Consider the following 112,196-nt stretch of genomic DNA (forward strand, 5'->3'; position numbering starts at 1 on the left):
TGCGGGTTAGCAAATGGGTAAGGGAAAAGCGAGGAACGACAATAAGCCAGAAGCCTGGCCTAAATGCTCATCCTGCCAACAATATCTGCTTGGAAGTAAAATTGATCGGGAGAGGCTAATCTCTCTTCTACTGCTACTGAGCTTCAGGGCTCACTGTTTTTAACCCCAGCTGAAGGAAGTTCTTTAGGTAGTGAGTGGCTGGAGAGTGTGACCCTGTGAACAGATAGTGTCATGGGCAGTCCTATGTGTTCCAGACAGAAAACATCCGTGATGTTAATTAAAGTTGGCACATCAGTCGCTGCAGCTTCAAGCAAGGCTGACGCCCAGATGGCATTAACAACACCCTCCCCAGCAGGGATTTTGAGAGGTTCCCTCCTCGCTACCTTTTTCAGAGGCTTGAAAGTGGGACTGAACTGTTACACAAACCTTGCCTCGCCCCTTAGCCGGGAGATTTCCTTGATGTTCAGCTCACTGGGCAACCCACAACACCCTGTACCGTGGCTCAGCACGGGCGACTTGTCCAGCCCACCTTGACCACTGTGGACCTGTCCTGTCTCGTTAAAGACTTTTCAGGCTGTTCTTACCAGGTGTTTCACTTGCTGTTCTGCCCTCTGTGTTCAGAGCATGGTGTTTAAATGTCCAGAGCAGTGGCAGATCAAACTAGAAAGCAGGAGCCTTTGGTTTCATCTATTTAAGCATTTTTGGGGGGTGAGATGCCTGCCTAGTAGTATAACAATACTATTACAATAAGTAGTGATAGTATTTAAAGATATTTTTATCATTAGTACTCTTAGTTTTGATGGAAATACTATGAATGCTAAAGGGTAAGTGTATGAAGGCAGTGAGATGCTACTCCAGGGAGTTGTATTTCCATAGTGGAGCGGGAGACAGACTTGTAACAGTGGTAACTATAGCCTGCTCATTCCATGGCAGCAGTCTGAGGGTGGCATATGCTGAGCTGGGACCCAGGCTGGAGATTCTGTACTGCAGCAGAGTTAAACCAGTCAAATACAAATAGCATCCTTTGAATTCGTAGTAGTGCCTCCCTCAGCACACACCAGCTGAAAAGCTCTAAAGGAGGATGTGAACTATGTGCCAAATAAACATTTCTGTTAGAAAGATATGCATTTTATATGCACTCCCTTTTCCTCTTTCTGTCTGAACTGCTCTGTCCTGTCAAGGATGCTGGAGCAGATTCAGTTAACCATGCTACCATCTGATGGTAGCATCAGAGACCAGATGTACAACCCAAACTTCACCAGGAGGTCATGTATCCTTCAACTTCCAGAAGTTTTTGTAGTACCTGAGCAGTGAGAAGAACCTATTCCTGTTAACCATGATCTCTTCCTTCACCCAGCCTCTAGCAGTTAGGTTTTCAACTCTGAAATGTTTATTGGTGGGTAGGGAGGGACACGTGGGGTATTTTTGTTTGTTTGGGGTTTTGTTGGTTTTTTTTGTTGTTGTTGATTGTTTGTTTTTAATTCCTTGTCTGCAAATAAGACTTCTTCAGTCCAGCTCAAAGCTTATTAATAACAAATAGCCTGTTTTGCTGGCTTTGGGACCATTTTGCTCGTTTGTAGCATGTGCAGAGGGCCCAATAGATCTTCATGAGCGCTTATGACCTGAGCTTGTCTTGCCCAGACATATAGACACAGAGGACCAGAGCATTGCATGGACAAGAGTGTGTTATCCATTGCATGGACAACAATGTAAATTTTGTGTTGCTTTGCCCAATTCCTTCATATCTCTCCCTGTAATAGAAGGCCTAGACCTGAATTAGACAGACAGGTTATCAACACAGTGTAATGGCAGAGAGAAGTACCAAAAAGTCAGGTATCTATGACATTTTGAAGCCAGGCCAACTGGGTCACTCTGAGACACTTCACAGTCTGGAATACTAAGGCAGCAATGTAGAAGCATCCTCAGAAGGCTAAGTACCAATGAAGTTTCTTCTTGCATTTGACATCAGGGATGAGAATTTTTTTATACAAGTGCTTTCTTCCTCTAAAGATACAGCTGCATGCCTCTCTTCTACTTAATTGAAGCAGAATTTGATAGGAATCTGTCTTTCTATGAGAAAATGGGGCATATATAGGAAATGGTTTTCTGCTTCTTTGGTCACTCCTTTCCCATGTTGCATCAATCAGTATTTTTGAGAATGGGGACTTGTCCTAGGTTACAATGTAAGATGTGCCCAAAGTATGTATTCTATCAGCATCTACATGAGCTGTCGAAACTAGGTTGGGCAGTGTTTCCCTTGCCACCTCCCTCCAGACTATCTTCTGTTAATGGCCCATCAATGCCCTGCTACATGACTCATAGGTAACTCCCTCCAGGAGCTATCTCTGTTTAATGGACAATCAAGGACCCATTACAAGACTGATAAAATGATATCAGCCTGTTGTGAGATGCTCCGCCCAGGGGAGGAGCCAAGCATTCCCACCTGGATATAATCTGGGATTTGGGACAGCACAGGCAGCCTTACCCACTGGATTCCCAGAGGACAAGAGCTACCAGACCTTGCTGCAAGAACACTGCTTCAACAAGATCTCTTCATCTGGACTGCTACCACCACAGTTTCAGGTTGTCTTCTGACTCTGTCAGTGATCTTTTGTACTATTGCACGTGTTTTGTTTTATTTTATTTTACCTTGTTTTTTTTCTCTCCTATTAAATTGGTTTTTTCTGACTTAGAGTCTCTCACTGGTTTTGCCTTCAAGCCAGCACAGGACTCCAGCCTTCATTTTGCACATCCCACTGATGATCTGAATCAAAATGGCAGAGGCATCTTCTGTATCTGCACCGTTTAATTTCAGGCAAGCAAAGAGATTGTCTGCTGGAGAAAGCCAAGGAGCATAACACATGCTGGCATTGGGATTTTGGGTGAGATGTCAACTCAGCTCAACTCTGAAAATGCAAGAGCTTGGAAAACGTAGTGAAGACAGGTTTCTCCACTGACAGGTCACACTTAGGCATGAATTTTGAGGATCATGACTATCAGCTTTGACTGAACCAGCAGATGCCTGTGATTCAGCTAAAAAGTCATTCAGCTTCATCTGCTGGAAGTCAGAGGTTCACATTTTACCTACTTATTTCCTCTCCTTTATCACTTTCAGAAGGTCTTCAGAGAGGACAAACTGCACTCTGGAGCTGCTCAGTTCCCTTTGCTGTCTCTAAATTGTGCCTGGTGGAACCAGCCTCTATTTTTACATGCTTACCTTGCAGTCTGCAATTCTCACCTTCAGGTTTGTCTCTAAGTCCTTTATACAGTCCCTTTTAATTTCAGTAAAAGTGAAAAATCAGGGTATGTCTATCTTGGTTTATGTGAATAATCTATTTGAAAATAGAAACGCACAAATCATCCCAGACCAAATTGTCCATAAAGCAGAGCACCATTGGTGTAAGGGTGGTTAGGGCAAGGTTTCTCAAACGGAGAACAAAAGTGTCCTATAAAGCATTTTATTTGTTTTATGTAAAGTAAAATTTATGGAAATGACATTTAACTGGTTATTCAATGTCCAATTATTCGCATATAAAATAATTCCTGAAGTTGCAGAAATAAAACACTTGAATGACTCCATTTAGGAAATCCTTTTGACTCAAGTGCTTTCCTTGAAACAGCAAATAGCTGGATGACTTCAAGCACATATTTAATTGTGCCTTGTAATAAAGTAATGTAATTAGCAATTACTTACAAAAAATGCTTTAAAATACTTAACAGCTACCACAGACATGCATTTATTTTAGAGGTTTTGTTCCTTTTTGACTCCTTGTGGTATAAACAAGGTTCCCTTCTGAATACAGCTCGTGAGTTCTCCAAATTGTTCCTTAGGGTGTGCAGAGGTGAGCAGTTTTGACAGCAGATCACTACAGGCTGTTGGATTCTCTTCTTAGAGGATAAAACCAAGCTTGTAGGAGAGCATTCCAAGGCATACATTTAGCAAGACTCACAGTGTATTTGGCCAAGCACAGAGGCAAGTGCTGTAATTTTTTTTTTTTTTTTTTTTTTTTTTTTTACTTCCCACTACATGCTGCCATTGCTAGTAACACTTTTGGTGGCACTGACCTGTGTATCACTTCACAGTGGTTTACAATCTTTTGGCGACAGAAACAGCACAGGTGGGCAGCTGTCTCTTAAAAATAAAAAACATGAAGAGAACAGAAGGCTATATGTCTGCACACTTTTCTTATAATTACGTGTTAATTTGATAGTTTTCAAATAAAATATGGGCTGTATGATAGCAAAAACCAGAAGCAGACTAAATTATAAATGTGATACTCTGTGTGTCATTGCATGAAAATACAAATACACCATTAAATTTGGTGACAATGATTAAATCAATAAATTTGCTTACTGGTTGGAATGTAGATTTATATGGTTCTGTTACCTTAGCTAAGAGCAATTGCTATCTAAAACTCCTGATCTGTGGTGCAGAAATGTCATGCTATTTGTATACAGACAATAATGTGCTTATATTATTTCTTTGCAAATACCAAAAAGTTCAGTAGTGTCCAGAGAGTGTTTTCATGTTGTGCAGGCTGCTGTTTCTCTCTGCTGTTGTCTGCTGTTCAGTAGCAGCCTGTATCACACTACACTGGGCACATACATCACACCAGATGAGGCTGCTGAGGAAATTATAGTGCTGCCCATTTTGATTGAAGGGCTAACTAGGGACTAACCTGTGGGCTTATCTGGGGAGGCATTAGTGCTGTCACTAAAGTATATTTCTTCAATAGCACTGTCCCATTTTCATCCCGTTCACTCATCCTACAAGGAAGCAAACCTGACAGCATCAAGGAAGCATGGAAAGCAGCTCTTTCTTCCCAAAGCTAAAGGTTTCTTTTCCTCTGTGTTTGTGAAATCCCCTGCTACCAAATCTCTCTGTTCTGACCATGGGAATAAACCCTGCCCCTGGGATGACCAAAGGCTTGCTCTAGACCATGAAAAGAGTAAACAAGGGGTGTGTTTGCTCAGTGCAGGGTAAATCAGTTGTGCAGAGAGCAGAGCAGGAACAGCAAATTATGTAAGAAAAAGATCTTCATCCTAGGACAGGCATATTCAAGAAAAAAAATGCTATGCTGTGGTAACTCTCCACGAGACTAGACGACCGCCAATGGCAAAAGAAAGAATCTGCTCTTTGTCCTGTGGGAAAATATTGCTTTATTCTCCAGTCCTGCTCCGCTTTGGCTGGAGATCTTCCCCAATTGCTTTCTGGGCCAGAGAGCTCTGCCCCGTCTGTCTGGGGGCTTTTTTGCCAGGGGGCAGGGCCCAGAGGCAGGGACAAGACATCATCCAATCAGGGAGAAGTGGGAGTAGAAGAGTTAGGTTACAGATGAGTAAGGAAAAACCACAAAACAGATTACAAATCCGATAAAACACAATAGAAACCGAATTAATGCATTACAACACTATGCGGTGTTGTAGTGCAAAAATTTGGTTTATATTGTATTTAATTTTTATATTGGGTTTTGTAATGTTTCTTCTGTTCCCTTGGAAAATGTATCATGAGGTTTGTCCCTGCTCTGCCCCACCCATCCACCCGCACTGGAATGTAACCCAACTCTGTTCCACTCCCACCTTGTCCCTGATTGGGTAGTGGCTTGTCCCTGCCTCTAGCCCCTTCCCCCTGGGTAAAAGCCCTGGGAGGTGGGGGGGAAGTCCTCTTTGACATTGGGATGGGGACCGGACTGGGCTCGGGGCTCAAAAGGGGTCAGACCCCTGAATAAAGCCATGTTCCCCCCCCGGACAAAGAGCAGACTCTTTCCTTTTGCCATTGACAGATGCCTGTTCTCTCTTAAGAAACAAAGTTTGCCTCTGGGTAGCTTAAAGCCCTGAGAAGGAAGATTCCTTCTGAAGTGTTTTCTCTCTCAAGCTAGCTGAAACGGAGCACGGGCTCCGAGAGAGAGAGAACTGCCACGATGCGACTATCTTATGTTTTGTTTCCAAAGAGAGGCAATTAGTAGTTCAACCAAGGCACGAACAATTCAATTTCCACTGTCTGTTTTCTATATAGCCACTTAAATGTGTCCTGGGGACCCCATGGAAGAGCTGAGCACAGTTTGGCTCCAGGATGTCACAGGGGAAGACACATGGACAATTATGTGTCCTGGTGTAGCCTTGCCCATGAGACTAGACACTGCCAAAGATAGAGTCTTGACTCTCTTGGCTTGGTTGGATAGTTCTGCTTTTATTCTTATGTCCTGCTCAGCCTTGAGACCCTATCCCATGGAAAACCTAAGCCTGGGTGTGCTGGCCCCTCTCCTGCCGTGGCTTTTTCCCCCAGGGGGCGGGGCCCATAGGCACTACCCAGAGGCATTGCCCAATCAGTGGTAAAACAGCATTAGGTTACATCTCAGCGAGGGGGGGTGTAAAAGAACATTACAAATATAAACGCAATTAATGCACCACAACACCCTGGCACCTGCAACTTCCATTTAACACTTCTGCTTTACTTTTCACAGATGAAAAGTCCCTCATAGGGACTTCTCCTGGGTCAGGCAGGACCTGCACCAAACCAGATACATTCACTAACAGAGGTAAGAGTCTCCTATTACTGAGCCTGGAGCTTTCCCTTGTCAAAAGGCTGGTAAAAGCTTTTTGAGGGGGACGTACCAAACTGATGGCCAGACCTAGGTGCTAAAATGTCCTACTCTGTTTAAAAAAGACAAAGTCGCATAATGAAATTGAAGCACCCATGGTGCTGTCTTCCAGGAGATGGAATGTGATGTAAGTCACACAAACCCTTCTGGTTTGGTTTGCTACAATTTGCACTTCCATTCCCCCTAAAACAAACAAACAAAAACCAAACCAAAATATAAAAACAAAGTTGCCAAACTACAGTGATCTTAAGGGGTCAGTCACTACAACTCCTAAGTCCCACAGATCAGACAGACTATTTCATTTGGAAGCTTGAGGGACTTCGGTTGGTAGGAGAGGGAAACCAGTAGAAAGAACTTGATGTAAATAGAACAAGTGGAGAAAGGGTAATGCCCTAAACCTGGAGCAGTATTATAAATGTCTGGGGCAATATTGGGTTGTGTACATTACTAGAAAAGTATATATTGAGGGAACAGAGCCCTTTTGAAATGCATACATCTCAAGGTTAGCCATAAATGGGTGTGGTAGTTCTTTGATTTGGTATTTAAGAGCTTTGCAGCATAAAGTATACCTTGAAGGCTGGGTGTGTACAAGTGTAATCTCTGCAAATGTTGGCAAGATGGTTACTGATGTCAAGTTTATTCTAGCTTTAGTATGCTTAGGTATTTACAAGGACTTAATAGCAGAACTGTCACATCCAAATACCAAGATATCACTGAGTATGTCTGTAATGGTTTTAATTTAATAAAACCAGGCAGAAACACTAATTAATGTAGGGGTTTTAGTGTTAATATTTTTGTGGGAGGGAGAGATTAGGAGAAAAATAAACAAAGCAGGCTAAAGCTTAAAAATGAGCAAAAATAGTTTTATTAACATATATTAAAAGACTGAGAAAAGGAAAAAAAGTTGAGAAACAAGAAAAAACTTAAAACAGAATGATACTTTAAAACACGCTTCTGTCCTCTTACAAACTATAAACTTCCTTATTGAACAGCATAGAAAGACACAACTTAGGATTTTCAATCAGTTTCAATACTTAGACATAACTACTCATTATTCTAGGAGAAGAGTCCTTCTAAGATATTTTTATGAAGATGTTTGCCACAAGACAAAATAGTCCAGTGCTCCCAATGTCACACATCTGCTGCCGCCCAGAGTTTTTGCAGACTGTGATGTTCTATCAGCAAAGCTTCTCAGTGTATCTGTGGTACTATTTATGAATACTTCTTCTGATCTAAAATTGTCTTTGTCTCAAAAGGCTGAGACCTCCTTTTTGACCCAGGAGCGGGGGTTTCAAAGTTCCCAAATAAATCTCTATTACATAAGTCCTTATTTTTGATTAGAATAGCATTCTACCCAAATAATACTAAGATGCTGCAAAGAACAGTTCATTTCTTCATAATTTACCTTAGAAAAGTCTGGTTAAAAATGTCCACTTATTCAATCCTATTCCAATATTATTAGTTCTTTTACTTCTCATCTAACTAACTTCATGCAGTGTCTGTTCCATGTACTTTCTGGGGTTTTTTTCTTTCTTCTTTCTCTTGAGGAAGAATTGTACTTTAAAAGTTCTGTGTTGCTAAGAAAGGGTTAAATTTGCCCGGGCTTGCAAATACCACATGCATGCGCTGGGCTGCAGGGCTGAAGAAAAAATGCAAGGCTGTGCTGATAAAGGAAGCTGGTAAAAGTCCTTTTTTCCACCCCTTGGTCTCATCTAGGGCAGTCCAGCTCAGAGTTGTTATGGAGCCTCAGGATTTCTTTCTCTGCTGCCAGCGGTGATTAAGCTGGGCCATGTTTTGGCCCCTTCTGCCGTGGTCTCAGCACATGGCCCCGTGCTGCCGAACTGCAGCTGCCCCTCTCCCCTGCCAGCAAGCAAGGGAAAGAGGCTCAGCCAGCTCAGGCTCTCTCTGTGCGGGCAGCGGCCCTCAGACACCCGGCCAGGCCCGGCCTGGCGACCCAAAATGGCAGCAAGGCCCGACCCAAGGCCACCCGCCACCCACGATGTTACCTCATTGCTGATTCTAAAGCGAGAGAGTGGGCAGTCTCAGCAGATAAGTTTTAAATGTTCCTTCCAAAGTTGCACTGACGCCTCTCATTGGTCAACTTAGCTGCCAATATCTCAGCCTGCTTTTGATAGGTCCTTGTCCTCCTCCCCTCTAGCTACGCTACGGTTAGGGCAGGAAAAAACATTTTACATTTCTCTATATCTAAAAAACAAAATTGTGCCAACCCATGATTATGTCAGAGCACTATGAAATGATGATTACAGTACTGTTCATTGTCCCAGATTTTGTCACTTATTTGGTACATTGGTGTCACCAACATACTAAAAAGGTAAATTATATTAAAATACTGCTTTCTCTGAATAATTTTGTAACAGAACTGTAAACTATAGACCATTTTCACAAGTTTCCTATTCCAGCTAAATTGAGTGCATAGATCTTCGTTCAAGGGTTTGCAAGACATCATTGTGGAGACACCTACAGCCCTATGCTTTCCAGTGGTACACTGGAGCCTTCCTGCTCTTTCTTAGGGGTTTTTGTTTGGTAATCATTATAAATGTTATTTGGTTATTGTCTTTTTTTATTCTAGTCCCAGATTGCAGCAATCTGCTTCCCATCAGATCAGAGAACTTAAGCACTTCTGGATCACAACACAATTTGAATGGGAATTTAAAAAGTGCAGGAAGCAAGGACCAGTATTCAGTGGTTCCCTGCTCCCTTTCCAGTCTGCAGCAGATTAGTGCCTTAATACAGGGTTAAGATGAGCTGCATGGAGGGGACACTTTCCTTCAGATAAGGTTTATGGCCTACTGTAATAACTAGATTCAGAAAGGTGAATGTTACACAGCATGGAAGTTAAAACTAGATGGGTTGTACCTACAACTGCTTTTGTGTCATGTTTCAGCAAGGAGAATCCTGAAGACCATGGCCAGATGCATCTAATTCCAGCCTTGTCCTTGTATGGGGCTCAGGCAGGTCTTTGGAGAGTAGACGCTGCCTGCAGTGCTGCCATTTTTGGCTGCTTCCTCTGTGATTGGTGGACAGGATCCTGAAGATATTGAGGGTTTTGGTTTTTTTTCTCTGAGTGAAGTGTAACTTTATTTAATCAGGGAAATCACATTAGAATTATGCTATGGATGATGTATCCTAGATGGTTAGGTCTTCAATACGTAAAAGAGCACTCAGTGAGTCAGCCCTGCAATTTTTGGTGGAGTAGGTCTATTCCGGTGTGTGGGTGTTCGCAGAACAATTACGTAAGTGTCAGGGTAACGAGGAACTTCTGACATTTCTGGCAGCTTAACTGAGTTCTTTTCAGTCAAAGTACTCTAATTGTTGTTCTCTTGCATTAAACACATATCATTGCTCTAACTGGATTTGGGAGACTTTTTTTAAGTGTCAGTTGTAAGGGCAAGATACTGGAGCGGTTTTATTCTTGAGAAAAGAGATTTTTCACAGTTACAGTGAGACAAACATTTGTGAGAACCATTTAAATCATATAAGAGGGTGCGACAGTTGATATTCCATATGCCTGGAATTTACTATGGTAAAACTAATTACTGCCACTGAATGCAAGGGCCCATCAGAATTTCCATTGCACCCACCCTCAACACCTTGTCTTGTCATTTTTTTTATTTTTTAATTTTTTGTGTTTTAGTTTGCCAGAGTATTCTGCCTATATATTTTTTCTGGTGGACAGTGATAACACAGCCTCCAAACTAACCCTTGAAATATGTTATGTCCTATATTCAAGGTGAGTAGGTTCAGTACCCCACTGAAGAATGGTGCATTGTACTGCAAAGCCAACTGCTTTTCTACACGTCTTGCAGAGGGAAAGAAGAACTGGTTTGTCTGCAAAGTTAGCCAGTCCAGGTCAGCATCCAAATGACACTTTCAGAAAAGATTCCTCTCTGGAGATTAAATATGAAATAAACAAAACCTGGTAACTGTTTTCTTTCTCATTTAATCTAAACTGTGTCTTTGGTACCAAACATTAGTAGTCCAACTAGTCAATGGATTTTTTATTTTTTTTTTTAATCTGGATAAATATTAAATATTTCAAACTATCATAACCTTGATATACAGTCTCTTCTTCTCCACGGAACAATTAATGAGCCAGATCACAGCTCTGAATGGTGCTGACATCCTGCTGACATGCCTGAATGTCTAACAAAACAGCATTTGTCAGTGGATTTTGGAGAGCCAACTAAATGGCTGCAGGATGTTTTTAATCTAAAAAAATATTTCCTGAAGTCAGTCAGAGAGGGAGGCTCTGTCACATGCTGTAGGTTCAGAGCGAGAGCAACCTACCAATTGTGTTGGTGCTTGTCCACACTCAATGTATTGGCTGTGTTAGCAAGTCCTTACTGAGGCTAGAAGTACATGAGAATTCCACCAGTGAGAGTATGTGGTGAGGAATCACCAAAGAACCTAGGTATTTGAGCTCAAACCAATACAATTTTGGCCAGGAATTTTTCTAATTAGTGAGCACAACATCAGCGTAAACATTCTGTCTTAATGTTGTGTACATTATGTGAGGGTAATAATTGGATACAGGGGACTGTGTGTGTTCGGGGGATGTCTTGTTTGTTACTTCTCTTTAAAATAGCAGAATAAAATTTTGAGTCCAAAGTAGATGCAATCATCCCATTTGCTTCCCCAAAACTTAGAAAACTCTAGAGGTCTACAGCATGAACTGATTGCCTTGTATTGCTTGTAGTGTGGTAGACTGAAGGGATTCATTGTTCTGATGTGTGCAGGAGGAATTGCTTAAATTCAATGAGCAAAAACAAAGGAACTCTCAGTGCCTCATATTTCTTCCCCAGGATTTATGCAAAGAGGAACCAAGTCTTCTGCATTGAGAGCTCGAGATGAGAGTGCTCTTCACTTTAGCTCAGTGCCTTCAAGTGCCACCCCTGTTGGTTCATGTCATTACTCAGAGAAAACTGGAGGCAAACAAGCATGAGTTCTTGCACTCAAAGAGCTCTCTGCACTCAGTGATAAAATTAATCCCTTTTAGATTCAGAAACAGACTAGCTATTTAAAAACCATTGCTCCCACTCCTTTGAATTCATCAACAACTTGTGGTGCTTCTGCTATGACAGGTGGACAAGAACTGTTAGAAACAGGTAGTGAGAGGTCACCTACCCACATCACTCAGCTTCAGTTTCAGGGCAACTCAGAAATGTACCACAGGGATTTCCTGTGAACAATTTTGTTAGCTGGACTTTTTTATTTAATGAAAACCTACAGAAGTAAATGAACAGATACTGAGTTATTATTTGGTAAAGCAAAGTGATACTTTGTTAAAGGAAAATACTGATTACTACCTGTTAATCGTTCCTCTCTACTGAGGACATACCTTTGATGCAATCACTTTAACGCTATTTATCTCATCTGAGTAAGATCATCAGTGGTGTTACTTAAGTTTTTCAAGCTAGGTTTAGCTGACATAGCAAGGCAAAAGCAGTGCCTGGAATAGAACCTATGGTAAGTGTTGATTGTCTTTTTGCTCTTAAAAGCAAAGCTTATATTGATTTTGCAACTGAGTCCCTGAAAAAAATATATTGTCAATTACTCTAGAAGGTAAATGAGGCCAAAATGGCAGATAAATTAACAAAGAACTTTTTATTTTCAGGGTTTAGAATTGAAGTTGTTCTGATCATCCATTAATCTGGGTTCAGCACATTGCCTTTAGAAAGAAGAGAAAGATGAACTTCTGACCACAGAGACAGTACAGATGAGAGAGGTAAAACAAGCCAGAAGGATCAGGTCCAGCTGTGGCAAGCTGAGGTCCAACCAGGCAGTACAAGCAAGGCAAAGATGACCCCAAAACCTCCTCTATGCCAACAGCTGCCCTGTGGATTTGTAAGGTTCAGCACCATGACCCTTTTCTCCTTGCCTCCCAAATTCCCACCTGACTTTCATACCCAAAAACATGAGACTGCCGCTGTTCACTGGGGGTTGAAAAGTTTGCCTGTGAGCTATTCCCGGGCATCTGATGTGTGTCCTTCATGGCTTATTGTCAAGCACAGTGATGGGAGGGCTACATGTGCTTGTAAGCAAGGAGCAGCATTTGCTGACATTGCTTTTACCTAAGGCCACCCCTTAGAGCAGGAACAGCTTTGGGAGCAGTCAGGAGACTTTCTGCTCTCTTGGATGGTGTTATGAATTGTGGCTGAGGACAAGGAGGAAGGAGCAAGGTCTAGACAGAACGTGGCTGCCACGTGGCTGTTCTGAGAGAACAGCTCCCCATGAAAATGCTGGCTCTGCTCTCTATGAGAACAGGTGTTTTCTTTATCTCTGTAATTTGCCCAGCCAGGCCTTTTGTTGAAAATTGTCTGGTTTTGTTTCTGCTGCTGGATGAGAGGGTACCGCATGCCTCTTTATGGGCATGGTCATCTGGAGGAAGTAAGAAATGCTTCTTGAGAAGTGACAGAGGGGACTTTTTTCCTGACTCCTTTCCTCCCCTCAGGTCCAAAGAAGAGTTTCTAGGAAGCAATTTATTGTTTTTGGTTTGTGGGCTTTTTTTTAGAAGACACAGCACTTCTAGAAGCCTACAGTTACTGTATACTTGGAAGAGAGAAGATGGGTGTGCCAGATAGGTGTTTCAGAAGATGGATATACCATTTAATTAATTCAAAATTAATTTCTAAGATTGGTATGTCAAAGATTTCCTCCAAGGGTTTCCTTATCATAAGGTGCATGCTTTTCTGAAATTTTGCATATGTTTTCAGGACTTTCACAAGAACATGTGGGCTATATTTGTTATGAAGTGGCCCTTGGACCAGGGTGAATTTTACCTTCATAAAATCAATTTCAGCTGAAACAACTCAAAGACCACGTTAAAAAAAGAAATTTTGCCCCACTGTCAGTGACATTTGTGAATAATGGAAAACCATCCATATGGCTAAACAGACTATCTGCACTCCCCCACAAGTAGTCACTTAGAGGATGAAAGTAATATTCAGCCTGATCATCTGTTTTGTAACAGAATATTTATCTCAAGCTTTCAAGAATGCCATTGTTATTGGAGGAGCAGAGGAATGGGCAGTAAGACAGAATCTGTAATAGATTATCAGTGTTGGGAAGCGAATAAGCTGGAGGAAAGGAAACCTGCCTGAATCCCATCATTACCAGCCACACTTTTTCCCAGAAAGAGGGGCTGTACGCCCATTATAATGCAAGGGGAAAGAAAAGGAGGAAATGTTCTCACTGTGGTGAGTTCAGAGTTCAAGGAGACTAAGGGGGAGTCTGAAAAATGGAAGGACCCTGAAAGGGAGGGGCAACACATTGAATGTGTCTGAAGAGAGGACTGGTTAAGACAGGGAATAGGGACAAGTCTGTAAAATTGTTTCTGTAAGCACATCCTTGAAAGCTAATCCAGCTGCCCTGCAGGGAGGCTGGCAGTGCAGGAGGCTGAATATTGGCTCAGGGACTCTGGTCCAGTTAAGCAGATGACACAGTTTTCTGACTAATACTGGTACAGAGTACGGCTCAGTGGCTGTGGCTGCCTAAAAGTCGCCTAATTTGAACTCCATTTCTGAACTAAGGGGCATGAAAATTTCAAAGCTTTTTGCTTCCAGTAGAGACTTCCAGGGGTAGTATTAATAGCTTTGGTGAACTGTGCTCCATTGATTTAAAGCACCTGTGCTTCTGAAAGTCAGGATTTTATCAATTTTTTATCACTTACACAGGAAAGCAGTGCTGGGCTTAATACTATTTATCCAGCTGGACATATTGACTTTGACTTAGGAGATCAAAGCATTTTGGTTAGGATTGTGTAACATCTTCCTGTAAGAACTGTTGGGGTAAATTTACCAAAGCCTGAAACTTTGATTGATGATCTTTTGCATAAGTGTTCAGTATCAGGAAGCACACAATAAACCCTTTCTCTTAATGGAGGTACAGGCTGTGGCCTCTTTAAACATAAGTATTTTGAAACACATTTCATCACCTCCTTGAACATAACAGTACACAAGACCCTGGAGGTGCACTTGAAGGTGAGCTGTCCTTCAGCTCCAAAGAGGTGACCCAAGATTCTTTAAGATGCAGCTTTTTATAGTGCAAACCTGGAGACAGTAAGGAGAGTAAGTTATTTGTCTTGAGGTTTTTCTTTATTTTCTTACCTTTGCCATTGTAATAACAGCATTTTCCAATAGGTAAGAGGTTGAAAAGTGCTCCCTCAGGAGCTCAGAAGTTCAGTGCCGTGCTCCTGTGAATCCTTGCAGCATTGGCAGGTAGATCCAGCCCCTCCTTGAGGGTACCTGAAAGAGACTTGACTTCTTGTCCCAGCTTAAGGTGACATATATAATCTCCTGTGAACCAACCTCCCCCCACTATTTCTATCTGAGTGGTACTAAAGCCCTCGTTAAACACCTTGATATCTTATATCACCAGTTACTGAGGGTTTGTTCACATACTCTTAACTTTTAAAGGCAGGACACTCTCGTCCTTCACTAGGGTAATGAGGAGAAACTGCACAGAGAGGAATCCCTCGGCAGGGAATTCTAACTTAGGGGTGCTAGCTGCCCCCTACAGAGTAGACCTTCTACTGCTGGCTGTAAAAGGAAGCATGAGCAGTAATCTCCCACCTCTGTCTCGCATGAGGCCATGCAAAATACCTGTACCAGCTTAAATGTACATGAAAAAACAGTGGTCCCCACCACAAGAGCTGTTGTCAGCATGGATGTATACTCTTAGAATTGCAGAAAGTTGTCCTTACTGCAGTAGTAGGGGGCATGTACAAAATTAAAATAGATGAAATATGACAGATGGTTGCTTGAGTTTTTCTCTCAACATAAAATTAAAGCCCAATAAATAATATAGCATTATACTGGCCCTATTGCTATCTATCTGTGGGTTTCAAAGCCATGCACAGCTTTGATCAGTCTGAAAATTATTGCTGCTTTACAAGACAGTGTTACTCCTTTTTTTTTCCCCCCAAAAGATTGGCCAGCCCTGCTATGGCCCAGCACATCCTCTGCAGACCCTGCAGGTCTGCCCCAGGGATGAGTGTGGCTGTCAGAGTCCTGTTGGCTGGCACTTACTTGTGATTCAGGCACCTGCAGGCAACTTGCTCCTGAGCAGCAAGGCATTTTGAGTGATGGTAAAGTTGCTGCTGCCGCTATTTTGTCTAATAGTCACAGCCTTTGTCCTGAGTATTCCACAGCCTATGTGCAGCTGACCTGTGTTACTGCAGTGCTCAGGGGTCTCCTGTCTTGCAGAAGGAAATGTTCAATGGGCTTTTTCTTTATTTTCCTTTTTGTTTTTAGCTACAAACAAACACTAAATATTTTGAGTGTGGATTGCATGGCTCAAAGACTCAGGTTGATTAAAAGCAGGAGACCTACAGAGACATCCAGAAATTATTGTTTTTAAAAAGACAGGAACATTGTCTGAAAACAGGCTGACTTGCTGCAAAAGACAACGACAAATCCCTGCAAAGCTTTAGAAAAAACAAGCAGGCGCCTGAGTGTGCTTTAAAAAAAAAAAAAAAAAAAAAAAAAATCCTGCCTAGTAATAAAAAGGGATGTGAGGGTAAACAGGAAAAGAGCACTCCACACTGTGAGCAGCCCGGAGGAGGAGAGGCTGGGAAGAGCACTGATCTGAAAACCTGATATGGAAACTAAAGGGAAAGGTTTCTTACTAGTCCTCAGGACAAATTCCCTGTAAAAGCCTCAATGCAGATTCGAGTGGCAGCTGCCCACTAGTTCCTGTGTGCCTTTGTTCTGGTACTATAGAGGGTGTGGGAGGATAGCACATGCCCCACAGGTTTTGTTGGCTGGATTCCGTGGCTGTAAAGAATTGTTCCTTCTGACTTGCTTGAAATACAGGCTTAAGAGGCAGTTCTATTGCATAACTGTATTTCCTGACAATGAAGTGACTACAGTTCTGCACACCTGTGCAGTTATACTGCAGTACAATTCACTTTTCTAATTTTAGTATGAATCTCATGACATATGTTATTTTCTGACAAGCCCTAGCTCCTCAAGTTTTGCAGTTTCATGACAGTCTCACTTTTCATGAATCTGAATTGAGTCTAACTTTCATGCCTGAGGAAATAAAATCTTGAAATCAAAGGCAGCATAGCATAACGTGTAAAGCAAAACCCGTATTATTATTATGTTTTGGATGGTGATTTTTAAAATCAAATTCTACTTTGAGAAGTTAGTAAGTTGATATCTGGGCTTGATCACATTACCTCTTCTGCTTTTTGGCAGAATTTTCAGACTCAAGTACTAAGCAGGTTTTCCATTGGAACCAACATATTGTTAGTGAGATGCCTATAGTGATAAAGAGGATGGGATAGGTATGCAGCATCAGGTATAGGCCCAGGTATACCAGAATCATAGGATGGTTTGAATTTGAATCAATCTTAAATATTATCTAGTTTCAATATCCCTGCCACGGGCAGAGATGCCACCCACTAGATTAGGTTGCCCAGGGCGCTATCCAACTTGGCCAGTTCGCAGGGATGGGGCATCCACAATTTCTCTGGGCAACCTGTTCCAGTTCCTCACCACCCTTTGAGTAAAGAATTTCTTCCTCATATCTATTTTAATCTAAGTTAATTTAAATTTCTCCTCTTTTAGTTTAAAGCTGTTTCCCCTGGTCCTGTCATTATCTGTCCATATAAAAAGGCACTCTCTCTCTTTTTTATAAGCCCTTGTAAGTACTGGATGGCCGCAATGAATGCCAAAGTTCTTTGCAACAAGTTTTTGCTGCTCCAAAGTCAAACACTTCCTCAGAACTGAAATAATACCTTAGTGGCCAAAGGGGGATTCAGCAGGACATAAAAGGCACTGACAGTAAAAGATTCATCCTCTCAAATGTAGGCCCCAGTACCTACCAAAATGCAGGTGAGTGGTTTGGGCTGGTGCCCATGGTGTGGCTTCACATTGGGGCTGTTAGGATGGAGGTTGTTCCTCTCTGAGCACCGAGAGTTGACACAGTCGGCTCAGCCACAACAGCCATGCTCCTACCATCACTGAAAGAGCACAGCTTTCCTCGTTCATTGGACCCTGTGGAAAACACAGCAGTTCAGACAAATGCCTGTGACCTTACAGGCACTGACGGGAGCTAGAGAGGGACTTTTGGATCACCTCCCCTGGATGCAGCCCTAAATCCCCAGTGATGAATATCAGGTCCTCTGGTGCTCCTTTGTCTCCCTGCAGGTGTTTACCAGCCCTAGCCTGGGAGTGCCTCCGTGTTCCTCTGTACAAGGCTGCCTTCCAGAGAGGTTCCAGCCTTTGTGAGTGGCAGGGAGCAGGGAAGCAACACTTGTTTGTGAGCTTTTCTGATAATGGAAAATACATTAGTCTCCACCCTTTTCTGGGTATTGCTTTAAGGCAGACAAAGAACAGCTTCTCCTCGCCTGGGAGGGGAACAGGCTCTGGAAGTACTCAGAGCAGGGGCATCTCAGCCTGCGGGCCATTCTGCAGCTGGTCACAGGGGTGACAGCTATCCCTGCACACCTCCTCATCTCTGCAGCTGATACCAAGCACCTCCTCCTCTGTAGTTGATCGGCTTCAATTTGCAACTTGTTCACCTGCAGCATTTGGTTTTGCTCCAGCATTCTCAGGCAGCCCAGTACCCTGGGCAGGGGTTTTTATCCACTCACTTTTTTTTATTACATAATGGACTTGGTTTGGTTTTTTTTTTCTTTGCTTTAGTATAAATGAAAGGTGGTTTGCTACTCTTAATGTATATGGCTACCCACAGATCACACACTTAGCTGTAACCTGCACCCTCCAGCACTGCACTACTTGAGACTGAGTGACATAGTTGAAACTACGATGAAGCATTTCCAATTTCTGAGAAATGAAATTAAGCCAAACCAATTTTTATCTCCTCAAAATTAATAGAAAAAACAGCTTCTCAGTCCACTGATTACCTCATTGTTTGATACTCATATGCATGCCCACAAGAACACAGCTATAGCAGCATGGTTCAGTTTGCCTCTCTAACTTCCAAATTCACAATGAATACAGAATACAAAAACCTACTTGCAGGGTGTAGATAAGCATGTTCCTGTAAGGATTTTGAGAATTCTCTTCTTACAGGATGTTCTTGTCCTCCTCAGACAAGCAAAGACCTGATATCACTTGTATTGGCCCAAGAAAAAATAATTCTAAGTAGACATGCCAACGTGGTGACAGCTTGATTTACAAATGATTGTAAAATAAGTGTGCAAGATGCTGAACTACATCATTGTGGAGGAAAAATGTTAATGCCTTTTCCACAAGCAAGAGATACTTAAACTCTGCCCTAAAATTAATCCAAAATTAGTATGATGTCCCAGGTTCCAAATTCAACTCACAAATCACCAAAAGAGCACAGCAGAAGCAGCATCACTGAAGATCTAACATGGCAAAAGATCTCTCATTTGAAAAATGAGTGCATTCAGGGCAGCTACTTAGCTTTCTGCATTTTTTCCCATAGCTCTGTCCTAAGTAAGACCTGCTGACTTCTCTTTGTCACTTCTATTTGAAAAGTGGATGTTATGAGCTTTTTTTGCTGGTGTTTGCATGTGGGGACATTTTAACTCTTGCAGATGAGTAGTTCATCTCAGCCTCTTGGAAGGGAGTCATAGAACGATGCCATTAGTGCAGGATAATTTTTAGGCTATTCACTCGTTAGTGGGCTATGAAGTAATTGGTTATTTCGGTGCTGCCCAGCAGGGTTTCTGGCTTGGGCCAGTGTTGCTCCCTCAGTGGCTGCCATGCCTGTGCCCTACAAATATTTGGGAGCACAGATTTTCTTCACTAACAAAAAAAGCCATTCAAACTGGCCATTTTTCTGTAAAGAAAGCTCACTGTTTTAGGTAGTGAAAACACAGCCTTGTTGCAATACCACCCTCTCCCCAGGAAGACAGTGCCATTGTAAGAGCTGGCCGGGCAGCAGGAAGGTCGTGCTGGTCACAGAGAAGAGCAGCCCAATGCAGGCTCCATGGCAGGGGACAGTGGTGGACTCCTATGGCAACCTGAGCTGTCTGTGAGAAGGCAACTTCTGGGGAGAAGACAGCAGGGAAGAGACCAACAGGGAGGCAGTCTGTGATTAAGGTTTGGAGAAAAAAGGGTTATTTGAGCAATAAGAAGGGATCTCCGGAGACCATCCAGTCCAAGTCCCCTGCACAAAGCAAGGGTCAGACAGAGCAGGATGCCCAGAGCCAGGTTCTGCACCTTCAGCTCTCAGTCTCAAGTTGGAAGCCTTGAAGGAGAAGTTTGGCATAGCACAGCTTGTGCTAGACTCATGCTGAGAGGTTCTGAGCTATGTGAGATGATGCTCTAAAAAGACCATTTCAATGAAGTTTTTTTTCTTTGTATTCCAATCAGACACATATTATTTTTTCTTCTTGTTCCAGATATTGTTTTGCATCATCCTTGCCATATGGAAGAAAGGAACAGTGCTGTTCTGATCTGCTGCCATAAAAATATGAAATGTTGTTTGTGTGATCTTCAGGGTAGATTAAAACTAGGAATTCCCACTTTAAGGGGATTTTCAACACATTGAATTTTATTTTCCTTTTAATCTAGCAAGTTACAGTAGCATCAAATTTTCCTAAAATGTAGAAGTCTTGTCAGAAATGGATTTGTATAATATATGTTTTTTAGTCTTTATAAAAACTGCTTCAAATTAAGATGTTAACTGATAATTTCCTTTTATTATTTTAGATATTTCAATTCATAAAAGTAAAATTTGATATTTTTTTTGGCATCCAAATGCTGAAAATATTCAGTGAGGAAAGAGTCTACAGAGACACACACAGTATTACTGCTCCCACTGAAGCCCTCCTAGACTTCTGGGAACAGAACATGACAAGAATACAAGTGCTTTTAGCAAATTCAACACTGAAGGATGCTATTTAGCACAAGGAGTTAAAAAGAATTACTGTGCAGATGAGAGCTGCGGGAAAGCATCTCTCCAGTGACATGTATAATCCATGCTATGGTTTTGTGGTGAACAGTAGCTCTGGGTTAATGTTTGGACTTAATAATCTTAGAGGTCAGATCTTTTTAGTTATTGTACAGTATTAAGAGCAGTTTTCTACCTTTCCCACAGATGTAACATAAACAAATCCTTTGTTTTTCATTCTCTGTCCTTTGTTTGCATATTTCTAACCTGAAAACAATTGTAACTGACAATTGGTCTGGCCACTGAGGCTGAGGGGTGGAAACCCCAAAAAGCCAATCTTCTGGTAGACCCAGAAATGTATAAAAAGTAAAAAATAAACAAAGGGGCTCTCTTCTCTCGGCTCTTTCAGCTGGGAGCTGGATCAGAAGAACCTCTGCGAAAATCTCTTGTCTGCGTGTGATTGCTTTGTGTGTCTCGGTGACAGAGGTCTTTTTCAACTTCAGTGATTCTATGATCTGAGTTCTGAGGCGTGGTGATGGAGGAGCCAGCGCAAGGGTTACCATGCTGTCTGTTTGCCTAACATTATAAAATGACATGTGGATTTCCTTTCCTGAAGGATTTCCTTTGCTACTCCTGGCAGTGGGAATAATACATATTATTACCGATTCCCACAGAGGGCTTAGGTATCACTGTCTTCCCAGTACCCTGGTTTCTGAAGAAATGGGGTGGCTGTGGTGGCAGTGAGCCAGTGAACCTGGGCAGGTTCTCTGCTTCAGCTAAAAAATCCTTTAGGAACTGGGCTGGCAGCACAACCTAGCAAGCTGGCACTTCAGTGGCTTGAAGAAGAGCTGGCCTGAGTGTATGGTTCATGCTCCAATGGAGCCACACTGGAGAGAGCCTGAGTCTCTCTTTTCTGTCTCGGGAGGTGATACTCTCATGTCCCAGCCAGCTCTGTGTGAGCTGATGGGTTTGGGCTTAGCTCCATGGGGACACAGCAATCCTACTTCTTGCCTCATCTCAGGCAGCAGTACAGGCATGTCTGTGTTGAGCTTCTTACAAGTCAGGAATCCCAGCAGCTTTAAGCCATCATCCTGATGGCACTGTTTGTACCCTGGACAGTTCAGCAGCCTGGACACTGGGGTGGAAACAGATTTGAGACCAGCTGTCATTATACTCCTGTAAGAATTAGACAAATTCATTATTCTTACAGGGGCACTTAGGGTACAGGGGTGATTGGACTTTGCATCACTGTATTTACATGCTGTGGCCTGTATTGTGGCAGCCCAGTCCCACATGGGGATGGATTATTATCCTTCCCATCTTCATTTCTTAATCAGACAGAAGCAAAGATGCAAAGCAAAATATATTTTTTTTTATTAGGTTATATCATACCTGTACTTAAAAACAGTGCAGCAAAAATTACAAATAGCATAGAATTTTATCCCCATGTATCTTGGGTAAGATTTTATGGTAGCTCAGGAACAGTTTCTGAGGCATTTGACATAGAAAGTGCATCTTATGGCCTTTCCTGGTATGAAATTCAGAACATTTTCAAGGTGTGTTAGCAGTGCAAACGGCAAGTTACTGTGGACTAGATAAAGTGATGCCGCCACAAGTGAGAAGCAATAGATGAGGAGGCAACGACAGTTCTCAGGGTACAGACGGATACACCCCACTGCAGCACACGACAGTTGTATTTTCTTCAGTCCAAAATTGCTGGTAAGTCATCCAGAGTTGCCACTGAGTGAAATAAAGCAGAACTGATTACTAATACTGATTCTTTAGTCCTTTTCTCATAGTCTGAGTCTGTACATCATAGCTCCAGGTTAAATCATACATGTTAGGAATGAACATAAATTAGGTACAGAGCTCAGAAGTGCAGATGTCTGGGGAATCGTATGTTAATGAGATAAAAACTGTATTTTTCCTACTAAATGCAAGTGGACTATTTAAAGAGAAAAATTTTCCTTGGGGGAAAGACCATTTCTGAGGGGTTTTTCCATTGTTTTTCAGCATCATTTCAGCCCAGTCAAATAAGCCAAGCTACCAGGAACACAGCAACAACACCTGTGAGTGATGCAAAAGCTGCTGGAGAAGGAGAGGAAGACCATCAGGGATTAGTTGCTGCGGCATTTTGGCAGGGTATTCAGCTAGCTCCTGAAGGCAACCAAGCAATGTTCAACTGGAGTTTAGAGCTGCTGCATGAGGGACAGGAAACAGTGGGTTCTCTTTCCCAAAAATTAACCTCTAGTAAAAGAGGACCAATAACTCTGAGGCAAAAAGAAATATAAGGACAAGTGAAGAAAATTCTTAGTAAGGGACAGAAAATGCCAGGCCTTTTTATGGTCAACTGACTCCCTTATCAAGCAGCTGTGTCCTGCTGCAGAAGAATAATCCTGGACAGAGAACAGACAGCCACAGAAGGCATTTCAAGAGCAGGGTGTGTATGAAACCAGTACTTCATCTCCAGGCCTTGGTGGAGGAAAAGAAGCAGAGAGACTGTCCTGATGGGTAGAAACCGGCATAGGTGGGATGTTCTTTCATAATTTTTTTTTATGTTGTGGCACCTGGGCTGAACACATTCATTTGTATTGCATTACATGGTGTGTGAGTGCTTAGAAGACAAGGAAGGTATCTGAAATCAAGGTATTAATGAAGATTAGGAGCGGAACGACCTGAATGTGATCACCAATAAGTTTTAGCATTGCACTGCAGGACAGCTCCCACACTGAAGCAAAGAAGGGGTTTGAATGTGTGGGCTGCTGGCTTCATGTACAGTGGCAAGAACCTACACACTAATGTTTATAAAACATCTTAAAGAGTGTCTGGGGTTCAGCAAGGACTCACTAGCTCTCCAACACATTGCATTTGAATTTAGGGAGTGAGACACTTGAATTGGGCTTGGGCCAACCAGCAGCAGTTCAAACCTTGTCGATAGTGCCAGGCTGCACACCTATGCAGACTTAGCTTGAGCAAAGTACTGCACTGGGGCTACCACAGCCTGGCCAGCCTTTGCTGATGGGACTTTCTGAAGAGAGTGGAAAAATACTAAGCTGGACAAGGAGGGCAAGCAAGGAGGAGAGATTGAAGGCCATTCTGTAAAGAACCCAACTATGGCAAAGTGCCTGGAAACAAGCTTCCTGAGAGAAAACTGTTACACATGAAATGCTGTGTTATGACAGGGAGTCAGAGAAAAAAAGATTATTGACTTTGCAGGTGAATGACCAAAGTGCCAGCATGAGAAAGTGGGCTCTTGGTTTGCCATAGAGGTGTTTGTTAAGCTTTCATGTGTTGAGCAACAGGAATGCAAGACCTCTTTCAGTGTGGTGACAAGAGGCATCAGAGGAGTACTCATCTGATTTAAAAATCAACTTTTGCTAGACTGGTGTTCCTGGCAGGTTACACCTGCTTCCCACCCCATGCCTTGCTGCCACTCTGTCTGGAGCAATGTGCTCTTAACAATAGCTGGTGGCTGGAAGGTACAGCGTGTGCTGCATGCTCATTTCCCCTTCCTCCCACCCTGATTGTTATTGCAGCAGTTGGGAGCAAAAAGGGCTCTTTAACACCATTAAGCTGTGAGAAACCATGACAGTGAGGACCTGACTTCATGCAATATGAATTTGAAGAAAAATATTTAAAGAGAGAAGATGCCTTCCTGTAAGTACTTTGTACTGTAAAGTGTATATATATACACAAACACTCACATGCACATGCATCCGGGAGGAGGTGTGTGTCTGTGGGGGGAAATCCTGCCTGCACCACTCAGTGAACACATTCCCACTGACCTTGGCAGAGCAAAGCTTCAGCAGCCCTCTGTGCATGTGGCAGGATCTTGTGCAAGTGCTCAGGCAGGCACACTGTGAGCACTTTACTCCCTGTAGTACAGGGGGATGGCAGCTGGGCCATACTGGGAGTGCACTGAAATACTGCAGGGGCAGGAGGCCCTGCCCTCAAGCCAAGCCCCACTCTACATCGCCCTGCCGGGCATGGCTTCCTGCCTCACATCCGAGCTGGGACAACTCTGCCTGCAACTCATGGGGGCTCTGCCAGAGAGTGACCTTGCCCATCTCAAGGGACTGGCAGGGGTCTTTGGTTGCCTGTTTGGTTTTGGCTTGGGGGCTTTTTTTTTGCTTTTTTTTTCCCTCGTTGTCTGTCTTTTAACATGTGTTTAGGTTAATGTAAAAGTTGGTGAACCATCTTCATTTAATCTGTTCCCAAAATAGGTAGAATAGGTTTTGAGGGTCAATTAAAAAGGCCAACATGCCCTTCGATAAATCTGACACTACATTCACTGATTTCATCTAGCTTATTTTACCCTTTGGCCTGCCTTTTGGGAGGCAGAAATTCAAGAAACCTACAACTGACTTTAGTGGTTACTATCTTGAAAACTAGTATTTTAAGGTTGATTGTAATTCTGTTCCAGTGATTTTTTTCAACTGTTTTGAATTTGTGTAACTCTAAGCATCTTTCAGTGATAATATAGATGGAAATTTAAGATACCAACATAATGAACATAAATCTGGGTTTCCTTAGCTATTATTTGGAGCATTAAAAGCAATTTAGGGCATCAAGGTTTAAAGACCTGCTCTAGATGTTTAGCTACAGTGTGCCATAACTTCAGTGGTTATTTTCACCTCAATCCCTGCATGCAGTGAGCCAAACACCTGATTTTAGTAACAGAACATGAGTGTTCACAATTTTCACTTTCTAATAGCTGGAGTCTCATTTTTCATCCTTCTCTTGCACCACAAGTATCACAAACCAGCATCACCATGTGTAACAGGCACTTAGCTGCCACCTTCATCCTGACTGCAACCTCCAGCTCTTGGAGCAGGGAATTAAGTGGCTCCCAAAAGCACAGCTGTGATTCCTGCAGGAAAGCATTACGTATCCATGTCTGGGACCAGATCTGGGGCAGTATGCCAAGCTCTTCTGAGAATTTGGTCTGAACTAATTACCATGACTGATGGCTGCCTGCTGCTGAAAATCTGCCGCAATGTTACGGGTGCTGAACATTTGGACAATCCCAAGATAAAGGCCAGCCAGTCAGTGCAGTGCTGCCTTGGTTTGAGAGTGATATGAAGGCCAGCAGAACAGCGGCCAGAGCTGCTTGCTTGTAAAGGAAAGCAAAAATATGTTTAGAGTTGAAGTTTCCAAATATCTGGTGAAACCAACCCAATACAGGAGTATTAGTGAAAAATGTCAAGCATACCTATTTTTGTTTAACAAGTATAAAGTACTAAATCACTTCCACAACAATCTGAGGTACCTTTAAGACTAGCACGTCCTCAATTCCTATGGAAGAGCTTTGAACCAAGAACATTCCTGTTGCTCTGGACAAACGCATCCTCACTTCCATGCAGAGCTCTGTTCCCTTGGCCATGCTCTGCATTTCACTCGAAAAGCTGGGAACAATGCAAGCTGATGAAGAAAAAATGCTGAACTGCTTTGGAGCCCTTAGTGGGTGAAATTCATTACAATTTAATGATTTTTTTTTTTTTTCCATTCATTTTAAAGATATGTATGAACTACTACAGGATGTCATTATCATCTGATTTTTAATTTTTTTCATATTCTATACACTCTCCCCTTGGCACACCCTATATAGGGAACATGGTAACCACTGTGGTAACCACTCTATAAAGATGTAAATTGCAGACATTGCCACAGTACCTACAAACTATATTCTGTCAAGTTTACCTTCAAACAGTGATGTCAGCTGCCCCAAGTATGTCTGGATGACCCTACATGTGCTAGCAATACACTGCAATGACACGTGTTCCCACACAGCTCATCCCTGCACTGGCAGCACAGGTTTCTTTGTTCAGAATCATATTATGCATGTGTTTGCTATTCATGTTTCTGCTTCCCCAGCTTTCCTTTGATGTAAATTTAATAGAGGTTTTTTCCTTCTTCTTCTTTTTTTTTTCTTTTTTTTTTTTTTTTCTTTTTTTTTTATTTTTACCCATGATTATTTGAAACAGAAACTCTGGGACAATAGCAACATCAAATATTGGATATATAGAAAAACATTAGGCAGTGTGTTAATACCTTTTCTGCAAGTCTAAGCCACAATAAAAATACATATTTCTCAGAAGAAAAATAATAGGCTTAACATTTTTTCCAGGAGCTACAGAGTTTGAGTCAGGCTGTGATGCCATGACACTGAGCTGGCCAAAGTCTATTACAGAGTGTTTGTGTCAGGGGTACCAGAAGGAGACCAACTGCCTACAACACTGTTAGAGACATTTTATTTGAAGTGGACATTGGCTCATAAGTCCCCTGCAAATCCTATACTGTGCCACACAGTTTTGGAAAATGAGTGGAAAGACTTATGTGAAGATTGAGAAAGATGCTTAGCCTTAAGGTTTGTGTTCCTCTTTAAATGTTTCTGAGCAACACCGTCTACCATTATTAGCTTTCACAGTGTATGAAGATAATGCTACTCTGTGCTTAACCTTTAAACAAAATTTCTGTGATTTCTGGCCCTGGTTCCCAAAGCAACTGTGAGAAATGAACAGGAGAGATGGAAGCAGCCTTTCCCAGTGGATACTACAGAATATTTCTGTAATGATTTAAAGCCATGTTAAATAATAGGTTGTTCACATTCAAATGCAGAGCATCCCAAGATGCTGCATGAGACAGGGGAGAGAGCTGAAATTGTTTTTGCAGTGATGCTGGGCACAATTAAAAGCTTATGTCTGAATCTGACATCTATCAAACTCTTGTACAACAAGGGAAACAGCTCCCTAAGTAGCTTTTTACAAAGCACTAAATATGTTATCATAACAATAAAACCTAACTATCCATCTGCTGGTGGATTATGTACAGGTGGTACTGTGTCCATCGTGTCTCCTCTCCCCCCTTTAATTTATCCCCTTCTGCTGCTGGAAAATAGCAAAGGTCCTCCAAGGAGCAGCTGAAAATTTTAATAAAATAAGTCAGATCTGCTTAATCTGTTTTTGTGATCTGGTTGCACTTTTTCAGAAAATCATGATTGTCCCTTTGGCGAAGTTCAGTGTAAAGTGAGAGCTTTTAGTGTGGCCCCAAAAGAGGGGAGAAAAAAGCCAGTTGCTGTCTGCTCTTTTGACATGGCAAATAAAGGCAAATGTGTGAAGGTATTAGAGCCCCACTGCAGAGCAGGAAGAGGAAAACAAATGACACCACACCATATGCCTGTAATCTAAATGTAAATGCACTCAAATACATTTCTCCTCAGCTTCCCTTTTCCACACCAGTGAACAAGCATGTTTGACAACAGAGTGTGGGAATTTCTAGTTCATTGAGCAGGTTTCCTTTCTCTTTGCCCCTGCATCTACCTAAGGCTGCAACTCCAAACCCTCACCATGTGCTTTAAAGCAAGCCCCATCTCCCCTCACCACACAGCCAGGCATTGTACGCATTGCCAGGGACTCCAAGGGAGCAAATCAGGAAGCAATAGACACAGCTTGAGGTTATGCGTTCTCAGTGGCCATGCTGGGTTTTGTAGGAAATCAAACCTTTTAAGCTTCCTGATGACGCTGTGCTTAACTCAGCACTGTTCCCAGGTATGGAGTTTCCTGTGCTTGAGCAATACAGCAGAAGCATTGAGAAGGTTGAAGGCATGAAGAAGCAGGCACAGCAGCCAAGGTAAGACCTTCTCAGTGCCACTGCTGAAGAAGGGGGCAGGAGGAAAATGCTGTAGGGTGCTTAGAAGATTGGAAAATACCTTGGAGTCAGTGGGGACATGAATGCATAAGAGGAAGTCAGTAAGAGCTACTTATTAGAGGCTGAATGGATGGAGACGGGGAGTGACTGTTAGTGTGGCAAATCAATCTGCAAGCACCAAAATTATTTTGAAAAATGCAAAAAGATGCACTTGCCATTATAAAATCAAATTGGAAGAGCAACAAATAAACATGGTGTATGATTCATAAAACCATCGTTAGATAGATAGCAGAATCCTTTTCTCAGGCTGGAGAACAGGCAACCTCATCTGCAGCTCTTCTCATTCCTACTTTTCACAAGGTCCTTCATCTTCCCATTGACATAAAAACTATTGACTGGACCTATAAGCGCAGCATTGCTTTTCATTGTCTCTTGATTTAAACTCTGTTGCTTTCTTCCTTGTAGGGTATCTCAGTTCTCAATGAGAATTCAAAACACTTCTTTATAACTTTGCAGTCTCCAGGTTTTGGGTTTTACATCCCCCTCCTTGCCAGCCTTTTCAGATCTCCATCCCACTGCTTCCTACACAGAGTACAGCTGCCGGGCTGACGATACAGATGCAGAGATAAAATTCATTTCTCAAAAGTTTGCTAAGTAAAAGGATTTCAGTGTACAGTTCCAGATAGTTTTCTCTTTATGCTTTTAGATTCACTGGATTGATCTTCGCCTCTTGAACAGGTGAAGGAATCAACACAAGCAGGATATTAACAGCCATGCTCACTCATGCCACAGGGGACGAGTGGGAAAATACCAAGCAAGTGGCTCAACAGTTGTTTAGTCGAGCAAGAGGCTGCTCTGCAAACTGCTAGGAAACAGGATCTAATGGATCAGAGCCATTTCTTCCCTTTGCCTCAAGCTAGATTTCTCCCAACACTAAGATCTCCTCAGTCCTCCAGACTTCTCAGCATCTTGTCCAGTCCCCAGCCACTCTGTGTTTCTCAGATCTACCCTTTCATCTCCTTACCCCAGTCTCATCTCCACAATGAGCTAGTCTTGGTCCCACTGCATTCGCATTTGGTGTGGCTTGGCTCATTTGCTACGACAGCTTTCAGTGGGCTGCCTGCCTGTGTCCTCAGAAGAAAGGTCTCCTGCACCAGTTATTTCCCATCAGCTGTCTTTATGCTTTCTGATGCCAGAAAGGCTCCAGCAAAGGTCTAAAGGGGGAGGTCACATATTATCTTATTCTTTAAAAAGACAGAATTTCTAGAAAATTTCATCCTGAAAAAGGATACCTAGCATGGAAAATGTCATTCAAATGTTGGAAAATGTATGCAAACAGCCTCTTACAAGAAGAAATGCAGGAAAGGAGCGCTATTTGTGGCAGACTGTTGTAGTGCATTAATTTGGTTTATATTGTATTTCATTTTTATATTGGGTTTTGTAATGTTTCTTCTGTTCCCTGGAAACTGTATCACATGGTTTGTCCCTGCTCAGCTGTGCTCATCCTCCCACACTGGCACGTGACCTAAATCTGTTCCCCTCCCACCTTGTCCCTGATTGGGTAGTGGCTTGTCCCTGCCTCTAGGCCCTGCCCCCTGGGTAAAAGCACTGGGAGGAGGAGGGACAGTCTCTTTTGCGCGGGATCAGGATGGGGACGGGAGCAGACTGGGCTCTGCACAAAACAAAGCCATTATTCCCCCCGGACAAAGAGCAGACTCTGCCTTTTGCCATGGATGGTCATCTGTTCTCTCAAAAGAACCTCTACAGCTGTCACCCAAACGTGAGGCTCAAAGCCACAAGAGGCTCCCAAAAGGCTGGAAGAACCATGCGTGGAGCACATGGCCAAGGAACCTCATGCAGGCATGTGAGACCCGAAACGTAGCCCACCCACGCAGAGACACAGACCCATCAGGCTTGGTGTTCGCTGTGGAGTCTCCAAACACAGAACTCCACAGACCAAGGCTGCGGTTTTCCTTTGGACTTAAAAAACCCATCGGAGTGCTGCGAAGAAGCCCCCTGAACGGCAGGCTGCTCCCAGAGAAGGTGACCACATGTTCGTGGAAAGCTGACCCTGGGAACCGAGACTGGAAGCTCTTTTTGCACCAAAAAGGGACAGTCTCAGGCAAAAGGAGTGATTGGGAAAGAAAGGAACGATTCGTCTGCACGCTGGATTTTTGGTGAGTATTCTAAGGAAAAATCTTTTTCAGAGGCATTGTTCCTCAGGGAATGGGTTTTTTCCTCTGGGGGAAGGTTTTCGCTTTCAGAGCAAACCTTCAGGGTGCTTTAATAGCAAATTCGGTTTCAGCTGCGCAGCCAAGGGGGTGGAAAAGGTAACAGTTTCCCCTCATTTTTTTTTTCTCTCTAGCGAGGTTTTTTGTCATTTCGGTTTCCCAGTTACAGTTAAAGGGGACACAGAAACTTAAAATCTGAGCCAAAAATGGGTGCTAGGCTGTCTGTGTCTCAAAAAAAGAGTCTATTACCAAATTTTGAGTGCCTTGGATGATGGAGGACCCATTGTTCAAAGAAACAGCTGAAAAAACTAATTTGCTGGTTGTTTTCTCAGTTTCCACATGTATCATTAGAGCAAATGAGCTTCCTGGAATTTTGGGAAGCTGTTACAAACAAATTGGTTGAATCAGGCTCCCCTAAGGGTAACAAAACTGCAAATTTGGTTTTTTTGAGCTTAAAAATTCAGTTAGTACTGCAAAAGCAAAATGAAAAGGAAAAAAAGCCAGTTCTTTGTGGATTTTCCCCAGTTTCCTCAGTCTCTCCCTCTCCTGGACCCCAAAATCTATTCCCCGAACTCGGGTATTCTGAGGAAAGCACCAGACAGGGCAGGGAAGCTGCAGCTCCCCAGGCTTCCCCGAATTCCTGAGTTCCCCTGCTCAAGGAATTCTGGCCAGATTCCTCAAGAAACCCCTAAACGTTCCCCAAATCTCCCTTCTTCCCCAGTTTGTACTTTTGCAGACAGTTTGGGTGCTCAAACCCCCATCTTAGTGATTCCCAAGCTGGTTTCAGTCCTGGGGAGGATCACAAGATGGCGGAGACTCCTTTGTCCAGCCAGGAGGGGCCTTTTTCTTTGTCTGTCCCTCCTTCCCACAATCCCTTTAGTAACTCGAGCAACCCATTCCTCTCCCCAGACCCCTCCTTTCCTTCGGTGCCACCCCCGGCACTGCCCTCTCCTCTGACTCCGCCCCTACCCTCAAACCTCCAGCCTCCAACTCTGCCCCTTGTGAGTCAAGCCTCCAGCCCCTCCCTGCCTCTGGTTCCCATGGTTTCCCCCCCCCACAGTCCCAGTTCCCACACCCCAGAGGGGAAGTGGGGGGGAGCCGGGAACCCGGAAGCAGAAAGCAGTCCCAACTTTTCTGCTACCCCCTTTCACATATTGACAGTCAAAAAGTGGGGGTGTTGTCCATGGTGATTGGGACCCCCTTCCCCCAATAAGCGATTCAGGATTATACAAAGCTCAGATCAATTTTGGATATGAAAGAGAATACTTCTGCAAGCTTTTAAAAGGAAAATTTAGCAGGGAATCCTACAGTTCCCTTTAACCTCCAAAGAGATTTACTTCCAGAGCTTTGGCAAAATCCTGAAACAGCTGTTGATAATAATAATTTCCCAATTCAATTAGAATATCTATGTGGCGATAGTGGATAGGACTCAACCCTCAAGCAGGCTCAAGAAATTCCTTTGCTTCCATCAGAACCTTTTGTAACATTTGTGGAGCGATTAACCAGTGCTATCGAGTTACAGGTTAAGAAAGAAGGAGCCCAGGAACAGGTCCTGGAGGAAATGGCGCTGACCAATGCAAACGAACAGTGCAAGGCAGCCATCCTCAGCCTGCCCTTGTAACCGGCTCCAGCCTTAGATGACATGCTCCAGGTGTGTGCCAGGAAGGTTCTCTTCGTGACAGGTCACCAAAGCCAGAGTTTGAGAGATGCATTCAAGCCACCACAAAGAGCTGCTGCTGCAGACGCCGTGCCTCCTGTACCTGTGCCATGAGCACTGCCCAAGAGAAGAACAACGTGTCTCCTGTGTGATCAGGCTGGACATTGGACATCTCAATGCCCATTAAAGAGACAATTTCTGGACTTTCAGGACCATGGGGGTGAGGGGTCTCGGGGGCCCAAAGAGAACCTTTCAAAAAACTAAAGGATGAGCGCCGGCTTGTCCAGTGTGCCGACATAAATGGGGCAAGTCCAAGGAGGGGGCAGAAAAAACTAAAAAAATGCAAATGTAAAATTAACCAATCCTGCTTTAACCAGTTCTGCCTTTCAACAGAAGTCACTGGACGTGATAGTAAAGGATCCAGCGACCAGAGAAACAAAAAGTCCTCATGATCTGGTCACCTGGGGTCATGGGTACGCCTATGTGTCCAATCCCCCAGGTCTCAAGTGGGTGCCATCCGAGTGGGTGAAACCTTTCATCCCTAAAAGGGCAAAGCCACGTGCAGAGGCCCCACAAGTGGCCAGTGCTGCCTGGAGGGGGAGAGAGCGCAGAACCCTCTCCTAATTACCCTTTTCCCTTAACAGTGTTTTTCTGAACAGTTTGTTTGCACTAAATGTCATTTTTTCTTTTTCAGCTTTAAAGGTACTCAAGATCCTAACTCTGAGAATCTCCCATGGACTGAGCCTTCCTCCTTCTCAATTTAATAAGAAAGAGGGAGATGTTGCAGTGCATTAATTTGCTTTATATTGTATTTCATTTTTATATTGGGTTTTGTAATGTTTCTTCTGTTCCCTGGAAACTATATCATATGGTTTGTCCCTGCTCAGCCTGCTCATCCTCCCATACTGGAATGTAACCCAACTCTGTTCCACTCCCACCTTGTCCCTGATTGGGTAGTGGCTTGTCCCTGCCTCTAGGCCCTGCCCCCTGGGTAAAAGCACTGGGAGGAGGAGGGACAGTCTCTTTTGCACGGGATCAGGACGGGGACGGGAGCAGACTGGGCTCTGCACAAAACAAAGCCATTATTCCCCCCGGACAAAGAGCAGACTCTGCCTTTTGCCATTGACGGTTGCCTGGTCTCTCAAAAGAACCCCTACAGCAGACCAAGTCTGTGATTGAAGTAATTATATGAGCTCTTGTCCACTGCTTTCCTAACCAGGAGTAAGAGCTCCCAAATGAATTAAGTGATTCTCTATGTCAAGCCATATTAGCACTGTATGAACTCTAATATTTACTTAAAACCCTCTTACAGACAGTGTCCTGATTCAAACTGGATTCTGTAGCTGTTGCAAACAATGTCATTATTTACAGCTTGTTATACCATGACAGCTGGCAGAAGTGCATTTGATAGTTCACATGCAACTTTGAAATTGTGCCTACACTTCTAACTCTGTCACCCACCATAACGTCTTAATGGCTGCTTGAACAGGCTTCTACTGATGATTCAGGCCAATGGAAAGAAACGTGAACATAAGGAAGGTTTCTCTTGGCATAGTGCTGAGGTTCTGCGCGTGGTCACTTTTTGCTATGTGACTGTGAAGACCATGCTGGCTCTGTCATGTGAGGTAATCATGAGAGAAATCTGCAAGAAGGCAAAACATTTTGAGGTTTCCTCATGATATCCAGGGTTTGAAAGGCCCATTGTTTATACAGCATTAATACCAATTTGATGCTTTTGGGAAACTCCACCCATGAATGATCCAGAAAATTTCCTGATATGCCCAACAAGACTTCAGTGAAGTGCAGTAATTCTCAGTTGCGAAATAATTTTTAAGAGGGAAAGGATGGAAGAGAAGGGAGGGTGAAAAACACAGAGCAGAAGAGATAAGCAAAGAACTGGTGGGATACAGAAGGATGGACAATATAGGCATGACAAATATTAGTGCAGAAGGAAGCAGAGCTTGTCAGTCCATTTGTGAAGACTTGTCTTGGTTTGAAAGACAGGTATCTGCTAGGGAGAGGCAGGCCTCTTTAGGAATGGGGAATTCCAATCCCTTCCCTCCGTGTTATTATAATTTGGAAGATTAAAAAAACTTTTCAGTCAGAGCTATGGGAAAGGAATAACAGTCCTTTACTAGTAAATATAACAGGACAGACAAACAACAACAGCAATTATAATAATAATAATAAAACAGAACCAAGAACCCCGACAGGCTTTGCCTCACAAGTCCTGGGCAGTCTGATCTCTTGGGACCCCAACAGCACCAAACCGAAACGGTGGAAACTCCGGTGCTGATGGCTGGAAATGGTGGGTTGTCCCGGCAGGCAGGGGGGTGTTCTGCCAGGCGAAGTGAGCAGTGCTGAAGAAGCTGCGGTGGCTGGACCTGGGCTGACCCAAAATCCAGCAGGGCAGGCAAAAAGCTCCGAATTCCTGGGCACTCCAACAGATGATAGAATTCTCAGGACCGAACCCCTCCATTAACCATGGAATCCACGCAGCTACCAGTTGCCCTGGAAAACCGAGAGCCAAAAAAGAACCCCCACCCTCAGCTCCTGGGAGCCTTTCCCTCCCACTAAACTAAGTGGTCCATTTCTTTTGTATGGGTTAAGCACTCTTTAACTATCAGTATTTAGTCTCCTAGCAACTTATGGGGAGAAAAAATTCCACAGGAAAACTTAACCCCCAACAAGACTGTACAACCAAATTATCAGAGGCTGTATTTAAGCAAAATGTGGTTCGTATTTTTCCTCTCCCTATCTATCTCTGCCTACTTTCAGCCTCTGCTGGCATTGTCTCTTCTTCTCACACCCTGAAAATTTTAAGCATCTTCTCCTTGGAAGTTTCAGGGTCTGACAGGACATACAACATTGCCTAGAAAATTACACTGGAGCACATCACTTTTTTCCCAATTCTTTCTATAGCTCCTGGTCACGCTGTGACAGCAATACAAGGCTGATCTTGTTGGCTGTGCCAGCCTCTTGAGCAAACCACTTTTGGATGTAATGGGTCACTGACTGAGAAAGTAAAACTAAGAGGTCTGGAAAAAATGAGATACCCTAATGTGGCTGGTCTCTCTCTCAGAGCCCTGGCTAGCTCAAGAGACAAACCACAATTGGAAGGTTTTTTTCCTCAGGGCCCCAAAAATCGCAGGAGTAGCTAGAGAGAGCAGGTCTCCATCGATGGCAAAAGGAAGGGTCTGCATGTTCATTCAGTCTTTCTCCTGTGGTCCAGCCCCTGCCTGAGTCAGGAGCCCTGTCCCTGTCCCCAAACCAAGACAGATTGCATGTGCTTTTATCCATGGGGAAGGGGCTAAACGTGGGGACAAGCCACTACCCAATCAGGGATAAGGTGAGAGTGGAAGAGAGTTGGATTACATTCCAGTGTGGGAGAATGGGTGGGAAAAAGAGTCAGGGCAACCTGAAGATGATACATTTTCCAGGGGAACTGGGGAGTACAGAAGAAACCATTACAAAACCCAATATAAAAATGAAATGCAATATAACCCAAATAATATACAACAACACTCTAATGCTTAAAGAGAATATTAAAATTATGCTTGCAGCTGGATTTTGTTGTTTGGTAACGCCAAGACCAAGCCAACTCTGGAGGTTAAATCACCAGATCTTCTTGATGTTGGTCAGATACTTCTTAGTCAAATGCTTTTCAAAGCCAAGTTAACCCAGGTGACAGACACAATTAACATACTGATGCTCATGTGTTACGGTGTGTTAATTTGGTTTATATTGTGTTTCATTGGGTTTGTAATGTTTTTTCCCTGTTCCCTTGGAAACCGTGTCACGTGGTTTGTCCCTGCTCTGCCGTGCCCATCCTCCCGCACTGTTCCACCCCCACCTTGTCCCTGATTGGGCAGTGACTTGTCCCTGCCTCTAGGCCCTTCCCCCCTGGGAAAAAGCCCTGGGAGGAGGAAGGGCAGTCTCTTTGGCATAGAACAGGGATGGGGGAAGGAGCTAAAGGAGCTCTGGACCAAATAAGCTATAATTTCCCCCCCGCCCCGGGACAAAGAGCAGACTCTTGCCTTTTGCCATCAACGGTCATCTGGGTCTCTCTGAAGAACCACCACACTCGTGGACTGAGTTTAAAAAACATGTATAGGATGTTGTTAGAGGTTAGGAGTTTGGAGTACAAAGGCAGATAAAGGTGACTGCCTGTGACATAAGCCCTGAGGTGGAAGTTACCTGCCTTCCACAGCTTGCTTTATCCATTGAGCCCCCAGGATCCCAGCATATGCCTACACTGGCCCTGTCCTCAGATCCACCCCACATTAGAGAGAAGGAATGAAACATCCGGCACCCACAGGTGATTCAGACTGAAGTGAAGAGAAATATCTCTGGCTTCAAGGGAAGATGGAGCAGATAAACCAGGGAGCAGCAGCCAAACCACCAGCAGCTGCCACCGAGGTGGCTTTCTAGAATACGTCTCTGTGTCTAAAGTCCCGACACCACCTCATGTCCACAATTCCAACAGCCAGAGTGACCAGAAGACAGTCAGCCTCTGTCCCAGAAACTGGCCTGGAGGAAGTGAGTGAAGGAGACAGTGCTGAAGGGCACTGCTAGCATGGAGAAAACACAAGGCAATTGGGCATTTTAGAAAATAGACAATATTGGCACTGGGAGGTCTCCTGAAAATGCTCAGAAATGAAGCTCAGTGTGATATGAAAAATATTTCACTTCCAAGGCAGTTTAACTGGAGCAGCTTCTAAGGAAGGGAGGAAAGCTGCCCTGGGTCTCCCTCATAATAAAACATGGGACTGGGTGATGCAAAGTCCTTACTATCAAAATGTCCAGTTCAGGACAATAAGAAAAAGCCAAGTAGAGCCAATGTGTATTTCTGTCAAGACCTTTTCCCTCTAATTAAAAAAAAAAAAAAAAAAAAAAAAAAAAAAAAAAAAGTCAGGAAGAAGGAAGAATAAGAATGACAGGTTCAGTGGTTCAGTCCAGAAGTCCAGAGCCATCTTGGAGCTGTGGAGCCTGGAGAGCTGCCAGGCAAGCTGGCAGGAAGTCAGGCAGGTTTGTGATGGAAACCTGCCCTGGGTTTCATCGGAAGTTCACTCAAACAGAGACGCTTCTGCAAAACATTTTGCTTATGACAAATTGGCATTCTCTGACAAAAGCCTGGGCTGACAGAAACCTCCCAGCTCTTGTTCCTGATGGCACAATTGTTCCTTACATAAAAAAGAAGGGGAAAAAAAAAAAAAAGGAGAAAAGGAAAAAAAAAAAAAAAAAAAAAAAAAAAAGAAACTGGATATGTAATAGCTAATGTTAACAGGCTACATTATATGTAGTTTTTGTAAGTGACTCCTTATATGGAGCAAATCTTAAAAACTGCCTCTCAAGCATTTCAGTCTGATCTTCCACAGGTGGTGAAGGCTCAGCTTTGTTACCCTACAATGAGCACAAACGTAGAAGTAACAGTGAGATTTTGGGTAAAGATGGAGTAATTTTATTGTATCTATCATCTTTTCTTTCTGAATAGCATTTTCCAGATATTACAAGTTGTTAGTTATTAATTCCTCTTTATTCCTACCAAGTCTATTAGACAGGAAAATATTGATAACTTCTCCCCCAAATGCAGATTCTGTAACAAGGGCATAACTCTCTCATAGTTTGAAATTACTAATCAGAGCATTTAAAGAAAAGAGAGAAATGTAGAAAATATATACACAACTTGGAATACCTGGATGGTTGACAGCATTTTTCTTCATCAAATAAAAAAAGACAAGGTGAAGGATTTTCCTCTTTTATGGTTTTGAATGATACTGGAAACCTCTCTTGATCTACCATCTCTTCCAAAGGAATACACAAAAGGCTGTCGAAGGAGATCTGCATACAAACTGGAGACCTAGTCCTACATTCTCTTCACTTATCAGAGAACCAGAGCCAGACCTGAGAGGCTCTCATTCAGATAGCTGTGAAAGAAATAGCAAAGTACCCTTTTAAACCAACCAGAAGCTCAAGTTAAGTGGTGTATTTGTTTTTCAAGTACCTTTAAAAAAACAGACATCAGTTGAAATTCAAATTTTCTTTCTTTGCCCCCAGTTATGTGAACACAGTGCACAAGATTAAGACATTTCCAGCGTGTAAATTCAATCTTGTGGGAAGTCCCACCAATTTCAGGCAGTGACTTCCTGTTGAGTCAGCAAAGCACTTAGGCCTGCGTGTGATTTTAAGATGACTAATCTCCCTGGCTGCTCCTGCACTGGCGTGGAGGTGCATCAGCAGGATGTCCTGCTAACCTAACCCCCAGCAGATGCCCTGGCTATGTCCTGCCTCTGGTTTGGGACAAGATCAGTGTGACCACGACTTCCCACACACTGTGCTTTTGTCCCTGTGCCCAGAGCCAGCAAAAAGTGCACTGTGCTTTGTGAGAGTCTGCAGCTGGGCTGACAGGGGGATGCTTGAGATGGGCATCACTCCTGCTGCATGGCCAAAAGCCCAGCTTCATGCTCAGTCTTACTCACATGCTGAAACTGGTAATTTGTAGTGGTACTATATCAGCCCTGGCTCAAAGGAAACTTTTACAACTTCCCTAATGAACATCCACAGTCTTTCAATAATGCAGCTATTTATAGGCTAAGTCTACGCTAATATAATTGCAGAGGCTGCACAAAACCTCACAGTATTTCAGCAATGAAGCTGCAGAGAACCAGAGTAGACTGAAATCATTCAGTATGGTTACATATAATCAAGTATATCTATGTTTGCATTATTAGACTCACTGCTTAACTGAAAAGTTTAATGGCATTTTAACACATTTATATAATTTTCTTAGAAGTGAAAGCCGTTTTTGTGAAGGACAAGAATTTTCAAGTCTTAGATTAAGGGCTAGCCCTTGCTCTTGCTCACATCATCAAATTTTAGGTGTGGCATCAATGAAGTTTAAAAAAATACTCCCAAGTAGTCAGCACAGATATTGGACATTGTCAGAAACCATCAACAACCATCTCATCTTTCTCTTTCAAATTACTCCTTTTAGGCTTTAGCAAACAATCTGGGTCTTTTAGTCCCAGCATGTATCATGAAATATTAATTAAAATGATTATTAATATGAAAATATTAATTAAAATATTCATCCAGTACACTCATTGAGAAAGCATTGTGCCGTTCTTTTTCATCACCCAAGCCCATTTAATTTTAAATGTTTCTGAGATGTACAGATGCCAGTAGTACAAAGCAGAAGGACTTTTTGCATATGGCACAACCTGAATCTTTCTTAGAAGAAATTGGAGAATTTTTTTGCTTTGACCTTCCCAGACTTGTGGTCTTTCTGACACTTGCTCATGAGGTCCCAGTAAACAGCAGATTTACACAAACATGCTTTGCTTATGAATGCTATAAATCTTCTCCTGAATCTTAAGGGAGAATTGACCTTCTATACGGGTGTTAAGAGTAAGGACTGCAGGCCTTTGGCTTTTACTACTGAGGCCCGAAAAGCGTTCAGTGACACCTTTTAGCAATACAGATTCCTTCCAAGCTCTTGAGACCTTCTGCATCCTAAGGTTTTATCTCTCTAAAGGAGCAGGGATTTCCCTTGGGCTTAGGAGGAGATAAAAACCCAAGACAGGGCTACTATTCCTTTATATTACAAAGCACAATTGATGAAAAAGACAGTCAGTGACTGTCTTTCTCTTTGGGCAATTGATTCCTCTTTTAGTGGCTCTGAAGAGAAACGAGGTCCCCTCTGTTTTATCCAGATCTGTAAGGATGTAGGCCATAGATGGACTTACAAACCTAAATGCTACTGGGAGCTGCAGAATTCTATATTTATATGGCATAGAGACTCTCAGTATTTTCTTCTCAGTCCATTCGTGCTTCTGCAAGTTGCATTGAGCAGGTCCTGGCAATAGGCATGGGAAAAATCGCACAATCCCAGACACCAGCAGTCTCAGTACCCTCATTAATGTCGATGCTCCATCTTGAACTAGACTTCCCTGCACTGGTTTAGACTGTTGATATACCCCAGGTGAAGAATTTCACATCCAGCCCTCCTCAGACTTTTGAAGGAAGAGGTTTAGGCTAGACATATGGATACAAACTGAAGTTTGGGTGCAGTGGACTTGAAATTTCCAGAGACGTCTGAACAGTATTATTAAAACTATCCAACAGCAGCTCTTTTGACCCTGACACAACCCATATGATTTTTTCCCCCTGTTTCATTTTATCTTTTGCTTCTGAAATGTGGGAAAATGAAGCAAGGCAAGACAAATACCTTGACCTGATTGTGTAGCTTCATGGCAGGAAATGTGTTAAGTTTTATTTACAGTTACACTGCTTGTACCTAGAACTGCTGTCTTAAAAATAAATAATTTGGAAAGGATGACACATTTTGTCTCATGTAAGGTACCTCCGTGCTCATCAGTAAAATTTGACAATATCAATCAAGAATGAAAGATTTTATTTTCATATTATTAAGATGCTTAATTGTAAGTACAATATTAAGTTGTGAATATGCTCTATGACAGATAATAAAAGCAGCTTATCACTCACTGACTAGTTTTGAAACTTTTTTTTGGATTTAAAATTTCTAGTGAAATTGGTGAGGAGTGCACTCAGCACATCCTGTTAGCTGAGTCAATTGAAATTGCACCTGTTCTTGGACTCAAGCCATAACAAAATGCAACCTATATACAATTGTCAAGAAAAGGATCCTATGCACTTTTTCTAATTAACATCTGCCTTTTGGCAAGTCATTAGCCTATTTTCTCACAAAGAAACAGCTTCAATTGTATTATGCATCCGAAGCGTGTAAAAGTCCCTGAGGGGGTACTCTGAAAAAAACATACTGTTCCTGGACCCAATGTGAACATACATATTCATTGTTTGGGGCAGTGAGTACAGAGTTTCTGATTTTTACAAGTCTCACGAGGTAAACAGGTTACATAAAGCTATGTCCCTGAAAATAGCTATATCCTGGCTACTGTTGCTCAGTAGAAAAATCAAGAGTGATTTTATGCTGTGATATGGCAATGAAAATATTCAGCAACACTAAAAAAAAACTCTAGGAAGAAAAAGGAACTTTGTTTACCCTAAAAATAGTACAGCAAGTTTATTTATTTAAACAGATATAAATAAAGATGGTTGTATTTTCAAACCCCCTCATGCTATATGGATCTGTTCAGGACATCCTAAAATGGCAATTAGAATCTATTCTACCACCATTTTTCCAGCTAGGAGATTAATATAATCAAAATTTAAAACTAGAGTTTCGATTTCTCACCATGAAGATGATAATGAAAAAACTAATTATTCTCTTACATGTGTAAAAGCAAGGAACAACAATCCCCTAAAGACAAGGAAGTTGTTCAGATACATTCACCTCTGGAATTGGTTTTCCCAAACCCTAAATTTATAAAAATACGTTAAAAATAGCAAAAAAAGAGAATGTTGAAGTAACAAGTGGTAGCATTTCTTTCAATCTGGAAGAGCATTTTTAGTTTGAAATGTCTGCTGAAGCATGTTGGAAATGAGCTGTTGAGCTACTGCACAGCTCTTTGACACTTGAGGAATTTGAAGTTGGGTTTCTCCAGAGACAGTCTCCCAGCAACAACTATTGCTGGAACCACCTTCTCTCTCTTGACACACAAACCTGGGGATCTACTTACATGTCATTCTTTTTAATAAGTAATTGAGCCATTTTTGCAGTGGGCAGGCCTGAAAGCTGGAAGCAGTCTTTCTCCAACAGGGTGGCCGATTTATATTTAGTATCAGATGGATAATTTAGCCTGAGGTAAACTGTACTGCATCAGGTACATGGTTGAGCTTGTTAGAACATGTATGGGCTGATCAGTACTTCAATGCAGTTGTCTTGGTTTGAAAAGACAGGGTGTCTGCTAAGGAGAGGCAGGCCTCTCCAGGAAAGGAGGAATTCAAATCCTCCCTCCGTGTTATTATAATTTGGAAGAGTAAAAAAGAAACTTTTTAGTCAGAGCTATGGGGAAAAGGAACAACAGTCCTTTACTGTAAATATAACAGGACAGACAAAAAAAAAAAAAAAACCAACAGCAAATTATAACAACAGTAGAAACAGAACCAAGAACCCTGAGGGGCACACGGTGGAAGCTCCGGCGCTGATGGCTGGAACCGGGTGCGGTGGACTGTCCTCCGCAGGCACGGGGTGTCCTCCGGCAGGCAGAGTTGGCAGTGCTGGAGAAGCCGCAGCGGCTGGACCCGGGCTTGACCTAAAATCCAGCAGGACAGCGAAGAAAACTCCGAATTCCTGGGCGCTCCAACAGATGGTTAGAATTCCCAGGACCAGACTTCTCCATTAACCGTGGACTTCAGCAGCCAGCCGTCTCTGATCGTACTCCCCCGGAAGACGAGAGCCAAGCGCCGCGAGACCCCCCACCCTCAGCTCTCTCTCTAGGAGCTTTTCTCCCCCCCCCAGACTAAGTGATCAGCTTCTTTTTGTCCAGGTTAGGCACTCAGCATTTAGTCTCTTAGCAGCTTGGGGGGGGGGGGGGGGGGGGGGGGGGGGGGGGAATTCTACAGGAAACTTAACCCTCAACAGCAGTCTCCAATACAGATATAATTTCATAATTTAAAGATCCATGCAATTATTTTTTCACATAGTGCAAAAGCCCAACTAAGCAGTTATTTCCTCTAGTTTTCTAATTCAAATTAATCAAGTCACCAGTTATCCGACAGACTACAAAACCCTAGAGTAAATGCTTCTGAGAGTTTAACAGCCTTGGCAGGTGCTTTTAAAGGAAGCATTTCCATTCCATAACTTATTAGAAATTATAGGATCAAGAGAATAAGATAACTTGTCCACATCAATGCTTTTGGAAAAGAAAACATCATGTTTCGAGTGGCTGTGGCTGTGTTTTTAGGAGAGCCATGACCAAACAAGCAACCATGACCCAGACATCCTCGCAAGTGTCATCATGTTGAGCTTCAGTATCAACAGACCACCCAACAGAACAACAGTAACGTCTTAATTTGGGAATGTTATGTTAGTTCACACAGATTCACAAACAATGGAGGAATAATCTGGATTAAGTAGAAATGCTTCTGATAATAGGTACTGAAAAGGAACAGGGATTAGTGATAGAAGCTAAGGCAGAAGGGAAAATTTCAGCAGAGATTTCATTAAAAATATGGAAGTAAAAGAAATATCCAAATCTTATTGATAAATAATCCTGAAGAAACTTAAAATCTGAAGATTTAAGACATATATATTTAGTCCACCAAGAGAAAACAATAAATAAGCAAAAATTTTAATACCTACATGGTTTTGTGTCTTCTATGGAGACAAGAAAAGGCAAAGACCACAAGAGTATTTGCAAATTTATAAAGTATATTTGATCTAAAAGACAGCATTTACATAACTTTGTGTTATATAGTAGCATAAAACAATTGCATAATCAAAGTTCAGGCTGGAATACGTAAAACCATTCTCTGACAAAGATCTGTGGTTAGATGCTTCCTAACAGTTGCATCCAAAAATTCATAAGAGACTGCTTCTTTGCCATAACCAGTTGTGCTCAAGGACTGAGCTGCAAATAAGGAGCACCTATAGGTAAAATCAGAGTTAACCAAGAAAGTGAGGTGATGTCTGGCTCTCTGAAGGTGGTTGCTGAGAAAGAAAATAAGTTTATACAAGAAAAATTGCACATTTGTGGGCTTGAACCACAGTCGTATTGGCACAGTGAGCTCATGTACTAAAGTTGAACACTTGATGTTAATGAGGTTCAGCCTGGGAAATGGGCTTTATCTATATACAGTCAGTTGCATAATTGGATTTAAATGCTCCCCCATTTCAAGTGCCCTATTTTTCAACATACATGTAAAGTTACAGAAACAGATGATTACCTAGTTTCGTCTAGGATTTACAACAGGGGTTCTGCAATCGCCATCTAAAAATAACAGACATAAAGAAATAAATATTTTCCATTAAAAAAAAAAAAAAAAAAAAAAAAAAAAACACCAAAAACACCACCCAAAAAAAACCACCCACCACCACATAAAATCACCTTTCCAGGAATTGCATTTTTATTGAAAATAAAAATAAAACCCAAATCATCATACACTGCAAAGCTTTCTGGCTGACGTCTATCTGCATTCACAATGAATTAGCTGATGGGGTACATTCATTGCATGCAAAGCTTGAGCACATGTGGACATTCTCACAGGATAGAATATTTAGAATTTATGACCTAGATTTTGCATAGTTTTGTGTTTGGTTCAAATATATCTTCAGAAGTATAAAGATGATTTTTGGTTTTGTAAATATGAAAAGTGAATTTGGGATGGGGATGCGATAAGCAGAAGTGTTCTAATGCATCAGTTTGCAGCTTAATTTCACATAGATGCAATTACAGCTTCAAAGTCCAAATGACTAATTTTTGTATTTGTAACTAGAAGTTTTCACACTACATCTTCTTGCAATCATTACTAAAATATTTACAAGATACAGAATAACTCACTGCTTTTTGGTAAAACACTTGAGAATATGTAAGGGACAAAGAACACCTCTGGCATTTTTGGTATAATGTTTTACTTATACAGGTGTTTAAGTAATGTTGTTCTTAGCACAAGAACAGGATTTTTACAATCCTTACCTGAGTTTAAAAATCTGCACAGTAGTAACACGCATAATAACTGCTATTCATCTAAAAATAGACAGGCAGTGGCTTAGTTTATATTCAAAGTTCTTGTTAGGTTGAAAGAGTCCTGGAATGTTGAATGGAAACTTATTTAGTAAAACTGGTTTTGACTGGGCTACACTTAACTGAATAGATAACCAGAATCTCTGCTTGCTACTAATGTTTTTGAAACTTTTTTAATTCTTCCATTTTTATTACGTTCTTTGATGTTTCTGCTTATAGCAAAATCCAGTGAAGAAAAACATTCTTTGTGGTTTTATGAAACATATTCATCAACATAGTTCATTTTCATATTTTATTAGTTCTGTTTTCCTTTTAAGTAACATTTTTTGCTGATCTTTTATGCATTCTTTCAATTTATCTTCAGTACAAGTAAGACGACGTTCCATGACTGAAATAGTCTGCAGGAAGAAGAGAGTAATTTCAACTGGGTTTATATTACTCACACAGTATTATAAAAGTGTGCAACATGTAACATAAGAAAATAACTTTAGCTCAACAGGGAAAAAAATACTATAAGATGTCTTCTCCTTAGCTATTCCACTATTTACAACTGTATTTATAAATTATGATTTCATCTCATGGAGACTGTCTAAAGGTTTTTGTTTTCACAAAACATTTTCCCTGAGAAAGAGAAATACATACATGCTACTTCAAAGTACTCTGAAATACTATTGCAAAAAGTTGCATCCATATTTCAATAGAAAAACAGCCATCACTGTGGACCACAAATGATGTCTTTCAAAAACCTAAACGAAACTTTTAAGGCATCCTCAAGAAAAGGAAGGGAGAAAAAAAAAAAAAATACACTATTAAAGGCATTCATTCTCTATCTTCATCGGAAAAAAGTAGGTTTTTGGACCCAGGCTGGCAGTTTCTTTTTCCAGCCGACCTTACTACACAGATAACTTTCAACTCGTGACTTGACTCCCATACTTCCCCAAACCTATTTCTTCCTACTTAATATACATATATTGCGAGAAGAACACAGAAAAAATCCCCTCAGCTGCTCCATTTTGAAGTGATATAATATCAATATGTTACAGACTACGAAGAAGTATCTTAAAACATAAGTTAATCTGGATTTAAAAAGACATATTGAACATTTGCAAAAAAGTGATTCAGAATCACTGAGTATTTGTGCAGTTTGCCACAAATTGGCACTGCTTGGATTCCTACCTAAGCCAGTACCTCACACACTAAGTTTGGAAAGGGATTTATTGGTACCTTCCAATTTACTTTGTTCATCCCCTGCTAGCACGTGATTGTTCCAGCTGAAATGTCTGCTAACAAACTGGTTTCTGACAAAACTCCCCTAGATCTCACTACTTAAAAACAGCAATTCTCTTCAGAGTTAAAAACACAGCAACACCTTTATGATTATACCAGGAAGCTTTCACTTTAGCAAACACATTAGCAATCAGTATTTTCTGAAAGGAAAACTCCAAAACAGTCACTTGACTATAGAGCTATTCAAAATAACCCCAGTCTTTAATGTCTGATTTGTGAACATGACTTCAGGGTATTGTTGCCCTTCGACAGCACTATCATTTAAGTGTCACCTGTTATTGCACACTTACTAGAGTTAACATATCCAGCTGCCCCACAATGTGGTCCAAAGCACGGTTCATGGAGGAGTTGCCTCTGCGCTGTTTCACACTATGCAGAGCTGACTTGCTCTCATTCTCTGCCTTCCTTTTTGAACTTCTTGCCAAGGGAGAAGCAGGGAACTCAGCAGTTCTTCACTTTCACCAATACTCTTGAAAACAGAAAACATCATTTGAAGATTCAGCTGCCTTTGTCTTCACTTAAGTGGAACCATACCATAAGACAGAAGAGCCATAAGTCAAGCTTTTAATTTAAAAAAATCTACACATATATGCATACACATAATTGTTGCTGCATGTTGTCTGGTTTCATATTGTATTTCATTTTTATATTGGGTTTTTGTAATGGTTTCTTCTCTGTACCCCCCTGTTCCCCTGATTGGGTATTGACCTTTAGCCCCTCCCCTGGATATAAGCCAAAGCCACACATGGCCAGGCCCTCTTGTTTCGGGGGAGTAGGACAGGCCTCATGATCCAGGCCTAGGTCTGGGGCAGCACCACAGAGAAGAAAGACTAAATAAAGCCCTGGTTTCAATCCCAGGACGAGTGCAGACCTCCTTTCCTTGCCATCAACGGGGTCTTGCTCTCTCTGATAAGGGAAAGGGTTCTCGGCCGCATCCTGGCTTTTGGGACCCTGAGGGAAATCCTTCCAACTGCAGTTTGTCTCTCGAGCCAGCTGGGGCGAAAACAGAGCCAGAGCTCTGTGAGAGAGACAAGCCACACACAAGGACAATCAAATTTGCTTTTTAACCAGGTCCAATTCAGAACACTTCAATTTGTTCTGACCTAAGCAAGAATTCCAGCTGGGATGGATGAGGCAATAAGCGACATCTTAGTAGTCTTTAGGTATTTATTTCAGATACATATGATTGAAGAGCCACATGCAGTACTACTAGGGCTTGAATTAACCTTGAATAATACAATTAATGAGGGGCGTTTTCTTCAAAAAGATAGCTCTGGTCGACAAAGAATTCACTCAGAGTAGTCATATGGATGAAAATTCCATATGTGGACTAGATGACCACAAGTGCTCCTTCCAACTTCATAGTATGAAACTTTAGTATGAATTAATCTCTTATTTCAGCATTTAAAAAAAAAAAAAAAAAAAAAAAAAAAAAAAAAGTAGTTTTCAGTTGTTTGTCCAGTGATGGTTCTTTCTGAAAAAATAATTCAGCAAATGGGAGAAATAAACAACAGAAAAGATCCACACAATGCAACATTGAGAGAAATAACATTATGTATAAACAGTGCTTCAATCTAAGTGAGAGAGCATGATCTTCCTCACCAGTTTGGTTTTGTCTGTGCCTTGAAGTTCTTAATTGGTATTTTTTGAGTCATGGAAGTTTAAATCATCACTAATTCATTAGAAAGTCTTCACAGCAAACTTTACCTGATTAATTAATGTCTTACTGAGACTTCTTTGAAACTTCTTTATATCTTCAGACAATTTGAGTTTACTTTTGCACTAAAATAAATTGTGGGCAGTTAAGTTTTACTGTTTCTAATTACATTTGATATATCTACATTGACAAAATAAACCTTTTAAATGGTTACAATTAAACTATTTCTCTGGAATTTATTGACAGCCCATGAAAATATCCATTAGCTATGCAAAGGGGAAATTTTAGTCTCACCTGATGTATTTAAAATACACAATATTTACCATGCACCCAAAATTTATTTATGTTGTAAGGCTGAAACCGATTTTGAAAAGAGAGAGTATTAAAATCATTGTCAAACATTAAAAAAAATCCCCTAAGTGTCAAAAATAATCCTGTAGAATGTAAATTACTAGGCAGAATCATTGGCAGACTTTTACAATATTACCTAGGCATGCTGATGAGTTTCTGTCAAGACTAATTACAGGTAGTTGAACCCTGCCTTTGAATCACATAGGAATCAGAGACTGATGGATTAAATACTGCCACTATGATAATGTAAACTATTTTAAAAATTTAAATAATACTAAATCATATCAATATTATGTGAACTTATACTGCTGCATTGTCCACAATAATAGTCTTGTGTCTCAGTGCCATCCTGGACAGTCCTTGTGGGTGGGAAATGGCTGAAAGCAGAGACTGAGTGTGAGTTAAGAGAAGCAAAGAAGGAAGTCTTACAAAACCCTCTCTGGGTTAAAAGTTCCATTCTGCAGTTACATTCAGCAAGGACAGGTCTCAAACTCCCAGGCAAGTTACCCATGAAGTGCAGAGCATGATGTCAGTAGAAACAGGGGCAGATAGGCAGGCATGTTATTCAGACCTGAACTGACAATACTACGAAACCAGAGGGAACCCATCTCAAGGCTTGATAATAGCATCACTTTCACTGATTTTTTTATGAACAAAGAAACAGATAAATTCACAGCAAATACTTCCAGTTTCCTTTCAGCCCTCCTTTCTGTGCTTGGTGACTGACTTAGGCAAATGAACCAGGGCATGTTAAATAATGAATGGCTGATGCAACTAACACTGAAATCAATCAGTGATGGGTGTTGATACCAGGGTGTGGCAAAAATAGAACTGTGCTAGACATCAAAACTAGAGATTTCAAACATTAAACATTCAAGGCTGTTCTACAGAAAGACCTAATGGTTATAACATTTGCATTGGACTAAGAGAACTAGTTTTCTCAGTTCAAATCTACTTAAACTCATGAATCATAGAGCAATGCTTTGTTGGCCAGGCTGTTGCCTTTTAAATGGACAAAACTGTGGAAGAAAGAGTACTCTCTCCAGCCATGCTGCTCAAGTGTTGGGGAGGATGAAGCTAGAGCCTCCCGGTTCCATGCCGAAGTCTACGCCCAGCCAGATCTTGTTACAGTCCCATTGCAAATAGTCCCCACTGCAGCGCATCCTGCACAGCCCCCGACACTACAGCCACCAGCAGTTTCTACGCAACCGCAGCCTCCAGCCGCCCTTCACCTGCCGCCGAGTCTGCACACAGCACAACAACATGATTCTACAGCGTCTTATATGACTGGACCACAGCTTAGCACCGAGAAGAAACCATGCAACGAGAAGGGGGAGGATGGAATGTGGCAGCCACTTTGACAAATACAGGACAGAATAGAGAATTGTTTTGCCCTTGCAAATGCCAACCCTCTTAAACCTGAAGATTCATCACCATCAAGCCCGAATTTGGAAGATTCCCAGAAATGTTTTGATAATCTTCAACTGACAGACTGGCATGAAGTCAGACATGAAATTGCAAAGAAGAAAATCTAAATCCTCTATCCATGCCTGTGGTATTCAGCCAGCAAGCCGGTGGTCCCAGAATATGGACAGCTATCCCATCTCAGGACGTAAAGGAACTACAAAAAGCAATAAAAGACAGTGGCATTTGCTCCCTGTATTTTAAACAACTGTTAAAAAGTACCCTAGAAAGAAACACATCAAACTCTAAAATGCATTTTAAGTCAAGAAAAAAGGGGGGAAAGCCCAAGCTACACCTCAAAGGAGGTTGAATAAAGCCCTGTATGTTTACAATTTTCTGAACAGCTCTGCAAAAGAGCCTGATCCCCCCATTTACAGACATTTCTTGAACAATAAAAAGGTAAAAGTGAAAGAGCACCCCCCAGTTTTGATCAAAAATTTAGAATCAAGACAGTTAGAAGGACATATAATCCTATAACATGGGGGAAAGGGTTTGCGTGTGCCTACAACAGGAGGACTCAAGAGGGTCCCAGTGAAGACCATGAAGCCCTTCCACGCATCGAAGCCCGCTGACACCCCCACATCAGCCAAGTACTTCTGCATGTAGAAGCCAAGAAGCAAGCACCCAGACCTGAGCTGCGCAGAATCATCAGGAGAAATGATCTGCCAGGAACAGCTCCAGAAAAGAATGGAGTTTTATCGCTTGCACGCGTGAATGTTGCTTTTGTTCTTTTGTTTTAGTTTTTGTAGTGAAGCTTTACCTGTAAGTCAACCAAAGACGAATGTCTGGGTTGCTTTAGCCATGTCTGCAGGCTCCGATATAATCTGTCTATCTGACACAAGCCCTGACAAACCTTTTCAACCTGTTTAGTTGGAGTACCTTTTCCAGAAGATTTTGAAGGATTATGCTGTATGAACTTATCCGATCATTCTGTTTCTATTCATAAACAGTTACAAGATTTAAGAGATTTAGCTAACCAAAGTACAACAGATGACCCATCTTGGCTAGACAATTTGTTTGATGGTTTGAGCTTTGCACCTTGGCTAAAGGAACTTTGTAAGATAGGCTTGACTATTCTAGTAGTAATTGTAGTTTTAGTAGCAGTTCCCTGCATACTTCAGTGTGCGCAAAAAATAATGAATAAGACAGTGTCTAGTGTTTTTAGTTGTTAATAAGAACGGGGGAGATGTTGGGGAGGATGAAGCTAGAAAGTCCTATAAAATGACTGCTTAGATTCTGAGAATGTGAAACCTCTAAGTGAGATAGAATTGAAAGCACGTTTTGATGTCTGAGATGTCCTAGCTTACTGAATGTCTGGAAAACAATTATGTGGCCAGCTGAAGGTTACCTGCAGATAGATCCAAAGGTCAATGGAATGTTCTGTCTCACCCCCAATGTATGGTTCATGCCACACCTGTAACCCTCTCCTGAAGTATCAGGTATCTATAACCCCATTGGCCCAAGTCCTTGTTCCAGCCCACCTTGAAGCCCCCATGATAAGGGGGCCGAGAGAATGGGTCAGCCTCTTTTCTTGGACACTCTTGCCTGGCACCCTTCCCCTAGGATCTTCCTCCTGGAATTTCCTCTCTCCTACATCTCCCTTCCCCCCACTCCATACCTCTCCCTTCCCCACTCCTAGGCCTTGCCATGAGTTGCGCCTGGCAACTCTAAGCAAGGCCTCACATCCTTTATAATAAACCTCATCTTCTAAAACCTAACTTCAGAGATCTCTCGTCCATATTTCATCCATACCATCCTGCAGTCCGGCAAAGCGATATCAACACTCAAGTTATGCCACTGGTCAACAGAAAGCTTTAGTTCAGTGTCTAGAATACTCAGCAGGTAAGTTCTGTTCCCATGAAGAGGCTTATTCTTTTTTATAAAAGGGAATAAAATTAATAAAAATTCTGAAAGAGAAAGGATATGAACACAAAACTTTCCCACTCCTAACCAGATGGTTTAATTACATCTCTCTCTCTCCAATACCATTAATTTAATCTTCTTCTCAACATGAAAAAAAATTTGTTATGCCAACTTCAAATTATTCCAAAAAGCTGTATATTATTAAAAAGTAACCTGTTAGCATAAAATGAAATAGAATACAAATGGTTTGATTTTTGGACAAGGTAGGCAGAAAATAAATTTCCCCTTTAATTTTACTTTGCTTTAGCTCCTTGCTTAAAAGTTTTAGAAGTCTTCAAAAGAAAGCATTTCAAGTATCTTGGAATATTTTGGCTCTCAATGTATCCCATGTACTTTTTAGGTGAACATGTAAGTATGTATAGGATTGTTGTCCATATCTTCCCTTTACAAAGATTTTGTGATATGAGATACTGTTAATGAAATCCTAGAAGACCTCATATTTACTGTGTTATTTTCCAAATTATGAAGATGTAGCTGAAGTTCTTGGGAGACAGTATTAATGGAAGGCTTTGGCATGTTTACTAAATCACAAGATGAATATAGTCTCAAATCCTGATTAACATGGGAAAGATTAAGTTCAATTTGGCATTCAAGTGTTAAAGACAAATATTGCCCATGCATTAAAGAATTCCTGTCTTACAACCAATCACACTATGAAGAGCACTCTTGTATTTAAGTGCAATGAGAGAGTCTGTTAGGACAGACTTCTCAGTGATATATCTAGAAAAACAAGAAGATAGGGAACTCACAGAAACCTTGCTTTTGCCTGTAAATCTTGCCTCTTTGCCTAGAAGATTTCAAACCTCAACCAGGATTAGCTAAATTTGACAAATAACTCACTGATTAAGTTGCAAAAAATTTTAGGAAAACTGGAGGCCTGGTAGATGGAACACATTGCAGGAAAAACCAGCAGAGCCCAAGCATTATATATTCTGCATGGCCAGCAGTAAACCTGCCCAGTTATCACGATGCTTTAAGAAACATAGGCAGTTGGTAAAGGAAGTTAAAAGCATCAGTGAAAAACACCCAGTGGAGGGACAATTTGTAAATCTTATGCAACTGTGTTTTGTAGACACCTGTATGTATTCTCTGAAATTATGGCATCTGATGCTGATTTTAATCAAACCTAAGGAAGAGCAGAGTTCTCAGAAGTAATTCAGTTCCTGAAAGCTCCAGGAAACCATTTGCCAGAACTTCTCACCTCAGGTTAACACAGTTCTGCAAGCTCACACTCCGTAACTCTGAAGGAATAAGAAAGCATGAGTAAGACCCAGGCTAGAACCCAGGTCTTCCCAGACACCAGTATCAATATCACTGTGAATAAACTTAGCATTGTTTGTCTAATGTTCACAAAGATACTTGTACTAATGTTGTGGAAATACATTCATTTTCTTGCCTTTGAATGATAAAGGCAACTAATTGGTATAGACAGAACAGATGTAACTGTAACTCTGATACTCTCTGACTTTGCTTTAAAGGCATTCTGCTTTGCAACTTCAGTGTCCAAGGATAATCTATTAGTCCTCCAGTATTCAAAATTAATAAAAATTTGATTTAACATTCAATGACACTCAAAAATTGCTGTGATTTATGATGATTTAAAATTAATTTAAATGAATAGAGCAGGAGAGGAAAACAATCTGAGGTTATTAAACATTGCTAAGTTCTAAGAACAGTTTCTACTCTGATGTTGGTGTTTCTGTTTCTTTTCAAACAAGATTACTGCACTTCACACTGAAAATTAAGTAGAAATTTCAGTTTAAGCTCCCACAAAGTGATTACAAATTTTGCTTTCAAACCCAGCCTAAAGAGATTCTTTCAACCCAAGGAGGAAAGCTGTCAATTCAGTCAAGAGATCAAATGCTAAGTTATTAAGTCTCACCACTTTTTTCCTACTGTAAAATTGATCCAAAGTTCAGTATATCAGACAAATAGGCTGTGAAAGAATGTTCTGTATCTCAGTAAACTGCCACCAGCATTGCAAGTCAGAGTAGTGGAAAAGGCTTGTAATTTACTGGGTTAAGCAGCAAATTGAGATTTTTCTGTTACATATTCGAAGACTTAGGAGCACAATACAACATGACAGCATTTACAGAAGTAAGGCAAAGACCTTGATGTTTGTCAAAAATCAAACACAGATAAGCAAATAACTGAACTTTCAAAATTTTTAAGAGAAATGAAATGAGACAATTTCAAATTTTCAGCTTAGATAAGTTGTGTCCAAAATAGTTATTTTTATGATATTCTGGAAATTTCTAGAGATTTTTTAAGCACAGTCAGACATTAAGTATGTTGCTATAACTTTAAGGTTATCTCCTTTATATTTTAACCTTTCCAAATATCTAACTTTACAATCTCCTTCAGCTCAGCAAAGGGTCCAAAACTGCTGAAATCTAACACAGCACTTAAATGCCAAGACCTTGCTGTAAAGGAGTGACACTAGTCTCAATAGATTGATTTTTTGGATACCAGCCAGTGTAGTGGTTCTTTGAGAGACCCAGACGACCGCCAATGGCAAAAGGCACACAGCCTGCTCCCTTGCTGGGGGGATATCACGGCTCTATTCTGGGGTCCTGCCCCCGCTGGCCAGAGCTCTTACTTAGCTCCTTCCCCGTCCTTGCTGGTGCCAGAGAGACTGAAACCCCGCCCGTGCCGGGGCCTTTTCCCCAGGGGGGAACGGGCCCAGAAGCAGGGACAAGCCACTGCCCAGTCAGGAATAAGGTGGGAGTGGAACAGAGTTGGGTTACATTCCAGTGTGGGGGATGGGCACTGCTGAGCAGGGACAAACCACATGATACAGATTCCAAGGGAATACAATAGAAAGCATTACAAACCCCAATATAAAAATGGAACACAATATAAGCCAAATTAATGCACTACAACAAGTCAGTTCATGTCCAGCACTTTCATTCAGCATAACATTTTTACTTTAAATTAAGTTCTTTTAAAGAAAGTCTTTCTACTCACAGCCTATTTCACATAAAATGTTTCAAGAATAAAATGTTGTCTTTCCTTCAAATTAGCCCTTCTAAAGCACTGAGATGCTACCAATTCATAAGCAACAATCTCTATGTCACCAGCAATGGAGTAAAATGTCTCATAATTCAAGAAAACCAAACTATTCTGAGAGTCCATCAGAGCTATAACTTATTTGAGAGAATACATCTTAATAAGGTGATCAATTTTAAATTGCTACTTCTGAGCAAAGCAAAGAGGAAAATTAAAATGTGTATAGTGTTTCCATTCACAGCCCATTAGTAATAAACATAAACCCACATTTGGGGCAACTTCATGCAGGTTACAAATAAAGAGGAGAAGGAACAGATTTAATGAATCAATAGGAAGTTATTACCACGACATTACCAGCGGATGTTCAGCAGAAAATTAAATTTAGCTTATAAAATGATGTCACAAACAGCAAACCATAATTGCTCCTCTTTGTTTTCTGTTCAGCAAAACAGACAAAACTCTGTGGCTGGTACTTGATCAATTTGTGAAAAATCCTTCCACATAACCTTATCACCTCTGCCCGTTTCCAAATGTTTTTCCCATGAAACATTTACACAGCCCATAGACACAAACTTCGCATCCCAGTCTCCCTTTGCTTCATGACTGTAAAGAATAAAATCTGGATAAAATACATCCATATATAAAGATGCCTGAGCAGTTTAATTTATAGGAATAAAATTTTAAAATTCCTCAAGAAAAAAAAAAAAAAAAAAAAAAAAAAAAAAAAAAAAAAAAAAAAAAAAAAAGAAAAAAAAAAAAAAAAAAAAAAAAAAAAAAAAAAAAAAAAAAAAAAAAAAAAAAAAAAAAAAAAAAAAAAAAAAAAAAAAAAAAAAAAAAAAAAAAAAAAAAAAAAAAAAAAAAAAAAAAAAAAAAAAAAAAAAAAAAAAAAAAAAAAAAAAAAAGAAAAAAAGAAAAAATACAAGTCTCTGTGAATTCCCAGGACCAAACCCTCCGTTAACAGTGGACTATTCATGCAGCTAGCCGTCGCTCAACCATCCTTCCAAAACCGAGAGCAGAAGAAACCATCCTCAGCTTCTGGAGCCCCCAAGCCTTTCCCTCCCCCCAAAACTAAGTGATCACCACTTCTTTTGTGTGGGTCAAGTACCCTTTAAGCTTCAGTATTTAGTCTCTTAGCAACTTATGGGGAGGAAAAATTATACAGGGAAGAAAGAAAATAAAACTAAACTTAAACCCCAACACCCACCTTACCAGATGCTGAATGCTATGTCTTTTGCTTATCTGAAATCATGGGAAGTTCTCAGGAATAATAGTACTATCATTATTGCTGGTTTTTTCCTCCTCTTGTGAATCTACCCTCATATAAAAATGGTTCACAGTGGAAATGACAAATTTAACAATTCAAGAGTTGTTTTTTCTCTGTGGTTTGTTTTTTTTTTTGGGGGGGGGGGGGAAGTGGGGTTTTTTTTTTGTAGGACATAATTACGCACAGATCACTTCTACTGCTTTTTAATTTTTTTCAGTCAATGAGTGATCCACATAAAAACAGCTCTCTGATCTATTAGTCTAAACACTGAGTATGTTAAATCACAATCTGTTTTATCAGTTCATACTGAAGAAAACTTCCCTGTAGTTTCAGCTGATGACAGCACTCTTCATTTCCTCTCCTCTTGCACGCAAATGAATCAGCACAGCAACAACCTGTCATGTGCCAACTGTGGCTTTCAGCCCCATGTTATCTGGTGAGGCAGCTCTGGATTTGTTTATTTGCAAACTTTAATGAAGTTTTGCATTCAAGCAGTAAAATACAGATAAACTATGTGGCGCATCCAGAACAAAATTCTACTAAGCATTTCTAGCTTGAGCAGTCGGTTTTCAGAATTTGTAACACAACTTTCACACTTCAATCTAAGTCTTTCATGTTTGTCTTATACATCAGAGTCTTTTCCAGCTTTTAAAAAAATGTCCAAGCTGAAATAAAAAATTTAAAGTACTTAAGAGAAGTGCATCACATCCAGTCTGACATGGAAACACCTTGAAGGACCACTGAAGGTAGCATACCCTTCAGTTAGTGCTGACCATAAGCAGTGCTACCAGGTTACAAACTCACAGCCAATAAAACAGGCCAACAACCTGACTATTCTTTAGCAAAAGTGGTATTTTCACCTAAGATGGAAGAGCATAACACTTTAAGTCTTGAAAACAGCAAATTCAGCCTGAAGCAAACTGAATTTATAGAGGCCAGAAGGCCAGTACAAAGCAATGAAAACTAGTAGCTTACTTTGGTGGGGTTTTTCATTTTATTATCTGTACAAAATTAACTGAAATCTTGATGCATTTACAGCTATGATCTGATTAATCAGATTTATTTATTTCTATCAGGATGACAGCTATATTGAATTTAGTATGCCTGTAATGGCATGAAATACTAAACTTTCCTGTCCATAGGCACATCTCAAGATATCCTGAAAGTTCTATGCAAAGAAATGATATCACATTTTACAAGCATCCTTTCACACACATAATGAGGAACTGACTACATGGTTTTCTTATGTCATCTTTTTCCTGGGGGTGCTGCTTCTGGTTTGAGAAAACACTGCAAAACAGAGTACATCCAATGCACTCAGTATTTTAAGATTCCACATATACAGAATCTAGTACAGAACAAAATATTTTCTCTGTATTCCATCCATGTCAAGAAAGCAAAAAAGAACATAGAGTAAGCCTTTTCTCCAAGAAACATAAAATAATTATTTCTATTTCCATCCAGTTAGAAATAAATAAAATTCCTGAAATACTTCTTTCTAAACTCTCAGATCATCAGTAGTAAACTTTACTTAAACCCAGGGTGATTTTTTCTTTCTAATTTGCTCATTGATGTTAATTTCTAATAGTACCCTGTACAGAGTCTGCATCAGTTTTAAACTTTTAGAAAAAGCTAATGATTTCCCCCCAGAAACAAGCAATACTGGTGAAAACTTAGGAATTGATAATTAAAAACCAACTGAACAAACCACAAACCACAACCAAAGAAAAAACAAAAAACAAAAAAAAAACAAAAATATCCCACAACCAAATTAAAAAAAAAAACCAAAGCATGTAATGAACATACAAAACAAACCAGGCAGAAATCATTGGAGGTTCAATACCCAAAGGTGAGAATCCCCTGCCAGGAAGTCAATTCTAAATAACAGTTCAGGAAGACTATATTCAAACACTTTCTTAAGTTATAAAACACTTGCACCAAAGGCACTAAAATATAAAAATGTACCCTGTAGAAGGAAGACAAAGAAAGGTAATCAATTACCTCCAATATGTCTTCATCTTCAGCAAGAAGCTTTGCAAAACTAAGGAGAAATAACATGACACTATAGAAGCATTTCCTACTATTTACAATTACAAAATAAAGTAGCCAAGTTTAATTTAGGCAAATTACTTGGACTGCTTGTATGCATACCCAAGAAAACATCTCGGGCTGAAATTAAAAAAAAAAAAAGTTTCCATAATGGCTTCTTTTTACCTACATAAAGTCCTAATAAAATTAATATTTCATACTCTGCTTGAACTTCTTATCAATTCCAGGGCAGAGAAAAGCTAAAAGAAGGCAGGAGGAATACTTGTAAGAGAAACTGGAAACATCATGAAACACTCACTAGAATGAAGAAATGACAGAAAGTTAATAACCCTATGTGGAACAAGGCCTCCTTTCTACCGCTACAAATAGAATAATCTGCTATTTTTAATATTAGTAATGTTAATGAATAAAAACAAAAGTATAAAAGCCCTAGGACTTTCCTAGCATGAGGGCAAACTCCCTGTACTTCAAATAGCAGATTGTGGGGGTTCAGAGAAGGCATCAAGTACATGGGAGGAAGGAGGCAGGGTTACCCTCAGAGTGTGAGGGAGAGTACAACATCCTCACCAGGAACGTATCTAATCAGAGAAATGACAGCTATTCTTCTGGCTTGCCTGCTCATGACTCCTTTCTGTCCTCTTTCCCCCTACATAAAAAACTGAATGAAAGCCTTTAGACCAATTCCTGGCTAAAAAAGTCTTAACTGAACTTTACAAAGAAACAATACTGGTAACAGTGAGTTTGTTGCTAAATTACATATAAAGGACAGCGCTTCCTCAATCTCATTCAAAGTCACCCAGTATATCCATATTCAACACAAATTTACAATAAAAAGAGACTGATCAACAAACCCAGAGCAATTTCTTTTTCTCGTAGGCATGTTTACTCCTGAGAAAAAAACAATAAAAGAATATACTTTACAACATGCAACTGATTTCTCCTAGATAAGGCTTTCATACTTAATCTGTTGGGGCAAAACTAATCTTGAACCACTTACACTGTATGTAATGAGAACAAATAGAGGAATACCTTCTGTCTCAAACACTACCTCTTAACAAGAATGAACAAAAAATGACTGAAGACAAAAACTGAAGAGACAGACTGCCAGAAAAAGAACTGAAGGCTGTGAACAATGCTGTCCCTGAGCCCTGCAGAAAGCTGAGAGGGGCTGCAGTCCCTGGGCTCCAGCCTGTCCAGAGCAGGGCTCTGGTGCTCCTCAAGAGCAGGAGGCTGGCACAGGGCAGAGCTGCCTGTGCTGCAGTGCCTCCCTCCAGACACTGGCACTGCAGCAGGGCCCCCTGCTGCAGGAGCACATAGGATAATTTTGCCAGCCCCTACATGACTATATACTTTTATGCATATCTACACACAATTTACTTTCAAAGTTATATGCAAAGCTAAAAGAAATTCCTTTCTGCCAGCACAGCTGTATCTGTATCAATGGTTTTTTTGTCAGGATAAGTGTCAGTGCTATGGTAAAAATTTTCTTATTTGCTACCTCATATCAATATAACTTTTGTCATAACAAAACTTTGTTGTACAGACAAACCTAAATTGCCTCCTGCTAGGGGATGCTATGAGGGCAGGGTGCCCACACAAAGATTTCACAGAGTAATCTCTTCTTAGCTGAGATCTGGCAGCTTTGATTTCCTTTCAGAGCAGCAGTAGCCACAGGTGATTATACTACTTAACCAGGTGGCTATCAACAATACCACTGAGCTTGTTTACTCCAGAGAAGCATGTGTCAAATCTCCTCTAATACAAATTACTTAGAGGAAAATATCAAAGAGGTTAAAAGCATTTGAAATTAAGTTAGCAATCCAGCATAGTAGAGTCCAAAGTTAAATCCAACAGGGCCAGCATAATGGCTTGAACACTTTGCCAAGGAGACAGATACTACTATCTGCAAAAGAAAAAAAAAAGTCCAGTATTTCATAGCTTGGAACTGAAATCCTCTGACTATAGCCATAAAAAATATATTTCACTGTGTAATAGAAGAAAAAGGGTTTCTTCCTCAGCATTTTACCAAGGCTTTGTTAATGAAGTGTTATGCTTATAGTGGATGGTGAAGGTTTCAAAAGGGCATCAAAACTTTTTAACGAGAGTGTCACAAAAAACTCCCATAAGGATAAAATGAAGCTTCAAAATTTTGATTGAAACGTCTAATTTATGTGGTTCTATTAGATTTCACAAAATACCTGGAGAAAGTAGCAAAAGTCCATCCTGAGCTATTTCAGTGCTCAGCATTAGGAAATTCGCTGAAGGTTTGGATAAGCTGCCTCATTAGTCCAGGTAAAAATAATACTCAGTCCTGCTTTGTTCAGAGATGGGATTCTAAAAAATTGCTTTGGTAGCACCAGAACAACTTTGTACCTAAGTCAGTTGAGTTTTACAATTTACTGTGATAGGAATAAAATTAGGGAACAGCAGAAACTGAGAAATTTGAGAATTGCATACAAATATCCAAGAAATGTTAACTTTGGAGTAGTCTGACAGGTGTTTACACTCTTGAAACATAATTTATATAACTCAAGGTACTTTAAAAGTATCCAAAACAAAAGAAGCCCCAGCAACAGCATACTTATTAGCTAGAGATGTTATAGCATTATACATATTTTTTATGTGTCTAATGAAGTATTTTTATCTTCCATTTCAGAAGATAATAAATGTTGTAATTGTATTTCTGGCAAAACACTTTCTACTCCAATGACAGCAAAAAAGATTATTGGTTTTGAAATAACTTCACAAGTCAGATAATGATACTGATTTTTAATACATCCTGCAATAATGGTGAAAATACCAGGGGAGTGGGGAAGCTGAAATTCCATCAGTAATCACAAAGGATAAACAGGGTAATTGTGTGGTCACAGGTCACAGTCAGAGTAAGAACTATGTCAGGAAGAAGCCAAAAAATCAACTAAAAAGTTGACTTAGGACATATAGAGCAAATATTTAAGGCCTAATGTCAATACAGTTTGAGGGGACAAAAAAGAAATGGTCTTTCAAACTGAAGACCTGTCTAATGAAATATTTAGTCAAACTGTTACTGATAAAATCATCCCCTTTTTTTATATCCATAATATGCATGCTACAATTTTATTAATGCATTTTAGGTTGTAATGCATCATTAACTCAATTATCTAGCTAGTGTTTCTTAAAAAACAGTTAAATCAGAAAGACACTGCAGAATTATGCTGGTTTTAGTGACTCCACTGAAATCTACTCTTGTTTTAGTCCCATACAAAACACACCAGCAACCTGGAAAATCAAGTCTACAGGTGACAAAAAGGGAATCCTGTAAACTATTAAAACAGTCGGGGTCACTTGGCATTCTGACTTCATTCAACTGTTGAAATGCAACTTTTGTACACATGCAAGACATCAGAGAAGAATACACTGCAGAATAATACACTGTAAAAAGCAGAGGTGTTGAAAAGATCTACAATGACACATAATTGGGCAAAATTATAAACCTTTATAATAAGGTTACTGAGTGAAAAATTACAGTATCTTATATGCATCTAACTGAAACTGCTACGCAAATAGTATTGGATGATTTCCCTATACTAGCAAAAATTGGAAGTATGGACACTGAATTCCTTTCTCAAGAGATGTAAGGAAGGAGGACTTGGAAGAGCAACGTTTTCAGCGAGGAACACTTGATACTGCTTAATCTAAGAACAATTATTTTAAATTACTGTTGAAAGTAAGGAGTCTTCCTTTACAAAAAAAAAAAAAATACTGCAGTATTTAACTCAGAGTTGCATTGGAATGCCTTCACTTCAGTTCCTTGCTGAGTGGAACTCACACCTTGGTGTGCAGGAAATATCCATGCAGTTAAAACATGCCAGAGAACAGCATCTCTCCCCTCCCCACCTTCCTCCTTCAACGAACCCAAACTGCTACAACTAGAGTACCATATGTCAGGGGATACAGAGGAAAAAAGAACAAGCCCAAACCCAACTAACCAATTTTCAGAGCAGTAATGCCACATACCTCCACTGATGGTGTCACCCACAGAGCTACTATTTTTTTTTCCCCAAATACTTTTTCTTGCAAAAAGGCAACAGAATCCAGTGTTCCTCTTCCAGAATCACTAACCATAGAATGTTTCTCACTTGCTTTCCTCTGATGTGATATACTCTCAGCTTTTACTTTACAGTGCTTCAAATTCAAGCAAAAGGATGGAGCTGTCTCCATTCAGTCTCTGTTACCTGCTGTTTATGTTACAGCCATGCAGACAGAAGAAATCTGAATCCTCTTACACGGAAAAAAATAACTGAATCCAACATAGGTACTGCCTGAACAAAAGGAAACCACCATTACCACCCCCTTTCCTATTTTTTTCCATTGCAACTTAAGAAAGGTGTTCAGCTGTCGCATGCATGCAACACACCTGTATGTATTATAGTACAATCACGTTGGATACCTGGCTCCACAGACATCAGTCAATTCAGTCAGGTTACAGCCAGCTCTGATCTACTCCTTCATCTCTAAATAACTTTTTTCTCATTTTTCCCTTTGTGCTTGTATTAGTGTTTGGACAGCTGAACAAATCAGGGAATTGACCAGATAAATGGATGGAATTAACCAGATAAAAACAGTCATCAAGTTTAAAATGACTGTGAAATCCTCCTTTAGCATTGTTCTACCTAATTTCTGACCCCCACACTGTTCTGATGGACGATACAAGCCAAGATGTTTTTTTACATCAAACAGCTATCTGCTGAAGAATTTCTTTTTCCTTAGTTGCTGAATTTTATTTGAAAAGTCACATTTTTTCAGTCTTATTTTAAGCAACCTATGTAATTTTTTTGATGTGACTCAGTTTTTCCATTATCTCACATTAAGCAAGCAACTCCATCTCTTACTGCAAACTTGACAGTAATGCAGCATGGCTTCAAGGAGAGATGTGTTGTATTGGAACAGCTAATATATTTGGAAAACACTCTAACAAGCTTTTAGTCAGAAGGCATCCTCTGTATTTAGATATCATTAAGTGATAAATAGAATTTGCTAGCATTTGTTTAAGTATTGTCATTTAGGAAAAAAAAAAGAAAATATTAAATCAGTATTCAAGTGTTCACTTTTATAACAAACGTGCTTTAACAATTTTGAATAACATATGGGTTTTATATAAAAATAAATTTCATTTCATAGTCAATTTCTACCACACAGTTGCAAGCATATTGTGCTAAACTTATACTCCAGTTGTATTTAAGAACAAAGGGCAATTAAAGGGCAGTATTCTAGCGTTTCAATCTTGTTTTCTGACATACTTGCTGTGTAGCTCAGTTTTATTATGCAACTTAAGATAAACAAAAATAAAATCTTGCAGTCTTCTCAAAGATATACGCATTATGAGCTAAACTAAGCATTCCCTTGCTCCTTAGTCCCACAAAATGTGCAATCTCAGAATTATTAAAGTCCTGTGAATACGAAGAAGTTGAAAACTTTATTTGTACTACTGCATAAAAAAATGTTAAACTATGTGCTTACAGGGTAACAGAGCCACTGAATGATAATTACATTAACTTCCATTAAGCTAAATGACTCACAAATGGCATTTAGATCAGTAGTAAATCATCATCTAGGTCAGCAGGAATCTCATGACAGACTGACAAGCCAAGTGACAGAAACACTTTTCTACGAGTGCTACAGTAGTAATTTCCTGTGTGAAAGGCTTGCTGCTGTTCCTGCATTCCTTGGGTGACACTTCTTCTCAGAGGATGTTACTCTTCCCCAGGAAGAGGAAGGAACAGTTGTTACTGGATGTGTGGGCTGATAGCTCTTGGGCATTTTCTGCATGCCACGGAATCAGCTGTGAGAACTGTGAATACAGCTTAGATTTCCAGTCAAAGCGAAGGAAAATACTGCTTGAGTAGACAAGGTTGGAGTGTACATGTACAGTATCTCAAGAAACTGAGGGAGAAATAATACCTGCAAGTTCCATCCCTCCAGTTCCCAGAAATGTGCTAATGTGCTAAAGGAACAATATACAGACATGGATCAACTTGAAAGGTATTCCTGAAACACAGCTGCCCTGATTAATACCCTACACAAAGTAAAATTTTGCCGGTTTTTAAAAGGCCTGTTACCTTACAAAATATTTGTATACGTGTTCACATGTACAATTTTTTCCAGTTAGGTCCCTCTCCTAGGCTTCCTGTTCTATAGGAACTCAAGATCCCTCCATATGTGTTGAGACACTGTTACAGGGTGGATCACCAGTAGCTACTCCATGCTTATTCCAGTCAGTATCAGTTCACATCCACTGACTTTTTCTTAAGCGATGGCACTGTTTCCTCATTCTAACTCCTGATTTCCAAATTTCATTAAAAAACCAATCCACTGATTATTTGATTATAAAATTATTAGGGAGACAGAACAGTGACAGACAAATAAACAGTACAATCTCATAATGTACATTTCCTCAGGAAAGCAGGCTAAAAATAATATAGGAAATATTAGATTCTTGCACTCTCTAGTGCCCAAATTCAGAATTCAGTCTCCAATGAAAACCTGACTTTCTCTCCAGCTCCAGTTCACTCAGAGATTATAATCAAGACCATTAAGGAACATCAGGACATGTATTATTACTTAATTATCTAGAGGCACAACACACTTCCTGTTCTCTCCTTGTAAAACAGCAGTTACATGCTGTGTTAGAATAGCATCACCGCAAAATGCAAGAACTATTTGGATCATCTTCTTCTTTTATTACACGCTGGATCCCCTTCGAGCATTTCATCCTTAGGCTTTATTTGATGTCAGTGATATCAAAGCATACTGCTTTTAAGATTACATATACATATCTTTTTCAACATGCCTAGATATCTACAGCAGCTCAAAATGCAAGTTTAGAAATTCACTGTTCAATATGCAAAACACTTCATCTTTTTGGCACTTGTGATGAGTCATTTTGTTCATATAAACCATACCTTCCTTAGAAGGCTCTTAGCTGGGCAACAGAAAAAGCTGTCTCTACTGCTTCATGGATATTCTAGATGTACTAGGGGTAGCCTTTGGGAGGAATGGGAGACATTCCTTCCCTGAGAGCAGGTGAACATGCTTAGCTGCAGAGTTTTGGGGAGAAAGCAGCCTATTTGTTTGTGCCAGCCCCACATGTACCTGCCTAGCGTGCAAAGAGTAGAAAGGTCTGTCTAAAGTGTACTGCAAGCCAAGATGACAGTAAAAATTGCCTGTCTAAAAGCAAGATTGGACAGAGAGAGGGATTCACCTGCAAACACATAAAAGCACAATTCTTATTTTTATTCTGCAGCACTGAACACTTCAGACTTCCTCCATTTACAGTATTTATTCTGTGTTTGTATAAGACTTAGCATGAACCATTCAGAGCCTGTTTGAAAGTGTTTTGGTATGCTCATCTATGAAAAAGGTGCAGACAGCTTTACCTCAAAACTTTGGAGACACAGGATCTCTTCACACTATTTCCTAATTTAATTCTATTTGTCATTGGGAGTACAGGGCGTTGACTATTCAAATAAGCATTTACTGGTAATCACAAGAATGGTCATGGCTATGGGAGTGGCCTTTCTTATTTCTCTGTCTGGGAACAAAGAAGGTAATGTGATGGAAGAGGCTGGGAACTGTCCGGGCTTATCAAAGCCCTTTTACCGGTGGATCACTCCCCAGTGCAGAGCTCAGTCTAATTGGCAACCAAGTTTTGGACAAGAAATGCAATTCCAGTCTTTCTTTCAAAGGGAATACTGCTGGAACTTTTCTTTGGGAGAGAAAAATAAATGAGTATCATGTAATGATCAGAATTTTTGTCTGAGGACATTTAGGAAAGTTGATACCCATGAACTACAGAAAGCTGTTTGTTGTGCTTTCAAATGATCTATAAAAAACAACAGAGGTCATTACTCTGCACAATGAAGTGCCATATGAATTTTGTTCTACCAGCTGTTCCCTTCTGAATTGGACTTAGGCCCCAGAGGAGATAATCTATGTATAAAATTGCCATCACTTCCTTTCTTCCTTTTACCCTCCCCTTAACCTCGCTGAAGACAGTTAGTGTTTATTTCCACATAAGGCTGAAGCCAGGAGAGGATGTAAATCAGAATAAATGTGAAGTAAGGAAAATATGAAGTGTTTTTAAAAATTAGTTTTTAAGATATATTTTCTATTGTGTGATATATGTTTTGAAATAAATTCATGTTTCAAGTGTGTTGTATGTTATAAAATAAAAACTGTGCTACAAGCTAGGGTTCCAAAAATTGTGGAGACATTTCTGGCTGCCAAAATTAATTTGCAACTCTAAGAATTCCAGACAATTGCAGAGCAAGTCCAAATTTACAACAGAAAAGGACTGGCTGGACAGGAGATGCCTCATCCATCGAGGGTGAGTACGCTGCTTCTCCCGTGATGAACACATGATATGGATCTAGGAGAGGGAAACCAGGAGATGTTGCATATCAGCATCCCAATGCCAAGTTCCTGGAACTCAATTCAAGTCCTCGACTTTGCCAGGAAAGGCATTCAAAACCAAGCAGCAAGAGAAAGAAAGTATATGAATATGCACAGTAGACAAAAGCTAACAATAGAGTTGCCTCAAGGAAGAAAAACTGTATAAACCTGCTCCCTGAACCTAGGAGATAGTAAACAGGGAGGGATAGGTTCATTTGTGGCACTCCCTGCATTCACCCAGCTTCGACTGGAGTTGTATTTTATTGTGGCTGTCCCAGATTGCTTTTAAATGGCAAAATACAATTACTTTATATTAAATTGGCTATGAATTCTCTATAACAATTGTTATTCCCCTCCTACTGCATTCTGGAGTTATTTTAAGCCATGCAAGGAAGAGACATTACTTCAAGGTCTTTTCAAAGCAAATCTCCATGAGGAAGAATAGTTGATTAAGCCTCATATATGTAGAAGTGGAAGAATAGATGCAAATTTATAATTTCATTTTGTAAATTCATTCATAATTGCTGTCTTTCCAAATACATGGGGTGTTTCTTGACTGTGGAGTTTGATTGTTTTTTGGAGGCTTCTCATTAATTCAAAACAAAGGCAGAGAAAAGTGTATCAAAAATACCTAAGCCCTGAAACACAAACTGCAAAAGCAATGTGTACAGAACAAATTGAGATACTTCTACTCTTTGCCTCAAGACACCTACTACAAACACAGTACAGATAAAGTTTTCTATTTTGAAACTTAGTAAGTTCTTTTTGCTCGAAACAGAAACAATCCTTATCTCTCCTCACTCAGTAATTAACCCAGTCTTAACTTTGTAGAAGTTGTACTGTGAATTAACAATAAGAATGTCTTGGTTTTAGTGTTAAATGGCACTGGAAGAGAAAGAACAGCAAACATCTTCCAGCCAGCGCAGACATTCTGACTTCCAATCACAGAACATTGCTTTGCTTCCGCCAAATCCTGTTTACAAGAGCAAGGTCATGGAACGAAACATTAGAGCCTCTACAGTGATTTCCTGCTTCTGCCAGTAAAATTACAAAGAAATCATCAACTTTCCCTTGTTTCCAACAGTTTATCAGGGACCAGAGATTTCCAGTGTATTGCCTTACAGAATTTAAAAAAGACCCAATGTTGGGGGTTAGGTTTGTTTTGGTTTTTTTCCTATAGAATTTCTGCCCCCCCCCCCCCCCCCCCCCCCCCCCATAGGCTGCTAAGAGACTAAATACTGATGCTTAGAGGTTGCCTGACCCACAGAAAAAAGGTGGCTGAGGGTGGGGGAAGAGGGGAAGATCACTTAAGTTTGGAGGAGGGAAAAGCTCAGTGCTGCAGGAGCTGAGTGTGCTTTTCCGGCTCTCAGCATTTTTCGGGGGAGGACAGTCAGGCTGTTGCTTGCTGCAGGAAGAGTCCGCTGTCAACAGAAAGTCCGATCCTGGGAATTCTATCACCATCCATCACCTGCTGGGGTGCCCAGGAATTCGGAGCCCCCTTCGCCTGCCCTGCCAGAGCTGGGCCAGCCCCGTCCAGCCATCACGGCTTCTTCAGCACTGCTCACTTGGCTGGGACACCCCCCTGCCTGCTGGGGACAACCCACCATTCCAGCCATCAGCCCCAGAGTGTTCCACCATTCCAGCTTGGTGCTCTTGGGGGGGTGCCCAAGAGATCAGACTGCCCCGGGCTTGTGAAACAAAGCCCCTCAAGGCTCTTGGTTCTGTTTATTATTAATGCTGTAGTGGTTGTTGTTTGTTTGCCCTGTTATATTTACTAGTAAAGAACTGTTATTCCTTTCCCCATAGCTCTGCCTGAAAAAACTCCTTTAATTTTCTAAATTATAACTTGGAGGGAAGGGATTGGAATTCCCTATTCCTAGAGAGGCCCTGCCCCTCCCTAGCAGATACCTGTCTTTCAAACCAAGACACCCAACCTCCCTCATGACTTAAAATAAAATTGGAGGATGAAAGAAAGTAGTCCCAAAGAGAAACAAAAATTCCAATTTTTCCTTTTCAATAGTTCAGAAAACAAAGGCAATGTTAAGCTGCGTGACACATGGAGAAGGGGTGGGAGAAAGGCAGTAATGCTTTCAGAGTCTACAATGAAATAGAAAGGAGAAAGAAACACCGGCCCAAGCCCCCAAATTTGACCCCAATTTAGTGAATATTTTCAGAGTGCAAAAGTCTAGTAGTACACATCCAGTTTCTAGTAACTGCAACATATGAGGACTCTCACCATTGAAAAAGTCAGGACATTACACAAATACCAGTTTGTTAGGCATACACAGCTAATTTTTACAGTGCTTTCAGTAATACACAGGAGAACTGAATAAATGAATCATCAAATCCAAAGCTACTTCCTGACCATAATAATACACAGGAATTCTTAATGGTTTTGTAATTTTAGTCCAAAAGAAAACAACTATGTACTGAAGATTACACTGAAATTTTTCCACTGACACAAGAATCACACTCCCTTCACTGAGTTTACAAAAGAAGTTGCATCAGCATGAACCTTCGATGAAAAAAGTTTTCACCATGTCCAAAAGAACTGACCTCAGTACTAAGCTAGAACAGAAACTGAAAAGATAAGGTGTTCACAATTCAATAATAATGTGTTTTTAGCAAAATCCCTATAAGAACATCCATATCTGCACATCTTAGCTTAACCTCTGAAGCAAGAAAATACAACTAAATTTAAAAAACCCAAACAAATACAAAAGCAGGCATTTTAAGTGTGGAGGTTGTGACGGATTGCTGGTTTTGATGAAGCAAGAAATTAAAATTTCTTGAAAAGAGGAGGTGTAGTAGGAGGAAGAGATACAGCTCAAAATAAATGAACTTCTAAGAAAATATCTCAACATATATTTTAAATTCACAATAGAGAATCAAGAGTGTTATATTTTAAAATATTTGTTTTTAAAATCTTCTCTAGGCAGATTGTTGTCACGAATAGATAATGGTGACACTTTTCTGCACCCTAATTATCTAGAGTAGTGTGTCCTCTTTTGGGCTACTTGGTCCCAGATAGACACTGACATCCTAGAGCAAGTCGAGTTGAGAGTGAACAAGATAACAGAGCAGCTGGAACATTTGATATCATGAAAAGAAAGAGAACCAGGTAGAAGAAAAGATACAGGGAGATCTTGCTGCCATCTCAGATATCTAATGGGTAGACAGAAAGAAGATAGGCACACACATATTAGAGGACCACTGTGAATTGAAGGCAACAGACATGTTGGAACATAGAATATTCTAGTTATATATCATGAAAAAAAGTATTTTCATCAACCAAACACTAGAGCAAGCTGCCCAGAAAGGTGGTGGAATCTCTATCCTTACACATTTTCAACAAATTAACTAGACAAGGCTTAAAGAACCTAGTGCAAGCTGGCTTTGCTTGAAGGAGAAGGTTTGATGAAATTACTGCAGACATCCCTCTCAACCTATACTGCATCACTCTCATTAACAAATCTTCACAGAAGGAAGGAAAACAAAAAACCTTTTTGCTCTGTCACAATCATCTTAGGGGCAGTAATCATGTATTTCCCATAAAGGAGCAGGACAACACATTAATTCCAGCTGAAGAAACGATTCTCAATAAGAAGAGCACTTTCTCCTATTGTCCTTTCTCCTGGACTAGACTGAGACCTAGAGAAGTTTTTGACCACTTACTGTCAGGAAAATTGGTAGTTATTGACAAACATTACAAGGTTTTGTATAGACTTCTAATCTTGCTGAAGACATTTCAGGGAACTTTAAGAAACTTACCAGAGACCCTACAAAAGCTTCAGTGTTTTACTCACCTGAGAGAAAGGCTATCTATAAAAACTTGCATTTTCTCAGATCACTGTCTCTCCTTCCTTCAGTAGAAAAATTAAAGTAAATATGTTGATTAGCTACTTCCAGTGGTGTGGGAACTTACCAATATGTTTTGTAAATAACCCTTAGGATCCTGCTGTGTTACATGTGTGATAAATGCATCGAACAAGAACACATAAAGATACCTAAATGCAGACTGCATTTTTCTCTCTGCACATACCAGAAGGACAGAAGAAACTGCTTAAGGCAGAGCCTTAAAATAATAGATAGGTATAGATAGAACATGTGTAAATTAACCTGACAATTCAATCAAAAATTTTTGTTCTTTGAACAGCGTTCTTTCAGTAGAAGTAGTGCCAAAAAGCCATAAACAGATTTAAAAATTGATCTTTAAATGCTTCCAGGGAAAAGAAATGCATAGTGATAATGTCTTTGACAACTAGCAGAAAAAAGCAACCCATTGGGGCTGGAATCAGGGGTATGTATAAGGTAGGATGATGAATTAGACTGGGACTAGAGGATAGCAATCTCAAGTTGGAAAAGGATTAAGAAAAAAAATATATAAATAATGCACAAAAGCAGTATCATTCAATTGAGGAAAAAACTGTATCAAGAGGAAATCTGTCAGTGAAGGTGTGATAGAAATAAAACCAGCATCTGCCCTTTTCTCCTTGTTTCTTGTGAAGAACACATCAAGCCTCTATTATAGACAGTCTCTCCATACATTAGGAAAACTGAGAAAGCTTCAGATAAAAAGGTCCAAGTCACTGAGATTGTCCAGGTTAAGTACTCAGCATTTAGTCTCCTAGCAACTTGGGGGGGGGGGAAAAAATTCTACAGGAGACTTAACCCTCAACAGAGATCCAGAACCCTCTAGAAGCAAGACACAAAGAGTCTAGCTAGCTGGCTTTATTAAGAAACAGATGATCATTCCACAATGACAGAAGCTGGTAATGCAGCAGACACTAGACTGGAAGATGATACTAAAGGATGAGCTGACATTAGAAAGGCAAGGAGGACCAGATCGGTTGGCAAAGTTGGAGAAAGTGTTACTCACTATGGGAGAGGAAGGATATTAGTGGCAAAGAAAACATGGAAATGATTCCTGAATTTGTGTTAACAGCACAAATGTTAACAGTTGTGTAGCAGGGTTATAGTTAACCTGTGTTGAACAGGACAGCTGCCCTTAAGGCTAAAGTCCAAGTAACAAGGTTATAGAAATGTTTCTAGATGGAAGAGATGGAGATGGGGAATGCTGAAATGCAACAGTGGCAAGAATCAATGATAACTGGTAGATTGAGATGCTGGGGGGGGGGGGAAAAACAATGTAGTGATTACTGACACAGTGAAAAAAAAGCACAATAAAAAGCATAAATTCTGAAGCAACATTTTTATAATGAAGATTGTAAAGCCAGAAAGATAGCAGTCAAAAAAATGCTGTACTTCTTGGGTCAATGTACTCCTCCAAGTACCAAGCATAAAGTTTTATAAGTTGCTTTCATATCAAAAGAATTAATGGAGACTAAGAGATTTGTAGGTATATAATAAAGAATTACAGCACAACCATACATTTGAATTCTGTGATGAGCAAAGTAATGAATACAGAGTACTTAAGAGCAATAGGTAGTCAATAAATTATATCTACCACAATCCGCTATCTGTGAAGCCTACTAAACAGACGTAAGTCTACAAAGAACCATATTTCCATTGTGAAAACACGACACAACTGATAAACCTTAAAATATAAACATTATCACCTCTCAAATACAAGTCATTATATGATTATTTGTTTTGAAGTAAAGGTTTCTCATCAACCTGTGTGTCATGATCTTCAAAAATGATTTTAAAGAATTTTATATAGTACCTTCACAACATAGCTTTCATAAAGTATTCAAGACAAAATAGAACAGCAGAAACCACACCTGCTGCATTTTTGTAAGTATTAACCCTTCAACCACACAAACTCTTTATGGTAACTAAAATTGCTCAAGACACAATTTGTGCCTTCACAGGAACAGATTCAGAGCTAAAGAAAAATTCTCATTTTAACCTAATTCTAGAACAGCATGTCTTTTAGATTTCATACCAGGAGAGCATATTTCTCCTCCCACGAAACTACCGCTAAAACATTGCCTTCCTCTCTTCCCACACACCATACCAATGTCATATGTAAAGCCAGGACTAGAAGACTCTAAGCTTATCACTCTGTCTTAAAATGTATTATCTTTTTTTTTTTCTTCTAGGGAACTATTAAATGCCTTAAAAGGAGAAATAATAAAACATCACTTTTAGAATTGTATCAGTGAGACAATGATTCTTTAGGGTTACCATTATTTGCAGATAGAGTTACAAAAAGTGTTTGAGAATAAGCCACAAATTTTAACAGTAATATTAGATGTACTTAGCACAGGCTTACAAACAGAATTTGTGCTTAGTACAGTGGTAAAATTACAGGTATAAAATGAAAACTTTGCTATTACACCACCTCCTGGTTAGACTTGGGAACTGTGACAGAAAGTTTAAGTTGAGAACTTAGGTTATTGAGCTCTGAGCACTTGACAATGGCCAAAAAAGTCTATTTTGTTCATATGAACATCAAAAGCACATTTCTGTAACATATTAGCTATACCCTCCCTTTTTAATTTTTTTTAAATTTTTTTTTTAAAGCAACTTACAGGAGTACTGATACACGAAGATGGTCTAATATCGATGACAGTTGGGTCAGGTGTTCGTTTATCAGGCACATCAAAGGTAGGATTGACCTGTTGAAAATGAATTGTATCATTATTTCAGTACCAACAGAAAAAAGGAAATAAGACTGAAATAAAACACTTAGCAGCCCAGATCAATTGGTTCCTTATCCCCATTCAAGTTCCTCAAGTCATCCACTACTAACTGACTGTTGATATGCCTACTTCTTCTGTACCAGCTCTGATTGACAAAATAACTTTGAAAGCACTTCTTTGGAAAACAAGTAGGAGGTAACACTGAAATCTGTGAAAAGTTAACAGATCAAACACAAACAATGCTGCTTCTGAAGCCACAGGAAAAACTGCTTTCTACTGGGACAATGTCAGAGGCTGATTTATCAGATATGTCATCACAGTATCTGCAATTTTGCTCTTAGTATCACAGTTACTACTTGCTTATTTTTGGCTACAGGAGTTAATATATAACTTAAGCAATATTTTGCTAATGTCCTTTCCTATAAATGAAGCATTAAGAAAGTATCAGAGAATATGAAATTTGTGAAAGCTGTTGCTTTTATCATATGGTTTCACCTAAGGATCAGAATAACCTCCCTATAAAAATCTGTGTGCATATTATCACCATCCATTATATTATCTAGGTGTATCACAGCCTAAGTCATTTGCCCTCTCAGCATGATGCATGGAAGTACTATTCTTATCATTATATGAACTGCCAAAATTTACAGAAAGACTTTCAAATCACCAAAAAGTCTGATGTAATAAAGATAAATGAACTTTTCTCTTTCCAACTTTTTATCAGTAATCCAGAGACAATATTAATTCCAATCCCTTTATTAAAAGAGGAAAAAAAAAACCCAGAACCCCCAAAACTCAGACTTGCCTAGTGGACAGTTAAGTTTATTCACTGAAAGTTTCTTAGCTACAAGAGTAATTTTATTTTGACTTCTCAAGAGAAAGATTCTAATATTTCACCTGAAGACTGTCACAATTCTGGCTCAGCCAGAGTTGCTCACTCGGTAACCACTTCAGTGCTATTTCCACAAGAAAAAAATCCCTGGTGGTCCATACATTGGTATAAAGACCTCTAGGTCAGAGACACATTTGTTAAGCAGCTAGAATACAACGTTATATCTGGAATTAATAGTCAAGGAAGGCGAGAAACAGCAGCTTGTACTGCCCTGAAGACTTTTCATTCCTTTTATTTAGATTTCCATAACTTATATGCAGAAATTTATGTTAGAATTAATAGAAGCAAATCTCCTTCAGTAAATACAAGTGGAAGAAGATAGACAAAGTTTACTAGCAAGCTAGAAGGTAAAGAAAGACTTAAAAACAGATATTACCTGATTATTTAAAGTGAAAGTGATCCTTACACTGTGCAGCACTTACAAATCAGAGATGACCAACTTTCCTTCAGGGGAGATCTTAACACTCTTTTTAAGCTTGTTCACTTCTCTGAGTGTCAGTGCTTAGCTCTTTCTTTTATTTTGTTTCAACAAGCCATTCTTTATCTATGATCTTTTTTTCTGCCTTCCAATTACAGGTGCATCAGTCAAGAATGAGCAGGGATTCAGGGACAATCAAGAAAACCCATTCTACTACACAGTCATCACAGCTGAACACTTAAAATTCTCCCTCATTTGTAGATATTAGGATAAAGTCTTGCTTTCTTCCAATTTCATCAAATAGACTTTGAAGAAAGAAAGGGAGAGAGGAGAACCAAAGCCAGGCAACACAGTCTATGCAATAACCTATTTAGCTGAAAATCCTACCATTTTAATTGGACTTCTCCTTCTCTGCAGCAACATGATTAATCAAAATATCTTAATACAGTATTGCTTACCACTTTTTCACTGTTAAGGTGAGCAGGAGAGGAACTGCAAATTATACTGTTTTACCTCTATTGAGATTACACAGGGCAACTGTCCCACAGAATTTACATTTGTTCAGTGCCCAGGATAACCTGGGTCAGTTGATTCTGATATTGTCAGACCTACAATAAATATAATTAATGCATTATCCAAGTGCGAATCAAATTATGGACAGGTAAGACTAAAGTCATTTTCTGACATGCATCATTTGGCACTGAAGAGAGGGCAAATACATCTGCAGAATTCTGCAGAAGAGGGACAGTAGATGCCTACTAGCTATCAGTACTCTAATGTAAAGGAACTACTGTAATGTTATCACTAATAGCTCTTGAAACATCATCTTTGAGATAGTATCTCTTTTATTTATATACATCTGAGATACTGCAGAAATGAGTTAAATTCTTGATACAGGTTGGTCAATAAATACATGGTATTTTAAGTTAAAATAATATGCTCTTTTTGTAGAAGTGTCACATCCTGGAACTAGAATGAAAGTTCCTCTGAGAATACTTCTGCTTATTGCTTTACCAGTGACAAGGGGAGGATGAGGAGCACTGTAAACACTGACTGGGGGTGGAGGAACTGTCATAAGCCATACTAAAAGAATTAAACACAAAATTATTAAGCAACTAGTCAGAAATAGCATCTTAAAGGTCTCTAAAAATGCACAAAAGTATAAAGGCTGTATCTAAGCCTTTCATACAAATATTAGTGTTTAATATTGCAGTAAAAATGAATGAGGTAATGGAATGAAGCTAAATGTAAAGTTTCAAATTACTTGACATTTCCTGACAAGGTGATGTAGTAAGTAGCTGTAAAATAATCTTTCCAAGGGAAGTCTTAAAGCTAAGTCTTTGAAAATACAACTTTTAAGAAACAAGGCAGAAGAAATAGAGCACTAAAATGCAAGGCAGGGAGTACTGTCACATATGACAGGTTTTCAAAAACACTCTTTCAAAGCCTTGCTTTAATTACCTCGTAAACTGAGGCATAAATATACTCAATATCATCTTCTAATATGATAATACAATTACCACATTTTGATCCATAGTACAATAAAATATATTTGAAGAGAAGATTTCTACAGAATCTTTCATCAATTAGAAAAATAAAGTTAATAAAATTAAAAGAGGAAGTTTAAAATTAGTATTTCTTCACAAAGTATATCTTAGGAAAGAGATTTAGCTACTTGTGAAATAGTCTCTCCCAAACACAGGAAGAGAAAATTAGCTTTCAATTTGTTTTTTCTTTGTTCTAGACTGGGCCCCTTAAGACAAGCAAGCCATATAATCTTTTTTCTACTGCCACCTAGTGTATATTTGAACTTCCTTCACCTATGAAAATATTTACAATTGAAATTACACTGAAAATTTTAAGATTAAATTAAATCAACAGAAGCTATTTGTGCACAAGAGAAACTCTATGTACCTTAATATGTTCAAACCTCATGGTTGTTTTGAAAGAAACTCATTTCTAATCTTCCATTTATTTTAAAGAAACCTTTAGCACATGAAAGGTCAATTATGTACAAACATGGCAAATTCAGAAATATAATTCTCACCAAGTCGAATACAGTTTTTAGTATATTTCACTAAAACTGCATAAATGATTAATCATACTGTTTTCAAATAACTCCACAAGTCCTTATGTCAAACAGAGATAAGAACTGGGATTTATCTCAGCTAAATTTAGACATACTGCTAGACACCAGTATTTGAGCTGGTAATCACCTAAGATTACACCTCTATGGTTCAACAGAAAAAGTAGGTGCCTTTAGAGAACAACAATTTACTTCATTTGCAGGTTGGCCTGGAAAATTGTAATGATTATAAGCATTAAATCTCTACTTACTCAAATATTCAAGAATCACATTGATCAGGACAGTAGAACAGCTATAAAGTTTTACAAGTCAAGAACATGAAATTCAACACTGCAATAAAATTCAGGCTGCTGCTGGGCTGAGGAGAAGACAACTAATGATTTTCTTGTAAAAGTTAATTATGCCTTAAAATTAGGTAGGTAGAGAGAAAAAAAATAGGAAAGGTATATGAAATATTACTGGTTCAGTGTATAGCTTTGAAGAGTGGATAAAAAATAGTTATCAGAAAAGGCAGCATACACCCAAACTCCATCTTTCTGTCACTATCCTGAAGGCAAAACACTGCGTGATACCTGCAATCCTTAATGCTTTAATTCTTAATGCCAGCTGCTTTAGTCAAAACAGCATTTCCAACAGGTGATGTGTGAAAACATTGCAACTGTGTGTCTCTGATCCCAGCTGAATAAATTCTAAACCAGCTTCATTTCTGTGTATAATATTTTCCCAGAATCAACTTCTGGAGTTGCAGGGACTTTGCCACACTGAGACAATCAGGGATAGAGAAGCAACAGCTAATCAAATGCAGCTTAAAAAAAAAAAAAAAAAAAAAAAAAAAAAGTGTGAAACATTAGGAATTTTAAAAAATACGGGGAAAAAATACTTTCCTCCTAAGTTCTGTCTACACATCTGTTGAACTTTTTGTGTTCTAGCATCTTTAATTTTATCCTAAGGCAATGCCTCTTCATTCCTGTTGTAGAGGTGACTAAACTTAACCAGCTGAGCATAACTCAAGGAAATGTACTACAACACATCTCAAGGATTTAGATGACAATGTATTGGCTTGTATGCACACCTTAAGCAGTCACTGATACTTCTAAAAATCCCATCTCCAAATTGCCTCCTCTGCCTGCCTGTAACTCTTGCATATGTTACCAGTTTTCTTAGAATAGTGTTACTTCTGTTTAGTTAAGATCAATTATCTTACCCTGTTCACATAGAAATATGAAGAGAAAGGAAGAAAAAAATAAAAAAAGGAAACACTTCTGCATAATCTGAGGTGTAGATGAGATAAGAGGAAAAAATTCTCATCACAACTGCAGAGCTGTGGTGGAATAGATCACACAGAATGATAGCGGAATCTCCAACCCTCTTCAAGGCCCCCTAACCAGACACAGCTGAACTGATGTACCACTGATAGGAAGAATAGATGATCTCCTGAAGCTCCCTCTGACATTGCCAGTGATTCCATTCTTCTTTTCCCTTATATATTAGAAACATGATGAGCCATGGAAAGATGAGGGTGGGATTGCAGCAGAACAGCCTAATACTAGAATTCTCTCCATTGCCTCTGGCTTAGAAAGAGGCTGGATAGAAAAAAATACAATGTTTTAACAGAAGCAGGACAAAAATTCCTTCACTTTTTCCTTCTCCAGAGTACAGCACAGCATACTGTACTTTCTCTCAGTTACAAGAAGAAATAGTTTAGAAGATGGAACACTGAAAAATTTCAAGCACAGTGCTACCTAAGAATTAGTGCATGCTAACTAAAGCACGTTACTGCTGCTAGTAACTTGATGCCAGTTTTGTCTGGATAAATTATGGTTTTGTCCAGTTGGTAAGGTCTATTCTTCTTCATCACAAGAAAAATCCCACAATTGTTGAGACAGACAGGACAAGCAATAAAAACAAGAAAAGACATATGGAGCAAGAAAATTTGATATTTTCACCTTAACACCACCTCAATTAATATATTATTACATTAATTCTAAAAGTTAGCTGCAAAAGAGAGTCTAATTACTATATTATTTAATTTACAAATATAAAAATATATTACATTACAGTAATGAGTTTGTTGAAACCGTCAGTTTTGTCTCTATGATATACTTGATGTTTACTTGAGAGAAAGATATTCTAGCAACAATATTATGTTAATAGAAACTAAATACAGCAACTCTTGCTAAAATCCTGAAATCAGGCCAGAAAAATATAACACAAAGAGTCCAAAACTTTGCTATGACAAAGCCATAGAGCTCTTTCACAATTATGGAGCAGCCCAGGAGCCTATAAGCTGCTACAAATGCTGCAGCCATTAATAAATGCAGACATAAGACTAAGTTAAATATGTCAAAGCTAACTAATAAATAATTTCTTGACATTCAACTATTGAATTTCCTTGATGAGCCCTTTCAGTATTGATAATGAGGCTTCCTAGCCTTAGTTTAACTTTAGCCTGAACTAATTAATACTTTTCTATAGCTTCTTCAATTACCCAGGACTAGGAACAAGAAAAAAAAAAATCTGAAAAATAGGTTTGCCAGGCATGTAAGCAGATGAGAGGTCTGGAAAAGTTGACCTGAAAAGAAAACAATGGACCCCTGAAGCAATAAGCTACTGTGTTTATTTAGCACTTGTTATAACTGGGTGCAATTTTGAATGGTCCTGAAGCAAAATGTTGCTCCAGCAAGACTGGCTTGCATCTGCTGGCAAATGCTGTTGACTGAGTTTGTTCTGGCACTGACCAACCATTACTGAAGGCTCCTACCAGTAAACTTAAGTCCATTCATTTACCTTTCAACAAATATGAAAGTCCAGCACGGAAGTTTGTTTATGAAGCTTGACATACATGCAGTCATCCTGTTCTGACGAAAATGCTAAGCATTAGAAAGCTTCACATCCGACTTGACAATAGAATCAGGCACAGAAGAAACCTTAGTCATGGATTTTTATCAGATTTCCCTTCCTCCAGCAAATGTTTTCAATCTTTATACTACTCATTTACATGTATTCATATTGTAACACACCCACCCACCCTAAAAAAAAGCTCAATATCCCCAAATGTCAAAGTTTTAAACTCTGAGGAGGTAACAAATGCCATTGCAGCAGTATCTATGTCTTCTATGTAGACAACTAGGCAATGGCGAATTCCTATAGTACTTTGATATTTGCTGCATATTATAGCAATCAGAAAGCTCCTAGATTTATCTCAGATACAGTTCTTAAACACTAGAGGAACCTGGAGACTATCAAAAAAGGGAAGAAAATATAGGTAATCACTGCATAGAAGCCAGACAGCTCTATCAGGGACTGCCACAAATAAAGCATTAAACAATGGCCTCATTGACGGCATAGCACTGTTTACCTATTGAGCATAACTTTCAGACTACTTGACAAATACAGAATTTTTCCTAATACTGACACAGAACATTTGACCTTGCACTTTGGTTCCCTAATTTCCAACACTTTCAATGGATGCCAGTAGACAGTTTGACAGTAAAGTAGTTTCGAGAATAAAATGTCAGGAAATCAGACTACATAATGACATAGAACATACTGCTAGCCTAGGAAGCCTTTTAGATAGATATCAAGACATTGCCACAATACCTAAAGGTCTTGGAAAGAGGGACAGCCTGTGACAATCAAGTATTTGACTTTCAGTAATATCACCACTTTGTCCTGCTTGTAATGACATATTTGTTTAGTATTCTAAAGCTCATTGGAGATTCAGATGCCTCCTGCAACATCAGAAACCAGATTATCACATATGTTTTGCTTGAATCACATGTAAAGTACAGACACAGAAGAAGCATGAAAGTAATTTCAGCATAAACCTGCCAGCACCAGCTTGCCTATTAACCCTAATGCCGGATTCATAAATTATAGTTGTTTCCAAAGTATTATACATAACAATAAAAAGCTCTCTGGTGTACATAAAACATGTTTAACTATAAATGTCAGACAGTGTTCACAAAAGCTTCTTGTTTCCTATATTAGACAATTTCTTGCACTCACCTGAATGACTTAGGTTTTTCACCATGGAAGTGCGATGACCTTGGATAAATATCAGAAGATGAGGAGGATCATCAATATGTGTTCTTCTAAAGTTGTGTTTGAGAATCTCTTCATAATCCAAAGTATCAAAGTGGTTTTCCATAGTAATACCTGTAAGAAATCTTCATATCAGTAACAACTTGAAGGCTATTCAGTACTCAAAGCGTAAACTATTTAGTAAAATCTGTTATTACTAGTAGATCCCTGTATCATAACAATACTGCAGTGATGTCTTAGTCTGATCACTACTGCAACACAGGCACTTCCCCAGAGTTTCTTTACTTCAAATCTAGAAGCTGTGGTCATTCTATTAAAAAAACAATCTCTAAAATATGTCTATAATCACAAAACAAATCAAACTTCTGTCCCACTGAACAGTCCCACGTTACTTTTCTGCCAGATAAAGGGGATCATATACTGTTAAATTTATGCCCCCTATAAAGCAGATCTAACAAGAAAGTTTGAAGGAATAAGAGAAATGAGAAAGTTCCACGAACTCTAAAACCCCTGGTTCCCACATTTTAGCAACAGGAATCTCTTTTCTGAACTTGGTCCAATTATCCTCTAGGTAGAAACAATGACCAAATACAGTAGTTAATATATTCTAGGAAATGAAACCATAACACACAGTGTTGCTCTCTCATATCACAAAATAATTGCATATTTAAGTAATTTAATTAAGTTTACATGACCTGTAAACTCCTTCTTACTTCAAGTACCAAGGGAGAAAAGAAAAAAGGTATTTTGAGACACTTAGAAGTAACCAAAAGTCCAATGCTGATATCTACAGATGCTAGCTAAATTAAAGAGAACAAAGAGGGGACTATAACCTGACTTAAAATTACTTCCCTATCCAGCCAATAATATTTTTGACAGACATTAACAACTATTTTTCAGATATTAATTGATTTATTAAAGAATATGGGTATTGATCTAGTATCGATACCCAACTGTGACGGACAAAAACTCTCTAACAGTTTAAAGTTAGAAAGTGTATGTTTATTACAGCCGGGCAGTACGCGGGATATTTCCCTAATTCGCACTGCAAATTCACAGGTAATTACAAAGTCTTTTATTTACAAAAGTGTTGAATATCCAAAATACAAATGCTATTCATACCCCTGTCACCTCCCATTCCTCGCTTCGTATGCTAATTGGCAAAAAGGCTATTAAGCATGCGTACTTTGTTTCTTAAAATGAGTCGGGGGTCTATTTTGGGGAGGGGTCACCTAAAATGAGGAAGTAAGATGAGTCTTCCTCGTCCTGACCTTTCTACCTTTCAATGCATTCGTGACAAATGATTCCTTGGTAGAACTTACAGTTTCCTGTGTTCAATGGGTCCTTTAAGCAGGAAATCTGCAGCTATCTTATGTCTTATTTACCACATTCGGTTTTTTCATGACAAGGACAACTACATAACATAAACCTGACAAGAAATTAGTTACAAAGATCCGGGGTAGCTTATCTAAGATCCGGCTTCTGTTAACTGCGAACAAAGATTACCTATCTACTTCAGCTAATTCAGCAACTTATTATCTTAACTTTCCTAAAAAAATCCTTAGTCCTCAAAATTAACGTCTCATAATAATTATTAAGCAACAGAAATCATAGATTTGTTCACAGAAACTTCAAGCACACAATATAATTTTTACTATATTCCTGAAGAGCTGCATTACTACAAGTTCATTTCAGGTTCAACATCTTTCATGACTCCTTTTAGTCAAAGACTCTGAATATGCACTGGGAGACAGTGCACTAATAAAGGTGAACTCAGACTAACTCAGACATTAGCAACAGTGAAAGAAGGATGCACATATCTCACTCAAACTATTTAAACCCTCCTCAGAATCTGCCACTTGCAGCACTGATTTACAGTAGCTCCTGCTTTCTCTCCTTCCTCAGTTTTGTAGGTTCTACTACTGTTGGGGGTTAGGTTTGGTTTTGGTTTCTTTCCCTATAGAATTTCCCCCACCCATAAGTTGCTAAGAGACTAAATACTGATGCTTAGAGGGTGCTTGACTCACACAAAAGAAGTGGAGAGGGTGGGGAAAGATCACTTAAGTTGGGGGGAGGGAAAGGCACAGCGCTCCGGGAGCTGGGTGCGCTTTTCTCCTGCTCTCGGCATTGGAGAGGTCGGTTGGGCAGCTGTTTTACTACGTGAGGAGTCCACTGTTAACAGAGGGTCTGGTCCTGGGAATTCTACCATCAACCATCATCTGCTGGAATGCCCAGGAATTCAGAGCTCCTTCGCCTGCCCTGCCGGAGCTGGGTCAGCCCTGTCCGGCTGTCGTGGCTTCTTCAGCACTGCTCACTTTGCCTGTTGGGACACACCCCCCCTACCCCAACCCCCGCCTGCTGGGGACAACCCACCGTTTCCAGCCATCAGCCCTGGAGCGTCCCACCATTTCGGCTTGGTGCCCTTGGGGTGGGGTCCCAAGGGGTCAGACTGCCCTGGGCTTGTGAAACAAAGCCCCTCGAGGTTCTTGGTTCTGTTTATTATTATTATTGCTGCAGTTGTTGTTGTTTGTTTGTCCTGTTATATTTACGAGTAAAGAACTGTTATTCCTTTCCCCAGAGCTCTGACTGAAAAGCCTCTTTAATCTTCTAAATTATAATAACTTGGATGGAAGGGATTGGAATTCCCCACTCCTAGAGAGACCCCGCCTCTCCCTAGCAGATACCTGTCTTTCAAATCAAGACAACTACTTCCATCATTCAGTCCAGAATAAAGTTACTGACATTTTTATAGTAGTTTCCCCTCATTTTTTTCAGGCTAACTTTTGGCTGGTTTAGTAATCTGAAGTGTTTCCGCACTGAGTGTAAATAACAGTATAGGCCAGAGGCAGCTCACCTTTTATCAGAGCTTTTGAGCTGCTCAACCTCTAAATGTTTCCTCTTGTTCTAAAGTGAAATACCATGTTGCTGCAGCTTCATCATTACAGATTAAAAAAAAAAAAAAAAATTAGTAAAACCAGTATGGAAACAACCATTTATGCCTTGAGTATCTCAAGTGCAAAAGCAAGTGAGTATGCACAACCCTAGAAAGATGGGTATTTCATAAAGAGGTATTTCCCTTCAAACCAAGGCCTTCATCAAACACGAGTTCTCTCTTCTATATAGTAAATGAATTAACAGCAGAGGCTACTGCTTTCCAAAGAAACAGGTGTAACTTTGATCTTTCACCTAAAAGGTTTTATGTTTTCCATGGTGTAGTGGTTTCACAATCACTAAATTCTGGTCTTAGTACTCACTCTTTTTCTGTGGGAGAGAGACTAGGAGAAAAACAAAGCAGGCTCAACCTTAAAAATGAACAAATAGTCTTATTAACACACACTAAAAGAATGGAAAAAGGAAGTTGGGGAAAAAACTAAAACAAAACAGAAACACTCTTCCCTCCCCTTACAAACTGTTAACTTTCCTACAAAACAACATAAAGAGACAAAACTTGTAATTTTCAGTCAGTTTCACCATCTGACAATAGTCTTCCATCAATTCTTTAGGAGAAGAGTCTCTCTTGGATTCATGGATCCCACTGACAACTTAGAACAGTTCTCTTGTGAGTTTTTTAAACTGTCACAAAAACAGCCACCTGGGGAAACCTGCCTTTGTGACCCCTCCCATTAGCAGGTTCCCAAGCTGCTTACGGGTCATGGGTCTTAGACTTTTGTATACTGGGGTGTCACCTTTTAAAGATGGATGACTGCAAAAGCAAAGGATTCTTCATCTCAAGGTACAGAGATATCTTCTCACTTCTTCACTGGTGCAGAGGGCTTCTCATCTCGATCTCTGTTCAAGCATGTTATAGGATTAATATTACTTAATCCATTACAAACACCTTTGCTCAAATCCACACACAAATCTAAACAATCATCTCCCGAAATACTTATCTTTCCCATGATTTAAAGGAATTATCTAAATATAGAGTTGATTTACATGGCTCAAATAAGAATGGAACAACCAACTCTTCATCCTTCTGTCCCAATAGTCTTTTCACTCTCGCTCTACTGACTTCATGCTGTTTCTTCTTTATGTTCACTCCGTCCCTTTCTTTTCTCTCTCAGAGAAGGGCTAAGCTCTGGAAGCTTCATGTTGCCAGGAAAGGGTTAAATCCGCCCAGAGTCTTTGTCTCTCCCACGGTAGCTTGTAGTATTAGATGTTCAAGGCCACACTGGTGAGGGAGGAAGAACTCACACAAATACATCAGAGATCAGAGCACCCAGGCAGCCCAGAATCACAAAAAAACCCAGGCAGGATCATAAATGCCTTTTCGGCCCAGCCCTTGGTGTAAATCGGGGCAGCCTCAGCCTAAATGGTGCCCATAGCTCTTATCAGGGGCCCGGCAGAGATCTCTCCCTGCTCCAGGAAAGTTTAGAGAAAGTAGCTGTTGTAAAGCAGCAACCTCTCCTTCCCCTCCCCACCTGGGAGCTGATGGAATCCAGCCAGGCCTCAGGCCAGTTCCCCCAAAAAGGGGGGAGCAGCAGGCCCAACTCGATGTTACCTGTCTCTCTCTGGCCAAAGGAAAGAAGGAAGGACTCATCTGCAGGAAATCAAGGGGTTTTATATGGTACTTCCCAAAGTTGTAGGCAACAATTTTCAGTGGTCAAAACAGATGCCAATACTCCAACTAACCCTCTGATAGGTCCCTGTCCTTTCTAAAGCAATTCCCAGGTCCTAACCCAGGAAATCATTCTACATTCCTCTGTGACTAAAAAACTAAACTGTACTAACCCATGACACATGACAACAGGTTAATGAAATAAATTGCCATGTGCACATATAGACAAAAATGTGAGGAACATGAACTTCAGAATACTACGCTTTAAGATTTTTTTTTTTGTTTGAGGAAAGAAGCAAATAGAAAGAAACAATCCAGTGTTTGTTTCAAATATTTAACCTGCTCGTGAAAAATGCTGTCAGCTGGCTCTGAACCAACCAGAAACTTCATACAAATTAGTTTTCCTTCTTTGATGGAAAGGCATGGAAAGATCTGTTTGAAAACGTAATTGTCTTGAAATAACATGTATGAAGGAAGCAGTCTGTTACCCTGGTTTTTCCGAGTTTCTTTATTAGCCTTTTGATTTTCATAAATGGAGTCAAATCTTTTAGTTACTGTAGAATATTAGAGCAGTTTTCTACCTTTCTCACAGATGTAATATAAACAAATCCTTTGTTTTTCATTCTCTGTCCTTTGTTTGCATATTTCTAACCTGAAAACAATTGTAACTGACAATTGGTCTGGCCACTGAGGCTGAGGGGTGGAAACCCCAAAAAGCCAATCTTCTGCTAGACCCAGAAATGTATAAAAAGTAAAAAAATAAACAAAGTGGCTTCTTCTTCTCTCTGCTCTCTCGGCTGTGAGCTGGGATCGGAAGGACCTCTGCCTTGCGAAATCTCTTGTCTGCGTGTGACTGCTTTGTGTGTCTCGGTGACAGCAGTCTCCCATAAACTTAGAATGTATTAGCTGCCTCCAACTCATTCTGTGAACAAACAGTATATTTTGGCTACTGCATTATCATGGGTTGGCACAATTTTGCTTTCTAGATATAGAGAAATGTAAAATGTTTTTCCCTGCCCAAACTGTAGCGTAGGCTGGGGGGGGGTGGGGAGGACAAGGACCTATCAGAAAGCAGGCTGGGATATTGACAGCTAAGTTGATCAATGAGAAGTGTCAGTGCGGCTTTGGAAGGAACATTTAAAACTTATCTGCTGCTGAGCAGCACTCTCTTGCTTCGGTGATCTGCCATGAGGTAACAGGGTGGTCGGGGCTGGGCCCGGGCCATGTCAGGCTCTGCTACCCCTCTAAGCGGCCGGGCTTTCAGAAGCCGCTGCCTGCATAGAGAGTGGGGGAGCCCAGGTTGGGCTCCCCATTGCCGGTTGGGCAGCTGGGCCAGGCCTGGCCAGGGGTCTGGGGGCCGCTGCCTGCACAGGGAAAGCTTAGGCTGGCTGAGCCCCTTTCCCTTGCTTGCTGGCAGGGGAGAGGGGCAGCTGCAGTTCGGCAGCACGGGGCCATGTGCTCAGACCACGGCAGAAGAGGCCAAAACATGGCCCAGCTTAATCACCGCTGGCAGCAGAGAAAGCAAGCCTGAGGCTCTATAACAACTTTGAGCTGGACTGCCTTAGATGAGACCAAGGGATGGAAAAAAGGACCTTTACCAGCTTCCTTTATCAGCACGGCTTTGCATTTTTTTCTTCAGCCCTGCAGCTCAGCTCGTGCATGTGGCTTTTTGCAAGCCTGAGTAAACTTAACCCTTTCTTAGCAACACAGAACTTTTAAAGCACAATTCTTCCTCAAAAGAAAGAAGAAAAACAGAAGGTACATGGAACAAACACTGCATGAAGTTAGATGAGAAGTGAAAGAACTAATAACATTGGAATAGGATTGAAGACGTGGACATTTTTAACCGGACTCTTCTAAGGTAAATGATGAAGAAATTAACTGTTCTTTGCAGTACCTTAGTATTATTTGGGTAGAATGCTATTCTAATCAAATTAAGGACTGGTGTAATAGAGATTTATTTGGGAACTTTGAAACCCCGGCTCCTGGGTCAAAAAGGAGGTCTGAGCCCTTTGAGACAAAGATAATTTTAGATCAGAAGAAGTATTAGTAAATAATACCCCAGATACACTGAGAAGCTCTGCGCATAGAACATCACAGTCTGCGAAAACTCTGGGCGGCAGCAGAATGTCTAACAGAGAGCACTGAATTATTATGTCTCAGAGCAAACGTCTTCATAAAAAGATCTTAGAAGGACTCTTCTCCTAAGTAATGAGTAGTTACGTCTAAGTGGTGAAACTGACTGAAAACCCTAAGTTGTGCTTTTCTATGTTGTTCAATAAGAAAGTTAATAGTTTGTAAGAGGAAAGAAGCGTGTTTTTGAAGTTGCATTCTGTTTTAGTTTATTTTCCAGCTTTCTTTTTTTTTTATTCTTTTAGTGTGTGTTAATAAAACTTTATTTTTTTCATTTTTTAAGCTTAAGCCTGCTTTGTTTATTTTTCTCCTAATCTCTCCCTCCCACAAAAATATTAACACTAAAACCCCTACATGCATGAGGGGTAAAAGATGAAACATTTATGTCCAGCCTCTGCTCCTAAGTGTGACATTGCTGTTCTGCCAGTAGAACTTTTCTAACAAGTACACCCTACAATTACAGTAAACCAACAATCACAGTGAGTTGAGAAGTCCCACAATCATCCTCCTGGCACACCTGGAAGAAGGCTGTGAATGGGTCAGCAAAACAGGATGTTTGAGAAGTACATGTGTGTATACACCAAAACACAATGGACACTGGAATAAAGTTCTTATGTTTACTATAGATAAAGATATACACCTTGGTAGTTACCCAACAGTGGTTAGCACATTTTAAAGCTTAGAAAAGTGAAAGTTGCAGCAAAGTACTCCTCTCCCACCAAAACTTTCATAAAACAAAGGTAAAAACTTCAACAAATACAGGAAGGCCCATTTTTATGGTAATTTAAACAGTTATTAGATCTGCTATGACTACTTTTTAAATTCAACATTTAACTAAGGAAGTGCTTCCTGAAACTGGACCTTCCATCTCATGTATTCAATATGAACCCACTATATCAAACTGCTGAGGAACACGAGACAGATTTTTACCTACTTTCTCCATGTTCTCATGCCCCAGAAGCTCTTCAACAGAAAATCAGGTCAGGAAAAAGGCAATGACATGACTGCACTGGATACACATGTGATTCAGGGGGCCCTAAATTCAAAGGAACTTTGAAGTAAGACAGGTATTTTTCCAGGGTGTGTTGGCATTCAATGGGGAGGCTGTGTTAGACTTAATATTGTAGGTCCTTGCCTTCATCAGAGCTTCTCAGATTAATCTTCTGTCACATGACCTAGTGAATACATGCATTTTTGTTCCTCTCAAGTTAAGTATAATACACAGCAGTCATAAAATACTCATGGAAGGTAAGGTCAACAATGCAGAATGTTGTAGGACCTAAGCTGCATTTTGGGACTGTAGTGGTTTCACATTCACTAAATTTTGGTCTTGGTACATACTTAAAATATAATTTAAAATATAATTTAAAATATAATTTTAAACTTTAGTATGGAAAATAAAAGATCATACTAGTGGGCCAAGAAATAAATATCTTTCCCCCATTCTTGGTTGTTTTTTGTGGGTTTTTTCCCTGCTTGTAAAATTAATATTGGACATTTCATAATATTTTCACTCCCCAGCAACTTCAAGTCTTGTCAGTACTTCTTACTTAACACTGTGACAGAAAGCAAATTTTTTTTTTTTTTTTTTTTAATTTCCCAAGACACTATCTGCTACTAACTGAAAAAGACAACTAATATTAAGGAACATTTCAGACTGAAAATTTAAATCTTGTACCACAAAAGTTCTTTCTTTTTGGAAACTTTACAGACCTGATTCCAAGCTTGACAGTATTTGTTCCTAATTATGAGATTTATTACACCAGATGGAGATTAATTATAAGACCCCACCATTTAACTTTTTTTTAAATGCCCAGATGACTCTTTTTCCCTCTATAAAATCCAGTACTTTACTGTTTCACCAAAGTAAATTAGTAAAGGGAACACAAGAGCTTTTTTTCCCAATTCTAGCCAAAGCTTTCCCAGTAATACAACTTAATACCAACAATTAAACAATTAAGGACTTTAAAAGCACTGAAAACCTAGTGAAGCAGCTAAACCTTAATATTAATTGCAACACATCTACTTTGTTGACACTGAATTGCAACACTAAATATTTTTAGTTAAAAATCATTCTTTTAATATGTAAAATAGAAGTTGGCTAGTCTTCTCATCATAGCATCCAATGGAAAGTACATACTAGTAGACAGAATGCATGTGATCATATGAGTAATTAGCATGTTACTTGTGGCACACTATATTTAACTCCCATCCATGGTAACAAACATTAAGACATTTAATTTAAGGAGACAATACCACAAACCTGAGCATCCATTCCACCTGAGGCAAATTTTTCACCACCTTTCGAAAAAGCAACACAAAGTACAGGTCCCTGGAGAAAAAAATAGCATAGAATAAAATGAGGCTATTACTGTAATCATGGTATTTTAATGCAAAGAGAAAAACCATGATGCCATTACCTAATAGAAAAGATTTTTCAATTTTAATAAAACTAGGAACAATTTTACTGTAGTGAAATTTCTGCAAAACTTGATTGAAAAGCTAATATTGCACATTTTCGTAAGATGCTACATTACAATTACAACAATCTATACTAGGAAAATAGTGGCATTATCCTTAGATTTTATACTTCAGCTTTGCAATGAAAAATTACAAAATATATGTTATATTACTCAAGGCAATACATTTGAATGATTTATTATCAGAAAGAGGGTTTGTTTGGCATTAACAGGAAAAAGAGGAAATAACTTCTATGAAGAATAGCAGGCATCTTCTGTAAGCTTCCCCTTCTTAGAAAACACCATTTTCCAACAGACAAATGACTGAGGTGCCAAATAACATGATTTTGAAAAAACAAGTGAATTATTAATTAATTCAGAACATGAACTTTTACTTAACATCAAGCGTGTAATATTGACAGATAAAAAACATGGTCACAGGTAAAAACTAATGCATTTCCTTAACCACTTGTGACAAGGTGCATTAACACAACACCTTGCTGTCCACTAAATTTATCTGCAAGTTGCAAGATAGAAGACACAATGGCATAAATGTTACATTCCCTTTGTCAAGATCCTGAACAACCTATTAAGATCTCCATTTAAAGAGGATTATTGTGTATACCTTGTGTCCATGAAGAGTGTAAATAAGTCGTTCTCCTAAGAGGTCCAGAATCTTAAGGGTACCATCAGTAGAAGCAGTGATGAGGTAGTTACCAGAAGGATGGAATGATATACAATTAACCCCTGCTCTGTGAACTGATTTACAGAAGACAATATTCAAAGGCTGGAAATATCTACTAAGAGGATATGTACACTTTATTTCTTTGCTCTTTTCTACTTCCCAAAGAACTACTTCATTTAAGGGAAAAAAAAACCAACCCAAGTGCTAGGGCATAGCAGACTTCCAAAGTGTATGATTAGTTCAGTTCTAAAAATTAAGAGAAGCAAAGAAATAAAAAGGATTCAGATTGAATTCTTAAGAGTTGCTAGACTAAAAAAATATACTTACAATACATTAATATGATTTGTTAGTCCACTTTACCCAGTAAGGGATGAAATAACAGACTCTTAATAAACAACATTTAATCGTAAAGAGTCCCATTGTAAAGAAAACAAAACAAATTACATTGTTTCTACCTTTGAAATTCTGCAGTAGCTTGTTCATTCGAATATCCCATAGTTTCACTGTGCTATTGGAACCTGCAGAAGCTATACATGTTCCACTTGGGTTGAAATCCACAAAAGTTGCAAATCTAAATATAATTAATGAAAACAGATATATGTGTTTCCACAGAAATATCTAGGTGTGTGAATATATAGAAAGCCACAATATTAACACTGAGCTGCCACAAACTTGTGTGGAATCTATGTGTATGGAAACTCAAGGCATTTCAAGTTAGTGAAAGAAGCACAAGAAAACAAGATGTGAGTGCTAAATCAATCTCACTTTTGCTGAAAATATGGCATAATTGAGCCAAGTCAAACCTTCAAAGTTTGTGCTAGAGTACAAAGTTCCTAGAAGACACTGCTGCAAAGAGTTTGTAATCAACAAGTAAAATAATTTTGTCTAAGAACGAAGTATCTAGCTATAATGCTTTGGACTCGAAAAAGGATGAAGGCAGCCATGAAATCAGCAAAGCACACATACAAGATAAATATTCCACAGCCTTGTTAACTGCAACTCTGGATCCAAGGTGTTTGAGAAAACTACATGTAAGTAAAAGCAAGTATTTTTTAAACTTAAATAAGGCAGATCACTGAAAATATTATTTTCATCAACAAGTGGGAAAGTCTTCAAGCTTTCTTCTTGTTGAAGCATCCAATATCAAATAGCATTATCAAAATTGAGGGAAAACATAGATATGTTCCAAATCCAAGAATAATCTCATTTCTGTTTGGATTATCTCTTGATTGCTGGAAAACAGCTGGATAAGTGCAGCCAGTTAACCTCTTTAGAAAAACACTGTATGAATTATTTTACTTGACATGGGTGGTAGAATTTTGATCTGTTTCCACATTTAACATATATAGATGTTAATACCACAGAATATTAAATTAATGTCATTAAAGTTACATTATTACATTACTCCTTTTTTTCTAGTAAAACTTACCCTTCATAATCTGAGAAGCTATGAATACAAATTTTATTTCTTGTATCCCAGATGTTAACAGATTTGTCCTCACCACAAGATGCTATTATTCTTCCATCAGGCGAAAATCTGGAACACACAAGCATTACTTAACGACTGATTCTGCCTAGATTAGCAATAGAGACCTAAGTCTAGAGACAGAACCAAGGAAGCCTGTTTGAAATAAGGATGCATAGCATTTAAAGGACATTTGAACTTCTAGTATTTCTCATGGACTAATGAAACTGAAAAGAAAAGTTTCTCTCCCTATTCCACTCTGCCCCATTTCACCATCAATTACAAATAAAAACAGAGCCATAAGCAAAAGGAAGAGAGGAAATTGGAGGAAGGTAACAGCAACCTAAGGATGTCACTCCACATGACAAAGAGATTATTATAGAAAACTGTAGGTAAAAAGAGGACACAGTAGTATCTTGTGTTCAGTGTTAACCTATACTTATGTTCTCAGTGGGCAAAGCTTTTACGATTATCCCTAGACTTGCAGACTAGGTTTTTACACAGGAAAATTGACTTGTCGATAACTCCTCGAGCATTATTATTTCACTCACTGATCAACCACACAATGACATTAAAAAACTGTTCAAGAACTTTCACACGTGATTTCCTAGAGCTTTCCTTTTTCTTTTCAACAATCAGATACTCTGAAACTTTGCAGGGGTCTGCGCTTCACCAGTGTTAAATTCTTTTCTCAAGAGGCTTATATCAGGCCTCTCTTAGATAATTTTCCATATGGAGGGGAAAAAAAAAAATCAGCAATCTTTTCTTGGTCTTTGAAGAGCTGTCCTGTCTTTAAAGAGTATGAATCCTAACTTGCAGTCCAAAGGCCATTTCTTTTACCTTTTCCTATTATGTAAGCTTAGCTCATCTGGATTCATGACCATTCTTTAATGCCACTACTATTCCAAGAATAGTTGAGAAAACCCCTAAAATGCATGATAAATCTAGAAATGAGTGCTGGGAAAGAAGTTAATACAACAACAAATCAAACAAAACTCAGGAAAGATAGGATACTGACTGAAAATAAATACAGAAGACCCCATTTGTCCTTTACTGTAATAGAAAAAACACCCAGCAAGTGATTCAGTAAGAACATATATTAACACAGAGCAAGCTTTCATACATCAGCTAGGATCTATATAAAACTTGCATGCATAAGAGTAATTTATTACAATTTAACTACTGGTGAGAGATCATTACTTGTCATTCACATATTCTTCTTCTCTTATTTCTACTCTAGGATATAAAATCCCCTGTGTTAGGAATCTTCTTTACCAAGAGAATAAAAACAACACTTACTTGGCACAGCGAACCCAAGCAGTATGTTGGAATAGGGTAAACAAAAGGCGCTGATAGCAAACACTCCATATTTTTATTAATTTATCATTGGATGCTGAAACTACAGAGTAGCCATCATGAGAGAAGCTCACACTCCTAACAGATGCTGTATGACCTTTCAATACAGATGATTCTCCATTACTGCAGGGCAGGGGGAGAAGGCAAAGAAAATTAAACAAAACCCCAAACACCAAGTCACAAACCACAATCATATTAAAGAGTTTAAATCCCCATAAAACTCAGTGTTAGCATATTTAGAAGCATATGAAATGAAAAAGCAGTATACAGAGGCCAAATCTTAATGTCACCATCATTTTTTACTTATTTAAATGTTATTAGAGTGACATTCCTTAAGTTGTGTTTAACATGACCAATTTTACAGAACAGCACAATTAAGTAGCATTGATCTTTAGTTCATTAGCATTATTATTTGAAAGAGAATTTTTTAAATATAGTAATCGATAAAATGCTTGAAAGTTCAAGTAACATCAGTCTAAGATCATACTGAATAACTCATAATTACTACTACTCAAGAACTGTCTGATAAGGCAAGTCAATTAAAGTATTTTTTCCAAAAAAATATTGTTTTCTTCATCACTTATCTCCCCAAAATGAAGTGCAGCCATACAATCCTTATTAAAATATAACCTTTAAGCCAGAGAAATATTATGAAGCATAGTTTCACACACATGAAATTGTGACCCCTGAGTTGTTATATTTTTCTTTTGAAACTACAGAATATTCAGAAAATAACAAAGTAATACAGTAAAGAACTCTGTTGCTTGTGTCCCCAGTCTGTTTCTGTAAAAGCCCAGGCATGTGGGAAAGAAAAAGAAACTTGAGTAAAGCCTCCAACATTCATATTGCACAATAATGAAACACATACACAGCATTGCTCAGTTATACTCACATGCAAGGAATCCATAGCCTGACAGTGTGATCGTGAGAAGCTGAAGCCAGCACCTGCCCATCTGGTGAGGACTCTACACTTGTAACTGCTTCCACATGGCCTGCAAATCTGTAGGCTCTGTGCTGTGTCTTCAGCTTCCACAATATAAGAAACCTATCCACAGAGCAGGTAACTGGCAAGAAGTAAAAGATATTAGGAGTCTGCTCACTGTTCTCATAAAAGTCAGAGCTTACAGCTATGGATCTGGATTCACCAGAAAATTTAATGGGTATTATGGGGAGGGAGGAATTATTAGGTTTTAATGGACACTTAGCCAGAGCAGAAGCCTGGTAGCAAGTAATGCCAACACCAGGTTTTCAGAATGATGTCAAAAGACTGGGAGAAGTAAAGGATAATTCTTAACAGGTAGCTCCCCTACATACTACGCCAATTATCTTACAAGTACTTTGAAGGTATAGAGCAAAACATTCAAAGACAAACATCATGCACATCAGTAAGTACGAATCCAGATTTGGTTTAACCAAATCCTAAAAACAACAGACAAATTCTTCAGTAACCTCATTCTGATCTCTGAGACAGAACTTTTTTCAAGCATCAAGTGTTTAACTCCAGAAAAACATGCCAACTTAAACTCAAGACATGACTTCCACACTTGAGTGAAGATATCAATATATGATAATTCTATAATCTTATTTAAGTACCAATTTTATAATACTAACATTTGTTTAGTTTCAAAAGAGAACATAAAGTTATCAATTTGAAAATAGAAAGAGCATACTTGAGGGTGATGTTTTTGCAGTCACTTTGCAGGCAAACTATTCTATCCATAGTAAAAAAGGCAAACCTAACTTTCACCAGAGCTTGATCATTTCAGAAACCTTAAACAAGCAAAGACAATGAGCAGTTGAAACTGGTACGTGTGATTTCCCTACATCCCTATCATCTTCATCTCTGCTAAATGCTAGTATATAGACATAAATAAAACCAAGGTATTCACGCTCCCATCCCCCAGTTGTAAAATTCCTAATCCTAGCAGAAAAAAGAAGGGAAAGAACAGGGACCTCCTGGAAGTTGGAAGAATACATGAAGATGTTTTTTCTCTTCCCAGTTTCTTTCAAGCACCAACATAGCACAAAGAAATCAAGTTTCCTTATAATCACATGTTAAGGCAAGCCTCAAACAAAATATTAGCATATTAGAATATTAAATATTAACCATTAAATTCCCTTTATGAATTTGATACAAAGATACCATTTTTATTCCTAAAAGACAAGCTTCTGCTAAAAGATGTGAGACCAGTCTATCTCTATGCCCATATCAACAGCCCTATATTTGACAGAGAAATACAGGATATTTTCCCTCCACTTCAATTTTTCAAAACCCTGCTTTACAGTCTAATTGTACTTGAAAGAATTCCTTTTCCCCTTTGATTCTGAAAAGTGTGATCTATGGTGGAGTAAAACTAAGACAAAAATGTGAAACATAAGCTAAAATAGAATTTGAAGACATCAGGCTGGATATGTGAAACAGACAAGAATGATGGCTTCTAAAACAAATCGCTGATGAACTACCAAATACCTGTGGTATCTTATGAACTGCATGAAGGCTGTGCAGTATCAGCTTTCAGTTCTAAAAACTGGGGGAAATATTCTTAGAAAGATGACAGCACCATTCAATCAGAGCCTGCTTTCTTGTAGCTTGCTGTCTCATAGATGGGCTATCCCAAGGTAAATGAGGCACAAGCAGTGACCTGAAGTTCTCCTTTCTGAGGGACATCCACGACTATCTACCTTATTTTCCCTCTGGACCCCCTGCTGCCTATGCAATACATAAATATTGCATCAGAAACAAAAAAAAAAGCGCACAGAAGGTCCAGAAGAATTTTTTTAGGATGCACCATAGTACAAATAGGCCTGTTGCTCCTCAGAGAATATGTGACATAACCAGAACCATGTTTAGAGGTGAAAGACAATTTCTCCTTGCTAGGATCAACTGAAAAATATAACTAAAATGTAGAAACCTGAAAATTTACACTGAGCTGACTCCAATATACAACTTAGTCCAGTGTATAACCTGAGTGCCTTTTTTTAAAAAATATCAATGCTTCTGTACACATCCACATATAGCAGACACATCCCTGGATAATTTGCTTTTCTGCTGATGAGTCATTACAGAACTGAACACCAAAAAAGAAAGACCTGGCCTTATGCAAAGGCCATATTGAGAGATCTACAGCAAAGCCATGTGTAAACAGATACCTGAGCTTCACACATGCCATGAAAAAGATTTTATGGTATCTGCAATGAAACAAAGTTCAATTTATGAATTGTGACTACTGATGATATACATTTTTATATATACACACACAAACATATGAACACAAGTTGCTGTTATATGGAATTACGATTTCATTCTCATTTTCTACCATAACTCATTTTCCACAATAAATAATAAGTAGTTGTGCAAAGATCAAAAGAGACAAATTCAGGCTTTAATAGCTCAATGTACATCTCTCAACATACTGACGCATCTCCCATATAATTAATCACTCAGAGCAAGAATTACAGGGCAGATGGAATACAGTGCACACAATGGGTGGGTGAATATTCACTGCCAATAAACCCCTACACTTTATAGGAACCCTGTAGCTCTCAATGATATGGGTGCAGCGTCACAGTAAAACATATTCTGCAATGAATTGCAAGATTTCCTACTTGGAGAAAAATAATTATTAATTGATCCTCTGCCAAAAAAACACCCTGATCTGGAATTCTAAGCACAGTAGATAAAATACAAAGAATTTTTAATAACTCCCAAAAGTTCAATTTATTGTCAGTTTTTGTTGCATTCCGTATGCAAGAGGAAAATAACCGAGAAGAGTCAGCAAACTAGTCAACATTTATTTTTCTGGATTTTATTTTTTCAAAAGAAATCCCAAAGCCCTCCACATTTATTCAGTGTTAAGTTTACATTCAATTTCTTTTAAGTCACTTAGAATCAGTAGTTTAAAATATGTTCATGAGTTCACCAGCTCTTCAAAGTCTAACAGAATAGAAAACAATTCAGAGTTTCAGATTTTCCAGAAATCTGTACATACTGAAAAATAAATGGATAGGAGTATTGAAATGGTAAGGTGGTGTTTGTTTTTTCCTTCTTTCTTTCTATCTTGAATCCCTCATCCTTTTATTCACGTTTTTTATTCCCAATGGGAAGATTTAAAAAAATTTTTTAGGGCCAGGTCATCTAATTTTTTTTTTTTTTCTCCCCAGTTTATTACTAAATAACTCCAAAAATAGAAAGGGAGGTCATGGGGAGGAGGAAGGGTTCAGATACATAGAATAACGTTTCAAACTGAGAGGCAGATTCACTTAAAATTATTGCTTAAATAGATAAGAAAAACTTTGAATGTCAGGTTTAACTTGAAGGTTCATATGAAAAGCAGTTTTTGCCAAGTGCTAAAAAATTGACAGTATAAAATTTGCATAGTCTATATTCACACCATTTAATTCCTTTCATCTGAAGAAACATGCATTGCACATACTATTTACGATCTGCCACACAAGAGAACCTAGGCCTTTGTCCTGTCATTTCTATTGAATGTAACAGCCTTCTATTGAATGAAGAGCAATCTTTTCACAAAAGCACATACTTTATATGATTTATTGCCCCAGTACATATTGATTGGTTGCCTTTTAAATTTTGATAAATGGTTCATAACTTGCAGGCCCACAAAAGACTTCCTGCTGCAAAGAGAATGCAATTTTTCAGGAACATTTCCCTTATGTAGTAAAAAGTTCCCTTTTTTTTTTTCTTTTAATAAACAAACAAAAAACAACAATTAAAAAAACAAACTTGGGGGGGAAAAGGAACATAAAAGAGGAAAAAAAAAATCAAATTGCAAGTACCCTGCCTAAAAATAAATTAAGTCTTAAAAGAATCCATGCCACATAGTGGCAAGCATTTTTAGCATGATTCAACTCCCAAAGCTGCATTCCAAGCTCCAAATAGTTTTCTATCTTAACCTGCTTCCACCCAGGCCTCTCAAAGTTTTCAAGTCACTAAGATTTAAGAACATGTTCTAACTTACTCTTGCTTTATTTTTGGCAAAACTTGAACTACATCAGGTCTCACTTGTCCCTTTTTACTCTTGTACCTACTAACACCTGTAGCAAATGCACATGCACTACATTCCCCAAGTATCCAGATTCCTAAAGCTCACAAGCTTAAGTTTCTACCTACCAGCCCCATGTAAAAATTTACTGCACTGTGGCTACTGATGAACATTTACCACTTCAGTGCAAGCAATCAAAACAGCTGGAATGCCCAACACATTAAGAATCTTATGAAACTAAAACACAGATACTAACATAAGATTTTCTTTTAAGTACACAATGTATCTATCACATATACCATCTATAATCACAATCAAAACAGATTAGTGACATGATTCAAGAATCAGTATTCTTCAAAAACTCAGCATAACAGAAAAAAGAAAACATTCTAAATAGGTAATTCTGTGAACCACCTTACCAACAAATCTTACTTTCCTCCAAGCTGTTCTTTGTCTTTTCAACTCCCTTCATGTCAGAAACTTCAGCTTCCCAGCCTTAGCCGAGGTCTTCAGTGGTATTATTTTGACTAGAAAGAGGCAGTTTACGCTGTATTATTTCAAAACGCTTCCTAGGGCTGACCCATACAAACTGTTGCCAAAACACAAAAAAGCAAAATAAAACAGCCCAAATGTTCCTCTGTTACCTTCCTCTACCCTGCTGACAGATCAAATGAAAAAAAAAAACAACAAAACCCAAACAACGATCATGTAACTTTTGTGTCCCTGGGACGTAGGTCTCAACATGGAAAAGCTTACAGAGAGGCAATGCATACATTAAATATATAGCTAAGAAACAGCAGTAGCTAAGACAATTTTGTGGTTCCTTTCCTTCTCCATTGCCTTTAAACAAAATTCTTACTTGTAGACATCCCTGTTTCTTTCATTTGGGACATCACCAGCATGTCCTTGGTTCCACTGCTACCACACTCTCCTGTAAATGCATAAGAGCTCCTGACTAAGCCCCATGTGGTAAGATTTTTACAATAGGTAAAAGAATGCAAAGCAGTGCCAAAGATCTTTTAGTAAATAAACTTCCTGTTCTTCTATATAATATAGTACCCTTAACAGCATGTACATTCACAGAAAAATGCAGACTATTAGAAGGCTTAGATTTGACTTCCACATCAATGTCCATTCAATCACATGCTACTGTAGCATTACTAAGGGTGTTAGATACATATTTTACAATGTATCTGTAACATAGGTCAGCTAATACCACTGCAAGAACCTTAACTTTTACTTCTGTAAGTAAAATTTTTTGTTTACATATAACATTATCTTGCAGGATTATTGCATAATTTTAAGATGAAAAAAATACCTCCCCAATCCACTCAGAAGTCTTTGTTTTACCATAATCAAGACTGAGCAAAGAATGGATCAAAATTTTACAAAAGTAAAAGGCATTAGATGTTCTAATCCATGTTTTAGAAAATGAATCCCACTATATACTTTTGCTTTCCATACAGTTCATCACAGTAGACAGATTCTACACAACACTACAGATGCATCTGAAAACATTCCAAGGTATTCAATCAAACACTTATCTGCTCACACATGTGAAAACCTTGGAGATCACAGTCCATTTGATTCATACTACCAGCAGTGATTATTTTTCAAATTTCCAAATCTGATTTTTATCTCCAGCATTACAAGTTCTCATTTGCACATCAGCATGCCCCTCAGTTGTACGGTAAGCAGTAAGGCACTTCCCCGAATGAGGATGATAATAGTCCCATCTTCTTTGAAGTGCCAGATAATAATTTCTGGGATGGGAAATCCATCTTTTGGGCAGCTCCTCATACCTATGAAGTCCTCATGCTCAGGGACTTCAGCACATAGCTCAGTTACAGAGTTAAATCTAATCTCCTGATTTGATGTATATTCAAAAATTGATTGCCTCCCTGACCATGACAGCCAAAGAGAGAAAGATGAGACCCGGTAGGATTATGTTCCTGTAACACATAGTCAAGGCACTCTGAAGGTATTCCTGTGCTGCGGATAGCACCATGCCAGCCTGGACGATCTTCTGGTACGTGCAACTCGGCAAATACATTTTTTAAATACCAGTGAAAACTCTTGCATTTCAAACGCTCTCTAAGAATCTTTCTTTCAGAAATGTCTCCATAGTTTTCTTTCCTTGCTGAAGGATTTCTGTTGTAAAAGTGATCTTTGAACTCATCCATCCACCACCTCAGCAGCACGTGCCGTTTCTGTAGGAAATTTGGTCTAGCATAGGGTGCACGCTTTGGAAACACGTGGCCCACATGGGAGCATGGATGAATTTCCAACATGCCTCCACACTGCCAAACCCTAAATGATAATTCTAAGTTCTCCCCTCCCCAAACATCCATTCCTGTATCATAGGTTCCCAGGTACTCAAAATACTTCTTGCTGACAGCAAACAAGCCACCAGCCATAGTTGGGGATCTGATTGGGTCCGTTTCAGATTTGCGCCTAAGAACGTTCGTGTTTAGGCACTGAGTGCCACTGGAACGTCAGCCGCCAGTCAAAACCCCCCAATCATGGGCTCTGCCGTTTGCATGTAGTATTCAAATGTTTTCCCAGTCAATGGTGTCAATGACAGGACAAACAATAACAGTCTCATTCTCAGCAATCCTCTCGAGCAGTGGTTCCAGCCAGCCGGAAACACATTCACAGTGACAATCTAGGAATGTGAGAACATCACCAGTAGCAAAGGTGGCGCCAATCAAGCGTGCACGAACCAATCCTTCTCGTTTGTTGGTTCTTATCAGGCGAACTCGTTTCAGACTGCTTATGTATTTTTTCGAGTTCAGCCTTCAAATACACTTTATCACTCAGGTCATCCACCAGTATAATTTCTTTCAGAAGCACTGAAGGTGTTGTTTCAAGAACACTATGTATCGTCCGCAGCAGTGTTGACCAGGCTTCATTGTAGAAAGCATTATAACAGATGTTGTGGGGCAATCTTCTGTAGTTGTAGGATTTAGTTTTACAACCACTCAGTCGATTATCTTCAATGTGCCGGTGGAGGGAAATTTTATCACTTAAATAAATATTTATTGCATATTTCTCAATTAGCTCTTCTTCCTGTTTCTTTTCTTCAGGACTCAGCTGTGGGCGTGACGGTTTACCCCATTCTCCTGGAGCATAAGGATCAGGTGGGGGGTTTGTCATACACTGGACGAGCCAAAATCGACAGCTTCTTCTGCAATGTCAGAAAAGTGCCTCTCCCATTTCCCTTTAGTGATGCTCTCACCGGCGAGGGAGGCACCGAAGGAAGAAACCGACAGCTCGACCACAAAGTAAGCGATCATTAAGAAGCCGAAGAACACGCAGCTTTTGCGGACCCACGTCGATCTTCTCGCCAGACGGATCCTCATCTTGGGTAGTTAAAAGCAGCTCCTTAGCAGAAAGGGGGTCTGTGAACTCCTGCCGGATCTCCACGCGCTCCCGGGGAGGAGACGGCTGCAGGCACTCCCAGGCTCGGGCCGCCGGCAGAGTTTGCAGCCGGCCCTCCGTGGTGGGCCCGGTAGATTCCAGTGGGACCACGGCGGCAGCGGAGGCACGGAGCAACCGCCGGCCCTCCGGCCTCGGCGCCACCCTCACTTACTTCCTACTCCTCCTCCTCTCTCTCCGCGGGACAAACCCCTCCTCCCGCCTTGTGGTTTGCTCAAAAAAGTTGTCGCTTAAGGAAGGGCAGAGACTCCTTAGCCCGCCCGAAGGCGCGGGAGCCCGCCCCGCCTCCGCGCCCGGAACCGCCGCGCGGCTCTGGGGAGGGAAAGAGGGAGGAGGGAGCGGGCTGCCCCGCCCGAAAAGCAAACAGCACCCGGCCCCGCACTCACCCAGCCCCGCCGCGTTCGTGTTGAAAGCAACGCCCGTCACCTGCCGCCGTGTGGCCGCAGAAAGACCGGATCAGGACAGGGTCCTCCTGGGAAGAGGGTGCGCACCGTCAGGCTGCGGGCGGGGGCGGCCGCGCTCGCCCTCCATCGCCCCTTCGGGGCCGCTAACGCCCCGCGCGCGGCGAGAGCCGCCGGTGCCGGCCTCTGGAGCATTTCCACCAGCGGGGGCGGCGGCGGCGGCCGGGCAACCCTCAGCGCCAGGCGATACCCACCGGCCGCGGCTCACCTGCCCGCCATTCTGGCTGCCGCGGCCGAGCCCTTACCAGCGGGGAGGCCATGGGCGGAGCGGGCGGGAGCTGCCCGTGAGAGCCCCGCGCTCTAGGGGCGGCCCGGCCAAGCCCTGGATTCATCCGCCGCGCCAAGAGCGCGGCTCCCCATCCGCCCATGCGCGGCCGCGCTGCGCCGGGCGGGGGCCGCGCTGCGGGCCCCGTGCGCGGATCCCTCTTAAAGCCGCAGCGCCCCGCTCGGCGGGACTGGAGTGGGGTGGTTTCTCCAGGCAGGAGAGGAAAATTGACTCTCCGAGTGTGTCCACCGGGTCGGGACACGGTGCTTAGGGGGGTGCGGAAGGCCGAGCTCTCGATGGGGGGCACAGTTCGGCGGAGCCGCAGATATAAGTAGGATACTTGGGCAAGCGGAAGGTCTGGGCCACGTTACCACTCGATTTTGTGACTTAAAAATTCATGTCGGACAGCTGTGTTTAAAACCTCGGAATGATTTTGTATTAAACTGCCCTTAGGTAGTTTGGCCTCTTGTTTTCTTTTTCTACAGTTGTTCCTTATTTTGGTCAGACTTTCTAGATTTCTAAGTTGGCACTCACATCTGTATTATACAGAGTGGTCTTCTAACAGGCCTTTAATGCCCCCAAAAAATACACCTACCTTAAACAAAAATTAAGAAAACCCCAATGCTGCAGCGTTGTTGTTAGTAGTGCTGTGATGTTTATGCAGCTTCATGGAAAGCTAGGTGAGGGAACCAACCTCGCTGGAAAAGTACTGCTCCCATAGTTATGCTAGTAAAAACGGGGTTGACAAGCAATTAGCAAAGAGAAAGGCTGTGATGTCAAAGGTGTCATCGATATGTGAATGTTCTTGAAGAAGTATCTCATACTGCAATTAGCCTTTTTAAATCCAGTCTGACTTTTACTGGTTGTTCTGACATTAAACTTTTGCATCTACACAATCAGGTCAGTAATTAGGCCAACATATAAAAATTGTCACTTACAGGACAGTTCCCAAATAAATTGTGTTTAACCATGAAATGCACATTTAAATAATAACTTTGGAAGTGGTGGAAAAGTAGGATTATCATAAGTGTGTAATCATTAAAATCTACTAGCACTCCTTGCATTGAGATTATGTAGGCTGATAATTTGTCATTTGACTTCACAATATGAAAACCCTTTTAAAAAAATAGGTGGAACAAGACACGTTGATTTAATTTGGACCTAGTAAAAGCTACAGATTTTCTGCCATTATTTGTTTTGATTTGGCTTATTGTTGGTGTTTTGGTTTGTGGGTTTTTTCCTTCTATACAGCTCACTCTCCCATCCTTTAATTTTAGTCCCTGTGATTTAGATCACAAAATAAAATGTAGCATTAAAAAAAGTTGGTAATGATAAGACTTAAATGCTCCTGGAGGGAGTTATCTATGAGTCATGCAGGAAGGCATTGATGGGCCATTAACAGAAGATAGTCCGGAGGGAGGGGGCAAGAGAAACACTGCCCAATCTATCTTCAACAGCTCATGTAGATGGTGATAGAATACAACGTTGGGCACATCTTACATTGTAACCTAGGACAGGGATGAATGGATTGAAAGCAGTGGAGAAGGTACTGGGAATACCCATGGATGAGAAGATGGACATCACCCATACATTGTTCTGCTTGTGTGCTCTATCAAGTAACAAAAGCTACCACCATGGATGAGATAGCTAAACACTTGTCTGATTCCAAAATGGGTGGTGTCATTACATCATATAAAATCATGCGTATAAAATAGTTAAAATCTAATCAACAGGCCTTATTCAGGTGGTGAGGCATGCATATATAGTGGGTCATTTGAGGGGTAGAAAGTCCAAACTGCAAATACCTTACTGATTCCACACATTCCTTTTTAAAACTTCCTTTCCTCTCTTGCAGGAAGGCTGTATACATACATAGCTGTATGTGTGTCAGCTTGTGTCAACCCCTTCTTGCAGTGGCTCTATAATATGAAATTTTATGGTGATCTGAGCATAATGACAGGTTCTGTTTGAGGACAACTCCTGAATGGCTGAACAAGCCATGTACCGTAGAGTGGAGTGAAGAAGAAGGAGCACAAAATACTAAGCCAGGAAGAATGCTCCCAATTTTCTTCGTTAGTATAAATTTGCAAAACAAAACCACCACCACCAACAACAACAAAAACACCAAAAACACCCCAAAAACAAAAAAGGGGAAAAACAAACAAACAAACGACAACAAAAAACCACAAAACAACAACAAACCCCCCCCCCCCCCCCCCCCCCCCAAAAAAAAAAAAAAAAAAAAAACCAAAAAAACCCAACCAAACAAAAAAACCCACCAAACAACCTCAGGCTTTCAGTAGCATTCTGTTGTATCACAGAACTTTACCTGTTTTTATCATCTTGCACATTACTAATTGCAAGACTGCAGCATATGGACACACTATATGCAGAATCTCGATCACAATCCAGTTGCAATTTCCCAGGGTGTTTTACAGTGGCAGTTAGCAATACAGGTACTGTGGAAGACTAGTCCTATCTGCAGTCAACAGGGCCTCATAGCAGACAAGATATGAAGCAAATTGCTGCAATTCCCTTTCAAAGTTATAAGGAATACCTGGGTGCCACAACTTTTGCAGGCGCAGTAGCAGGAATTGCCCAGGGAGCGTGGTCTGGCAGCTTCTGCCCATTCAGAACAAATGCAGGCAGTTTTCCATCAATATGCTGTAAGTCTGCAACCCAACAAGTGTTTTCATGCCACACAATTTTTCTGGTGGAGACATAATACTAAATTCAGGCTAAAATGATCAGAAGGAAGCATATTGGAGATGAGAGGTCTAACCCTGTGTACTCTTTACATTTTTTTTCCCCCTAATTATTACTTAGAAATTGTTTGCTGGCTACTTTCACTCTAGTTTAAGAGAGTGCATCTTCAACTTGGTTTATATTTTGAAGAACATAGCCTGTCATTAATATAAGCAGCTTATTCTTGCATCCATAAAAGACATTGGTTTTTGAATTTCCCAGCTGATGCCAGAAAAGGATCTTTCATGATTGCTACAAGAGCTGCCTTCAAGATCACTCCTGCTGCAAGGAAGGCCTTAGTATTCAATATGATGGTGAAACTTTTTCTTCACCAAAAATATACGAACACTCACAGATAAGCACATTTTAATGTGACACACCAATAATTATGTTATCCATGTTTAATTTTGGTATTTTAAATAAAACCCACTAGATTAAGTTTCTTACATCAGTTTACAGAGAACAATTGATGTTCTAGTGTTGTGACGCTCCCTCAAACCTATAATAATTTTGTGAAATCCTAGAGTGATCCATAGCAGTTGTCAAATTTTGGTATTCAGATTCACAGCACAGATCATCATTGGTTCTTCTCCCAACCAAAACAAAAAGTAAGGGTAACTGAAATACTTTAGCATAAGTAGAAAGCATAGTTTGTAGTGCTCCTGACATTAGTCCCTCAAGCTGGATAAATCTGCTTTAAAACACAAGCTTTTCAACTTGTATATTTATGGGTTTTGTTCTTCTTACTCCTATCCTGTTACCCTGCTTTTCTTCCCCAAAAGTTTTCAAAAACCTTCTCATTGCTGGTATGTTTCCTTCCACTCTCCCCTTTCAATTCCTGCTTCCTTCATCTACAGTGCCTTGGTTGTTAGTTCCTCGAGCTCTAGACTGGGCAGCTGGAATCACAGGGGGAGCATGTCTCTGCTGGAGTTTTTGCTGAGCAGAGAACACCCCACACCACCAGCCAGCCTGCAGCAGCAGTTTACCCAGAAACAGTTCCAGTGCGGTAGACCACACTGTCACAGAAGCTGTTGAAATGACACAACGGAGGGAGCACTGCAGGAAGAGAGGAGTGGTAACCTGGGCAGCATCATGTATTGCAACCCTACTCTGTGAAAGGCTCTGTTGCAACTCAATCACATCCCTGCAACAAGGTGGAGCAGTTTGCTTATAAAGCTATAATTTTGCTGGAAAGCCAGCAAGGCTCACTGTATAGATACTTCCCCAACACCAGGAGATCTTCCTTGAGAGGATCTGAGTTTGTTCAAAAGCTTGGAGATGGTAGACCAACAGGCATGAACAGAAAAATAACAAATTTCCTTCTTTGAAAAGGCTAAGCCCTTTCATTTCATAACACAAAAGCAAATCACTTGGGCTGGATAATTTTATTAGGGTGCTTAGTATCTAAATAAATTTTTCCATGAAGTTTACACTAAGGCCTGATTTTTGAGTTACAGCACAATCATAAGACAAGACTAAAACAAGGCAAGAAAACCATGGAAGCACATCTGTTTTATTTGGCAATATCCCAGATGTAGTCAGTTTGGAAATTGCTATCTATGGCTTAACTGTTGGACTTGGATTGATTTCAAGTGCAATGTTTCAAACTGAGTATATGACAGCATACATGAGTGTATATTTCAGTCTTTTGGAGAATGATTGGCAAAGATGAAGCATGACTTTGGAAAACAAACACTGAGGGGTCTATTGGTTGTGCTGATTGCCTTTGAGGATAGTAATGAAGAAAATCAATGGAAAATAGTTTTTTCAAGTAGTATTTTATCAGCTCGCACTCCTCATCCAGTCTTCAAAAAGCCTGTAGCACTTCTTCGTTCAAATATGTAAAATGCTGATTGTGTTGATTGGTATCAAGCTGACACTTGATCATTTAGTTGTGTAGGGGCTTTAGTATTTATTCTTTTTGTGGGAGGGAGAGATTAGGAGAAAAAAAACAAAGCAGGCTTAAGCTTAAAAATGAACAAAAATAGTTTTATTAACACACACTAAAAGAATGAAAGAAAAAAAAAAGTTGAGAAAAAGAAAACCTTAACTAAAACAGAATGACACTTTAAAACACGTTTCTCTCCTTTTACAAACTATTAACTTTCTTATTAAACAACACAGAAAGATAAAACTTGGGATTTTCAGTCAGTTTCTCAATTATTAGGCATAATTACTCATTACTTCAGAAGAGTCTCTCTAAGGTTTTTTGGTGTTTTTTTTGTTTTTTTTTTTTTTAATGAAGATGTTTGCCACAAGACAAAATCCAGTGCTCCCAATGTCACACATCTGCTACTGCCTGGAGTTTTTGCACTGTGATGTTCTAACAGCAAAGCTTCTCAGTGTATCTGGGGTACAATTTATGAATACTTCTAGTCTAAAATCATCTTTGTCTCAAAGGCTGAGACTTCCTTTTAACCCAGGAGTGGGGGCTTTAAAGTTCTCAAATAAATCTCAATCACATCAGTCCTCAATTTTGATTAGAATTAGCATTCTACCCAACAACACTAAGACGCTGCAAAGAACAGTCCATTTCTCCATAGTTTACCTTAGAAAAGTCCAGTTAAAAATGTCCACTTTTTCAATCCTATTCCAATATTATTCATTCTTTCACTTCTAATCTGACTTCATTCGGCGTCTGTTCCACGTACCCTCTGTTTCTTTTTTCTTTCTCTCAAGGAAGAGTTGTGCTTTAAAAGTTCCATGTTGCTAAGAAAGGGTTAAATTCACCCGGGCCTGCAAGGGCCACGTGCAAGCCCCAGGCTACAGGAGCTGAAGAAAATGCAAAGCTGTGCTGATGGAGGAAGCTGCTAGATGTCCTTTTTTCCATCCCTCTGTCTCATCCAGGGCAGCGCGGCTCAGAGTTGTTATGGAGCTGCAGGCTTTCTTTCTCTGCTGCCAGCAGCAGTTAAAAGCTGGGCCATGGCTTGGCCCCTCTGCCGTGGCCCTGAGCCCGTGGCCAGCACTGCCGAGCTGCAGCCGCTCCTCTTCCCTGCCGGCAGCAGGGGAAAGGGGCTCAGCCGGCCCAGGCCCTCCCTGTGCGGGCAGCGGCCCTCAGAGGCCCGGCCGGGCCCAGAGGGGCAGCAGGGCCCGACCCGAGCCAGCCCGCCGCCCACGATGTTACCTCATGGCTGATTCCGAAGCGAGAGAGACAGATTAGCAGCAGATTAGTTTTAAATGTCCCCTCCAAAGTCACATTGACATTTCCCATTGGTCAATTTAGCTGCCAATATCCCGTCCAGCTTTTTGATAGGTCCCTGTCCTCCCCTCCCAAAACCACACCATGGTCATGGTAGGGAAAAGCATTTCACATTTCTCTATAACCAGAAAAACAAAATTATGCCAACCCATGATAAGTTGACATTCAGACTTGGACTGTGTATAGCCCTTTTGAAAAAGACAGAAGTCAGTGAGATTTAAAGCAACAATAACTGTATTCAGGTACTGACATGCCTATAGAATTGTCTGGGCATCCCAAGCTCTTTAAAAATGGCTGTTCAGAATACTTTTAACCTCCTGCTGTAGAGTTATCTTTAATTGAATCTTTAAGACTTTTGAAATGAAACATACTTCGACATTTTGACTCCACAGCTGAAAATTCTAAAGATTTCTGCACTTTTAAGGTAGAGACCCATTACAGAGCACATTAGAAATTAGCACTGTAGGCACTCGCCCACATCCTCTAAACATACTTAATTTAAATGTGTTTTAATTTCAAAAAGGAATGCACAACTTCTAACAAAAAAGACCATTTTTCTGTTTTGCAGAAACTCAGCTATTTTTTCAATAGTTAGAATGTCAAATTTTAGGTTGAATTACTATAGCATTTGATCAGCCAGCCAGATAGTTTTACTATACAGGTTATGCATGGACTCTGAAACTTTTTCCTGTTACAACAGTTTTAAGATCAGAATGGCAGTTTTGTAATGCTTCCCTACATTAGCATTTAAGTTTTATAGGCAATTGTGTGAGAAGCAATAAAAAGAGAATCCAACTCAGGTATAATACTAATTTCTTTAAGTGTAGCAAAACATTTCTGAAACTCAAGGCAGAAGGAACATTTGTATGCAATATCAGAACTGATATGGCATTTCATTTAATTTCACCAATGCTTTGCTCATTAGATAAAAGCCTGTAACACCACCACTCCATGATCTAAGGTAAGGAGAAAAGTCAGCTTCTCAATTCTGTGTAAATTATAGTCTTCTACGACTAAAAACATATTTTTCAGTGTGCTTTGTCTTGATCCATTAGAATAATATAAATTTCATTAACTTTATATACCTGCAAGAGAATCTTCTTTTTTTAGAAGATGACATTAAACACTTGAAACCAGAATGAAAACAAAAGAGTAACTTTGAGAAAAAGGACCAGGTTATTTCAAGAGAATCCTAAGCAGAGAGCAGGGCAATGAAATTACACACATCTTCAGATAAGCTAGTTTATTTTTCCTTAGAAACAGCTACATTTTTTTTCTTTCTGCACCTGAAAGAGGCAAATAACAGAATGAAAAATCCTCTTCAGGAGGAGAAGTTGATTTCCACAGGTCTGCAGCTTTCTAGAGATCATATTAAAATCTGTGGGCTTTGCTATGAACAACAGACAGCCAGCCATCATTCAAAAAGGTTTATTAGAGCAGAAGTGATCCAAGCTCTGCTATCACAGTAAACATTACAGCAGGAAAATATCAGCAGGCCTTTTGGTCAGTTCAGTTTAAGATAAGAGAAAGAAAATAATCTGTTGCTTTCTTGCTTTGTCTCAGGTTTGATTGTTTCAGAGGCTGATGTCTTTGTTGAATTCCATCAATGTATGGAAATAACATACATGAGGATAATGAAGAAACCCAATAGAATCCTGCTCAAGAATTTCTGGATCATAGAATTACTGAGGTTGGCAAGGGCTTCTGCAGGTTATCTACTCCAAACCCCTGCTAAAAGCAGCATCAGCTACAGTATGTTGCTCAAGGCTGTGTCTAGCTGAATTCTGAGTGTCTCCAAGGATGAAGACTCCCTAACCTCTCTGTGTGTTTCCTTGTGTTCAGGCAGTTTCATATGCTGTCACTTTTGACTGGCTGCAACTATGAGAAACTCATTTCTTATAATGGCATCAATTTAGCTATGTTCTGCTAAGACATGATGGGCTTTATAGAATCTTTATGGACTAAGTAACCAGCCAAGCCATTCTGGTGATATTTGGCCTGCAAATTCTTTTGGGCTTAAAAACTTTGTAATGCAACCCATAATGTTGTTTTTTCCTAATTGGGGAAAAAAAAAAGCTGTCTGTCTCTCTTTAGTTCTTTCCTTCCATGGATCTTGTTGAAAGAGTTCTCCTATGAGTTGCTCTGGGCTACAGCATCAAAAGATATTACCACATAAAAAGTACTCCCAAAGTTTACTGAGAGTGGGTGAGATCTTGAAGAAGACAGCAGAAGATCAAAAGTCAAGACAGAAATATGATAAAGGAGACAAATCCACAACTGCATATCTTGCCCCATCTGTCCTTCACTGATTCCCTACAATCATCCTTGGCAGACTGGAATAGGGAAGACAGGAAGGAGATTGTAATTCAAGTTGTAATTCATGTCTATATACTGCTAGATTTATTAGAACAGAGCCTAATTGACTTGGCAAAAGGAAAGAAGCTAAGAATTACTCATCTTTTAGGGAAATTAAAATATGACAAGAAGTACCTTGTCCAGAGTTTTCTTTTTATTTAAAAACACTTGTTTATTAGAATGTTTTTTTAATTATAGTCCTCAATGAATTTAAGCTGTTGCACTGATCAGAACATTAATGGCCAATACATGGGAGAAGATTGAAATTTTCCCATCTCTAAAGCAGTGTTGTCCAAAACAAAATCCTGGTTTCTACCAAAATAAGTTCAAAAATTTTCCTATTTCATGCATTCTGTGCCTGACTCATGTATCCTTTGACAGGTCCTATTGCATGGATCTGAATTGTGTAAATTTTTCATTTTGCAGATTCTCCCCTCAAATACATAGCACAAAACACTATGCAGTAGCTGCCAGCACAGTATTCAAAATAAGCTATGTATTTCCCCACAAACATCTGCCAAATACAGGCTTACCTTCAGACCTTGCAACAACCTTAGGTCATAACTGAAGAGGCTTTGTACCTAACAGCTATCAGAGCAAACAGTTGTGGAAAACTGAGAAAGTAAATCCTGTATTTGTAAAACTGAAATTGTCAAAGATAACAAATATCTTCTAGGGTTTATTTGTAGAGTGGCTTTGTGTTTTTTATTATACCTTAAATCAAAAGCTTTGGGAGGCTTTTCACACAAAGTATTTGAACTGCACACCCTGATTCTCTACAAGAGACTGAAAGTTTTAAATCAAGAAAAGCCAGTATTCATTCTGTGCCTGAGCAGTTGCCACAGAGTGAATCCAATACTGTGCCTTTGCCAAGGACAAAGACATAGAAAAGTTTTCTGTATGATCATACTTACTGTCTTTCAGCATAATTCAGCTTCATGCCCTGCCCTAAAAAAGCAGATGAAGATGTTCAGAAGAGTTAGAGGCTATGTTTGCAAGGGCTCAAAGGGATATACAGAATGCATACTTCCATTTTAGTGAGCAACTGCTGCTTCAGGTTTGGATTGACTCTTGTCATTACACCAGAATGTGAGATGATGTTCCTGTATTCCAGAATGTACACTTCCACCAAAAGCTGTTAATTCCAAGAAATACTCCTGTTAGTTATTTTTCCAAGTTTAAATTCCCCACAGTATTCTGTCTGGGGCAAGTCAAGGAACCCCTTTCAAAATGATAATTGTATAGATTTTGCAGAAAATTCTGTTAGGTGTACATAGCAGCAGTAAAGAGTCACTATCCAGTGAGCTACCTTTTACATGCTATCTTCTTTCAGTTGTCTAAGCCCATCTCATAATTTTCCTAGCAAACCCTCATCTTTGAGTACAAAGGACAAGTAGTGCTTGTAGGAGGCTTCTGTTTTAGACACTAAGTCATATAGCTTTGATGGATGCTGCAATCTCCTGAGGAAGGTACTCAGGTATTTCTGTATACAATTCAGGGGAGAAAATTGTCAGGAACATCTATAAGGCCCTTTATTCTGGCCCAGAATTTCTCATGACATGGCCATGAATTAGTCTGGAGATAAACTGGAGTTGGACCCTTCATGCTGGCCAGGCTCATCCAGAAAGTTAAGGTACTTCAGTGAGGGCTTGAAATCTGTAAGATCAGAAAAGATGCACTGCCGGGGGAGAGGGTGCAGATAGCAAAAAGCAGCTCTTTAAACCCAAGTATTTGCATTAGAATAATGCAGACATTAAGATATTCTACTTTAATTTATGTAATGCTTACTATGATCTTGATTATTCTAGAGCTCTGCAGAGTCTAGAACTACTAGCAGTTGAAATTGAATTTATCAGGCCTTTGGAAGCACTTTCCAATACTCAGTATACACAACTTATCCTTCCATGAATATTGCATATGCTTGTTTACTTCAAAACACATTGGAAAATTTGCTGTTATTCTAAGAAAGCCTCAGAGT

The 112,196-nt window shown here is 39.8% G+C and overlaps 2 protein-coding genes across 2 annotated transcripts; both read right to left on the minus strand.

The window, feature by feature from the left end:
• Positions 1-44,789: 44,789 nt before the first annotated feature.
• POC1B (POC1 centriolar protein B) lies at positions 44,790-102,014 on the minus strand. The gene is given in 17 exon segments (XM_040062305.2): positions 44,790-45,012; positions 46,192-46,340; positions 46,343-46,370; positions 72,546-72,632; positions 80,057-80,115; positions 80,118-80,192; positions 80,195-80,210; positions 89,051-89,119; positions 89,872-90,005; positions 90,387-90,502; positions 91,361-91,468; positions 92,696-92,875; positions 93,645-93,816; positions 101,580-101,619; positions 101,621-101,665; positions 101,900-101,965; positions 101,967-102,014. Coding segments are annotated over 17 exon segments (1,521 nt in total). The 3' UTR covers positions 44,790-44,883.
• GALNT4 (polypeptide N-acetylgalactosaminyltransferase 4) lies at positions 96,482-101,506 on the minus strand. Its single transcript, XM_040062304.2, is given in 9 exon segments — positions 96,482-99,480; positions 99,483-99,644; positions 99,647-100,211; positions 100,213-100,272; positions 100,274-100,315; positions 100,317-100,538; positions 100,540-100,893; positions 100,895-100,948; positions 100,950-101,506. Coding segments are annotated over 9 exon segments (1,746 nt in total). The 5' UTR covers positions 101,118-101,506; the 3' UTR covers positions 96,482-99,361.
• Positions 102,015-112,196: the final 10,182 nt, after the last annotated feature.

Source organism: Hirundo rustica, chromosome 4 (genome assembly GCF_015227805.2).
Source record: "Hirundo rustica isolate bHirRus1 chromosome 4, bHirRus1.pri.v3, whole genome shotgun sequence".
Taxonomy (NCBI): domain Eukaryota; kingdom Metazoa; phylum Chordata; class Aves; order Passeriformes; family Hirundinidae; genus Hirundo; species Hirundo rustica.